The sequence below is a fragment of the Mauremys mutica genome, chromosome 6 (genome assembly GCF_020497125.1).
Source record: "Mauremys mutica isolate MM-2020 ecotype Southern chromosome 6, ASM2049712v1, whole genome shotgun sequence".
Classification (NCBI taxonomy): Eukaryota; Metazoa; Chordata; order Testudines; family Geoemydidae; genus Mauremys; species Mauremys mutica.
The window spans coordinates 117,433,984-117,578,162 of record NC_059077.1 but is presented as its reverse complement, the minus strand read 5'-3'; positions in this window follow the sequence as shown (position 1 = coordinate 117,578,162).

Here is a 144,179-nt window from a genome sequence, read left to right as displayed (position 1 = left end):
AGAAATTCATAACACTGAATAGCACTTTTTAAAATGTCTTGATTTTGTAGCATGCAAGTACTGGAGAGTAGCTAATGGTGTGTTGAATACAATGAAGTACATTAGCCTTCACTACAAACTGAAATAACTTTATACAGTCTGAGTATTTGATTTTCGAAGGAGACTACAGAAATTAAGTGACAAGCCTCCCATTGAAAAGTCAAACCTTGATCATTTATGTACCATATTTTCCTCTCACACTGGTGCAAATGAGCAATAACTCCATGGACGTTAATGGAGCTTTTCCCGGGTGCTGGCTTAATCCAGCACCCACTGAATTCAACTGCACAACTTCCATGGATTTCAATAGTGGAGGATTAGCCCAACAGTTTGGAAATCAAACTCTTCTCCCTGAAGTGGAAGCAAAATCCTGCAGTGGAAAGACAAGGAACGGTTAGAGAAGGACTTACTAACCTAGTAACTCAGAGGGGATTTTGCTATCGACTTTAACATTTGTAGGCTGAGTCCCATAGGGAGGAGAAAAAGAGGACGACATGGGGCCAGAGAGATTGTGGTAGGAAAGGTAGAGGCAAGGTAGAGCAAAGATTGGTGCATGAGAATGCCAGACTTTGGTCTGAGCAGTAGCTACCACTAAGAACCTGATTTACCTCTAGCTTATTTGAAAAGATGATTTCTTTTCTTTCCATGTACGTATAAAATATTAATTTCTGTTCTGCTAATACAATCTGTGCAAGTTGCAGTTTATTAAAAATCCCACGAATGCAAACTGGCAATAATAAATCTTTAACAGTTGTCTTTCTGACACTGACAACACAAATAACACAATTTACCAAGCAGAAAACTAATATTAAAGATGGAAGCAAAAACACAAATCTAAACTGAGCATCTTAATCTTATTCCCTCAGCAATGTGCTACGTTCATGCTTTTAAATAGTAATATTTCTTGCAGGGGGTTGTTTCCCCCTCACCCATCTTACATTTTCATTTCAGTGTCTCAGCAGATGGTGGGCTAATAAGCAGTGGGGGTGAAATCCACGTTCACAGCTAGACTGTCTCTGGTCCCAGTTTGTGTTACATTTCTGATTCGAAATGGGGCAAACCAATTTAGAAAAAAGAATAAGCCCTGCAAACCTCTCTCTTTCTCAAAGCGAATTTAAACTTAAGCGGAAGCTTCTGATACACTGGCCCCAATTCCCAGCTGCACTCTGGCTGCTTTATATTGCATTCCCAGAGCAAAGCAGTCCTAAAGCTGGCATTTGCTAGCCTTGGGCAGATCATCTCAATGTAAGGGGATTCTTATGTGTCACATGCCCCATTTTGACAATTTCAAAACTTTTTCAAAAAATGTCAAGTTAAGAAATGTGTCAAAACCAATCTTTCCCCCCCAAAAAAAGTCTCAGTTTCAACAAATCAATAGTTCTTCATGACAAAAATCTCTTGGCAGAAATTCCTGACCAATTCCATTCACAACTATGTTTAAGAGGAGAGCTGAGTGACCAGAACCCATATAGACCAAAGCACAAGATAGGTAATAAATTGCTAGAATGATCCTATGAACTCCTTGCAGGGCCTGAAGTTGACTGTGTGATTTTGTTGACTCATTGGTATCCAAGCTATTTGACACGTGAGCACAGAATATTGCTATAAGGGGATCTACCAAAGGAAACCAGTGCAGATCCCATAGAATGCTGTCCTCAGGCCAGAAAACTGACTGATAGGTTGATGATGATGATTACAAAATATACATGCACCCATGTGAATCATTTCACACACCTTGGCTCTGGCATGGTTAACCACACAATAGTTTAATACTAGAAAAGAAAAACTCCATGTGCAATTGAAACTACAGGTGGAGTTTTAGTAGGCATAACAAATACCCCCAAACAGAATTCATCTAGGAGAGTAGAGTTAATGCCACTACTCTTTTGCAAAGAGCCGAAGCCAGATAATCTTATTATCACTAGTAGTGTCTGCTGTGGGCTGAATCTGGAACCTCTTCAACATCGTGGCAAAATGCTGGTTCAGTGGGAGCAGGATTTGGCTCTATATCATGAAGAAAGGCAGAAAACATTCAGGCAATGACTGGCTAATTTAGAGTTCCCTGATAGTGGATGTTAAATCAGCACAGACAAGTAGGAGAGACAGAGTTACGATACAGCATTTTTTAAATTCAGTTTTAAAGTCACTGCACCATAGACAGTACAATCAAATTATGATTTTCAGTATTTAATTTATGGCCTCTCTACCGTTGGTGCTACATTGAACAATTATAGTATCAGCTGTGTTAGTCTGGATCTGTAAAAGCAGCAAAGAATCCTGTGGCACCTTATAGACTAACACGTATTGGTGCATGAGCTTTCGTGGGTGAATACCCATTTCGTCGGATGCATCCGACAAAGTGGGTATTCACCCACGAAAGCTCATGCTCTAAAACGTCTGTTAGTCTATAAGGTGCCACAGGACTCTTTGCTGCTTGTACAATTAGACTACATTGCCCCTTATTTTATGAGCTATTTCATGTCACGTGGCCTATGAATGTGCAGACAATATCATGTCTAATTAATACATGTGGAAGATGTAATTTCTTTTGCATTTTCTTTCTTCAAACACTTTGGGCCTCTGATTAATCCTCCAGCTGAACATCAAAGCAGTGTTTCTTTCTTCAACCTCCTCACCTACAGCCACATAGTTCACGTTGAATAATATATTTAACAAGTTTTGTTGTTTATATCAACCCAGATACAACTGGAGAAAAAAAGAACCTGATTCATCTGAACCTATACATAACACCTGAGGTTATTATAATGGAGTACACATTGGGTCGGATTCAGCAGTGTGTGCCAGCTGCTTTGGCAAGACAAAGAAGCTCTAAACCCAGCATAAACAACCGCTTAAGATGGGCTTTCAGCTGCTTTGTGTTGCTGGAGTGGGGAAGAGCACTTGGAGGGGTCTCACTGTCTCTAGTTTTTAGTTTGGGCACTTTGTGCCTTTGGCAGCACTTCGTATATAGTCAATTTAATTTCCCCATCCCAGTCAGTTAGCCGCAGTTCTGCAAAGCATGTTAGCATGTGCTTAATTGTACCTCTGTGCCGTTCAGCAAAGTACATTTCTTAAGCTGAGGCACATACCTAAATCTCATTAAAGTCAATGGGGTCTACTTAAAGTTAAGCATATGAATAAGTAATTTGCTAAATTGGGGCCTTACTCAGTTTCCACTATTGTCTGGCTTGTGTTGTTCCCCCCCCCACACACACACACACATGCCCAGAGTAAAAAAATAAGTAAAAACAGAGCAAAGACCTCCACATTAGGTCCAAAAGGTTATCTCAATTAATAATTATTATATTCACCTTTCCATTGGTATCAACGGACTTTACTAGAGCTTGCTGGAAAAATAGGTTGTCCCCAATCGAAAAAAACATCAAAAAATGAAATATTTTTATCATAAATCAAAATGTTTCAATCTGGAAACTGTGTCTTAGTGTCTCATGGTAGCTGTGGTATGGATGCCTCATGCTCCTATTCTCCTCTGCGGGACAGGCTCCCTGATCAGCCTACATCACCCATGATACACCATGGTGTCCCCTATTGGTGAGAGGAAGCAGTGCATCATGGAATTCACATAGGTCTAGTAAAAAGAACAGGAGTACTTGTGGCACCTTAAAGACTAACAAATTTATTTTAGCATGAGCTTTCGTGAGCTGCAGCTCACTTCTTCGGATGCATAGAATAGAACACACAGACAGGGGATATTTATACATACAGAGAACATGAAAAGGTGGAAGTATGCATAACAACAGGCAGAGTCTAATCAATTGAGATGAGCTATCGTCAGCAGGAGGAAAAAAACTTTTTGAAGTGATAATTAAGATGGCCCATAGAAGGTGTGAGGAGAACTTAACATAGAGAAATAGATTCAATTGGTGTAATGACCCAACCATTCCCAGTCTTTGTTTAGGCCACAATTAATAGTATCTAGTTTGCATATTAATTCAAGTTCAGCAGTTTCTCTTTGGAGTCTGTTTTTGAAGTTTTTTTGTTGCAAAATTGCCACCTTCAAGTCTGTCACTGAGTGGTTAGAGAGGTTGAAGTGTTCTCCCACTGGTTTTTGAATGTTATGATTCCTGATGTCAGATTTGTGTCCATTTATTCTTTTGCGTAGAGACTGTCCGGTAAGTCTAGTGTATCATAAGAGACGAAGTCCAGCTAGGGAGCCTGGCCTATAGAGAAGAATGATGACATTGCACCTGATCTGTAACTCGTAGGAGGCATGGTGGTGGCATATCCAAAGAGAAATATTTCAGCTTTCTGACTTCAATTTTTCAATAAAAATTGTCTGAGGAAAGCAGACACTTTTTGTGAAAAGTCTGTCTTGGCAAAAATTGAATTCTCTGTCAAACACAATTGCAAGAGACAATTTTCTACCAGTACTATATTTTACTCTGCTCTTTCAGTTTCTTTTGTTGATTTTCTGAATTCAGAGATGTGAAGCCTCAGGCTCAGACTTTGCCCATTATCGTAAAATGAAACATGACCGTTGCAACACAACATGACGCATCAGCTGTGGGTGAGTGAATAAGCTGAGTATTTTCTTTCAGTACCAATTGACATTAAAATTAAATTGAAGATGAATTTGGGTATTTGTTTATTTTGCTTTGGAAGTGAATTTAGCACTCATAAATGCTGCCTGAATGACAGCACTGTGAAGTGAAAATCTTTGTTATCCTCTCAGCAGGTGCAGCAGCATCAGTGGAAGTACAAGCTCTTTCACACTGTCCCATCCTTTACCACAACTCTTTTGTAGAATTATATACTTTTGTCCTTGGCCTCTTATAGAGTGAAACTACAAGGGCACAAAATGCAATGGCTTATTTTCCAAAACTAGCGGCACCAAATCAGACCATCTTCAATTACAATGACTGGGTTTTTTTCTGCATCTAATCCTTTTGTCTGATAGATATTGGTGCATTGGTGTCCGAGCTGCTCATGTACAATTCAGGAATTGCTGTCCTCTGATGGTGTTAAAGTACAGATCCCTTATGTACTTCTGCCAACGAAAAGCACAGCATATTCAAAATAGTACAGTATTAAGAGTGTTTTACAGTATCTATCCTTAAAAACTTGTCAAGTCTACCTTAAATAGATGATGTTGCCTTGATATCTGTAGCATTACCTTTGAACTTTCCTACGTAAAATTCCTTAAACACTACAAATATTGCCATAACGCTATGTAGTATTTAGGGTGTTATATATAACAATTAGCAAGTTCTTATGGGTGGCTGCTGTACTATCACTTTACAAGTCCAGCGGGCCTATGGGACAAATATCAAAGACTTGCAGTGTTTCAAAAATCCACCACATGTTGCATGCTCTTTCCTGACTGTATACAACGGGCCAGATCCTAAAAGTGTTGCAAATTGATACAGTTCTGTTGAAGTCAGTTGGAGCTACACTAACTTACACCAGCTGAGGGTTTGACCTCAGAGGGTACATCAACATTGCATTTTAAAATCCATGTCAGTGAGTCCAACTCAGACTTGTGCTACTGTGCTAAAATAGCGGTGTAATCTTTGGGTTCGGGCTCTGAGGCCCGGGGAAGAGAGTGGGCTCCAATTTGTGACACATCTACACTGCGGTTTTAGCACCTCAGACACCGGTTTGGAGACTCACTGCCATGGGTTTTAAAACACAGTGTAGACACATGCAGTGATAGTATAAATGTGTATGTACACACACACACACACCTGAAAGTCTCAGTGATATAGTATAATATACGCACACTAGTATATTAAATAATGTTAAGTTTTCATCTGCAAAGTCAAGCATTCAAAAGTTAGGAAACATCAGATCAACAGTTGTTCATTCAATTTTAATTTGGCTTCCTTATGCACATGCATTCTGAGATTGTCTTTAATTAAATTATCATGCTATTTTTTCCCACAGGACCCCTGCTTCATTCAGCACACACATTCTGGAATTTGTTGTTTCAAGAAACAATAAGCTAGCAGAATGTAATACATTGTTTTCCCAAGTTATATTTTAGTTTTTATTTTTACAGTCAGCTTGTATTTGGGTAGTTGAATTCATCCAACATTACTAATCTAATAGGTATTGCAAACACTTTCTACAAAAGAGATGGCACTCCTGTGCTCATCTGACATTCATTACCTCATGTAACAATCTGGCCAATTTATGAGTAGGCACAAAGACATGCTGGCAGGCTGGCATGAGTGTGATTTACTTGAAAAGGGATGAAAGGATATTCTGCTACTAAGCCAGCTCTGGGCTGCATTATCTTTTCTAAACAAACACAGTACCCTGTTTCCATGACCTTATAAGATAATGTTATGTCTGATTTGAGGTAAGAAGAGTTCCAGGCAAGAATAAAAAGAGGACCTTTACTAGACTGAGTTTGACCTGAATTAATAATAAATAAGGTAATGATTAATGGAACTAATGCTTGCTTTGCCTTGTCCCATTAGTTGGGGTTGGCAGTAGCAATCCATAGAGCATGTGTAATTGGCACCATTTTACAAACTGGCTGGCCAGGTCTAACATGATTGATTTGAAATCAGACTTCTCCTTCTCCTTGGTGGACAACCGATCATGGCTGCTGGGACCCAGCTGTCCCATAGCGGTGAAGTTACTTGCCCAGTGTCACCCAAAAGGTCAGAGGCAGAGTTGGCAATAGAGCCCAGGCTTCCTGAATCCCAGTCCCATATCCTCTCCGCTGTACCCTACTGCATCCCTTATTAATGGAACTTATATAGCTCTTATATTGACCACTAGTTGCCTCTTTTCTAGAACCCAGGTATTAACCAGCATTTCAGGTCTAGTTTTATGTTCTTCCAACTGACAGACAAAATAAAACAAACTGTAAGAGGAAGGGGGAACCGACAGGATTTGTCTCTACCCTTTAAACACCTACTTCTGTGCTCTGCAAAGGCTTCATAATCAATTTTATAGGGCTTTGTGCTATCCAAGGCCCCTGATAATATTCCCCAGCTATTTTCCTGTTGGTTCAGACTAAGATGAATGCTGAGGGACACTCGGGCCCAGCTTTTAAACAAGAGCACCTTAGGGGTACATTAAAATATCATAGTGGACAGCCACATTGGCACTTATGCTCATAAATATCTGTTGCAAATATTTAAATGTCAAGTTAAGTGTTTATATGCAGGATCCTCTAAGCTGCCTCCTTCTGCAACCTGAGTCCTGCATGCACAGCATTTGGTTTGGTCACAGCTACAAACTATCATCTCAGCCCAAACTTACTATAATTCTAACCTAGGCCTATGAAGACATGAAGGGTGACCATACTGCAGTCTCTAAGAAAGGGAGTCTCATTGTTCAAAATGAAAGCAGGTTGGAGAAATTTTGATGAAACCATATTCCATTCAAATATGCAGTTCCAGCAGCATTGAAATGCTTCACAAAAATCAGGCTGTTTACCTAGAAATTTGTTTTATAACAAAACAAAACAAAAAAGAAAAGAAACAAACAGTTGCAGTGATGGCCAAAATGTCTTGTTTTGAAACTATTCAGAATGAAATGTTTTGATTTTTCATTTTGCCACAAGTATTAATTTCATTTAAATTTTGTATTACATTATAATTTTAAGAAGTCAAAATCGAAATGAAATATTCCAAATGACACTTTAAAAAAAATCCTTCAGAGCATTTTGAAATTTTTGGCTTTCATGCCATTTGGAATTATGTCAGATTTTGAAATCTTGAAATCCTTCTCAAAATGGAAATTCTGTCCTCCACATAGCTCTCTCCAAAACTAAGAAACTTTATTCAGATGTATTGAAATATTGCTTGTGACCTATGTAAAGGCTCCAGTAGCATTAATGGACTGGGACCAGAATGTATTAAAGCCGACAAGAATGATCAAGAATACTAAAGCAGAACCACCAGACAGAAGATCATAGGCCTGGTCTACACTAGGACTTTAATTCGAATTTAGCAGCGTTAATTCGAACTAACCGCTCAACCGTCCACACCAGGAAGCCATTTAATTCGAACTAGAGGGCTCTTTAGTTCGAATTTGGTACTCCACCTCGACAGGTGGAGTAGCGCTAAATTCAACATGGCTAGCTCGAATTAGGCTAGGTGTGGACGCTAATCGAACTTAGTAGCTCCGGGAGCTATCCCACAGTGCACCACTCTGTTGACTCTCTGGACAGCAGTCTGAGCTTGGATTCTCTGACCAGCCACACAGGAAATGACCCGGGAAAATTTGAATTCCTTTTCCTGTCTGGGCACTTTGAATCTGACGTCCTGGCTGGACATCGGGGCGAGCTCCGCAGCACCTGCAACGATGCAGAGCTCTCCAGCAGAGGAGTCCGGCCAATCCAAGAATAGAAAGAGGTCCCCAGCATGGACAGACCGGGAAGTCTTGGATCTGATCGCTGTGTTGGGCGAGGAGTCTGTGCTCTCGGAGCTGCGCTCCAACAAGCAGAATGCAAAGACCTTCGAGAAGGTCTCTAAAGCAATGATAGAGAAAGGATACAGCCGGGATGCGATGCAGTGCCGCGTGAAAGTCAAGGACCTGAGACAAGGTTACCAAAAAGTCAGAGCGGCAAACGGATGCTCCGGAGCACAGCCCCAGACATGCCGCTTCTACGAGGCACTGCATGCCATTCTCAGTGGGTCTGCCACCACTGCCCCACCAGTGACCGTGGACTCTGAGGATGGCATAGTGTACCTGGACAGTTCCTCGGCGATGTTCGCCGATGGGGAAGATGAGGAAGGGTTTGTGGAGGACGGCGCAGGCGACAGCGAACACAATACCGCTTGCCCTGACAGCCAGGATCTCTTCATCACCCTCACAGAGATCCCCTACCAACTCTCCCCGCCCGTTAACCCGGACTCAGAATCAGGGGAAGGATCAGGCGGTAAGTGCTATAAACATGGAAACTTTTATTTTTTAAAAAACGGGTATAGAAAAAATAGAAATACTATATACAAAATTTTACATGTCAAACTATATAAATAGTAGGTCCACACATATAGGGATTGAACAATAATCCTCTTGGGACAGTTCAACAAAGCTCTCAGAGAGCAGCTCGAAAAGCCTCCGCAGGAGGTTCCTGGGGAGAGGTGCCTTATTCGGTGCTCCATGGAAGCACACTCTTCCGCGCCAGGAGATCCTAATGTAGAGAGGAATCATCGCCTCCACCAGCATTGCTGCATATGGTCCTGGTCTGTGCAGGGCTTCCAGTAGCATCCGCTCTCTCTGACTGCGAGTGACCCGCCTCAGGGTGATGTCGGTCTGGACAGGCTGCATCTAAGTCGGGCAATTAGTGTATTGTTACTATTGTTAACGGTTTACAATTAGGTTGCATAACAACGACCCTCGCTTAACAGCCACGTGCTGGAGGCCACAGAGAACAAGCAGACATTGATCTTTCCCGTGCACTGGCGGGAGGGTCTGGAAAAGGCTCAGCCTTTCTGCTTTCCAGATTGCCTTTAGCAGGAGAGCACAGCTATCCACTAACTGATAAGCATGATCTACTTTAAGGCTTACCAGGACTGTCTGCAAGACGGATTATGCTGTATCTCCCCGCTTGTCCGCTCTCCTGTGCAATGGCGCCGCCAATGAGAGCGTATTCCGAAATCTCGAACTTTTCCTGAGATCTCATGAGACTTGGTGCCCTGTATGGTCTTGTTCAGAGAAAGTGACTAGACTGTGTTCACTGTTCGCAAACATGTATCTGTTCAAGGAAATCATTTACTGTTTCCCATCACACAGCTTCTGCTCTTTCCCGGATTGCCCCGGCATCCCCCTCGCAGAGGCTGGCTCAGATTAGGCGGCGAAAGAAAAAGACTCGGGAAGAGATGTTCGCGGAACTGATGTCCTGCTCCAGAGCCGAGGCGGCAGAGCAGAGACAGTGGAGGGAGAGCCTATGTCAACAGCAGCGCTCACACAGCGAACGGGAGGATAGGTGGCGGCAGGAAGACCATCAGGCGACTCAAACGCTGCTTGGGCTAATGAGGGAGCAAACGGACACGCTCCGGCGCCTTGTTGATGTGCTGCAGGACCGCAGGCAGGAGGAGAGAGCCCCCCTGCACTGTATCTGCAACCACCCTCCAACGCCAAGAAGTCCTGTCCCCCCCTCACCGAAAATTACAAGACGGAGGGGCGGTAGGGGCTGTGAGAACTGTCACTGCACCACAGCTGAGCGCTAATGTTCCACACACCTCTGACGCTATAACTGTTTAGAAGCGCTTCCCTTACAGGATCACCCAGTCCCAAATCCAAGTTTCATCACCCCACTATGTAGTAGATTAATAAAAGCTGTTTGCTGTTGTTCACTCTTTCCGTCACGTCTTTCGTGTCAGAAGACTGTGTATGTGGGGGGGGGGGGCAGGGGATTTATAATTGCACGGGATAGCCTACATTAGCAGGGTACAGACTATCGGGGGCAGGATCAACTGCAGGGCACACACAGACTGCAGTCAGTAGTCACCAGGGTCACTCTGTGTGGTGTATGCTGCCCCGGGTCATTCTGTGATGTGTACGCTTGTCCACGGTCCTAGCGCCTGCCACCCCCTAATGTTAAGGCATGCTGCCCTTACCATGCACTTCCACCATAGGCGCGATCCTCTCCGCTGCCCTGAGCCCCAACAAGAGCCCTCATCCACGGACAGATACTCACCCTTCCCCCACACCCCTCACCCCTTCCTACGCCCAAACCCACAGCCCAGAGCCTGCATCCAAATCCCTATGCAAAGACGGCACCACTCGCCCCTTCCTGCAAACCCACCCCTACATGCACAACCACTTGAAACCGTCCCCCACCCCAGAGACCTATGTAGGAGCAGGAGGCTGTCCGTACTGTATTGTACAAGCGGTCTGTACATCAGTGCACACCGTACCCAGCACAGTATGTGTCCATGTTTCAAACCCTGAACAGAAATGCAAAGTAAAGGAAAGATTTATTAAAAATAAGTGTTCCATTTAATTTGTTTAAAAACGTGTTTTGGAAGTGGGGGAAACTTGGAGAACGGGGTATGTAACCGCAGATCTCACTCAACACATAGAGACACAGGCCCAGGATCAGCTTCTCTTAAAATCAAGTGTAGAGTCATCGGTTACCCTGCTCTCCGAGGAAACTTGCTTTCAAAGCCTCCCGGATACACAGCGCTTCCCGCTGGGATAGTTTTTCGGCACGGGTGTCTGGCTGAGCGTAAACAGCAGCCAGGCGTTTTGCCTCAACCTCCCATCCGGCCAAAAAGGTCTCGCCCTTGCTCTCACAGACATTGTGGAGCACACAGCAAGCAGCAATAACTACGGGGATATTCTTTTCGCTGATGTCCGAGCGAGTCAGTAAGCTCCGCCACCTCCCCTTAAGACGTCCGAAAGCACACTCCACCACCATTCTGCACTTGCTCAGCCGGTAGTTGAAGAGTTCCTTCTCACTGTCCAAGGCGCCTGTATAGGGCTTCATGAGCCAGGGCATTAGCGGGTAGGCTGGGTCCCCGAGGATCACTGTAGGCATCTGCACATCCCCAACCGTTATTTTGTGGTCCGGGAAGAAAGTTCCTGCCTGGAGGTGTCTAAACAGACCAGAGTTCCTGAACACACGCGCGTCATGAACCTTGCCCGCCCACTTGACGAAGATGTTGGTAAAACGTCCCCTATGGTCCACCAGTGCTTGCAGCACCATTGAAAAGTAGCCCTTTCGGTTAATGTACTCGCTGGCCTGGTGGGCCGGTGCCAGGATAGGGATGTGAGTCCCATCTATAGCCCCACCGCAGTTTGGGAATCCCATCGCGGCGAAGCCATCTATGATGTCCTGGACGTTTCCGAGAGTCACTACCTTTGAGAGCAGTTGCTCAACGATTGCGTGGGCTACTTGCATCACAGCAACCCCCACGGTAGATTTGCCCACGCCAAAGTGGTTCGCTACTGACCGGTAGCTGTCTGGCGTTGCAAGTTTCCAGAGGGCTATGGCCACTCGCTTCTGCACACTCAGGGCTGCTCGCATCCGGGTGTCCTGGCGCTTCAGGGCAGGGGCCAGCAAGTCACAGAGTTCAAGGAAAGTGCCCTTACGCATCCTGAAGTTTCGCAGCCACTGTGATTCATCCCAGACCTGCAGCACTATGCGGTCCCACCAGTCCGTGCTGGTTTCCCGGGCCCAGAATCGCCGTTCCACACCATGAACTTGACCCATTGCCACCATGATCTCCACGGCGCGGCGTACCCTGCTTTGTGAGAGGTCTGCGCCACTCTGTGAATTCCTGTCCTCACCGCGCTGCCGGAGCCTCCTAGCCCGATTTCTCAGCAGCTGACTGTGGAAGAGGTGGACGATAAGGTGCGAGGAGTTGACAACGGCCATAAGTGCAGCGATGATCGCAGCGGGCTCCATGCTCGCAGTGCTGTGGCGTACGTGCTGTAACTGACAAGAGAAGGGCGCGAACAGATTTCCCGCCGGCGCTTTCAGGGAGAGAGGGCGGGAGTGACGGTTCAATAATGACAGTTACCCAAAACCACCCTCGGCACATTTTTTCCCCCAGCAGGCATTGGGGGCTCTACCCAGCATTCCAATGGGCAGCGGGGAGTGCGGGAACTGTGGGATAGCTTCCCACAGTGCACCGCTTCCAAAGTCGACGCTGGCCCCGTGAATGTGGACTCAGAAATTCGAATTAGTGTATTTAGTATGGATACACAAATTCGACTTCATAAGGTCGAATCCACAAATTCGAACTAAGTTGATTCGAAATAGTCTTGTAGTGTAGACAAGGCCATAGAGTAAAAGTAAGACTTGGATGGGGTACATGTCTGATCCCATGCAGCACAATTCAAGAAACCTTTTTTGTAATTTATCTGAATGTAAATTTAACCTAATCCAAGTGGGTTGTTGTTTTATTTTATTTTTTTACCCATTCAATCCACTTAGTGAGATTATTTAACTTTTTTTTTTTAACAATCACATTAACTCTGAAATTCCAGATGACTGAGTTTTGATCTGTCCATTTTCACCAGATTTGTTACCAGGATAGATGATCATTTCCAAATAGACATTCCTTCCATCTTTAATCTTCATTCTTTGATGGCTCTCTAATGACTGCTACTATGAAAGAGGCCAAACCCAGCTTCTAACCTTTTACCAACTTTAAGATAAAAAAGCCTCATACCTCTTGGTCGGTTTAGGAACAATGTACATATAAAGGATGACTGACATTTAATCTGGAGGCCTTGTACTTCCCAGCACTTCAGGATTTTTCTAGATAAGTAACCTCTAGCAAAAGATGTAGTAGGTTAAATCTTTAGCAGTTGTAAATTAACATTGCTCCATTAACAGCTTCTGATTTGAGCAGCTCTTGGTTGTTGTTGGTTTCTTTATTTAAGATCCCACTTATCTGTCGTGATATTTACAAGGACAGCAATTTTGAATCTTTAGTTAGGTGAAAAACAAGGTACAGTGCTGATTTTTTCCTAATGATCCAAGTATTGGATAGTTAATTTTTAATCCAGCCTTGGCAGTAATATAATTATCAGTTCACCAGCACCACTGAGAACATAATAAATAATACATTGTTTCTCTAAAGCTTCCATTTACTCATAGAGCCATGCATGTCAACCCATTGACCTGAGCCACAAAATTCATAATTCACTTAAACAGATTAAACTTCATTAAAATGAATCTCATTTACTGCTGATAAAAAATTTAAATGAACCAGGGGAAGTTTAAGACATGAATGAGAGATGGATAGGTACGGTAGACACTGATGCTCACTGATATCTCTAGCTTGCTTCTTGCTTGCTTATATATACACACCTGCCCCTGGAAATTTCCACTGCTTGCATCCGAAGAAGTGGGTATTCACCCACGAAAGCTCATGCTGCAAAACGTCTGTTAGTCTATAAGGTGCCACAGGATTCTTTGCTGCTTCTACAGAACCAGACTAACACGGCTACCCCTCTGATACTTGACACTGATGCTCAGGTATTTTGATTTCATGACTATTTACCCCAGGTTTACAAAAATAACTTTGACTCGTGAAATTTCCATAACTCTTGGCAAAATTCCTGCTAATTTTGTGCAAATTGACAGCTTGTGCTATTCTCTCTATCAAAGACTGCAAGATTTTGAAAATTATTCCTTGGTTTTTGTTTGTTTTCCATCAGAGAGAACAGATTTTCATGCTGTGAGAAAAGAAGCTAAAAATTCACTATGACCACCTTTGGCCTGAAGTGTTAACTTTCTGCATTGCAAAAAGCTATGAACAACTAGAGTCCAATACATCAAGCTTTTCCTGGCATCTAGAGACAAAAGAAATATTTCCAAAAATAATTAGACAGACAGACAGAATAAAGGAAAATATTTAAATTGCTTAAATGGATATAATAAAAACTATCCCTGGATAATTTGTTAGGAACCCCATTTTATCATGTATCTAAAGAAATGCTGAGTAACTGTTTTGTACTGAAATTCTTATCACAAAGTAACTGCTTCAGATCAAAGTGTATCTAATCTGCATGCAACATCATTACCAAAGCATGACAGAATCTGGGGTCTAGAAAGGGGAGATGGAAAGACCCATGTCCCCTACATCACTATGCATTGCAGGAGATCTACTGTGTTTCTTCCCCCTCTCAAATATATGACAAGACTATTGTTATTCCTTATTTGTACTGCACTAGCACCTTGAGGGCCCATGTCAAGGATCAGGGCCACACTCTTTTAGGCACTGTATGCACATCAGAAAAACGTGGGTCTCAGCCCCAAAACACTGACAATCTACGTATAAAACAAGAGAGAACAAGTGGACACAACAAACAGATGTGGGGAGCACAGCAAGATGGTATGATTACTAATGTAATAAGCATCCATCCCACCACACCAGTATCTTAACCACTGATGAGTATTCTGTAGGTATAATGGCATGGGTAGGTTTGAAATTCACATTTAGAAGCCAATGTGGATTTTTATAGTGAGCTCCTCCCAGGCAGAGGGGGCCGCATGGTTAATGAGCAACTCTACTGAAACAAATAAGATGCTCCCATCCTGTGGGCAGAGAAACAGCCCCCCCCCCTTTTTTTAAGCGCCTATGCCTTCCCCATAAACATAGGTAAAGTTAAAACAAGTGCAACAAGGAGAAACATAAACAGAGTTCCTGTATATCTTTACAGCACCTAACATGATGGGGCCCTGGCCAGCTTGAGGCCTCTAAAGGTCTAAACAGCAATTCAACACCCATGACTGTGGGTGTAGACATTTAGTCTCAGGCTGGAGCCTGAGGTCTCTGACCCAGCCCTCTTCCCCCTCAAGGGGTCCCAGATTCCAGGCTCCCACCCGAGCTCCAATAGCTACACTGCAGTTTTACAGCCCAGCAGCCCGAGCCTTACCTCAGTTGAGACTGGCCAGCCGCGGGTGTTTCACTGCTGAGTAGACATAGCTTAAGGGCACTCCACACAGCATGTGGCAGAGCGTCTCAGAGCCCAGGTGCTAAAAACGGCTATTTGGCAAGCTCTGAAGCCCGCTCCTCTCCCTAGGCTTCAGAGACTAAGCCCAAACATCTACATAGCCATTTTTAGCACTGTAGCGTGTGTGTGAGTCTGTGCAGCTTGGCTCTGAGATTCACCGTGGCAGATTGCTGCTTGGTGTGCAGACTCACCTTAAAGAGATTTTATTCATAGTAATAATAAATAAATAAAACGATACATATCCACTCCCCTGCATCCAGCAGCTGACATACAGTGTGCTGTGGAGTAGGACCTAGGCACCACTTCCGACACATTTCAGCGTGTTTGAAAGCAATAACCTCAGCAAAGGACTTTTTCCTGTGGTGGCTGGGGGGGGAACATGCAGATTTTTGTATGTACAGGGCTGAGTGAGACAAATGTCTAATGGCACTAGCTATAAGAAGACATTTCCCTTTACTTTGAGTCTTCCCTGCTAACAGATGGTGAGAGAGACAATTAGATGGGCAAGATAGGTGGAAACACCTGCTGATAGTTCCTTAGTGCTTCTCGGCTCCAAAGCAGCTGCTGATCTCTGCCTTTTAACAGACCATTCAGTAAAGGAGAAGCAGAAATGGGGGGGGAGAGAGGGGAGGGAGTTTATGTTGTGATTGCCACTTCCAGGTTGGTAGCCAGAATTCACACCCTGCTGTTCCTCTGAAGGTGTTGTTTTGATGGATAGTACCCCAAGGACACTAGACAGAGCAAAAGGATGACTAACTGAGAGGATGTCAGCATGTTCCTCTGACTCAGATTTGGTTGATGAAGGATGGCGATTTGAGAAGCCTGTAGGAATAGAAGCCCATAAGAAGAGCCATGGCCAACATAGTTTTATATGATTTTCCCTTTTTCATTATGTTGGATATTTCTGAGGATGCAAGGAGCTGGAACTGATCCAAGATATGGAGGACATAAACTGAAATGGGTAAAAAGCTAAAAATACTATTAGCAGCTTCTTGTTCAGGTAGCTCTAGCATGATCATATTTTTTCAATGCAGTCATTATTTTATTGGAAAGCAGTGAAATGAATGGTTCCAATTTGTTAAGGCACTAATTGTTCTTAAAACACATACAAATATTTCTCCTTTGCTAATCTAACGTACAAGGAAACTCACCACCAGTGTATTAGAAATAATGAGTTGATAAAACCACTCACTGTGGCAGGATGTTAAAGAACTGCCAAACAACAACAAATAATTTTAGGAACAATGGAACTATCATTCTCAATAGGTACCTTGAGACGCCATGTGGTCTTGGGGGTAGGAGATGAGCTTGGATTAGGGTTCAGGAGACCTGGGTTCTGTTCCTATCTTTGCGACTAGCATGCTGTTTGACCTTGGACAAGCCACTTCTTCACTATCTCCCCCTGCTCTTAATTTCTGAGCTACAGAGGGCTTTAGGATCTGGCCCATTGGGAGTCTTTCCAGTGATTCTGGACCAGGCTCCAAGTGACTTGTCCAAGATCACATAGGCTGCTATATGAATGATAATACCCTTGCTTAGGTACCTGTCTACATATCACAGCATGTATACTCTGCTCATCACTGTGGCATCTGAGCACCACACATCAACCTGCACAGTAGTTTATTTTTCCTCTCGGGCTCCAATTGTCAGTTCCTTTTGGACCACGGTTGTTGAAGATTTCTAGTTCCAGCTGTGGTCACAGTTCAGCTGTGCGATAACCCAGCTTTCTGTGATTGTTCTTCGCTTTGTTTCCTATTCCAGTATCCTTTGAGTCCCTTGGGACACAAACTCTTGCAATACGTTTTGTACAGGGGCCCATCTAGGAGGCTCCAATTGCTTGTGAAAATTACCGGGTGGCTAGATAGACCAGCTCTAAAGAGCCCTTTTGTACCAACACAGTGGCACAAAGTGGCCACATCAGATCCACATGTGCAAAATGGTGTGCCCACAAAGAAATGCCTTTCATGATTTGCCTTTTGCTATCTCCTTGTTTGGCTTACAAGGGTCAGTTATATCCCAGGGTTCCTACTTTTTCCCCAAACAGAGCTGAAGGATACACCTATATATGTACAATCAGCTCCCCTAACTCAGCCCTATTGCTGGACCACAGGGCTGCCCAGAGGAATCAGGGGGCCTGGGTCAAAGTGGGGGAGCTGTGGCACTTGTACTCACCCGGCAGCGGTCCGGGTCTTCGGCGGCATTTCGGTGGCAGGGAGCCCTTCAGTTGCTCCGCGTCTTTGGCAGCACTGAAGAGCCCCCCGTCGCCAAAATGCCACTGAAGACCCGGACCGCTGCCAGGCCAGGGCTCGCAGGGCCCCTGCAGGGCCCGGGGCCTGGGGCAAATTGCCCCACTTGCCCCCCCCCACCCCCCCGGGCAGCCCTGCTGGACCACAACAGCTACTACATAATTACTGTTGCATTAAATCAGTTTAGCCTCTTTAATGATTAGCTTAGGGTATAACAAGTGGGGTTCCGCAGGGGTCTCTTTTGGGACCGGCTCTGTCCAATATCTTCATCAAAGACTTAGATATTGGCATAGAAAGTACGCTTATTAAGTTTGCAGATGATACTAAACTGGGAGGGATTGCAACTGCTTTGGAGGACAAGGTCATAATTCAAAATTATCTGGACAAATTGGAGAAATGGTCTGAGGTAAACAGGATGAAGTTTAACAAAGACAAATGCAAAGTGCTCCACTTAGGAAGGAACAATCAGTTTCACACATACAGAATGGGAAGAGACTGTCTAGGAAGGAGTACGGCAGAAAGGGATCTAGGGGTTATAGTGGACCACAAGCTAAATATGAGTCAACAGTGTGATGCTGTTGCTAAAAAAGCAAACATGATTCTGGGATGCATTAACAGGTGTGTTGTGAGCAAGACATGAGAAGTCATTTTTCCACTCTACTCTGCGCTGGTTAGGCCTCAGCTGGAGTATTGTGTCCAGTTCTGGGCACCGCGTTTCAAGAAAGATGTGGAGAAATTGGAGAGGGTCCAGAGAAGAGCAACAAGAATGATTAAAGGTCTTGAGAACATGACCTATGAAGGAAGGCTGAAAGAATTGGGTTTGTTTAGTTTGGAAAAGAGAAGACTGAGAGGGGACATGATAGCAGTTTTCAGGTATCTAAAAGGGTGTCATAAGAAGGTGGGAGAAAACTTGTTTACCTTAGCCTCTAAGGATAGAACAAGAAGCAATGGGCTTAAACTGCAGCAAGGGAGGTTTAGGTTGGACATTAGGAAAAAGTTCCTAACTGTCAGGGTGGTTAAACACTGGAATAAATTGCCTAGGGAGGTTGTGGAATCGCCATCTCTGGAGATATTTAAGAGTAGGTTAGATAAATGTCTATCAGGGATGGTCTAGACAGAATTTGGTCCTGCCATGAGGGCAGGGGACTGGACTCGATGACCTCTCGAGGTCCCTTCCAGTCCTAGAATCTATGAATCTATGAATCTATTGCATTCCTGCATTGTTCCCTCATCTCATACTGTGACGCCCATCAGACATGACCAGCTAACCATGCTCAGGCCTGGCCAGTACCAGGTGTTGCTGTAACTGGTGGCGAAGACAATAGGTCACCTTTCCTTCTGAATCATGGCTCCAGTATGCAGTGTGTGGTGGACACACTTTACTTCCAATGAGACATAGCATAAAACCAAGGGCCAGTCCTGACTACTTGTGTTCTTTGTAAATAATCACAAGCATGAACAATGCCAGATTCAAGCCTCTTCCCCTCATATTTTGGGAAGATTGGATCTGGTTCCTGGTCCGTTTGAACTTTCCAGCTCAAGCCTCTCTGTCATGATTTGAGCTGCATGACTGAATTCAAACACCCACAAACAGGGGCGGCTCTAGGAATTTGGCCGCCCCAAGCAGTCATGCCTGCGGGAGGTGCACCAGAGCCGTGGGACCAGCGGAGCTCCCGCAGGCATGACTGCGGAGGGTTCGCTGGTCCCGCGGCTCCGGTGGAGCATCCGTAGGCATGCCTGTGGGAGGTCCACCCGAGCCGCAGAACCAGCGAACCGTCCGCAGTCATGCCTGCGGGAGATCGACTGGAGCCGCGGCACCAACGGACCCTCCGCAGTCATGCCTGCGGGAGGTCCGCTGGTCCCGTGGCTCCGGTGCACCTCCCGCAGGCATGACTGCGGAAGGTCCGCCGGACCTGCCTGCCGCCCTGCCGGCAAAATGCTGCCCCAAGCGCGCACTTGGCGCGCTGGGGTCTAGAGCCGGCCCTGCCCACAAACTGTAGAGAAATTTGGATTTTGCTTCTGGATTTGAACTTAAGTTCAGGTTTATCTTTAATTATAGAAGGGGTGAAACAGCAGAGAACCCTACCTTCCAAACAAGTCTTTTATCCTGAGAGATGTTGGTCTATTCTGTAGAATCTTCACATTCAGGGACAACACAATGAAACAGAATTTTAGACATCCTATTTCAGCGGTAGAGCAGTAGCCACAAGAGTAGAGTCAATGAGTTTAAGATAACTACTTACCTTGCCAAAATTTACAGAGAAAACAAAAACTGAACCATTAATTAACATGCTTGTCTGGTTCAGTGCTTTACAATACATTTATAAAGATTCTTCTTATTATATTATTACTGTTATCCTTTAGCCAGATTGGCAGATCTATACTTCGTGGGATAGTAGAATATTTCTAATTTGTCCTTTGCATTAAAAATAGATTTCCAGGTGAGTAGTTCAGTAAGGAACGGAGCTGTGAAGTCCCATGGGTTGCCAAGGGGCCAGCACAAGTGATTGCATAACACTTGGTCTGCATCCATCCCTAAGCAAAAAAAGAAAAAAGAAAAGAAAAAGGAGACACCATGGGCGAGAGAGCAGTTTTAGGGGCACGGTTCTAAAATAGAGAACCTAACCAGCTGATTCACTTCCAAGGGCTAGGGAAGTATCTTTAAAACAACTGCTTATATCTCCATACTAACTGGAACCTAAGAATGCTCCATGGTTTGATTTAGATATAGTCCATTTTGAATTCCTTTATCTAAATGACCAAATTTCAGAGGAAGAAGGGAATTCAGATTAAATGTTTGTGGTTTCCCCCAGTTTCTAATCTCTAGCTTCATCAGAGACACGGCACCGGTACAGATTGTTCTACATATCTCAAACACCTGTAGTGCAGCAGCCGACAACAGCCGTTCCCTGAATCTGCATGCGAGAGAGAGAGAGAGAGAGAAAGTGCATGTGTGTGATGACTCAGCCATTTATTTCTGGCACCCTTTTTTGGATTGCTACCACTTCACTCCAAATGCTTAACTACCTTTATAGGGGGGGCTCACCGCCTCTGAAACTGGCAATCTTGTCATGGAAATGGGCCACATCTCTCTCTTCTATAGATGGGAAATCTTATAAACGCATAGCTTTCAAGGCCAATAGGGACCATTATAATAATCTAGTTTGACCTACATAACACAAGTCATGGAACCTCATCTAGTGATTTCTGCATCAAGACCACAACTTCTGCTGGAGCTAAAGCCTCTTTGAGGACACCCTGTTCTTGTACTTTGTAAGGCCTCTCCAAGAACCATATGACTGCCATTCCTCCAGGGGTAGTTCCTTCCCCTTTTTCAGTGCAATATACCCGGGCATGAGCTTGATTTAAATTCAGAAGCTGAATCTAAGTGTTTCTATAGTTCAAAGGTATTTGGATTCGGTCAACCTATTAGAAAGAGGCTTGAGCCTAGAAGTTCAAACAGACCAGGACCCAGATGTGAATTTCTCAAAATATAAGGGAGGAGGCTTGAATCTGGCATGGTTCAGATTCACCTCCACTTACGATGAACACAAGTAAGTTTATGTCTCATTTTAAATATAGAAAATACAGCACATAATGTATGCAGGAGCCAGAGTTCAGAGGGGATGAATTGTGAGATTGCTTATGTAAAATATCATAGGCCGAGCAACACTAACTGGCCTATAGCAGATTGTTTTATGAATACGTTAGGCTAATCGATTTGAACAGAGCCAACAGTCAGAAATGTATGTGGCCATGTTAGCTGCTTATTAGCGACACCGGGCAGTGTATCACCTCCCCAGGCAGTAGAACGGTGCCTATGGGACTGCAGCGGTGTATGCATGCCCTGTCCCCTGTTGTAGCAGACAATGGGGATGCTGACACTGCAGTCACCGTCTACCCGACTGTTTCAGGACTCACCACAATAAGGCACAGTGTTCAGATTCAACACAGCTATCCTTGGGCTGTGTGGCCTAGTAGCCAGAGTCCATAGCACTGCTTTGGGGTCAGGGCTGTGTGGCCTAGTAGCCAGAGTCAATATCACTGCCCTTGGGGACAGGGCTGTGTGACCTAATAACCGGAGTCAAAGAAGAGGGCCATCACTCAGGGGTGGGTGGCAGCAGGAGTGGTAGGGGGGACTTGGTGGAGAGGGGAGGGGCCGAGTCTCAGCCCAGGAACCTGTCAACAGTGAGAGTGGTCACCGCCCAGTCAGCCGGGATCCTACCGCAACACACTGACTGTCTTTGGGTGTGAGGTACCACTTACGACACCCCCCTTGGCCACTTCCTACCATGAATCCTAAAGCCGGGGGTCTATTTGTCATCAGGATTCCCGAGCTCCTTGGAACAGGGGAATCCGACTCCCGTCAACTGGCTGGGGGCAACTGGTCTCTGGTCTGGGCCTCGGGATCTCTGGTTCTGGCAATTGGAGGCTGAAGTGGCTCCCAGACTGGAGTCTTCAATGGGTGTCCTTCCTCCCTGGTGGTCAGCCCAGCATGAGCTGGGCTTCTCTCCTTAATGCTAGTGCAGCATTTGGAGCATGCCTGGTCTAAGGGGTGGGACTTCCGCCGCCCATAGTGTAGGATTAACCCTTTACTGCCTAATGCGGTTTATGCACACCCTGGAACAGGGACCAACCTAGCTGATGTAAGTTAGAATGTCCACAGGGCTGCTCTAATGCACTCGGAGGGCAGCCATGTCCCTCCACACAATAGGTGGAGGCATAAAGGTGGCTTAGAGCCATCTTTGCCTTCTTTGTCCCTTCAGATGTGGGGAGTGGAAGCTCAGCATAATTGAAGCTGGGTCCCTTAAATCTTAGAACATAATACTTTTCAAACCTACAGCATTGTCCTTTGGGGTATTATTTCCCGAACTTTCCAGCTGAGGCTAGCACTGATAAAGTATTGCTTTGTCCTTGTGTGAATATTATGAACAAAATTCTGCAAATCCTGTTAATCCTACTAGAGTAATATAGATTTTTTTTCCAAAATGTCTCTACAGCGTTTTTAAATCTTTTAGCTTACATATATCCCATTTTTTATTATATATATATATATAAATCAACAGTGTTGACACATCAGCCGACAGTAAAATCACATTTAAGCTTCAGTGAGATTTGAAATGGGTATGGATAAATCCATTATTTATGGAAACAGAAATACAGATTGACCAAGATGACAGTCTCTGCAGAGTAAACAGTTAACTTCTTAGCTTCAGATGTCACTGTCTCGGCAGCAGTACCAGAAGTCTTGTCTTGTCTATCAACAACTCCTAAGAAAAACAAGCTTCAGCTGTTGGCTTCTGGGAAAAGGGAAGGAACCAGCACTGGAGGCGAGGTAGCCAGATGGTTCTTTAAGAGGGAGAGTGATTACAAAAACAACATGGAACAGGGTGTCTTTGCAAAATGCTTTATTTCTAACAAAAAATATGGGCTTGATGTCAAAGTCACTTGCTGAGATTCTGTCGCCTGTGTTTGGTCGCCTTAAAAGTCTATGAATCTATAAGATTTTTCCATCAGTTGACAAGAGGCAAAGAGCACCATTTCCAGAAGAGGTGACCCTTCCCCTTTTCCCCCAAAGGATGCCGAGCTATTGGAATGAATTGGCAGCAGTCCAGCAAAGTGTGCCAGAAACACATGATTGAATCAGTATGTGGTGCACACTCATATCAGCATGCAGTTACAGAGCTGGAAGAATCAATTTAATATATATAGGACAATCTACAGTGGTGCAGTATCTCTGCTTGAGATGGTCTTTAGGTAGAAAAATCCAGGCATACAATCCAAATTCCCCCCATCCTCACATATTTGATTATTTGGATAAAAGGTTCAGAGATTCAAAATGGACGTCACTTGTGATAGGAAATCAAACTATGGACCATTTTTAGGTTCCAGTTAATATGGAGACATGAGTTTGGCATGAGTAACATGACATGAGCAGGGTCGGCTTTATGACCCACAGGGCCCAACTGGAATACTTCAGCGGCACTTCGGCGGCGGGGGGTCCGCTCTGGGTCTTCCACGGCACCAAAGGACCCCCCGCTGCCGAAATGCTGCCGAAGACCCCCACAGTGGGGCCCCCTTGGCACGGGGCCCTCTTTGGCACGGGGCCCGATTCCGGGGAATCGGTGTAAAGCTGGCCCTGGACATGAATATGTGGACAAAGCCTGGCTTGACATGAGTAATTGGACATGGGTGAGGCCTTGTTTCTCGGGAGACAAGATTAGGGAGATAAATGGACCAGCAGGCTGGAAACAGCACATCTGTGCTAGCTAAGATAAGGAGGAACATCAAGGGAACCATTTACAATGGATGAGAGAACAGCGGTAGCATTCTCTGAAATGCTTCCAGTTCCATGCACAGGGCCAGTTAGATGGGCAGAACTGCAGGGTCTCAATGCATGGATGAGACAGTGGTGTAAGGAGGAGGGGTTTAGATTTATTAGGAACTGGGGAAACTTTTGGGAAAGTACAGGAAGGATGAGCTCCACCTAAACCAAAATGGAACCAGATTGCTGGCACTTCAAATTAAAAAGGCTGTAGAGCAGTTTTTAAACTAAATGCTGGGGGCAAGCTGACAGGTGCGGAGGAGCACGTGGTTCGGACATAGACATCTCTTAGGGGAGGAAATATTAATGGAGATTCTCTATGTCCTAGTAAGGTGGAGAGAATGGAAGATGATAAAATACAGGTAGGATCTGATGAGAAACAGTCAAATGAAAAAAAGGTGCCATTCAATTACATCATGTAATGGCAGACAGCTAAACAGTGACATGTTTTTAAAGTGCTTATATACCAATGCTAGAGGTATAAATAATAAGATGGGTGAACCAGAGTGCCTCATATTAAATGAGGATATTGATATAATAGGCATCACAGAAATTTGGTAGAATGAGGATAATCACCAGGATAAAATATATTGGAAGGACTGAACAGGTTGTGCTGGTGGGGGAGTGGCACTATATGTGAAAGAAAGCATAGAATCAAATGAAGAAAAAATCTTAAATGAACCAAACTGTGCCATAAAATCTCTATGGATGGTAATTCCATGCTCTAATAAGAATATAGCAGTAGGGATATATTGCTGACCACCTGACCAAGATGGTGATAGTGACTGTGAAAGGCTCAGGGAGATTACAGGGGCTAGTAAAATAAAAAACTCAATAATAATGGGGGATTTCAACTATCCCCATATTGACTGGTTACATGTTACCTCAGGACGGGTTGCAAAGATAAAGTTTCTTGACACCTTAAATGACTATTTCCTGGAGCAGCTAGTCCTGGAACCCACAAGAGGAGAGGCAATTCTTGATTTAGTCCTAAGTGAGGCACAAGATCTGGTCCAAGAGGTGAATATAGCCGGACCGCTTGGTAATAGTGACCATAATATAATTAAATTTAACATCCCTGTGGTGGGGAAAACACAACAGCTGCCCACCACTGTAGCATTTAATTTCAGAAAGGGGAACTACACAAAAATGAGGAGGTTAGTTAAACGGAATTTAAAAGGTAAAGTGCCAAAAGTGAAATCCCTGTAAGCGGCATGGAACCTTTTAAAAGACATCATAATAGAGGCTCAACTTAAATGTATACTCCAAATTAAAAAACAGTAGGAGAACCAGAAAAGTGCCACCGTGGCTAAACAACAAAGTAAAAGAAGCAGTGAGAGGCAAAAAGACATCCTTTAAAAAGTGGAAGTTAAATCCTAATGAGGAAAATAGAAAGGAGCATAAACTCTGGAAAACAAAGTGTACAAATATAATTAGGAAGGCCAAAAAAGAATTTGAAGAACAGTTAGCCAAAGACTCAAAAAGTAATATTTTTTTTCTGCTCATCAGAAGCAGGAAGCCTGCTAAATAACCAGTGGGACCACTGAACGATCGAAACGCTAAAGGAGCACTCAAGGATAAGGCCATTGCAGAGAAACTAAATTAATTCTTTGCATCGGTCTTCATGTGAGTGAGATTCCCAAACCTGAGCCATTCTTTTTAGGGGACAAATCTGAGGAATTGTCCCAGATTGAGGTGTCATTAGAGGAGGTTTTGGAACAAATTGATAAACTAAACAGTAATAAGTCACCAGGACCAGATTGCATTCACCCAAGAGTTCTGAAGGAACTCAAATGTGGAATTGCAGAACTACTAACTGTTGCCGGTAACCTATCATTTAAATCAACTTCTTTACCAGATGACTGGAGGATAGCTAATATGACGTCAATTTTTAAAAAGGGCTCCAGAGGTGATCCCAGCAATTACAGGCCGGTAAGTCTGACTTCAGTACTGGAAAAACTGGTTGAAACTATAGTAAAAAACAAAATTGTCAGACACATAGAGATGAACATAATTTGTTGGGGAAGAGCCAATATGGTTTTTGTAAAGGGAAATCATGTCTCATCAATCTACTAATTGAGGTGGTCAACAAGCATGTGAACAAAGGAGATCCAGTGGATATAGTGTATTTAGATTTTCAGAAAGCTTTTGACAAGGTCCCTCACCAAAGGCTCTTATGCAAAGTAAGCTGCCACAGGATAAGAGGGAAGGTCCTCTCATGGATTAGTAACTGGTTAAAAGATAGGAAACAAAGGGTAAGTATAAATGGTCAGTTTTCAGAATGGAGAGAGTTAAATAGTGGTACCCCCCCCAGGGGTCCGTACTGAGCCCAGTCCTATTCAACATATTCATAAATGATCTGGAAAAAGGGGTAAACAGTGAGGTGGCAAAATTTGCAGATGATACAAAATTACTCAAAATAGTTAAATCCCAGGAAGACTGTGAAGAGCTCCAAAAGGATCTCTCAAAACTGGGTGACTGGGCAACAAAATGGCAGATGACATTCAGTGTTGACAAATGCAAAGTAATGCACACTGGAAAACATAATCCCAACTATACGTATAAAATGATAGGTCTAAATTAGCTGTTACCACTCGAGAAAGAGATCGTGGAGTCACTGTGGATAGTTCTCTGAAAATATCCACTCAATGTGCAGCGGCAGTCAAAAAAGCTAACAGAATGTTGGGAATCATTAAGAAAAGGATAGATAATAAGATAGAAAATATGATATTACTTCTATATCAATCCATGGTATGCCCACATCTTGGGTACTGCGTGCAGATGTGGTCGGTCCATCTCAAAAAAGATATTTGGGAATTGGAAAAGGTTCAGAAAAGGGCAACAAAAATGATTAGGGATATGGACCAGCTGCTATATGAGAAGAGATTAATAAGACTGGGACTTTTCAGCTTGGAAAAAGACAATTAAGGTGGGATATGACTGAGGTCTATACAATCATGAATGGTTTGGAAAAAGTAAATTAGTAAGTGTTATTTACTCCTTCTCATAACAGAAGAACTAGGAGTCACCAAATGAAATTAATAGGCAGCAGGTTTAAAACAAACAAAAAGAAGTATTTCTTCACACAGTCAATCTGTGGAATTCTTTGCCAGAGGATGTTGTGAAGTCCAAGACTATAACAGGCTTCAAAAAAGAACTAGATACATTTATGGAGGATAGGTCCACTAGTGGCTATTAGCCAGGATGGGCTGGGGTGGCATCCCTAGCCTCTGTTTGCCAGAAGCTGGGAATGAGCGACAGGGGATGGATCACTTGATGATTCCCTGTTCTGTTCATTCCCTCTGGGGCACCTGGCACTGGCCACTGTTGGAAAACAGGATAGTGGGGATACCTTTGGTCTGACCCAGTATGGCTGTTCTTATGTAATGGATAAATCAGAATCGTAAAGATGAAGTAAAGAGTAAGTTGTATGTGGACAGAACATGCTGTACAGGGACTGGTTCTTACAAAGTAACCAAGCCAATCTCAAAATGTGTGATGCAATGTATAGTAACTGCTGTTAATATACAGGAAGCAGTTTGCTGCATAACTTTGGATGTGTGGTACCTCTATACTCACCCCCAGTGCTTGAGCCTGATCACTTCAAGTGTAGTTTGACTGCATGCCTATAAAGAAACCTCACTGATGAGTTTGGAGTTGAGCTGAGTTCTTGGGAACCGAGTGGATAAGGTCTGCGAAGCCAGCCCAGCATACTAAAGCTGTGCCTGGGAACTGCTGATCTGGAGTGGGTAATGCATGCACCCTGTCGCGTGAGGGTCACATGTAGCATTACTGGACATGGTATAGGAGGGGATTAAGGGATTAAATATAAAGAAGTTACTACCACATTGGAGAAGTAGGTTAAATCTAAGGGCAGACTCTATGGCCTCCCCAGAGAAGCATTAGAGAGAGACGGGGACCAAAGTAAAAATGAAACTCTAAAGAGTGGTATTAGAGGGGGGAAAGGATGCTTGGCAAAGCACACCAAAGCTCTGTTGAATGCCCCTCAAGTTTTCAAAAATGAGACCCATTGGCAACCACGGAAAAAACAGTAACTATTTTTTCCCCTCCTAAGGCAATGAAAGCTCATTCAAGGCAGCAATTTCACAAGGATAATTTCTGCTGGCTAAAACTTTACAAAGAAAACGTGCCATCTGGAGAGATGAATGTAAAATGCATAAAGAGCAAATAAAAGTTATAAAGAGGAAAAAAAAAACAAATTGGAAAAAAAATTCCTGAGGTCAAACAAAAAAAACCCCCTGTTACCTATTGGAGTAATCCAAAGTAAAAAGCAGCCATCCTTCAAGGACTGTAGTTAATGAGTACAGCTTTGCAAGCAAAGAGTACTAAGCACAGAAATAAGCACGCACGCGCGCACACACGCACGCACACACACAGCTTAGCACCAGGAAGGAAAAGTCAGCCGAAAAAAGGGCTTTACTGGACATTAAAATGAAAAAGTTACTAGTAGCTAGTGAGGTCTTGGGAAGTATCTTATTAAACTATAGAAAATAAAAGCAAGTAATTTAAGACAAGTTATATGCAGTTAAAAAAAGCTTTTGCACAAATAACACTGCAGAGCTCGGAGGGGACTAAATAGTCAGGGGTAGTAAAAGTAATAAAGTGTTAAAGAGAAGTTTAAAATGTTTTTAAAACAGAATCCTTGGTTTAATAATGAAATCCAGTTATAGCAGCATAACTCAGTGCAGTCATGCCCAGTAAAATTCTTTAGTTATCAAACAAATCATGCAAAGAGGCGGTCAGGTGGCCTCTATACATCCACCACTATACTCCCCCTTCCCACCCCTGAAAAGCTTCAACAGACATTTTGAAGGAAAGGGGTCCATCCCAATGAGTGTCTCAGAAGCCAACCCAACAACATGAACAGGTTTTATAATATTTCCCTAACACTTGGAACTGAATCAGGCTAGGTCCTGTATTCTGACTCTTTTCCATATGCTTGTGTTGTACTTCTTTAACTTTCTTCATTGCAAACCACTATGGTACAATCTTTACACATTGTACCAAAATTTTATTTTAAATTCAATGAGATTGCATGCAGCATATTCATAATTAGATGCACTGGTTAATTGTACCTACATCCTCCATTTACTATTTCTACCTGAAATTCAATTACAGTTCCTGAGCCTGTGGCAATTTGTATAAACGTACTCACGGTGCATTATTAATTGCGAGTAGAATGGGGTTATAGTTTGTCATGACCAAAATGTTAATATATTTTACATCAACTATTAGGTTCTTCCCTTTCTGAAATACAGCTGTGGGTTGCTAATAAGCACCTAACATGGGCACACAAATCTGAGATTGTTGGGTCTGTTCAAATACAGTAGCTATGGAGGATTTCACAGAGCAATTTCCTATAGGTCAGTGTTGCTTAGCCTGTGTTATTTTCCATAAGCAGTCCCACAATACCAGTGTTATTTTGCCTCTAGCGATTATAATAAATGAACTAAGCTTGTTGGTAGAGCCTGTCTAAATTACTTTGTCTCACGAAAGCAAATATCACAACAATAACTTTATTTGCAATGCAGTATTTCTTCGTAGAATACAAAATATGAATTAGTAATTGGTTGATTTTCTCCAGGAATATGCGTTGGTGAGGCATCAAAGCTACTGGATAATGATGATAGAGAGTCCCTGGACTGAGACAGATTTGCTTTATGATTCAGGAGTTACTTGAAGAAGATTTCGAACACATGATCAGACACTGACCGTGTTCAATACAAATCAAAATTGTAGTTACTTTGCTCATTACTGTTTATGATTTTTTTCCCTTGGGAATAAAAATATGGGCTAGCAGATATGGAGGATGAATTTTCCCGGTCATACATCTTATGTAGTCATTTACATCTGTGCCGTTTGAACCTGTATCATTTTACACCCACACTGCACAGGTGTCAGGTACTGAACAAGGAAGAGAAGAACCAGACCCATTTAATTGTGCGCACAGACCTGCAAGGGACTGAGCAAATTCAACTTGCACTGAAGTCAATGGGAATTGAGGTTGCAAACCAAATCATAGGAGGAACTCAGCACCTTGCAGAAACAGGCCCTTTGATATTAACTTCTGTTCTACATTGAGCTTGAACCACTTTTGTCACTGTAGTATCTGAGCTCCTTGCAGCAGTATGTATTAAGCACCATAATTAATACCTGTCACATGTGGTGTGTGCTTTCTCTGAGCCTTTCCAGAGGGGACAGCTGCATGTGCCAGGGTGTGTATTTGTGCTGGTTCGGGTTTTTTTGTTTTGTTTTGTTTTGTTTTTTGGTATTATGTACACACTGCTCAATGTTAACGTTGGAGAGGGCAGGTTGAAGAAGTTTGCCTTGCACTTGGAGTAGAAGGTGGTAAGGTTTGTGATGGTCCTTTGTTCCTGTGGAAATTTGTTCCAATGTCTCAGAAAAAGCTCTGTCTCCCACACAGATGAGCTTTCCCCTTATTATAGAGAGTCCCATTGTGCCTGAGTTGTGGAATTGTCAACCATGGTCTTCATCCTGGAGTTTTAGGATACATGGTTTAGATATGCTGGGACTAAGTGATTGAGCACCTTGAGGAATGGAGGGGAAGATAGGTTTGATGTGCTTATTCATGTAAATGAGGTTGGCCAGAGCTGGCTTTTCCCCTTCTCTCCAACAGGGATCAAAGAGTTCCATCTTTCAAGGACTTCTGGACCTGGGGCTTACATATGGACAGAGACAACATGTGTGTGTGTGGGGGGGGGGGGAAATCATGTGCTTGCAATAACTCATGTTTCTGAGGATACATGCTGCAGCACTTTGTACTAGTTGCAGTTTCCTATGGGCTGATGGCTTCATATCCAGGTGAGCAGCAGTGCTGTAATCCAGACATGACCAAAACACATGTATAACCGAGGCCAGGTCATCATCCACCAGTCTCCTTGCCAACCAGAGATGGCAGAAAGTGTGACTAGCAGAGGCTGTCATGTGAAAGCTTTGTGGGAGCAAGGAATCCAGAAGCATTGAATCGACCAGTTCCGGATGTGTACCTTCCAAAGAAAGCAGCCCTTTGGCTTCAAACTCTTCAGCGTGTTCTCCTCTGCCCATATAACCTCCGTCTTGCTCAGGCTCAGCTTCAGTCAGCTGTTCTTCCCTTCCCAATGACAGCCACTTGTCCCACAAAGTCCCTTAAACCATCATTCCAAAGTTTGCGAATGATGGCCAGTATTTAACACAGCTCCATATTGCAGTCATTCATTTACTGGACACAGCTTTAGTTAGATTGGACCAGCTCTTACTTCCGCCGGAATCAATGGCAACTCTCCCATTACATTCAACAGGAGCAAAATGGGTCTTATTATAAATGGTGTTTTTGCAGCCAATGCTGATAAATCTGGCAACACTAAATTCAGAATTAAGCGTTCCAGATTCATTTAAAAATAGTCAGCTGTTTCTGCATAATTTTGCATATTTTACATTGAAAGAGTAAGTAGTGATTTCTCCCCCTTCATGAGTCATTAACCTTTGTTCTCAAAGCATAATGAAATAGCTCATTTTACATACTTCAAAAGCGGCTCGAGTGCAGAAATACACAAACTTAGATGAAAGATCATGTGTTTCTACTTCTAAGACACAATGATTTCACAGAAGGAATATAACGGTGGTAAATGTGTGGACACTATTATAGTGCTGTTTGAATCCAGGTGTGAAGGATAAAGTTTTCCTTTAAGATTTTCAAAAGATCTCAGAATTAAACTTCACTCTGCCTCACACTGAAGGCAATCAACAAAGGATTTCAGTGGGAGATACCATTAGGCCAATGCTGAGTGCTTTGGGAAATCTCACCCTGAAATAATATTAAGTTTCTGATTTCAGTATCATCCTGACATGTTTACATCAGGAATATCAAGAGATCTTTTCCAATGTAGTCAAGTTGTCATTAAAAGAGACACACTCCTGGATTTAAAGAACTCAAATCTTTTTTATTTATTTATTTATTTTTTAAAATCGCCAATATAAAATGATGGCCTTACTTTCACTTGTAGAGAGAAGCTCTCCAAATTAATAAGGAAGCCAGCAAAATACACATACAGTTATTTTTCCATTGCCAGGGTTTAATATTTTCCCCACCCGAAAAAACATTTGTGCAATAATGAATTCAGCATATTCTTATTTGTTCTCTACTTCGTAGCTGTTGGCTATCCCAGCTTTGAACATCTGTCCCTGGGAACCCAAGTCTCAGCCAATATCTTCAGACTTTGTAGCAGCTGGATGCTGCCAACTCTCTGCTGCCTCCTGGGGACAGAGGTCCTTGTTGCACAGTCCTTTTATTTATTTATTTATTTAAATAAACTATAGACCTGCTTCTTTGTGCAATTATGCAACTGCATTTTCAAGCACTATTAACATGACTGGATGAATGAAGCAGGTATTTGCATTCCCTTCTGACAGTCCACAGATGTTTCTTATATGGAGACTTGCTCCTTATTACTCCAGACAAGTGGAAGTTGATGTGATTGTCTATAAAATTTAATTATAAACCCATGAAAAATGGAGCTAAATATGAAACAGTACTCAGAGATACAAGCCACTGAACTGGAACATGGCCATCCAGCACTTTGATCAATAAACATCTTTGGGATTTTTTAAACTAGGGGTTTTTGTTCTCTTTTCAAGTAAAGATGGCGTTTATTTATTATGCTTACAAGATGACATTTCACACAGCTACGATCCAGAAATTAAAACTTGTCGCACAATTCAGTAAGTGCAAATGTCTTTGCCAGATTTATTTCTACCAGAGGAACAAAGCTTTGCTATTCTTTCTTTTCTGCCCTTGTATTTCCACTCTCATATGATCTTAGAGCCAAGTTTTCACTGGTGGGTTTTCACCCCTCCCTTGGTAGCTATTTGTCCTGGGTTTGCCACACTGGAGATGGGATAATTGGTAACACTTAGAATAAAGACTAACGTTAACCTTCCCTAAAAAGCACTTATCATACACTTTTCTTGAGTTTGGTGAAAACTCTATTATTTCTTAATTAATCTATAGTCTATTAATTAATCTATTTTTATTTATTATTATATTCATTAGTGCTTTTCTTAAAATTAGGCACAAGTAGTAAAAGGGACCAAAAAACAAACAGAGAGGAAATCCCAGCACAAGTGTCCCAAGACACATGAGAGTTTGGGGAGAAGCTCCTGGACATGTGTCAAGGCTGATTACCCACTTTGGCACTTCGAGTGCAGAAGGTGGGGGCCCACAAGGATTACAGCTTTCCTGTGACCTTGGATTGGTAGATGTTGCCACCACCAAAGCGCAAAACCCTTTGAGAACCCAGGAAGGTGCACTTGGGAATTCCTTCCTGTGGGGTACCCTCAATCCCTTTCGCACCCCCTTTCCCTCCTCCCCCAGCAGGGAAGAGCTGAGAAAAAAAAAGAAAGGAACTCAGCTGTTGCCACCAGCTAATTAAACAACATGTGCACAAACCTCTTAAAACAGAAAAATCCAATTCTGTTCTTAAAAAAGGTAAATTTTATAAATAAAAAAAGAAGAAAATACAACTGGAATCTTAGGCTTTTGCTAGATTAAAAAAAACTACAAGGATTAACCATCAGAAATAGCTCTCTTGAGGTCCAACTTAAAGGTTACAAGCAAAACAAAAGCACCTGAGGTTAACACAGAGGAGTCCACAAGCCATAAAGAAATAAAAGAGATAAACCTAATCACATCTTCCTAGACATTTCCTAATCTACTTACATATCTGGGGTTTTTAATGATTAGTTTCTAGGTATGATACTGATGATTTTTCATACCTGGCCCAAGCTTCTCAAAGCATAACTGCTCCCTGTCTGCCTCTCCCCAAGAACAGACACATAGACAGAGTCTTGTTTCAATTTTAAGAAGTTCTAGCCTTCCCATTGGCTCTTTTGGCCAGGTGCCCACTCACGTCCTTTTACCTAGGCATCGCAGTGAGACTTCTTAACCCTTTGCAGGTAGAGCAGTTAGATAACAGCTACTAAGAGGCATTTTATAGTGTGACAAAAGTTCCTCCTCTACCTTGGTGAGTCCTGCACTTATTGGCGGATTTTGCTAGCCTCAGAGATCTTCCTGTGTTTGATCAGGAGTTGGGAGGGTTTGGGGGGAACCCGGGCCCACCCTCTACCCCGGGTTCCAGCCCAGGGCCCTGTGGACTGCAGCTGTCTAAAGTGTCTTCTGGAACACTCCCAGCTCCTTATGCACACCTCACTCACTGGAGTGAGAGCCTTTTTATACCAGGTGTCCTGATTAGCCTTAATTAATTCTAGTAACTTTCCAATTGGCTTCAGGTGTCCTAATTAGCCTGCCTGTCTTAATTAGTTCTAGAAAGTTCCTGAGTGTTCTCGAATAGGGACCTGCTTAACCTGGAGCTAATGTATCTACCTTTGACCATTCTCTTGTAGCCATCTGGCCTGACCCTGTCACAATAGCTAAAGGCTGGCTGGGGGTTTATAAAAGAGAGGTACATAAGAATGGCCATACTGGGTCAGACCAAAGGTCCACCCAGCCCAGTATCCTGTCTACTGACAGTGACCAGTGCCAGGTGTCCCAGAGGGAGTGAACCTAACAGGTAATGATCAAGTGATCTCTCTCCTGCCATCCATCTCCACCCTCTGACAAACAGAGGCTAGGGACACCATCCCTTATCCATCTTGGCTAATAATGGACTTAACCTCCATGAATTTATCTAGTTCTCTTTTAAACCCTGTTGTAGTCCTAGCCTTCACAACGTCCTCAGGCAAGGAGTTCCACAGGTTGACTGTGCGCTGTGTGAAGAAGAACTTCCTTTTATTTGTTTAAAATAATGCTGCCCATTAATTTCATTTGGTTCTTATATTATGGGAACAAGTAAATCACTTTTCCTTATTCACTTTCTCCACACCACTCATGATTTTATATACCTCTATCATATCCTCCCTTAGTTTCCTCTTTTCCAAGCTGAAAAGTCCTAGCTTCTTTAATCACTCTGCATATGGGACCCGTTGCAAACCCCTAATAATTTTAGTTGCCCTTCTCTGAAACTTTTCTAGTGCCAGTGTATGTTTTTTGAGATGAGGAGACCACATCTGTACGTAGTATTCAAGATGTGGGCATACCATAGATTTATAGAACGACAATAAGATATTCTCTGTCTTATTCTCTATCCCTTTTTGAATGATTCCTAACATCCTGTTTGCTTTTTTGACTGCCGCTGCGCACTGCGTGGACGTCTTCAGAGAACTATCCACGATGACTCCAAGATCTCTTTCCTGACTAGTTGTAGCTAAATTAGCTCCCATCATATTGTATGTATAGTTGGAGTTATTTTTTCCAATGTGCATTGCTTTACATTTATCCACATTAAATTTCATTTGCCATTTTGTTGCCCAATCACTTAGTTTTGTGAGATCTTTTTGAAGTTCCTCACAATCTGCTTTGGTCTTAACTATCTTGAGCAGTTTACTATCATCTGCAAACTTTGCCACCTCACTGTTTACCCCTTTCTCCCGATCTTTTATGAATAAGTTGAACAGGATTGTTCCTAGGACTAATTACCCCTCTCCATTCTGAGAATTTACCATTTATTCCTACCCTTTGTTCTCTGTCTTTTAACCAGTTCTCAGTCCATGAAAGGACCTTCCCTTTTATCCCATGACAGCTTAATTTATGTAAGAGCCTTTGGTGAGGGACCTTGTCAAAAGCTTTCTGGAAATCTAAGTACACTATGTCCACTGGATACCACTTGTCCACATGTTTGTTGACTTCTTCAAAGAACTCTAATAGATTAGTAAGACATGATTTCCCTTTACAGAAACCATGTTGACTTTTGCCCAACAATTTATGCTCTTCTATGTGTCTGACAATTTTATTCTTTACTATTGTTTCAATTAATTTGCCCGGTACCGACGTTAGACTTACTGGTCTGTAATTGCTGGGATCACCTCTGGAGCCCTTTTTAAATATGGGCGTTCCATTAGCTCTATAGTGTTTGGACTGCTGCCTTGGCCTACCCCTGGGCTGCCCTCTACAACCCCCAGTACCTATTAGCCCAATGCTAGGCTGCAGCCTGGGGCTTTCCAGGCTGGAGCTCCCCAGTTCCTCTGCCTTTCTCCAGCCCTGCTCCACTCAGGTACCTTGTCTCTAGCTCCCTGCAGCCAGGCCTATCTTACTGCCTACAGAAGCCGATTTAAAGGACAGGTTACAAACCATAGTTAATAGTTTTGCAATTTCACATTTGAGTTCTTTCAGTCTTGGGTGAATGCCATCTGGTCCCGGTGACTTGCTACTATTAAGTTTATCAATTAATTCCAAAACCTCCTCTAGTGACACTTCAATCTGTGACAATTCCTCAGATTTGTCACCTACAAAGGACGGCTCAGGTTTGGGAATCTCCCTAACATCTTCAGCCGTGAAGACTGAAGCAAAGAATCCATTTAGTTTCTCCGCAATGACTTTATTGTCTTTAAGTGCTCCTTTTGTACCTCAATTGTCCAGGGGCCCCACTGGTTGTTCAGTAGGTTTCCTGTTTCTGATATTCTTAAAAAACCTTTTGTTATTACCTTTGGAGTTTTTGGCTAGCTGTTCTTTAAACTCATTTTTGGCTTTTCTTATTACATTTTTACACTTAATTTGGCAGTGTTTATGCTCCGTTCTATCTACTTCACTAGGATTTGACTTCCACTTTTTAAAAGATGCCTTTTTATCTCTCACTGCTTCTTTTACATGGTTGTTAAGCCACAGTGGCTCTTTTTTAGTTCTTTTACTGTGATTTTTAATTTGGGGTATATATTTAAGTTGGGCCTCTATTATGGTGTCTTTGAAAAGTGTCCATGCAGCTTGCAGGGATGTCACTCTAGTCACTGTACCTTTTAATTTCTGTTTAACTAACCTCCTCATTTTTTAAATTAAATGCAACAGTGTTGAGCTGTTGAGGTGTTCTTCCCACCACAGGGATGTTAAATGTTATTATATTTCCAAGCATTCCTGTTATAGTTACCTCTTGGACCAGATCCTGCGCTCCACTCAGGACTAAATCAAGAATTGCCTCTCCCCTTGTGGGTTCCTCTACCAGCTGCTCCAAGAAGCTGTCATTTAAAGTATCGAGAAATTTTGTCTCTGCATTTCATCCTGAGGTGACATGTATCCAGTCAATACGAGGATAATTGAAATCCCCCTCTATTATTGAATTCTTTATTTCGATATCCTCTCTAATCTCCCTTAGCATTTCATCATCACTATCACTGTCCTGGCCAGGTGGTTGATAATAGATCCCTACTGTTATATTCTTATTAGAGCATGGAATTACTACCCATAGAGATTCTATGGAAAATGTCGATTCAGTTAAGATTTTTACTTCATTTGATTCTACATTTTCTTTCACATATATTGCCACTCCCGCCCCCGCACGACCTGTTCTGTCCTTCCGATATATTTTGTACCCCCGAATGATTGTGTCCCATTGAATGTCCTCACTCTACCAGGTTTCTGTGATGCCTATTATATCAATATCCTCCTTTAACATGAGGCACTCTAGTTCACCCATCTTATTATTTATACTTCTAGCGTTGGTATATAAGCACTTTAAAAACGTGTCCCTGTTTATTTGTCTGCCCTGTTCTGATGTGTCAGATTCTTTTTTATGTGACTGTTTCTCATCTGGTCTGGCCCATACTTTATCCTCTTCCATCCTCTCCTCCTGACTAAAACCTAGAGAATCTCTATCAATAGGCTCTCGTCTAAGATGAGTCTCTGTCTGATCCACGTGCTCGTCTGCAGCCATTGGCTTTCCCCCATCTCTTAGTTTAAAAACTGTTCTACAACCTTTTTAATGTTAAATGCCAGCAGTCTGGTTCCACTTTGGTTTAAGTGGAGCTCATCTTTCCTGTACAGGCTCCCCTTATCCCAAAAGTTTCCCCAGTTCCGAATAAATCTAAACTCCTCCTCTCTACACCATTATCTCATCCACGCATTGAGACTCTGAAGCTCTGTCTGCCTACCTGGTCCTGCGCGTGGAACTGGAAGTATTTCTGAGAATGCCGCCATAGATGTCCTGGATTTCAGTCTCTTTCCTAGCAGCCTAAATTTGGCCTCCAGGACATCACTCCTACCCTTCTCTATGTACCCCTCCTCCCCTCACTTCATTTATCACAACATGAATCAGAATTTGGGGATGTTTTATACCCATCATGTCTACATCTGCCAAGAGTCACCTGGGCTTCCATGGTCCATGACAGCCCCACCCCACCAGGGCTTCTAGCCTGGGAGTCCTGAGAACCCTGGCTTGAGCAGGGAGCCTGGAAACTGCACAGGCTCTCAGGGGTTCCAAGTTCCCTGCCAGCTCCCTAGAGGTAGGTCTCCCAGGGCTCCCTGCTGTGCATGAGGGATCCTGAAAGCCCTGGGATGGGCTTCCATATGGCCAGGACTCCAGGGCATCCAGGCCAGCTCTACTCATACAGTAAATCTGTAGGAGAGACAGAACTCAAACCCCAAGTTTCCCAAGTCCTAGCCTAGTGCCCTAACCACTGACCCATCTGTGCTTAGGTATTTTGCTGAACCAAGGCAGTTGCTCAGCACTCTGCCAGATCCAGCGCCTACTAAGCAAACGTACACCATCACATGCACAGACAAGGGAAAGTGTTGCAAACTGTTGTCACCGCCTTGTTAGCAGTGTTAACTGTTTTTTAAAGAAGCACATTTAACTCCACGGCACTTCCTTTGCTTTCATTTCACACAGCATACTCTGTAAAGGCATCAGCCACGAAACAGACAGAAGGGAGGGCAGAACAACAATCACATTCGAACAGCTGGAGCTCTTTATGAAGTTAGTTAGCTTAGTTTTACAATGATGCTGGATAGCATTCCAAGCAAAGGCCCCTCTTACCACAATGAAAGGAAAAAGAAATAGCGGTATTGTTTTTTATTTAATGTGTGGATGCAGTTCCATCCCATGCCACCCAATCTATTTTAAAGGTACACTAACAGAAAAGGTAATAATTAGAGATATACCAATCTTCTAGACCTGGAAGGGACCTTGAAAGGTCATTGAGTCCAGCCCCCTGCCTTCACTAGCAGGACCAATTTTTGCCCCAGATCCCTAAGTGGCCCCCTCAAGGATTGAACTCATAACCCTCTGTCCCTGTGTTTAGCAGGCCAGTGCACAAACCACTGAGCTATCCCTCCTCCGTAAAGCTTTATAGAAGTTTTCTAATTTCTGTTTAAACCCATCCTATAGCTTCTAGATTAGGGATATAATCATTTGATCATTCTAGAGGATGGGTTAGAAAAAAGACACATCTTGAATAGCACTTTAAATCCCATTCAATTTCTTTGAGAGAGAGAGAGAGAGAGGTTTTATTATAGCAAAATTCAAGGCAAAGATAATGAGGAGTCTGGTGGCACCTTAAAGACTAACAGATTTATTTGGGCATAAGCTTTCATGGGTAAAGACCCACTTCTTCAGATGCATGGAGTGAAAATTACAGATAAAGGCATAAATATACTGACACATGAAGAGAAGGGAGTTACCTTACAAGTGGAGAGCCAATGTTGAAGGCCAATTCAGTCAGGGTGGATGTGGTCCACTCCCAGTAATTAATGAGGAGGTGTCAATACCAAGAGAGGGAAAATTGCTTTTGTAGTGAGCCAGCCACTCCCAGTCCCTATTCAAGCCCAAATTAATGGTGTTACATTTGCAAATGAATTGTAGCTCTGCAGTTTCTCTTTTTTGTTGCTGAAGTATTGAATGTCCAGGGACACTGAAGTGTTCTACTGGCTTTTGTGTGTTACCATTCCTGATGTCCGATTTGTGTCCATGTATTCTTTTACATAGAGATGTATGTCCTAGTATGTCCTAGTTTCAAGTGGGTGAGAAATGCCACATAAATATCCTTCTCACAACAGAGCAAGATTTCTCCTTGCAGTCCCAGCTGAAAATCACTGGCACTTCTGACCCCATGTAAACAGGAAAAGGAGTAAAGAAATGCGGTAACATATAAGCCATAGGTACAGAGTTAAGAAAATCTTAATCCCTTGTAATACAACATGATTCCTAGTGAAAGTGCTACTCTCAAGCTGCACCTTTGCTGAATAGGCCTGCCTAACTTCACAATTTACATTTATAAAGATGTCCCACAAAGGCATTATTGTCAGGCTTCCATAGGCCAAAACATCAACCATAAATGTTTAATTATCCTCACATTTTCAGGCATATTCCAGATGCTAATCAGGCAAGGGCTTCAAATCATTGGATAGGAACTTAGCAGATGTTGGTATCAGCATTGTGTTGTAGTCTAAACCAGATATAGCAGCAGAGATCCTCAGGAAACCCCACCGCCAGAGGGGATACAGGACAGGAGAGCAGTGTAAGGAGGTTGCCTTCAGGTGTATAGGATTTCTCGGTAGCTGGACAGCTGGGCCCCTTAACCCCTCTTCAGGTTTACTCATATTTTTCCTTCCAGGGAGAGGGAAGTCAGACACTTTAAATGTTTTAGTTCACTTAGTTGACCCTGCCATGGACTTCTGCAGGATGAGGATAATGTAGCCATAAAGGAGAACAATGCCCTCTTTCTGAATATTCCAGCATTGTGTATGGTAGCATAACACAGAATACTGTAGTGATGCATAATGGTAGCTTGATGTAGGTCTGCACTTGACTGCCATTCTTCTAAGGCTTCCTGCCAACATATCGGTATGTATGGCTTTCCCAGTCTGGGCCATACTCAAGAGAGACCATTTGTTTGATGCTTATAAATGGGTCAATGAAAGATTTGAACTTGATGTAATTAACTATTGATCTTTTCAATGAAATGTTGTCCATGGAATGAAAACAGAATAGGACATTCTCAGAAAATAATTCAATGGTCTTTGAATACATTTCAGTGAGTAAGTCCTCAGTGAATACTTATGCTAAAGACAGATATTGATATAGATTATTCCCTCCAAGGGGTGAAAGAAAACCCACACTCACACCCTGGGTTTAGCAGGCCAAAGCTCAAACCACTGAGCTATCCCTTCTTGTGAGTTCAATCCTTGAGGGGGGTCATTTAGGGATCTGGGGCAAAAATCTGTCTGGGGCTGGGTCCTGCTTTGAGCAGGGGGTTGGACTAGATAACCTCCTGAGGTCCCTTCCAACCCTGAGATTCTATGATGCTATGAGCTGGAGGTGTTCCACACAAGTGCAACAAGGAAAGATCCTGAGGCATTACACATCCTGGGTTATAGCTTGCAGAAACATGGCGAGGTGGGTTTCCAACTACAAGAATGTCCCAAGATCTGGGGACAGATCTTGTGGATGTTGAGACATAGTGGAGAGTCCTTGGGAGCATGGAACACAAGTCTGTTACTGTCAGTACATAGAAGGGGAAAGCAGTCAAAAGAAGCAAGCCACCCGTATATATGTGCATATAAGAAGTTGAGCCACCCTAGTCAATACATCAGGAGTTTGGTCAACTCCCTGAGCCCCAGAATTCCATCTCACCACAAACCTCACCCCCTAAAGCCCCACCCACAGGTCAAGTTATTCTCAGTGGAAATCAAGGGACATCCAGGAGTGGGTCTCCTCTGCCAGTCTACTCCAGCCCAGAACAGGGGCGGCTCCAGGCACCAGCGCACCAAGCGCGTGCCTGGGGTGGCAAGCCATGGGGGGTGCCCTGCCAGTTGCTGTCAGGCTGCCTTTGGTGGCATGCCTGCAGGAGGTCCGCCGGTCCCACGGTTTCGGTGGTAATTTGGTAGCGGGTACGCCGAAGGCGCAGGATCGGGGGACCTCCCTCAGGAGCACCGTCGAATCCGCGTTACCAGCAGACCTCCTACAGGCGCGCTGCCGAAAGCTGCCTGACTTCTGTGCTTGGGGCAGCAAAATACATAAAGAACTGGCCCAGAAAGAACTGCTTCACCATATCCCCAGTCCAGTGCACAGCTATCTGGTCCAGTTCAGTGATTTCAACACTGCTTCCAAAACCCAGCTGGTTTGGGGCACTATGAACTCAGTTCTAAATTGCTACCAGAATTGCCAGTCCAATCAGACCCCCTCTGCAGGGTCAGCTCTGCTCTACTTACTGTCATCACCAGCCCAGCCTCATTGTGGATTCAGCTCTGCCCTTGTCCAGCCCAGATTATAGAAACCAAAGCAAAAGTGGAGTCCTGGATCCTTGCTCCTTGGAAAATCACTTCAACTCCAGGACAAAACTCACTCCCTTTCGCTGAGCCCGGGCTTCATTACCCAAATAAAGTCCATTTCTCTGAAGCTCAAGGTGACCCCTGCCCCAGGACATACTCTTCACAATTCCCATTTCATTTCATGAGTGCAATAAAGATAATAATCTGTCACCTTTACACATCAAAACAGATGAATTCCGTCCGAAAACAACAAAACATTGTATGTGGAATTATGGGTAGATTATTATTCATGTAAATGAGGTTGGCCAGAGCTGGCTTTTCCCCTTCTCTCCAACAGGGATCAAAGAGTTCCATCTCTCTAGGACTTCTGGACCTGGGGCTTACATATGGACAGAGACAACACGTGTGTGTGTGGGGGGGAGGGAATCATGCAGGGTGATGTGTCCCCCCCCATCCAGATTTGCTGCTTGGCTTGTACTGAACTTGCTCACATAAACTCAGTAACACTGCTGAAGCTGGCTGCCCTAACTCCATCCCCTCACTATCAGCACATGGAACACGCATTTCATTGTGTGTTCACCCTAACTGACAGATTATCATTTTTTAAAGTAAACTACTTGTTTCAAAAATGGTTTCTCAATGTACGAGTTGAATACACCAATTGTGCAACTGACGCCGCATCGTACAGCTGACAGATTTGATCCCATGTCCTGGTACTTTGGGAGGGTAGGAGGCAGTCTGTGAATTGTTCCTGCTTTCACTGGCACCACAGCACAGCAAAGGGATAGATCTACCTAAGCGATATCCTGGAGCGTTTAATGCCTTTCTGCAGTGGGAGTTCCTGGCCTTATGCTGTGTCTTTCAATCTGAATAGGGAACATTGCCCCTGCCTGATAGCACACATGGTTTGTGTGACAGATTTCTGTTCTGATACTTGGAGTTTATTAGCCTGCTGATAATGAGTAGCATCTATATGCAGAAGTTGTTCCATTGAAATCCATGGTACTTGCTGCATGAGTAGCTGCTTATTTAGCCTGAGTAAAGGTTACATTTTCAGGTGCTCTTTAAACAACACTTGTTACCCCAGTTAATTGAATGAGATCAGGGTCTTGCCGCGTTAGGTGTTGTACAAACACATGGTAATTCCCTTCCCTCATGAGTTTACAGTCGAAAAACAAGACAGTCAAACAATGAGGAGGAGAAACAAGGGGGCAGAGCTGATGTGAATGATTTGCTTCAGGTCACCCAGCAGGGGAGTGGCACATCTGGGATCAGAATGCCGGTCTTCTGCGTTCCAGTCCAATGCCCGATCAGAACACCATGTTCCTCTCTAACTGTGAGACTACAGTATAACCGTGCACTCATCCATATTAGGACAGCAACAGGGCAAACTGTATTATTTTCACTTCAATAAAAACCAGACCATCTAAATCAGGGGTTCTCAGACTTTTGTACTGGTGACCCCTTTCACATAGCTAGCCTCTGAGTGTGACCCCCCACCCCCCAATAAATTAAAAACACTTTGTTATATATTTAACACCATTATAAATGCTGGCGGCAAAGTGGGGTTTGGGGTGGAGGCTGACAGCTCACGACCCCCCCCCCAGGTAATAACCTCGTGACCCCCTGAGGGGTCCCAACCCCCAGTTTGAGAACCCCTGATCTAAATTGTTGCAAGATATCCTATGAGAGATTTCCCGCATAAGATTTATGGAAAATATGCCCAACAGCTTCAAAACCAGCCCACCAGTCATGTGCACCTACTACAAGGACAGCATACAAATATGGTCAATATATAGCAGCAAGGCAATATATCAGCATCACATTCCTGATTCTCCAGAAGACGAGCTGTCTTATTCAGGATACTATTCTGTGTCTCATGACTGAAGCTGGATGAGTAACTGATTGTTTTGGTTCAGTGACAGTTCCAAAGTTTGTTTATTTGGTCAAAAAAATTCAGTTTGACCTGAACCCAAACCAAAAACTAAAAAAAATATATACGGCAAATTGAAAAAGTCAACAACAAATTGTTTTTGGATCAAACATAATGTTTTATTCAACCCTCCCCCCAACCACAAAATATTTGGTTTCATTTCCCATGACTTTTTAAAGGAAAAGCAAAAGAAATGAAAGTCTGATTCACAAACCATCTGAAGGCAGAACTGGCTACCTTCTCACTGTAGCCCAGTGGTTAGTAACCTCACCTACAATACAGAAAATCCACATTCCACTTACCCCTCTGCGTGATGGGGTAAGAAATTTTAACTTGGTCTCTGACATTGCAGGATAGTATCCTAAACACTGGGCTCTGAGCTATACTGCTGTGGGTCAATCTCTTCTGGTTGAAGTTGTTCCACTGTGTGTATTGGAGCAGGGATATGAACTTAGGTATACCAGCTTCCGAATAAATTATACATCCAAAAAAAATTTGTTCAGCTCTTCTCGTGACTACAGACTCATACGTATGACAGAAAAGCATTAGTTCACTTGCTAGCCATAGGATTATTCTATGAAGATGTACAATGTTTCTGCACAAACATCCAGACAAAAACTTTCCAAAAGCAGCCAGCATTCTGAACTTTCCTAGCACGCATGCCTGACTTAATGCAGAACTCTTCTGAATTCAATTTTGATCCTGAATTTGTTCCAGATATTCCTCCTGCATTTCGATTTCTCCCCATCTCAAACTCTCATCATTTCAAATTTCTCTCTTGCTTACTATCAAGATGGTTGAACTGAAAATCCCTCAGACAGCATCCCATTACCCAGCAGGATCTCAGTCTAGATAAAGAAATCTTTTCCATTCTTTAGTGCTACCAGCGTGACTGCTATCAGAATGCAGACTATAGCCCATAAAGATCATTGTCATTCCATGATATGTAAGAGAATGGAAAGGCTGCTTTCAGACTGGCCATTGAGATGCAGTGTCTGATCACTCCTGTATTCAAAGCAATCTGTCTGGGTAAGCAAGGATTTAAGGAAGATATTATCAATTCTAGTTAAGCAGATGGGGCATATCAGGTCTGAGGATGCACTTGCTGAGATGTCCCAGCATACATTGCTTGGGAACACTGTCTGGTCCTCTTTTTGTGATCTACAACAAAAGAGAAAACAGATACGTGGAGCCATAACACTTTCCCTGATTAAACAAGTGTCAAAGAGAGTTCTGGCCAAAGCCAAATTAAATTAGAACCCTGTGTTTATATGCACATCTTAAAAATAAGTCACAGAAGTCAATGAAAATTCCAAACTATCATCATGTCACAAGATGAAGGAACATGTAATCCTTAATATGAAGGAATCTATTTTCTTCCACAGCAGCTGCACTTTCTTATTCGAGACTCACTTTCAGCCACCTATACTGAACAAGAGATTCTGACTGTATCATTATCGCCACTTACCTGAGTTAGGATATCACCCACGGGTCCCAACTAAGATTTAGGACCTATTGTACTGGACACTGCACAAAACACAAAAATCTTGCCCCAAAGTGCTCACAATCCAAACAGACAAAGAATAGAAGGGAAATTGAGGCCTAGAGGAATGAAGTGACTTGCCTGTCACAGCATGTCAGTGGCAGAGATAGGCTAGAATGTAGGTCTAACTCCCGGTCCAGTGGTCTACCCACTCATCCTCCAGCTGATGTGATTTTCAAAGGTTCTGCGCACCTACAGCTCCCTGTTAGTCAATGACAGTTGTGGGTAACAATTGTGAACAATTTTTTTTTACAAAAATGCTTTTCCAGCTAAAAATGCAGATTTGGCAACACCAACACATTTAATAAAATTAATGTCAACTTCACCAATTTGTTTCAGCTGAAAAAACATTGTTTTGACATTTTTGAAATGAAAGGTTTTGATCTTTCAATTCAAATCCAAATCAAATCTTCTTTTTCAAATTTCTCTAAAATTATATTTTTAAAAATTAAAAAAAAAACATTTAAAAATGCTCAAAGTTGAAATGAACATTTCATTTCAAGTCAAGGAAACAAATTCGACCCTAAATGAGTTTTCCCCCAAGTTTTGAAAATTACCAGCAAACCAAAAATCTGTTATTTGACCAGCTCTGGTTGTTGGGGCTCAGGAATTCTTAAAACCAGGCCACACCTCTGTAGCTCAATAGAGTTCCCAATTATCTGCTGACTAGGAAGTTTCCCAGAGCACTTGCTGCCCTAAAATCAACAAAAAATGATGAAGTCATTCATAAAATCATTTCAGTGGGTGTTTGGTGTTATCAGAGTATTTCCATGAAGCACCTGAGGGCACTCAAAAATATGAGACAAACAATAATATTGGGGAGCTGTGTGATGACTGCACCAAGAGAAGAGACATCAAATGGGAGAGCAAGATACTGTAGAAGTGCTTCTATAGGACCGGGAAGCATGGTTTTGATAGTTCTTCACATTTCTGTGTCATACAGATGATCTATGGTGCTATATATACTATTGTTCGTATGAAAGGGTTTTGTGTACCAAGTAATAGCCTCTGATCCAGATACACATTTCACATCATTTCACCTGGAATGGTGCTGTGACCCAACCCTCCTCTGAGGAACTGCCTGGGATCCCACTAATGAGGCTCCTAACACTGGATATTTTGAAACCAAAACGTAGCCCCTACAAGAGAAAGAACAGCCACAAACAATGCAGTGCCTTCCCTTGCATTCAATTCATCTCTCAGCGTCCACTTGAGGAACTAGTCTGTGAATAGGCACTGGTCCCGGAACTATTCAAAACATTCCAGATCTCCCACCTTCTCCTGACTTTCTCCGAAGGTGGGATTTATAGCTACTTGAAGATTCATCTTCCTAAGTAGTTTCCCTGAAAGAACCCCAATATTACCTGCCAACAAGAAAACCTGCACTCATTGAATAATTTCAGGAAGATAGGTAGAGAGATTTCCCCCCGCTCCACAGATAGAAAGTTCCGGTACCTCAGTTTTGGCTATACATGATTGAAATACCCACACACTCATTTATCCGCACAACTCCCATTAGTCACTTACTCTTTCATCCAGTAACCCAGATGTTCAGCCAAAATATATGCAACTCCTTTCAGTTTTGTTTCCTTTGCAAAATTATTTGAATACGGTACTAATTTTAGATAAGCTTCCTACCTCAAACCTACCTACATTCTTATTTCAAAAACCTCAGCAGTAAAACAAACACTGAAGATCTGATCTGACATAGGAATACTTATATCATTTCTACCTCTTTTTTTTACTCTCATTTATTTACCCTATGTAATATAGATGTAGATAACAAGAACATTCACAGTTACAACACAAAGAATAAAATTTTAGAAGGAATATAAATTCTCATGCTGGAAGACATAAAGCAACCTTCAATTAATGGGGGGATAGGGAAAAAACTGCTATTATGGACAAGTTATTCCTTAAGGATCAATTAGGCATTTTCTTGGAACTTCTTCTGAAGCATCTGGAATTGGCCATTATTTGATAAAGTAATTAGAATTCCACAAACTGAATGGAGATTGGTCTTTATTGGTGTTCTCTTGATCTGCTTGTGGTTATTAGCAATGGGTCTATGCCATGGTTGCTTTTGTTGGTCCTTTCTGTAGATATATAGATTAAACTTGGCCCAATCCCCCTCTCTGGGCAGACACCAGCCTATTGTGAGAGGACCCTGTCACATTTCAAGGCTAGCTGCACCTTTGACCTCTCTGTCATCACTCCAACTACATCTCTCCAGGTGAAAGGCCACTTGCCCTGGGCCTGAATCCCACTCTCAGACATGATCTCCAGAATAGAGTGTCCTGATACCATCTGTGATGCTTCAGCAGACCCAGCTGGGTTTGAGCTCTGCAAGTTTTTGGAAGCTGTGAGCAGCTGTTAATACAGTGACTCAAAATAACCTCTTCAAAACAAAGAATGTTTTAGCCTTGACAGCAGGAACACAGCATAAGTTGGGACCATAGTTTCAAATCTACTTGCATAACTACCTTGCCCTCCCTTATTAGAGACCCAATCACAGAATCAGAAGGGACCTCAAGAGCTCATCTAGTCCAACCCTCTGCTCAAAGCAGGAGCAATCCCCAGACATAATTTTACCTCAATGCCCCCCCCTCAAGGATTGAACTCACAACCCCTTAGTTTGAACATTGGCCTGCTAAACCCCTGAGCTATTCATCCCATCCCCCCCATAATAGGTTGTATTCTGTTGTACTACTGAAGTTTTTAGTGTTACTCTTGATTCCTCAGAGCATCCAAGTTCTTCTACTTTTAGCAGCAAATAGCATTGCCCGGTATCTAATACTAATACATTTTTTTAATGCACCTCTCCAAAGTTCAGTTTTGATAATCTCTATCTGTACATGAATCCAGCAGTGCTATTTCCTCACCAAACCACAACTGCATTTTCAACAAGTTCTGGCAGTAAGTTATCCACAAAGATTTGTAGTTGCTTGTATTTTCTTATGACAGCTCTGAGTTATTTAGAATCGCTAGGTCTGATAGATAGCCATTCTCATCATTAGCTGCGCAGAGCAGATTCCATTCCTATTCTCATGTTCCCTGAAACAAATTATGCTCTCAAGTCATTCTGTGAAACCATCTTTGTTTGATCTCAATGGCATCACTGCAGAGAACACAGATGGAGTATTCAAAAGTGTGTAGACAGGAAATTCCACAAGGGAGAAGTGTGCACAAGAGCAGGTTACATGAATTTGCCTTGATGCTATCCTCGGGAAAACCAGTGCACTGCGATGGGGCAATTCAATCTCCTTTTCTGCAGTTACTGCCGCCCAGCAACTTCTGAACAGTCATAACGATCATTAGAAAATGCTGTAGCTCCTCTTGCTTCAATACCAAACCAAGACACACTAACCCTCCAACACGCCTTTACAGTTGTCACACCTTAAACATGTGTCAGTTTCCCCTTATACAGATACGGTTCTGCGGATATACACTGTCACTGCCTAGATTTCCCTACACTATGATAAGGAAACACCTAGTACACTGCAAATAGTGATAAAGCTACTTAGTTACCTAAGGCATCATATAAGATCACTGGCATCTTTAAGGTAGAGTACTGTATATTCTTTTAGTTAGGCCTCCTTTGAGAGCTAAGCGCCCAAGAATTTTCAGCTATAAATGGAAGATATTTAATGTCTATTAATCTGCACAAATCTTTCCAGTTGCCAGCTGGCTGCATCAGAGATTATTAATGGAACGTGGAAGTCATTGATGCTGATGCTCAAGGCTGTTTCTTGTAGACAAAATGTTTACACCGCAAAACAACAGATAGATACGACCACACGCACTAGAGGTGGCAAAGATGTCATGGATTGGATGGGATGGAGGCTAACCTACTCTTTCTCTCTTAAGAGAGACAGTATTCGAGTTGTTTTGGGAAATGGTTGAGTTCACTTGAGGAAATGTACAGAAAAGCTTGTGGTCTTCATAACCCAGGCTATACAGGAGAACCTCAGAGTTACGAACACCAGAGTTACGAACTGACCAGTCAACCACAGTGACCGGAAGTACACAATCAGGCAGTAGAGACCAAAAATAAATAAATAAAATAAAATAAAAATACAGTACAGACTATGTAAAATGTAAACCACAAAATAAAAGGAAAGCAGCATTTTTTTTCTGCATAGTAAAGTTTCAAAGCTGTATTAAGTCAATGTTCAGCTGTAAGCTTTTAAAGGAAGAACCAGAGCATTTTGTTCAGCATTACGAACATTTCAGAGTTATGAACAACTTCCATTCCGATGGAGTTCGTAACTCCAAGGTTCTACTGTACCTCTGTGCGTGTTCCTCTGGGCTCAGAAGTCCAGTTACCAATGCAGGCATCCATTCGTCAGCCTTATTCAGGTTTGAAAAGAAAAATACCTCTTTCTCCATTGTTGGTGTAGATTGTAAGTTGACGCATTTTAATGATGAAATCCAATTCTCCAGAAAGATGTTAGAGATATCTGTTTGTTTTTAAAAATATGTGTACTTCAGTGATTAGGGTTACCATATTTCAGGTTCCCCAAAAGAGGACACTGCCGGGAGGAGCTAAAGGCGAGATACAGTTGGGGGTGCTGAAGGGGATCCCTGCAGTGGGGGTACTCACTGGACGTGGGGGGGCAGCATCACTCCCTGCCTTAGTGGTAGAGTGTCTGGTGCAAGCCCAGGACACAATGACAGTCATCCGTCAATACCTCCCTGCAGGACTCTCTCCCCAGGGCTGGGAGCCAGGGCCTGGGTGGATGGGATCCAAAAGCTGCAGTTGCAGGGGAGGTACCAATCGGGAAGTGGACCAATCAGGGCTCTTTCTGAGCTGCAATGTCTGGTCTGCAAAAATCCCAGACATTTCCTGTTGTTTGAACAATTTGCTCAGACAGAGGCCAGAGCCTCAAAAAGTGAGTCAATGTCTAGGAAAACCCAGATGTATGGTAACCCTATATCTGATTATTATAATGCTGCCTGCTACAGGTGGGGCAAAGAGTTAACTCAGTCCTGGGAGGCTTTGCACACCTCCAGGAAGTGGGACAATGATTCAAATTCAGTTTCTGGTGCTCAAATGGACAATAAGAAATGAATTCACTGATGAAAGCCTGCAGTGGGGGTACTCACTGGGGGCGGGGGGGCAGCAAGATGCATACACTAGATTGGCTACATACAAGGGTCCCAGGTCAACCAAAGGGACTCTGCAATTAACAAAAGACTGCCTGTGAACTCAGGGAGGATGCTGCCAGGTCAGACTGAGAAGCAGACACTGCAGGGATGCTGTCTGCCTCACCCCGCTCCCGTGCTGGGCAGGGGATTTCTAGAAGAGGACCCAACCTAACCCTGCAAGGAAAGGCTAAGATTTAGTTAAGACAATACACATATAGGCCTTTGTTGTTTAAACCCATTCCTCTGTTATGTTCCTACAGATAAATAAACTATACTCAGTCACTACATTTTTATCCTGGTCACAAGCTCCTGGAAGGCAGTATAGAGCAGGGCCCCAAACCCAGCGGTGCGTGCTGAGGACAGCGTTGGTGAACAGGGGTGCTGTGACCTTGTGAGTCTAAGACCGGGGCTGAATGGTGGGATTGCACCCTAAGAGAAGTACAGGCATGACCCTGGGTTTGTCTTCTGACCTACTGAGGCTTAAAGGCTGCAATTTCTCAGGGATTTTGAATACTTAATTAACATTAATTTTAATGGGAATTGTCAATCATATTCCTGAGGCACCTATGAAAATTGCATCCATGTGCTCTGGAATACCACATATGCTTATTACCAGACTTATCTATTCCAGAGATAAGTTCAAGAGATATACAGACAGGAGAAAAAACAAATGAACAGCTCCACTGCAGGGAACACCACCATTCCCTATCCTCTTTTTTGTCTTTGTCCCCCAGTGCAAATTCTGTGGTTCTTGTGATAAACTCAGGTCTGTAGTAAGCTCCTTGTGTGGCTAATTGGACTAAGGGAAGAGGAATGTGTCTGGATCTGTTTCTGCCTTTAAAGAAGACTCACAACTTCATTATGAAGACACTATGAATGGAGAAGTGGGGAATGGTCTTGCTCCAGGTCAGAAGTAGGTGGCGAACCATGCTTGTTTTGAGGTCTTGCTCAACTGACAAGATGCTTTCTCTGGTCCTCCTTTGATCACACTTGAAGAGCTGAAATTTGGACAATTTCCTCTGCCTGAGTTCCAGTGTGGATCCCCCACCATTTGCTAGTAGTATAACTCCTTTTAAATTGTGCCTGGCTAATTGATTGTCAGGCATCCAGAGAAGCAGGACCGCCCAGAGGGGGCGGGGGGGGGGGCAAGTGGGGCAATTTGCCCCAGGCGCTGGGCTCCACAGGGGCCCCCATGAGAATGGCTGAGGCTCCCTCCCCGGCCGCAGCCTCCTCTCTGCCGGAGCCTCAGCGCATTCAGGAGCTTCCCTTGACAGCTGCAGCATGGATCCGGCGGGGCCTGAGCTCCTCCCCGCTCAGAGCCGCGTGGTGAGGGGGTGGGGCTGAGAGCTCCAGCGGGGCCTGAGCTCCCTCCGTTCAGCCTGGAGCTCGCAGCCCCGCTCCCTGACCACGCGGCTCTGAGCGGGGTGGAGCTCAGGCCCCGCCGGATCCACGCTGCAGCTGTCCAGGGAGATCCTGGATGTGCTGAGGCTCCGGGTGAGGGTGGAGCCGGGGGTAAGGGGCTGAGGCCGGGGGGGTTGGATCGTGGGCGTTCCAGGGATCTGTCAGGACTCAGAAAGGGGTGGATAGGGGTCGGGGCAGTCAGGGGACAGGGAGCAGGGATGGGGTCCCGGGGTGGTGGTGGAGGGGTGGGGTCTCTGGGGGACAGTGTGGGGACAAGGAGCAGGATGGGTTGGGGATTCTGAAGAGGGGTGGGCAAGCAGGGGGCAGGAAGTGGGTGGGGGTGGATAAGGGGCAGGGCCAGGCTGTTTGGGAGGCACAGCCTTCGCTACCCTAAAGCTCATTCAGCAGTTTGAGGCTTGCAGAAGAGCCAAGCTGTTAGCTTTTCCATTAGGGCTGCCATCCCTTTCAATTCTCAAATGCCAAATTACAGTCTATATTTAATTTCAGTGCCATAGGGAGATTCATGTCAGGGGACGGCAGCTTCATTTAAAATTAGCCACTGGGGGAGGGATCACATGAGAAGAGCAATATCCTTCCCAACCCTACCAAGGGAGACCCCCCCCCCCCCCCGCATTCCCTGAGGCTCAAGAGGGGTTAATTCAGTGGTTCTCAAACTTTTATACTGGTGACCCCTTTCACATAGCAAACCTCTGAGTGCGACCCCCCCTTATAAATTAAAAACACTTTTTAATATATTTAACACTATTATAAATGCTGGAGGCAAAGCGGGGTTTGAGGTGGAGGCTGACAGCTCGTGACCCCCAGTCAGGGGCGGCTCCAGGCACCAGCATGCCAAGCGCGTGCCTGGGGCGGCAAGCCACGGGGGGCGCTCTGCCAGTCGCCGCAAAGGCGGCAGGCAGGTTGCCTTCGGCGGCATGCCTGCGGAGGGTCTGCTTGTCCCGTGGCTTCGGCGGACCTCCCGCAGGCATGCTGCCAAATCCGCGGGACCGGGGACCTCCCACAGGCAAGCCGCTGAAGGCAGCCTGCCGGCCGTGCTTGGGGCAGCAAAATACCTAGAGCCGCCCCTGCCCCCAGTAATAACCTCGTGACCCCCTGAGGGGTCCTGACCCCCAGTTTGACAACCCCTGGGTTAATTTAATTTTAGCTCCCTGTGTCCATTCACATGCATGTGCTATTTTGAGCATTTCAGTTTTCACAACATAGGCTCATCCCAGATTCTGGAACAAGCTCAACTGCTCAGTTCGTGGAGTATGTACATAAGCTATACTAAAGACAAACCCACAGTAACCGTCTCCAGTTTGTGAGGGACCCCATGGAGCCAGTCTCTAGGAAACAGATAAATGCATGGAGGTTAAGTCCATTAATGGCTATTAGCCAGGATGGGTAAGGAATGGTGTCCCTAGCTCTGGTTGTCAGAGGGTGGAGATGGATGGCAGGAGAGAGATCACTTGATCATTACCTGTTAGGTTCACTCCCTCTGGGGCACTTGGCATTGGCCATTGTCGGTAAACAGGATACTGGGCTAGAGGGACCTTTGGTTTGACCCAGTATGGCTGTTCTTATATTCTAACCTAAAAATGAACCCAAAGTTATGGAGACAGATATGAGTCAAAGAAGCCAGCAGAGTATCAGAAATCTGGAAAAATCTCTGACAGGATGGGCTCAGGCATTTGGTCACAAGCTGAGGTGGTTCAAAAGTTTTGGATTTTTTTTAAGCAGAATTTTTTTATTGTTTCTTTAAGCAATCAAACACAGCAAGCCTCAAATATTTGACCACAAACCATATTCAGGTTTTGGCAGACTAATTTCAACTTTTCAATTAAAAAAAACCACAACAAATTTTGAAGGAAAGCAGACATTGTCCGTGATTTTTTTCTGCTTTTTAAACCCCCCTAGTGTTCGATCCAGAAAAAGTTTTGACGGAAAATATTTGCCCAATCCTTTTAATGAGCTTTAGTGCCTTTTAGCACTAGCTGATGCTGAGAACCATGTAAAGAAGTTTTCCCAAAACTGGGTTTGTGCCGAGATGCAGAAGGTTTATTTTTCCCAAGGCCGCCCGTGGGGGGGGGCAAGTGGGGCAATTTGCACCGGGCCCCACAGGGGCCCCCACAAGAATATAGTATTGTATAGTATTGCAATTCTTTTATGGAAGGGGCCCCCGAAATTGCTTTGCCCCAGGCCCCCTGAATCCTCTGGGCAGCCCTGCATAGAAGAAACTAACTCTTGCAGTATAATGTTGGGAGAGATGCATTCCACTGGCATCATTCCCTGCTAGTCATATATGGCTCCTAGGCAAGGCAAAGTCTAACTCTTTAGACCTCATCAACCATGTAGCACTTAGCTTAATGCAGCAGCATTTAGCGGGAACATAGCCCTTCAGAACAGGAAGTACCTTCTGTGGCTGTATAACCTAAATGACATGCATCCGAAGAAGTGGGTATTCACCCACGAAAGCTCATGCTGCAAAACGTCTGTTAGTCTATAAGGTGCCACAGGATTCTTTGCTGCTTTTACAGAACCAGACTAACACGGCTTCCCCTCTGATACTAAATGACATGGAGCATCTGCTGAATTTACAGCAGTGGGAGCAATTTTGGATGAACACAAGCTATGGTAATAAAGACTGACATGGAATATTTTGTCCTAAATGGCTGGTAATGAAGCCATCAATATTTTTAGCTGGTTGCATGTTCCTATCCAACCTCTGCAAAATTGATTCTTTACCAGTGACTTTATTAGTTTTCGTTCTTCAGGCATGTTGCATTGGCTTTAAATGCACTTGAAAATTTCCCATTTTTAGAGCTAATTTCTTAACATAATACAGCTTCCCATTGCTCCAGCTTCTCCCTATCTGATACACTGTTAGGATTCCTCTGTCTCTCTCTTTTGTCTTCTTTCAATCCACTGGATGCAATTTGACGTTGTGTATGAATTATCTGTTTCCTGTTGCAAATTTACTGCTTTTGCTATAGTCAATACAATACTACCAGCAAAAGCAAGATCATGAAAGTGAGTCTCCAGTGATACTGATTTTCCTACTCCTTTCTTTTGCTCCTGTACTCAGTATGAACCCCTAGTGAGATCCAGAGAGAGACAGAGAGGAAAAAAATTCCCTGCCTAACTCCACTTTTATTTTCACATGTTCATTTCCTTTGCTCTCCGCTTTTTCTCAACATCTGATAACATATCTACAGTACATGCCCTTGAATATCCTCTGGTTGGATGATGTGATACATAGGAAGGGAGTTAAATGTTTCTTCTTTGATCTTTGTGTAACTAAGAAATAGTACATGTGTATATTGAACTCTCCAGGAAAGACAAATATATGAATCAATTACATGATTCCTGAGGCCAGTGACACACACTGTGCTTCAGTTTTATATCTAGTATTTTTTCCCCTCTTACTCCTGAGAACTGGAAGGCAGAGAATATTCTTCCCTCCTCCCCCAAGAAAGTACCATGGTTTCATACCATTCCAATGTTTGCTGTCTATCAAATCCATCTCCCTCAGAATTCTAACATTTTTTCTCCCTTTTAGTTATTTGAGATTAGCTAGGGATGCCCCTGCTCACAAAGATGAGATCTGCCAAGGAAAATGAGGATAAAAAAAGAAGCATGTGGACTTCCAGGAAGAAAGAGTTGATTGAATTGTTCTGTCTCTCTCTCTTTCCTTTTCTGTTAACTTGTCATAACACATTGTGTCAGATCAGAGGTTAACTAGGTTCATAATTTGTTCAGTGGACTTGACCGTTGAAACATTTTCTTTCAAGGACTGGTTAGTAAAGGGAGATAGTTACATGTCCAAGCAGCAGGTCTCATACAAATTAAGTGGTGCCCATTTGAAGTGTAGGTCATTCTCCATCTGTTCTACCAAATACCACATCTTGACTAAATTATCCTGCTGGTGCAAACTGCTAAGAAACAGGGAAGCAAGTATGTATCTCTTCCATTTGAGACTTCTTATAGAAAGGACTGGGCAAAAGACACAACTAGGACCCTACAAAATTCATGGTCCATTTTGGTAAATTTCATGGTCCTAGGATTTTAAAAATAATAAATTTCATGATTTCAGCTATTTAAATCTGAAGTTTCACTGTGTTGTAATTGTAAAGGTGCTGACCCAAAAAGGAGTTGTGTGGGGGGGGAGGAGAGGAGGGTGTTGCAAGATTATTGTAGGGAGGGGTTGCGGTATTGCTACCCATACTTCTGCGCTGCTGCTGGTGGCGGCGCTGCCTTCAGAGCTGGGCAACTGGAGAGCGGCGGCTGCTGGCCGGGAGCCCAGCTCTGAAGGCAGAGCCGCTGCCAGCAGCAGCGCAGAAGTAAAGATGGTATGGTATGGTATTGTCACTCTTACTTCTGTGCTGCTGCCTGCAGAGCTGGGCTCTCAGTCAGCAACTGCCACTGTCTGGCTATCCAGCTCTGAAGGCAGCAGCGCAGAAGTAAGAGTGGCATGGTATAGTATTGCCATCCTTACTTCTGCATTGCTGCTGGCGGGGCGCTGCCTTCAGAGCTAGGTGCCTGGCCAACAGCGCGGCTCTCCAGCTGCCCAGCTCTGAAGTCAGTGCAGAAGTAAGGGTGCCAATACCATGACCCCCTAAAATAACCTATCAGAGGGGTAGCCGTGTTAGTCTGGTTCTGTAAAAGCAGCAAAGAATCCTGTGGCACCTTATAGACTAACAGACGTTTTGCAGCATGAGCTTTCGTGGGTGAATCACTTGCATCCGAAGAAGTGGGTATTCACCCACGAAAGCTCATGCTGCAAAACGTCTGTTAGTCTATAAGGTGCCACAGGATTCTTTGCTGCTTTTAAAATAACCTAGTTACCCCCCTGCAACTCCCTTTTGGGACAGAACCCCCAATTTGAGAAACGCTGGTCTCCACCATGAAATCTGTATAGTATAAGGGTAAAAGCACACAAAAGAACTGATTTCACGGTGGGAGACCAGATTTCAGTCTGTGACGTATTTTTCATGGCCATGAATTTGGTAGGGCCCTAGGCATAACTCCACCTCTGTAGGTCCAGGTCACCGCTCTGGAAAACATCATGGGCAAAACAGTGCAGGATTCCTAGGTTTGTTCCCACTCTCCTCCTCGCTCTTTTTTTACACAATTTTTAGAACAACTTCACTGCAGAATCCCCCAGGAGACCATATCTTCCCACTATGGTTTGAACCTAGTTTGAAATAGTTTGTATGCTCTCCATCTTCCTCCCTTTGAACCACTGACAAACATCTCCTTAGAATTCATGACCTTGAAAGCAATATTCCTGGTGGCAAGTACCTTGACTTGAAGGGCAGCCTTGTTTTCCCAAACCTGCCCCATTATTTATTTGGTAATCAGCCAAAATTAACATTTCCCTTATGATAGTTTCACTTAAATTAAATAATGGTTCATGTCTAAAGTTATTGCAATTTTTCCTGGTTTAGAGGTGGACGGTGTGTTATAGTTAGTGGTCATTTATATTGGTGCAACTCCCCTTGGTCGTGGGAAACCGAGGAATAGTCAAGGGGGTAAAGGCAATGGTGGGGAAAAATCTTTGACCGGTAATGACCTCTTCGACCTGTTTGATTAAATTAAAAGAACAACTCAAGTTCCATTTCCTGATTCCACACTTAACTCTGTAGCTTTTTGCTCCCAAGAATCCAGCTTCTCTCCTCCTCCCTCCATGCCCCAACCCCTTTTTTTGGATGTTCAACTCTTGTTTCAATAGTGAATAGTTGTGTTATTCATTGCAAAGACAGATATTTTACTTCTGGGTATTCCAACCCCATGAAGGGACAGACTGCCTTACTGTGAAGCTCACTACCTCACCAGTGGGTGAGACAATACCTTGTAATTGGCCCAACTTCCGTCGGTGAGAGAGACAAGCCTTTGAGTGACACACAGCTCTTCTTCATGTCTGGGAAATTTACTTAGGGCAGGTCTACACTTAAAACATTGTATCGGTGCAGCATCACCAAAGCAGCTGCTGTGCTGGAGTGCTTAAGCGAAGACGCTCCTACCCTGGCAGGGGAGCTTCTTTCGTTGAGGTAGCACTGTCTAATCGGAGTGTTGGGTCAGTATAATTATATCACTCATGGGTGTGGCAACCCTACCTTCTCCCTTGGTTTTTAGCCAGCAGACAGGCATATATTTCCATGCACAGACATGTATCTTATTTCTCTGCCCATGACCAGATTTCTTTGGATGCACTTGACTAGATAGCCCTCACTCAGGGATTTTCATAGCCCGTAGTGCAAAGGATGCGTACAGAGGTTTAAGACTGTAAGAGCTTTGAGGCAAGTAGCACATTTTTGGCCTGTTTGTCCTGTGCCTAGCACTGTGGGGCCTCTAGATGTTACAGAAATACCAACAGTAAATAAACACATTTAAGTGATTTCATTATTTGTATTTCAGTAATGTCTAGGAGCCCCCGTCACACAGGAAGACCACTGTACAAACACAAAACCAAACACCGATTCTTGCCCCAAAGAACTTACAATCTAAGACAAGAGATAACAGGTAGTCACAGAGACAAACTAGCTTCTGTCTATTCCAACCCATTTGCTGTTACCAGCATTAGTATCTTAGTGACCAATCCTGGTCCCTCTGTGAACAATAGTCACTGTTCTTTCTGTTAGACACCGCTGAAAACCTGTTTACCTTGAACTGTTCTGACAGCTAATGCTGAAGCCCTTAGCATTGAAGTTCTCTCTTTACTGAGTTTTAAAATGCTCGCATCTCACCTTCACTGAATTTATTTCTCTAAGGTGCTTCTACAGTGTGTTCTGAGGGGAAAAAAAAACCATCTCCTGGTCTTACCCAACAAGAATCATACCTTCTAATTTTCATTGGTCTCCTTTGTTGCCTACACTTGTCCCTCTCAAAATTAAATGCGGCTTTGTGTGCCAACGCTCTGGCATTCTCCCACAGGGCTCTCAATCAATCACAAACTCTTTGTTTACTCTCTTCTAAAAAGAACATAGGGCAGGTTCATCATAACAATGTTCTCTGGGGATACAAGCTTTGATTTCATTCCACTTTGATTTCTCACTTGGTCATTGTTTTGAAAGATTCCCCACAGAGTTGCGTCGCGCCTCGCTGATTTCTCTTTCCCTGTTGAGATTCCAGAGAAAATGAGCAGGCTTTGTTACTAAGTCTCCCTGTCTCCCCTTCATTGTATTCCTCCCCATTTCATGCTGGCTGCTACTTTTAAGTGTTCATCCTGCTGCCAGGAGTACCATCTGGAGCCTGGAAAATGTGTGTTGTAAGGTATAAAATAAGCTTTCCTCTTCCGTCAGGAAGGAATGCCTTAAAACAATCCCAAACCCCATTGATATATGAGAAGCCGTCATTAAACAAAATAGCAATTTTCTTACCCACGTATACGTCACACTTGTAGAGAGCAGAGAAAGGTGCTTCAATGATTTATTTGCTTTTCAGCTCCCTAGCTTCAAAGGCACAGCTTGGATTCTTTCTCCCACCCTTCAATAAAAACGCCAAGAGATTTGCTGAAATTACAGACTTCTCTTATTGAAAGCGTAACCCAAAGAGATAGTATTATTATGAAACAGATGAACAAATACATCATGCTGTGCAATTTCTGCATCCTGGGGACTGTTCCTCTTCCCAGAAGCTTCTTTTCTGCAGCCACCCTTCCAACTGTCCATAGCTTCCCTTTTATTTATTGTCCAGATACTTCACTGCCTACCTAACTGCCTCACAATAACTCTGAGTTAACAAGTCCCAGGTGAACCCGAGTTGCCTCATTACCCCTCATGAAACCTGTAAGAGGTAGGCTGGGTTCCTGACCCCTTGAGCAGGCCAGCTACCCTCTGACAGGACATTTCTCTCATTTAGTGTCTAAAGGAGAGTACCTTTGACAATGCACCACCACCCAGCACTGCAATATACTGTCAGCATTAACTAGGAGCCCAATTATAGCCTGGTGTGGGATTTGAACCAATGACTTTCTGGCCAAGAAGCAAGATTAGTACCCAATCTGGCAGTAATAATCCCATAATGAGAAATGCAATTTGTGGTAGTAAAACATTTTGTTCTCCATATTTCCTAGAGCTGTCTCTTAATAATCCTGTTTGCTTTAAATTGCTCTTGAACGAGCACAGAAAAAAAATAGCAAAAAAGCACAAGCACATGTGGAAATAGAAAAGGCACGTTTTCAAGAGAACAGTTCATCATGCTGTACAAGTCAGATTTACCAATATTCAGCTATAAGAAATACCTCTAACTCTGCATTTTTATGTATTAGATAGCGTATTTATTAAAGAGAATTTGCTCCCTAGGTTTGATTAAATTAAAATTCTTCAATAAATTTAAGATCATTTTTCTATGTGCATTCACTGTCAGAGAAATATTAGTTTGTCTCCCAAGAAGTGGATTTATTATTGTTAAATCTCTCCTCTATTGGATATATAGTTGGAGAACAAAGATGCTAGTGGCAGCACAGCTTAATAAACCTTATACAAACACACCGCGTGGAACTTTACATTTGCAAACGAGACAATGATTTCTCCCCCTTCTTCCTCCCCTCTTTAACAGTGAAATCGGTGCTTGCAAAATATGCTAAAGCAATAGACTGACGCTCCAAGTATCTCCTCAGCACAGGTACAGCACAGGCTGTCTAAAGACAAGCTTCCCCCACATTGCTTCACTGGTGTGACTTAATCCTGGCCTATGGCAGTCCTTCCATTAAACTATAAAGGGCATGGATCTGGCCCTCAGTCATTTGCAGCTCTGTTGAGTCTGCCATCAATGGTATCAAATATTACCTTTACCTTAATGCTGAGGTTTTCCCTCTTTTTTTCCCCTTTAAATTAAAAAAAAATACAAATAAAAAAACCAAACTGTGATTAATATAAGAGAATTCTTTTTTATTTCCAATTGCATTATTTGTTGAGCCAGAAATGTATGTAACAAAAGAACATAAGAACGGCCATACTGGGTCAAACCAAAGGTCCATCTAGCCCAGTATCCCGTCTTCCGACAGTGGCCAATGCCAGGTGCCCAGGAGGGAATGAACAGGTAATCACCAAGCGATCCATTCCCTGTGTACATATGAAAATATGTAAAATATGGTAATAATATTATGATGGCTATAACCCAACCATAATTTTAAAATCCTGTGGTACCACTTATATTTTAAAAAGGGGTATAAAACTGACTTTTGTTGCAACAAAATGAAAATAATAAAAAGGTAATCATGTGACACATACAACACAGGACAGCATACATGACATACAGGACAAACTCACAATTAAAAACAAATGGCACCAGAATGTTTTTCATAACTATACAAAATAAGGCATTTAGTACTTAGTTATTAAAACAATGCATTAAAAAAACCAGACAGATAAATAAAAGGGTTAAACTCATAGACCTTAAGGTCAGAAGGGACCATTATGATCATCTAGTCTGACCTCCTGCACAATGGAGGCCACAGAATCTCATCCACCCACTCCTAAACATTTAAGTAAGCAAGTTATTACCTTATTTAAAACTTTTTAATAAAAATTGATAAAATTCATATTAATATTTGCCAAATTTGTTGTATTAATTTAGTAACTTAAAGCATTTTCCATTATTTTATATTAAGCTCTATTTTAAAACTCTGTTTTTAACTTTTAAAACAGAGAGCAGAAGTGAGGAGAGGTTGGAGGGGTGGGGGGGAGAGCAACCTGAGCCGAGAGATTAATTCTATCTTAAAGTACAGGTGACAGCAGCAAATTTAGCAAACTGAGAAAGAATATAAAGGCAAACTTAACCGGTATGTCAAAATATTTGAGAAAAAGGGTTATCTTTTTAGCTCTGAGCGCAGTATGGTTCTGTGGGTCGAAGCAGTTGGGAACCTCCAGCCCGGGGTTTTATTCTGGCTCTGAGAGGAGAGTGGGGGTAGTTACCTACTCTTGTAAAACCTGAATTTGTCCCCCCAGCTTCTGTTGCTTTTGTTTGCACGCCAAACGGATTGCAGGAGTGCCCTTTTTTGTGGCAGTTAACTGTTTTGGGGTAACTCCATGTGTTAATGCATCAATTCTAAGTGTTAACCCGCTTAATATTGTTTGCTACTTCTCCCTCTTGTGCACTTACTTCTCCTGTTCTGACAGGTACCAGCTTAGGTCTCAATTTAAGTTTTTACCAGAACCTGGCTTTTAATATACGGTGATGGTTGCACTGCAGTGGCCTGTTTCATTTTTTAATTTTGCTAGGACCACTTTTTTTCATTTCTGTCCCCATTCTTCAGGCACAGGGTAGCTACCTGCAGTCCTTTGTTGACTACCAATATTTAAAACAGGGGCAGGCACATCAATTTGTTGTAGGTTTTTTACAGCTGTTTCCAATGTTTTATTCTGTTCCTGTGCTCGCTTGTCGCCCTGTTAGGAGAGCAGAAGGCATTCCAGGGCCGTGTCACTTCTCTTGCTTCTTTTAACTGTTTCTGTAACCTGCTCCAACAACTTTGTGGTGGGTTGTCTTAACCATTTAACAGCCGTGGTCAGAGTTTGCAATATTCTACATTTCTTACTCTCAGCTTTCAAGGCTACAGTCTCTGCCCTAGCCTTACAGATACTGTTCCCTGTTTCTTCCCCACTATATATTTTAAAATTCATATGGACCTCCTTTGCTAGCAATCCAGCGTGTCCATTCCTTATAAAACTCTGGGGATTTTCAGGGAGAGGTTAAGGGGATTGCCTAACACACAGTTTTCAGCCATGTTAGATCGCAATTCCTACAGAGGACAGCTCGCTTAACTACCAGATCCACGGTCGGGGTCACCAATGTCATCAGACGTTTGGCTACGTGCATGTGTTCTCTCTGCGTGATGCACTGGCTCTAGTCAGAGAGCCCGTACAGCAGGCTCCGATCGAACTGCCCAATAAGACCACAAGACTTGGTTTAGCAGTGAAGGCGCCCGGCCAGGCTTATTGCCGACATAGCACGGTGCTAATGCCCTGGCTCAGTGGTTACACGTATGCCCAAGACAGTGGACGCAGCTCAGTCAATGGCGGGACTTTCCACTGCCCCCTAAGCTGGACGAAAGGTTAAAGCGAGGAATCCCAACATTTATAGACTGAGACAAACAACTTACGTGTTGTCTTACGCGTTTCATGACGTGTTTGTTACCTTCCCTTGGACTTTCCTCCTGATGTTTCAGATAAAACATCACTATTCATCACTTTTGTCAAGCCATTTTATGGTGTGCTAGGTTGGGGTGTTCTTGTGCTGGCCCGCTGGAATGTGTTTACATATTCAGTGTGTTTTAGCAATGCTAGTGATACTCATGCCGAGTTCACTGACTTGCAGGCAAGCATCTGCTTTTGCCAGAGCCTGACTGTTACTCATAGCATAACTTTTGCTGACTTTGGTTCAGGCGTCAGGCATTGCACCAGACCCATGTTTCAGGCTCTTTCTTTCTACTACATGACATTACCACCTCCACTAACCCCACCTGGAATGAAAGACTGTGACCCTCTGCTCCCCCTCACGTATCCTTTTCACTCCCTCTTTATTTCATCACTTTCTAACATTTGCCTGTTGACTTCTAGCTGATAAGAGTCTGGCTCAGTGATCCAAGACTGTATATATATCACTGCAAGCCTGCAATCAAGGAGAGAGTTAAAAGCAATGCCCTGAACAATCCAATGCTGGTACAAATTTGCCAGGTCTTGGCATGGCTTATAAGACTATGCGCTGTGCTGGCATTTTTCCAGCAATTAGATTGAAGTGGAAGTCAACACCAGAGACAGAAGCTGAATTTTCTATCTTTGTTGTTCTTTTCTCTGTGTGTGGAACAGGACTGGCTTTTAACAGCTCCAGCACAACTCAGCTCACTTCTTTCCCCCACACGCACCCAAAAGAGGACAAAAAAGAGGTTTTCCTTTTAAAAACTCTTCAGTTTAAAGGGAAAGGGAACCAATAAAGTTGTTAAAATGAAAGTTTTACTTAATACTTTATAAGTCAACTGCTTTGACTCTTTTTCCTTTATCTTTAATAAATGGCTAAAAAGGATTTTTAATAGTGCTTGTGCCATGGTACTAAGCAGGCTGAGGTCTCTGTAAACTAAACCCTGAAACTTGTTTAACACTATTCCATGTTGGACAGTTACAGGGTCATATAACACTGTTAGCACTTTGGGCACATAGTCCATCAAATTTCATGCAGTAAAGTTGAAAGGTAGCTTAGTACCACCTTTCTCCCCCTTTTCCTCTGCTGCACCAATGAATTGAGCCCAAATATCCCATATTAATTCTAAAGTCATTAGCAGGTAGGGAGGGATAGCTCAGTGGTTTGAGCATTGGCCTGCTAAACCCAGGGTTGTGAGCTCAATCCTTGAGGGGGCCACTTAGAGATACAGGGCAAAAATCTGTATGGGGATTGGTCCCCCTTTGAGCAGGGGGTTGGACTAGATGACCTCCTCAAATCCCTTCCAACCCTGATAGTCTATGAACTTCTCTGGTTTAATTCTTCTTTCAATTTGCATTTAATTCCTATAGCAGTTTGGCATATCAGCACTATTCAGCTACATGTGCACATGCCCCTCAGATAGCATGGTAGCTCAAAATTGTTCTCCTATGTTCTCTAGCTATACATTTATGTTCAATCAGCCAGGATTTGTCTACTTTTTTTTGTTGTGTGATTCATATCTAATTATGTGATGTCAGAGTGATGGAGTGTTTTCAAGCATCTGCAAGTCTGAAGTTTTCCCCCTCCATTCTTATTGCTAAGTTTTGTATATTTAATGAGGCCAAGGTCATCCAAAGCATTGTGTTATTCCCCCCTCCCTCACCCCCAATACACACACTTTATTTTTAGCTTTAGCTTTCAGAAATGCATGGGAACTTATTGAAAGCTTCCAGACTACTTAGGAATCCTCAGTCCTTAGTTAAAGCTATTGATTGTGTGGTTTGAAAGAATCTCACATTTCATAAGACTACAAGCTCAAGCTCAACGGCTGCTTATGCTAGCTTGTGTCGGCCTCCAGAGGCTGGGCTGCTCTCTCAATTACAGGAGATCTCCCATGTGTTAGAAACCTGTCCTGTTGATTGATGTTAGAGTTGAGGTTTGCTAATGATTGTGGTGTATGTAGATACATATGATATGCTTGTTACATAGCCATGTGACTTCTCTACACATTTCTCTTACAACATTCTAACAGTGGAAACCTAGTACAGTGAATCCACTCTTTGATAATGCTTCTATCATAATTTTACATCTATATAATAATAACGTTCAGGGCTCTTAATCAGGCCTGAGGCCATATTGTTCTCAGCGTTGTAAAAAAAGATACACCTGAAGATGTGGTGTCTGTCTTCAAGAGCTTCAACTCCATACACATACACATACCCTAAAGGGACTAGATTCGTCTCTGAAGCTTTAATGATAATACTGAGCTCTTTTCATCCATTAATCTCAAACCACTTATTTTACAAAGGAGGTGAAATTCATCCCATTTTACAAATGGGGAAACTGAGGCATGGAGGTAAAGTGATTTCCTACGGTCATCCATCAAGCTACTGGCAGAGCTGGGACTAGAATGAGGTCTGCTGAATCCCAATCCAGTGGGTTTATACACCGGACCACACTGCCTTGCTTAACAATATGGCTGAAGCTTTACTGGACCCCTGCTAGCACAAGTTACCTGAATTAACTCATTACTAGCTGTCCTACCCTGGCTTTATCCTGGATTCCTCATTTTGGGGCCTCACCACTTCCTGACAAAACTGGATTGCATCATCTTCTGCCATAGCAACTCAGGGAGTGAATCCATGCCTAAGGAATCTATGCTACCACTAACAAGGTTGTTTTCATAGCTGCATCCCTTATTTACTAAGCCTTCACCATCTGCTCCAGCCTGCAAACAAATGAACATAATTCACATTGCAATTACATTATAAAGAAGTAAGCTATAAGTGATTTAAAAGCATCTATATGTTCGTTAGTCAGCACAGCTGCTGTGCTCTCATTTGCAAGTGTTTCAAACACAAATCAGGGGAAGCATTTCTCTTCTTCAACAGATCTATATTTATTAAAAAAAACCTTAAAGTAAACAAGAATTTATTAAAATACTGGGTTTTTTTTACCCTAATAAAAGTTTAAGGCCTTGTTCATGAAAGATCCCTACCTCTCACTACCTGCCTTTCATGTGCTACGGTTTATTGAGAAAAATCATTCAGTGCATTTCCTCTTTTCTAAGCTACAGACAAATCATCATTCAGCAACACAGCTTTGCTAACATCAAACTGGATGGCAGGCCATTGGATAATAGGTATTAAAAGAATATAATCCCGCCTTAAAAAACACAACCTCCTTTGCTAGGATGCCAACCAAAATTGGTAATGGTTAAGGCAGCCGGTGTGCTGAGACCACTGCTTAACACCCTGATTAATATGGTCTCCCTGTCCTCCCCAGCCTGTCTGTTTCCAGCTGTCGTCTCTTGTTGTAAACTTAGATTGTAAAACACTGTGGGGCAGGGCCCGCTTTTTTGCATGATGGAGTCCTAGTTCCTGGGGCTCCTAGCCTAGGTGATACTGCAATACAAGTAACAAATATGGGGCCAGGTTCACAAACTAGATTACAGACTCTTTGCATCCCTCAGGTGGTATAAAGGGGCAACTCACCAGCCTCAAAAGCTCAGCCGAGAATTCCCCTTACGTAATGGAACTCCCCGAGGGATCAACGGCGCTGCGATTGGGCTCTGCTCCTCTGATCCACATTCCAGAACAGAAGGCACGTCAAGGAACTGGAGGTATAGCAGAGTAGATGAATCTGGTCCCTTCAATAGGATTGTGTGCATGCGCACAACGCAATCCTCCACTGGCATCGGATCCTTAGCCAGGAGTGACAACAGCTTTAAACTGTGTTGGGCTGAGCCACACCCGACAAATCAGGAAGCCATTTCCAGCTCCATAAATGCCCCCTCATCACTCAGTGCAGGAGACAATCCAGCCCATGAAGTGCTAAGGTCACAAATGGTAGAAAGAGACCCACCATATGCCCTTGCTTTAAAGAACAGTGATTGACCAACACAATGGAGACAATATGAAGGTATTTTGAGAGGTTATGTGACAGTGGTACATGTAATCCTTTAAAAAGGGACGTTAAAATTGTACTTCTGTCAAATGCAGAAGCATTCTTTAGTATGATGTAGTGTTATGAGCACCTAGCACTGCGCAAGTATTTACCAAGCCTAGGATCTGCTGAATAATTAAAATTATAATGCCAATATTGTAACGTTTTATGAGGGAGCAATCCAGTTGCCAAGTGGATAAATAATGAGGCCAAAGGGTTCAGTCATGATGAGGGGAAAAGGATTATCAGTGTAACCCACTATGCTTTAGCTTTTAAATAAGGGAGAGAGAGAGCGTGCACGTGTGTGTGTTTTAAGTAAACACTTATGGAAATCTTTGGACGGTGTACTGGTGGATTTTTGAATAAGAATGGTAACTTAGTTAAGGTTGCAGAATGGAAACCATTATAATCCCATTTTCACCTTGGTCACACACTTTCCAAAAATGTAACTTTGGGATGAAAACTGGGTTTGGTGACTGTGGAAAGTTTGAGCATAATCTCTTGTGTCATTTTCGAGTACTGGAAAAGTGAGAGACACATGTTAACCAAATAAAAAGAAAGTTATAAACATTTTAACCAAGGCAATGGTAAAAATGGGATGTTTGATATTTGAACCTATATATAGGTAGAGTGCTTACTGAGGACCAGCAACTTTACTTATCTATAAACAATGGTTTACCAGCCAATATATTACCACTCATGAAAATTGTCTACTAAGTCTGTCCCATAGAAAAATTCCCACAAGTGTGCACTTAAATTTTGATGCACCTGTACATATAGGTACATAAGTGAGTTAATGCTAATGAATGTTCTTTTCTCTTTTGGTTAAGCCACTGACCTTGGGATATAGGAACTCAATTTCCAGCACTATCAGACTTTGTGTGATTTGTTTTCCCATCTAATGATTTTTTTTTAAATCTTGTCCCAAATCTAAATTAAAAGTCAAAAACCTAAAAAAACCCCACCACCTTGAAAATCCAACAAAAAACAAAATGTGTGATTATTGTCATTAAAACAAATTAAAATGGTGAAAAATTAAACTATAATTAGCTTCAAAAACCATCTTTCTGAACTCAAGCTGGAATTTGTCAAAACATTTCGTTTTGACAACTTGGAAATGTCTTTCAAACGTTTTAAGTCAAAAAATTCATCAAAACCAACCCTTTCCTGCGGTGTCTTGGTTTTGATTAATCAGCATTTTCTGATAAAAAAAATTCCTGACTGGTTCTTTGTATATGACCCTAGGCAAGTGACTTAATCATTTTGTGCCTTACTTCCTCATTTAACAAACCAGGATTATTTAGATTGATTGAGTCACAGCCGCTGCTCTGTGAACATACAATGCTTAGTACAATAGAGACTTGATCTAGGTTTATTATTGCTCCAAACTAGATCATTTTTAAGGCGGCTTGAGTGGCAATTAATAGTTAACAATCTGTTTGGCTCAACAGGTGATCAATGTAGTGATCAATGGCTCCATGTCTAGCTGGCAGCCGGTATCAAGTGGAGTGCCCCAAGGGTCGGTCCTGGGACCGGTTTTGTTCAATATCTTCATTAATGATCTGGAGGATGGCATGGACTGCACCCTCAGCAAGTTTGCAGATGACACTAAACTGGGAGGAGTGGTTGATACGCTGGAGGGTAGGGATAGGATACAGAGGGACCTAAACAAATTAGAGGATTGGGCCAAAAGAAACCTGATGAGGTTCAACAAGGACAAGTGCAGGGTCCTGCACTTAGGATGGAAGAATCCCATGCACTGCTACAGGCTGGGGACCAAATAGGTAGGCAGCAGTTCTGCAGAAAAGGACCTAAGAGTTACAGTTGACGAGAAGCTTGATATGAGTAGATAGTGTGCCCTTGTTGCCAAGAAGGCTAATGGCATTTTAGGCTGTATAAGCAGGGGCATTACCAGCAGATCGAGGGACATGATCACTCAACACTGGTGAGGCTTCATCTGGAGTACTGTGTCCAGTTTTGGGCCCCACACTACAAGAAGGATGTGGAAAAATTGGAAAGAATTCAGCAGAGGCCAACAAAAATGATTAGGGGGCTGGAGCACATGACTTATGAGGAGAGGCTGAAGGAAATGGGATTGTTTAGTCTGCAGAAGAGAAGAATGAGAGGGGATTTGATAGCTGCTTTCAACTACCTGAAAGGGGGTTCCAAAGAGGATGGATCTAGACTGTTCTCAGAGGTACCAGATGACAGAACAAATTAAAATGGTGAAAAATTAAACTATAATTAGCTTCAAAAACCATCTTTCTGAACTCAAGCTGAACTCAAGCTTTCGAGCAGCGGCACAGGAGGCAGCAAACAGGGCTGCTAACAGGGGAGTTTGAGTGGGAGTTCGCAGGGGGAGGTGGAAGGGGGCTGCGCCGTGTCCCCTGTGTGTCCCTAGGTACAAGCACCGAGCGAGGCTGAGACAACAGCAGCCATGAGCCAAGCCGCGGAGGATACACCGAGGATGAGAGCATGCAGCAGCTGCGGTATGTACCTGGTTCTAGCGGGGGACCCAGAGCAGTACTATATATGCATGAAGTGCCGCCTAATAGAGCTGCTGGAGGAAAAGATCCAGGGCCTAGAGCTGCAGGTAGAAACCCTGATAGAGAATAGAAGGGGGTTCGAGCAGCTGATGGAGCAATGGCAAGCAGTAACTGAAGGGGAACGCCAAGGGGCACAGGGGGGAGCAGGGGCTAAGGCCAACGAGGGGGGACCGCCAGACGAGGACGATGGGCGGTGGAAGCATGTGACCGTGAGAAGCAGGCCGAGGAAAAGGAGAGCCAGTGAGGGGGAAATAGAGCTAAGGAACAGGTTTGAAGGTCTGGAGAATGAGGAAGGGGTACAGCAGGTGGTAGCTGACGGTGGGAGGCCAAGGAAAAAGAGACGAGCAGCCAGTCCCATAGAAAGAGGGGAGGAGTCTATGGAGACAGCACCAAGTTTGGGCCCAGGGAGGTTACAGGATGGCTTAAGGGGAACCACAAGGGATGATAGGAATGGAAGGAACGTGCGACAAGGGGGGACGGGGGATAGGTTAGAGGACCACACTATCCCCAGGCAAAGGCAGGTCTACGTGATTGGGGATTCCATACTGAGAAGGTTGGACAGGCCTGTGACCAGGGCCGATACGGAGAACAGAAGGGTGTGCTGTCTACCGGGCGCTAAAATACGGGATGTGGACCTGAGGTTGAAAAGGATCCTAAGAGGAGCAGGTAAGAAGCCTTTGGTCATCCTTCATGTGGGAACGAATGACACTGCTAGATTCTCGCTAGACAGGATCAAGGGAGATTATGCCAGGTTGGGTAAGACGCTCAAGGAAATTGAGGCTCAGGTGATCTTCAGTGGGATCCTACCTGTCCCTTGGGAAGGGCGCCAAAGGGGTGAGAGAATCGTGACGATTAACAGTTGGCTGAGGGAGTGGTGTTACAAGGAGGGCTTTGGGATGTATGGGCACTGGGAGGCTTTTGGGGACAGACAACTGTTCTCGCGGGATGGGCTCCACCTAAGTAGGGAAGGAAGTAGACTTCTAGGAGGGAGGCTGGCTCATCTGATTAAAAGAGCTTTAAACTAGACACTGAGGGGAGACGGTTGGGAGAGGTCCTGGTGCTCTCCACGCCAAATTTATACATTGGGAGTGAGAACAACAAGATAACAACAGATATAGCTAGAGGGGGACAGGCAGGTGTAAGGAAGAGGGGGGGATGGATACTAGATCTACAGGTCATGCTGGTAGTACTGTGTCCCTACCGAGTTGGGTGAAAAGAGTGAGAGGAGCCCAACAGCAAAAATTAGGATGTTTGTTCACCAATGCGAGAAGCTTAGGTAATAAAATGGAGGAACTGAAGCTCTTGGTCCGAGAATTGAAACCGGATATCGTAGGAATAACCGAAACATGGTGGAATGGTAGCCATGACTGGAGTACAGGTATGGAAGGGTATGTGCTGTTTAGGAAAGACCGATGCAAAGGTAAAGGTGGGGGAGTAGCATTGTATATCAATAATGAGGTGAAATGTAATGAAATAACTAGCAATGCAATGGATAATACGGAGTCTGTCTGGGCAATGGTCACATTGGGGAAGAAAACTACTAGAGCCTCACCCGGGATAGTGATTGGGGTGTGCTATAGACCGCCGGGATCTAGCCTGGAGACGGATAGAGAGCTCTTTAATGTTTTTAAGGAGGTAAACACTAATAGGAACTGCTTGATCATGGGGGATTTTAACTTCCCGGATATAGATTGGGAAAGAAATGCTAGTAATAATAATAGGGCTCAGCTTTTCCTAGACGTGATAGCTGATGAATTCCTTCATCAAGTGGTTGCTGAACCGACGAGGGGGGATGCCATTTTAGATCTGGTTTTGGTGAGTAACGAGGACCTTGTTGAGGAAATAATTGTAGGGGACAACCTTGGCTCGAGTGATCATGAGCTAATTCGTTTCAAAATAAATGAGAGGATAATCAATATTGCATCTGAGACTAGGGTTTACGATTTCAAAAGGGCGAACTTTACTAAACTAAGGCGACTAGTTAGGGAAGTGGACTGGACTAACATATTTAGGGATCTAAAGGCAGATGACACCTGGGGTTACTTTAGGATGAAGTTGCAGGAGATGTCAGAGGCATGCATCCCGAGAAAGGGAAAACGGCTCGTAGGTAGCAGTTTTAGACCGAGCTGGATGAGCAAGCGTCTCAGAGGGGTCATTAAGAAAAAACAGAAAGCGTACCAGGAGTGGAAAATGGGAGGGATCAGCAAAGAAACCTACCTTATTGAGGTCAGAGGGTGTAGGGAAGCAGTGAGAAAGGCAAAGCGACGAGTGGAGATGGACCTAGCAAAGGGGATTAAAACCAATAGCAAAAGGTTTTTTAGCCATATAAATAGGAAGAAAACCAAGAAAGAAGAAGTGGGACCGCTTAAAACTTTGAACGGAGTGGAGATTAGGGATAATCTTGGAATGGCACAATATCTGAACGAATATTTTGCCTCGGTCTTCAATGAGGCTAATGTAGGGCTAAGGAATAGTGATAGAGGGACCGATGGGAATGAGGATATGGGGGTAGACATTACGGTATCGGAGGTGGAAACCAAACTTGAACAGCTTAACGGAAGTAAATCGGGGGGTCCGGATAATCTTCACCCTAGAATATTAAGGGAATTAGCGAGTGATATTGCTAGCCCGTTAGCGATGATTTTTAATAACTCTCTAAATTCGGGGATTGTACCGTTGGACTGGAGATTAGCTAATGTAGTTCCTATATTCAAGAAGGGGAAAAAACGTGACCCGGGTAACTACAGGCCTGTTAGTTTAACATCTGTAGTATGCAAAGTCATGGAAAAATTTTTAAAAGAGAGAGTGGTTACAGAGCAGGAGGCCGATGGCAACTGGAATAGTTTACAGCATGGATTTACGAAAGGTAGATCGTGCCAAACCAACCTGATCTCCTTCTTTGAGAAAGTAACAGATTTTTTAGACACGGGAAATGCGGTGGATCTAATATATCTGGATTTCAGTAAGGCGTTTGATACGGTACCGCATGAGGAATTACTGGTTAAATTGGAAAAGATGGGGATTGAAATGAAAATCCAAAGGTGGATAAGTAGCTGGTTAAAGGGGAGACTGCAGAGGGTAGTATTGAAGGGGGAACTGTCGGGTTGGAGGGGGGTTACCAGTGGAGTTCCTCAAGGTTCGGTTTTGGGTCCGATTTTATTCAATCTATTTATTGCTGACCTGGGAACCAAGAGTAGGAGTGGGCTGATAAAGTTTGCCGACGACACCAAGTTGGGAGGTATCGCCAATTCGGAAAAGGATCGGGATATCCTCCAGGGAGATTTGGATGACCTTGTAAACTGGAGTATTAGTAACAGGATGAAATTCAATAGTGAGAAGTGTAAGGTTATGCATTTAGGGATGACTAACAAGAATTTTAGTTATAAGCTAGGGACGCACCAGTTGCAAGTAACGGAGGAGGAGAAGGACCTAGGAGTCCTGGTTGATCGTAGGATGACTATGAGCAGGCAATGTGATGTGGCCGTTAAAAAAGCAAATGCGGTCTTGGGATGCATTAGGCGAGGTATTTCTAGTAGAGATAAGGAGGTGCTAGTCCCGTTATATAAGGCGTTGGTGAGACCTCATCTGGAGTATTGTGTGCAGTTTTGGTCTCCCATGTTTAAGAAGGATGAATTCAAACTGGAACGGGTACAAAGAAGGGCCACTAGAATGGTCCGAGGAATGGAAGGCCTGTCGTATGAAAGGAGACTTGAGGAGCTCGGTTTGTTTTCCCTAACCAAAAGAAGGATAAGAGGAGATATGATTGCACTCTTTAAATATATCAGAGGGATAAATACCAGGGAAGGAGAGGAATTATTTCAGCTCAGTGCTAATGTGGACACGAGGACAAACGGATATAAATTGTCAGTCAGGAAATTTAGGCTTGAAATTAGACGAAGGTTTCTAACTATCAGGGGAGTGCAATACTGGAACAGCCTACCGAGGGAAACAGTGGGGGCGAAGGACCTCCATGACTTTAAGATTAAGCTAGATAAGTTTATGGAGGAGATGGTATGATAGGATACCGGGCTTAGTGAATAAGTTAATTAAGTGCCACACTGGTAAATGGTACATGGGTCAATGATATGATATTCTTAACCTTTTTCCTGAGGGTATGGCTGGAGAGTCTTGCCCGCATGCTTGGGGTTCAGCTGACCGCCATATTTGGGGTCGGGAAGGAATTTTCCTCCAGGGTAGATTGGCTGTGGCCCTGGAGGTTTTTCGCCTTCCTCCGAAGCATGGGGCAGGGGTCGCTTGCTAAAGGAGTGGGGGGATCGGCTTATGTGGCCTGCATCTTGCAGGAGGTCAGACTAGATGATCATATTGGTCCCTTCTGATCTTGAATTCTATGATTCTATGATAGAACAAGGAGAAATGGTCTCAAGTTGCAGTGGGGGAGGTTTAGGCTGGATATTAGGAAAAACTTTTTCACTAGGAGGGTGGTGAAGCACTGGAATGGGTTACCTAGGGAGGTGGTGGAATCACCTTCCTTTGAGGTTTTTAAGGTTAGGCTTGACAAAGGTGGGATGGGATGATTTAGTTGGGGACTGGTCCTGCTTTGAGCAGGGGGTTGGACTAGATGACTTCCTGAGGTCCCTTTCAACCCTGATATTCTATGGTCCCACACAATGATTTATTTTAGATTTCACTAGCTAAACAAGATCATTCATGATCTGTATTTGCATGAAAAACATCCAGGAAACACCTGGCTACTGTAGGAAGTAGTGTTTGGTTATGTCTACACTGCACTCTAAGCTAGGGCTGTGATTTAGATTTGAGCCCAAGCCCAGCTTGCAATCACAGACAACTCAGTCCGGTTTGGGTCAGCAAGTACTCAGGACCCAGCTCCGAGGACGACAACGCTAAGGAGTTGGGTCAGAGCCTGAGTGTCACTCTGAATCGGGTCCAGTGTGAATGGATGTTAATCTGCAGACCTGAGTCAAAAGGTCTGCATAGTGCAGTATAGCTAAGACCCCTGGGTCTAGCAACTGTAAACCCAGGTTAATAATGCAGTGTGGACACTAGTGGGGAGAGGGGCATGGATCACTATTCATGTCGCACTCCCTGTCAGTACCCGGCTCAGGCCAGGGAAACTAATGATCCAATCAGTGGACCAAATTCGGTGATGAGTCCCAGTCCCGTGCCACCTGAGACAGGGGCTTAGAAACACTGAGTCCACAAGCCGGGTCCCACAGACCCAGGCTTAGTGTGCAGTTTAGACATACCCTTAGTTATGCAGGCCCTGTTCTGCAACAAGACTTTCACATGTGCTTAAAGTGTATGCACTGAAAATAGTTCCATTGAAGCCAATAGGGCGACTTACATAGTGCATAAAATTTATCATGTATCTAAATCTTTGCAGGATCAGGGTAAAAACATGTGTTTCAAGTTGGACAATTGTATCAGCCTTATCTACATTCTCCTTTCACTTCAACTGAATGAGGAATGATCTTTTTAGTCTCGGTTCTGAATATTCAGCTTCGATAGTGTTAAGTTGGACAGTTTTGATTTTTCTTTTTCTGGGTTTCCTGTTCCTGAAACTCCTCTCTCTTGGGAAAACATACATAACTTTCAGAGTATAATAAATGTTTAAAAATTGCAGATTAGTTTTGACAGCTGAGAGAAATGCCCCTGGGAAATATTATCGTCCTATTCAGCATTTCACTACGTCATTTCATTAGCGTTGTACAACTTTCAAATTTTAGTTCCTATGAGTTGCCACAATGAAGTCTCAGTCTATCCCCCTTTCATTTATTAAGGCCCTTTACAGAAAATCCTCTCCCTTCTGTATTATATATGAAAACCTTTTTGAGTGTCACATCTGGCCATATTGTGTTCCATTATTTTCGTAGAGACACCCGCCAAATGCAGTGAGCAGGTGAGAGGTTCTTCCTCCATAGGAATTCTGTTTGACAGACTTTCGGAACATGGACCTCCTCCCTGCAAGGGAAGCTAGCAGACAGGGTATGTCTGCAGAGCGGTTTGGAGGGAGCCTACAGTCCAGGTTGACAGACTTGGGCTGGTGGGACTCATGCTAATGCTCTAAAAACAGCCATATAGGCAGCACTTTGAAGATATGGCTCAAGCAGGAGCTCAGGTTCTGAAGCCTAGGGAGGGGGTTGGGCTTCAAAGGCTAAATTCCCACCTGAACTGCAGCTTCAAAGCGTGTGGCTATTTTCCTAGCCCGAGGCTGTTGACCCAGGCTGGGAGGCTCCTTCCCGCTCAGTCCAAAATGCTGTGTAGACCTACCCACAGTTTCTGCAAATGCTTTGAGAACGAATACTTTGTGCTTGTTGCGCCAAGCTGCTCAGATGATGCAAGTCAGCCTAGCTCCACTACTTCAAACACAACGTATACTGATCTTAACATCCTCATTTTAGTATCTAGCAGATCTAACCAGAGAGAGGCAAATACTGAAAACAACAAAAACTCTTCTCTGCCATGAAGCCTACGAAGAACTTGACAACAGTTAGATTACGGGTGTGCTGGGACTACACCCCATCACGCTGACAACACTGTTGTGATGTCTTTCCCGCTCCATCAGTCAGTCTGTTTCCATCTGTTGTCTCTGGTCAGATAAATGAACTCTAAATGATAAATGAACAGCTAAAATCTTTTACTCAATTGCAAGAAAGTTATAGGAGAAAAGCAGGGCTTGTACATTTAAAATATTCTTTACAAAAGTCATAAGAATGGAAGGTAAATTAACCTAGATTTATCAGCAATACAGGGTAATCTAAGGATATTACAAGATAATCAGACTTCTGGCAAAAAATTCAAAGAAGAACATTTTTCTCCATAACTGCAAGATGAGATTGACAAAATGAACCAATGAATCTCTCAAAAGGAAAGGCAGAATATAATGCTATCTACTATAGAGTACAAGTCGCCCTGTATGAGGAGAACAGTGGGAAATGATTAGAAATAACAATTCTTAGGAAATGGAAGCAAAATCCATATCAAATGCTGGAAGAGAGACACCATGATATAAGAAACCATCCTTATATTTTCAGGAAATATCCCAAATTGAAAGACTTCTGGCTTGATGTTAAAAAAATGATGCTAGAATTATTTCAAGCATAAAACACAAATGTCTTAAAGTTTTAAGAAAGTGCCCTACTCACTGCAATTGAACAATAAAATAGTTTGTAGTACTGTAGTGCTTAGAACCTTCACCAGGATCAGGTCCCGCTGTGCTAGGCATATACACACACAATTTGAGATGGTCCCTGAAGTGTACAGTTTAATCTAAACGGACAAGAAAAGTAAAGGGAAGGAGACAGGAAGATCATCACTATTTTACAGATAAATGGAGGCATAGAGGTTAAGATTTTTGAATCTGGGGTGGGAGTTTCAAAAAGACCTAAGTTATTTAGGAATAGAACTGGGCAGGAAAGTTTTCTTGTGGCATGAGATTGCAAGTCTTTTATCATTCCAACATGGGACATCCAAAAAAAAGTTTCCAAAAAAAGTTTGGATTATCATGAAAGTTTTTGATAGGGTCAATTTAAAGGTTTAATTTTCATTTCAACCTTTATTTTTTCAACCTTTTATTTGGTATAATTAACTGCAATTTCAAAATGAAAAAAAGCCAGTTTGAACTGGAGGAATTAAGTAATTTGCCCAAGGTTACCCTGAAAACAGCGCCTGGCCCCGGATTCAGATCTCCTGAACACAACAGTGCTTGAAACACAGACCCTCCTTCCTCTCATTATATAGCCAGTCCGGTTGCTTTAGCAGTGCTACTCCTGTGAGGAACTGCTCACTGCTGTGAGCAAGGGCCGCAGTCTGTCCCTTTGGAACTGTGACTGCAGTACAGTTAATCAAATGACGTTTGAAAAAAATTCTCTGAATGTGTTAAAACTAAATTTAATTGCCCAGCTCCAGACAGTAATTGAGGATCTGGTCCTTAAAAAAAAGGACTAAACACATGAAAGGTTAGAATCTTGAATACACAACAGTAATTTGGCAAATTGGGATTTTTTCCCCCTCTCTGGAAATCACAGCAAACCAGCCCAATTTGGGCTCTGCTTGTATTAACTCTGCTTTCACCCATTAGGAATATAACTGACATTCTCTGTGTAAATAAGACCTTTCAGACTTGATTTTCAAATGGTTGTTTGCAGTTTGGTTATAGCTGTGTCGGTCCCAAGATATGAGTGAGACAAGATGTGTGAGGTAATATCTTTGAAGAGCTCTGGGGAGCTCGAAAGCTCATCTCTTTCACCAACAGAAGTTGGTGCAATAAAAGATATTCCCTTCCCCATCTTGTTTCTCAGTTTCCAAAGTCAGGCATAGTTTTGTCCACAGGAACGTACGTGCAATTTGCACAGGCAGTAATGCACGCAGATGAGATATTTCTATGGTGTTCACTTATCACCCAGTACTTAGAGCAGGACTCCTGCAAGCAGCTTATTCCATGGCCAGTTCCAGCTGGCTGTGCTTGCCAATAGCTCAACAGCAACCTGCCCAGCTGTCTTCAAAGCTTACCCCGGAAAGGCCGTCCCCAATACCCCAGTGCAAGTGGCTTCCAAGATCCATAGCCATCCTTTGGCATATTAGTGTACCTCATTTTTGTTTTCAATCCCAGTAACTCATGTGCACAGCTATCATGTGTTTACACATGGAGGGTGGGAGACTATGTTTTCAGAAGTGCTCAGCCCCTGGAATCTCCCACTGGGAACAATAGCTACTGTTGAGTGTTCCGCGTTTTTGAAAAATCAGGCGCTTGTTGTTTAAGAGATCGTCTGCTGTTAAGTTTTCTTCATGTCGGCACTTGCCAGTAGCACTGTAGCACCGTAACTATTATTGAACCCGTTCAGTAACATCTTTGCTGTAAAATGGCCATTAATGGGGAAAAAAACAAATCAAAAGCCCACCGGTGGGGGAGAGGACAAAAATCCAGGCTAGCTATTTCCTCTGGGTTTCTCAGAGTTGGGGCTTATCTATGTCTGTCATGTAAGAGACTTGCTCATGTGAGTGGTACCTGGGATGTCAAGTACAGTTAACAACGAAGGTAAACCAGGGACTTGTATTCTAAGCTGTCTGGGGAAGGAAAGGTCTGTTTTAATATTTGCATGGTTCAGGGGTTGAGCACATTGTCAAGACCCATTAGTTCCCATCCTTCTGCCTCTTTGTGGCCCCTGTACTAACTGAAACGTGGCAAGGAAGACAATGTACAATGGCTAACTGTGATGCCCCAAGTATGAGATCTGAGGTAAACTTCTCAATGCCAGACCCTTAATCTGGTCAATATGGGGGTTGATGGCAGATGAACGGGTGAAAAACCCTGGTCAATTTGGGAGGTTGATGGCAGACAGGGTCAATTTGGGGGTTGATGGCAGAGGATGGGTGAAAAAAAAAATCACAACTCTGCCTACCCTGTGGAGTTCAAAAGCTTGTCTCTCTCACTGATAGAAGTTGGTCCAAAAACAGATGTTACCTCACCCACTTTGTCTCTCTCCCAACACTATACATCAATTCCGGAACATCATTAATTCTCCTATCAAAGTGGTTTGTTTCTGAAGCCTTTAGCTGTCTCCTGGCTTGGGGAATTATAGGAAATAGAAATAATGTCTGGCGAGGTTGCACCACACTTTCATCCTGAGAATCCCTGAGGCAATGGCTACAAATCTATAGTGGCAACTGTTGCTATGCAGTTGCAGCAAAGGGGATGTATCTTTCTGCTATATTTGCTGCAGCTGACAACATTTCTGTGGAATTGATTTTGGTCAATACTAGCCTCAGCCGTCATACAATATTGATAATATTAAAACCAATATTATTAGGTCCTAGGGCCAGGCCCCAGTGGATTGCATTTGTGCTTCTGCTGCAAAATATGGTAGTAAATTCACAGAAGCCCGAGAGGGAGATGCTGCAGCTACTGTATGACTTTTGTTGCTGGGGCTGTCTCTCCAGCCTCCAGGAAAGCTGTGCCTTGCTCTTTTCTTGAGAGGAAAAGTGGTGGGTTTTGAACTGAATCATTAGTTCTTTTCTGTTCCCCAGAATCCCCATCATGACCTCCGATTGCCCTTTTCAATAAGTTGGTATATTTTTTATAGAGAAGAACCAAGGGAAAATAAATATCCACTGCCCTCAATTCATCCCTCCACTGCAAACATTGAATAACCCTCACAATACCCTCTGTGAGGTAGTTTATATCACTAAAGGTGATTTGCAAAAGCACTCAGAATTGGCCTTTATCCATCTATCTTATGGTTTTATATGGCTGTCCATCACGGTGTTATCTGGACACCTTCCCCGTAAAAATCAGTAACAATAGGGAAGTCCATAGTAGACTTCATGGTGTATCTGGCACTTCCCTTTTTGGGGTTAAAGCTCTGCTTGGGGGAAGGATGTGTGTTTGGTTTTCATTTTCTTTTCTTTTTTGGAGGGGGAAGGAAATGAGTTGGGGAGGGGAAAGGATGGTGGTTAAGATTTAGGAGTCAAAGAAGATGGTAGTATTTTGAGTGTCATCCTTATTCTCTTCCACTGACGTCTCCTCCCACTGAAATCAAAAATGCCACTGAGCAGAGTAAAGCCAGTGCCAGGAACTTTCGAACATCCCACCCTTAACAGGTATATCAGAGAGTCTTCCAGCCAAGGATCTCAGTGCTCTTTAATGTCACTAAGCCTTCAGACACCTCCGTGAGGTAGGGAAGCATAATCCTATCCTCAAAGGGGGCTATTGCATTGACTGTTGGAGTCAAGAATGTTACTGGCCCAACAGTGTATTCAACACACGAGGAGCACAGGGGTCCTGCAGCAAGGAACTTACAACCCCAACTGTGAAAGCTCAGTCAGCACCTGATGGGCTCCACTGCCTGATACAGATGCAAAATGTTCTAACTTCATTAAATGATATTTGTCTTCTGTGGATCAACTTTGACATGCTACATGGACATGTTGTCCCTCAGTGAGCGAAAAATACCTCAGTCAATAATCTAGTTATCTTTAGGCGTTTGTACTGCAGCTATCACTAATATCTAGGCACAATACGAACATTTGATGTGATGCACAGGAACCTTAAATAGAGGTGGTGTGCAAGGCTCCAGGAGTAGGTTTCAAATGTAGACAAGGCCGACAGATAAAGGAATCAAAAGCTAGTGGGAACATCTGGCGTCAGTTTGCCACTTGACGAACTGCCAATGTAAAGAATGCAGAGGAGGCTTAAAATGATCACATCAGCTCACAGCACTGAGTAGTTGTGCTGGAACAGTAATGCAGGTGAAAAAACCACCACACACAAACATGTGTCACGCATGTTCTCGGGAAGATTCCTACTCTAGACATCTACTATTCATTCACCAGGGAACAAGTCATCCCTTCCAAGGGTGGAGGAGATGAAAACCGTACAGATTTGACAATGGCAAGCACGGAGCGCATAAAAACGCTTCTGCAGTCCCATTATCTCCTTCCCGCAGGTGTGTCTGAATCTGTCCACCTATGGAGGACAGCCTCTGTCAGGGACATACATAATCCCTCCCCACCCAAAAAAAAAAAAACCCCACACATGCACACTCCACCCCAAAATGGAATCCACACAGAAGTTAACACTGACCAAGTCTGTTTGTTAAACTTTGAACTGAGTTCTTCCCTTGCAGACCTTTCCCCAGCCCAAGCCCTTGACAGCCCAGCCACAGGCGTTGACTTCTGCTCAACCCCACCCTGACTCCACCCCTGCCCCCATTCCAACCCCTTCCCCAAAGTCCCTGCCCCAACTCCGCCCCCTTCCTGCCCCTATTCTGACTCCTTCCCCAAATCCCCTCCCCGCCCCCGCCTCCTCCCATGAGCATGCCATATTCCCATTCCTCTACCCCCTCCCAAACAGCTGTTTGGCCTCAGCTGACGGCACGCAGTGGGAGGTAGGCAGAGGAGTGGGGACATGGCATGCTCAGGGGAGGAGGAGGAGACGGGTGGTGGAGAGGGGAGCTTGGGTGCCAGTGAGTGCAGAGCACCCGCTAATTTTTCCCCATGGGTGCTCCGGGGCTGGTGTTATGAGCCCAGCAGAGCTAAATGAGTATAGCCAACTGTGATGGGAGTGTAAGGGCACAAGGACTCTACCTGGATAGCTCTGGCCTCCCATACATCCCCATACATTCATAGAATCATAGAATTCAAGATCAGAAGGGACCATTATGATCATCTAGTCTGACCTCCTGCAAGATGCAGGCCACAAAAGCCGATCCACCCACTCCTGAACTAATTGTCTCCCTTGACTCTGCTGTTGAATGCTCCAAATCGTGATTTAGAGACTTCAAGTAGCAGATAATCCACCAGCAAGCGACCCCTGCCCCATGCTTCGGAGGAAGGCGAAAAACCTCCAGGGCCACTGCCAATCTACCCTGGAGGAAAATTCCTTCCCGACCCCAAATATGGCGATCAGCTGAACCCCGAGCATGCGGGCAAGACTCTCCAGCCAGACCCTCTGGAAAGGGCTAACAATATCCCAACATTCACCCTTTGTACTAATTACCAGTGGCACGTTATTGACCTATTGACTAAACCTGTTATCCTATCGTACCATCCCCTCCATAAACTTATCCAGCTTAATTCAAATTTTCACAGGCCAAGTTCCTTCATGCAAAGCAAGCTGGACATGGATTTAGGATTTTAGGATTTAGCTGTCTGAGTTTACCATATCACACAGCTCATGTTTCTGATCATGTCTGAAAATTAAACGTAACCACTTCCCACTTCAGCAATGCCAGTGTATTGGACACACATGCAGAAGCAATTCTGAATGTAGCAGCAAGAACTGTCTGAGAGATGGCATCAGATTTCTCAACCTTAGATACCACAATCCTCTCCTCATTTCATGCAAGACAAGCCCACTCTGCAAGGATCCACAGTTTGAAAAAAATTACAACTTGAAATTCATGTAAATGTTTTTGTAAAATTACCATTTTAAAATCATAGTAAAACACAGTGAGCTCTATATTTAGACTATTTCAGTGGTAATCTAATCCGTATGTTTTTGAGTTAAGCTACATTATAATACATCTTAACACCCTGAGCCTGCCAACATTTAAAGCACATGGATAACTTTACTCACATGAGTAATCTCGGTTAAGCCAATAGAAATATTTACATGCATTTAACTGGGTCTGCCACCTCTCAAGTGCACCCTCAAGTCCTGAGAGTTCTCGGCCATCATCCTGCCTCAGTTTCCCCCTTCCTGGGCTCCTCAATAAACTTCACACACAGGCTTCTGTCTGTGCAAACACCCCTCCTTATAGGCTGGGTTTAACATCCAAGTTACAAACAAATATCAAAGCCACAAACTCCAAGGCAATTCCCTCATTTTAGCAGGCCACTCCCAGCACTACCTGACTGGAGTCTTATTTCCCCTAGTGTCTCAGGCTCTCCTGAAGCCTTCTGCTCTGTCCAATCTGCAAGGCCTGACTACCTCTCTCCATAACAGCCCCCAATGCTGCCTGGCCGTCTTAATTAGCCACACTGGAAGCACCTCCTCTGCCACAGAGGAGCTGGGGCTGCTTCTTTTTAAGGGACCAGCCACCCTACAACAACACATGAAGTTACTCTCCTCTTTAAGGGGTTTGTTGGATCAGGACCTCACTCTGTGCCTCAGTTTCCCCATCCACATAGATGATGCTTATCAACCTTTGTAAACATCTCCATATGTATGAAAAGCAGTATATGGCCCAAATCCTGAAAACACTTATGTGCTTACTCCCATTGAGTAAACAAGACTACTCACATGACTCAAGTCACTTAAATGTTTGTAGGATTTAAGTCTTATAAATTCATATTTTAAAAGTAGCAAACAGAAGGCACTACCCCAAGTGCTTAAAGTTTTGCATATGTGTAAGGCTCATGTACTGGAGAATATAAGTATTTTTTTTTAAAAATATGCAACGTTATCTCTAATATGTAAAAAGCAAAACCTGTGTTTTGATATTGGTTTAAGCAAAGCTGCCACTCACTTACAAATTTCTGGGTATTTTCTTCAAGATTTTTTCCTAGGACATATGCTTACATTTTAGTCTCCAGTAAACTACCTCTCTGTTGTGCATTTTGATCCCTGTTATGAGAGAAGTTTCAAAATAAGTAAAAACACATTCGTTGACCTTCAGCTTTTCCTTCTGCGGTGAGACAGAAGTTTTACTTTTGCTAAAGTCGTAGCAGGTTTTGCTGACCAAATAGTTTTTAGTTTACAGTGAAAATGAGGGCAACTGCTGGGAAAAAGCCATTCTTCACCCTTTGGGAAAACAAAGGAAGAGTAGACATTTGTCTTTTCCTAGATAGGCAAAACAACAACAAAACTTTTCATTCTGTTCTATTGAGCAGAGACTGACTATACTGATTTTTTTTACAACCTAAGGAGGTAAAAATTACTGTACTTATCTTTTTGTCAATATGACTTGGTTTTTTTAAAGCTATGTATTCATTAGATTTGTAACATTCAAGTATAAGTGGAAGATGGTTTACAGAATACAGAAAAAATACCAGAAACAGTTATAATGTTGTAACAGATAACACACACATATATTTTACATTATAGATAAATAGATAGAAAGATAGATATAGATATAATATACGCCTGTTTGTCTTCCCATAAAAAAAGAAAAGCAACAATAAAAACAATTAGGTATAAGGAACCAAGGGAGAAAGCAAGAATATGTAGCATCTGAAGTAATCACTGAACCAATGAAAACACTGAATAAGTGAGAATTTGCTCTCGTAGTCAATCTTCTATTATTACAACCATTACAAAATATAGTAAGAACTTCCACAAAAGTACAGTGAAACTAATACATTTTTGAGATGGAGTCATTTTATTCTTTCCCTGCAGAGGCATCCAATGAGTAATATTTGTACTGCATTTACTACTGTTTTCAGTTCTGGAGGGAAATGCTGCTGCATTGTAAATAGGCTGAGACAAATATAAATGATATTTCTTATGTTTAAATTACAGGCAAACTAAAATGAGAACCTGGTCACCTACGGACCCTTCAGTTGTCAGTGTGTTTAGGGGACATGTTTGAAAATCTGAATCTTTGGATGTAAATCTGCCCCTTTGATTTTGCAGTGAATACAAAATGTATTTTCCAATTTTGGCTTAGTCCTGAGCAGAATCTCATGAAAAATACTTTTTGATGAGATTTTAGTCTAATGTGGTAGAATTTTTCACAGTTACAGATCTTGACTTTCAGGCTGAAACTTAAAAGAAAAGCTCCTAAATTTTAGGTACCATCAGATCCAAACCTAATTCAACAAACTTTAATCTGAACCTTTGCCTAAAATATGCATGGATCATTTGGCATTGCCCCTCCTTTTGATACCTCTGAAATATTTAACAGTTTTAGGGCAGGATTTTCAAAACGAGTTTTCCTAACTCTGCTGCTATTGACTTAAATAGAAGCAGAGGTAGAACAATGGCGAGTGCTTTTGAAAATCCATCCTTATGGTAATTATACCATGTGTCTGGTCTTTCCTTCCATTGGGGGGAAGACATTACAGCCATTGACTTCAATAGGAGCAGAATTTGACCTAATCTTCTTAGGGCCCTTTTTCTTAGGGCTAGCAAAGCTGGTTTCCTCTTTTATGACCTTCTGTTCTCCATCACAGCCTCCATACTGGGTAAGGTTCATGACAAAGAACCAGAATTACCATAAGAAAAGTGGAAGAAGAAGAAGAAATCTGATGTCTCCTCAGGAACAAGCACAAAATCCTAACACTACTTGGCCCATCTCAGGATGCATCAACTTGTGTAGCCATGACATTGTGTTGGCTGAGCCTGTTTCATCTCAGAAGGTAAGTAGAGTTAGGCTGGATTAATACTTTAGTCTGGAATAGCCTCTTCACCTAATATCCACCTTTTACTTTTCTTGGGTCTCAAATATACCAACTTTGCAGTCAATTCAGAGGAACCATCCTTAACTCTTTACTGTTATCGCAGGAGAGCCAAATAAACCAACTCTGCCTCATTAATGAGCTGCACTGGCTTAGCTGTATGAGGAAACCACTACCAGCAATGAATCAAGTTAGCACAGTGAGTGGACTCTTATTTACTAGCTTTACTGAACGTCACTTCAATCTCAGGTTCAGTCACTCACTACACTGAAGGATCTAGATTTTAAAAGGTGAAGTCTCTCCGTATCATTCCCACAGTTGTTAAAACTCTACCCCCTGCACACACCTCAGAATCTGCAGGAAAACGGGGGAATTTCAGCATCCATTTGGTAAATTCAGCCTATAGGGACAGAAGCGTAACTCTTTATGCTCGCACAGCATGAGGGGTATAAAGGACCACATGGACACATCTGTCTTTAAAGGAATGAAAGCCTCTTTTGGGGGGGTTAACGTTAATAAGCCCATCGGGACAAATTCATTCCTGTTTTAACTCCATTGAAGAGGAGCTCTGGTAACAACAGATTTTTCAGTTTGCCTGCATTTCCGAATACATACATACAATTTTGGTTTGGATCAAACTGAAACTATTTTGGGGAGGAATTTTTGGCAAATTGAAAAGTTGGAAACTTATTTTGAGTTGAACAAAATGCTTTGTTTTCAGGCATTTTAAAAAAAGGAAATGAAAGGCTAGCTACACAAAACCAAAGAGCATGAGGTGCCTGCCCCCATACCCACTATCCCAGTCGTTAGTACACTCAGCTGAGATGCAGACACCCAGGTTTGAATCCGACCTCTAGAGCAAGGCCATGAACCCGTTTCCAGGGAGTTCCCTAACTACTAAGCTATTGGTTTTGCTGGAGCAGGTTTCTCCCAATCTCTCCTGATGAAGCCCTTCTACTTTGTATAAATAATTAACTAGCCATTGGAGCAGGAACCTACTTGTCCTTTGTATGTGATGCACTTATATATACACACACTTCTGCATAGATAATAAAACAGGCAGACTGTGTCCCATTGTGCTGACTATTTGTAAGTAAAGAAATGGCTCCGAATAACAGAACACTGAATTCAGAATAGTGTTCTGCTCTTGTTTGGCTGAAATGTTCTGTGTTCCTTCCTTTCTCAGGGACATTCTAACAGCTCTGTCTGCTTTAGGGTGACCAGACAGCAGACTGAAAAATCGGGACAGGGGCTGGGGACGGGGCGTAATAGGAGCCTATATAAGAAAAAGACCCAAAAATCGGGACTGTTCCTGTAAAATCGGGACATCTGGTCACCCTAGTCTGCTGGTAATGGAAGATCAAATTGTTTGTCTAACACAAGCTCAGTTAAGACCTGAGTCCCACAGGGAGACAATAACCTCACATTCTGGCAGCTCGGAAATTAAAATTTGTTTGACCTGTAATTACATTTGCCATCATTTGTAGAGCCCTCTGCTGAAAAGAGTTCTTTTACACAATTGCCCCTGCAACAGCCACCACAGAATCAATTTAACCTTTCATACTGAGAAATTAGTTTAAATTCATATTATTTTTCCCTCTGAAGTTACCATTCTGACTTCAACTCCACAGATTCTTGAAGTATTTTTTTTTTGCTTCTTACCAGCTACCATTAGTGGTATTCTAGTAGCACCTAAGGTCACAGGTCACAACTAAGATCAGAACCTCATTGTTCATATCTTCTTCAAACACATCTAAGGTACTCAGACGGCGCCAATCTCCAAGGTAGCTGAGCCTCTCACAATCTTTAATCCATTTATCCTCACAACAGTCTTTGAGGTAAGGCAATGCTATTCTCCTCCTTTTTCAGACTGGAGAGCTAAGGAACAGAGAGACTAAAATGACTTGTCAACAGGAAGGTTTTGGTAGAGCCAAGAATCAAGTACATATCTTCTTAGTCCCTACCCAGGGCCTTTGCCATAAGACCATCTTTCCTCCTTAATATCGCTGATCAGACCATTGTATATTTATGTCCAACCTAATTTCCACAGCACAGTTTGCTTATAATGCAGCCTCCCATGAGCCCACAACTGCCAGGTCAATTGAAACAGATGGTTCATTTACTGTTACTGAAGAAGAAACAGGGGGATACTGAGACTGAACCCTCGCCATTGGGATATAACACATAGCAGGAGCTGCTCCGTTGTCTTAACTCCTGGTCACAAATAATGCTGCATATCTTTCTACTGAGGGAAATCCTTTCCAGGGGCCTTTTTTATTTCGTTATTCTGGCATCTCAGTCTATGAACACATCATAATGCATCTAAATAATTAAGATTAGTAGCACAAGCCTTAGAATCCCTGCAATAATGTAACAATAAATTTAAAGAGCCCTCACTAGAAGGCACTAAACAAAAAGAGAAATGTTACTCTCATGCCTTTACCATATTGTACTCCATCCTTCCACAAATTTGAGAGAGAGAAATGGTCCAGCTGATTTTAGTAAGAAAATTCAGAAGGCTTCGCCAGCTGCAGCTTGTGTGTTGGCTCAGATGTTGCAAAGCATGACCCTGCAAACCCTCACTCAGTTGAGTCGTCCCACTGACTTTAGCAGAACTTGAGGGTGCCCCGTTCCTTTAAAAATGATGCTGTGTGGTTAGTTACTTGGGATTTTGCTCCAGGCCACACAGCTGGTCAGTGGCAAAGATAGGACTGGGCTGGGTGTCAGCAGTCTCAGGTTCTCCAACCACAAGGCTACCCTACAACTTGGGTATCAGAACTTAATTTTAGGTATCCAGGTGTGAAAATCTTGGCCTCAATTTTTATTATTATCATTAGCACACAAAATAAGAACGGGGGGCGGGGAGGGAAATGCTTTCATTGTTCTCTGAGGGGCATGTCCAATCTTCTGCCCAACTATGGGAGGGCCCCTGTGTAACTGAGGTGACATAGTACCTCAGCACAAGAGTGCAGGCTAGATGGGGAGGAGGTGTGCAACCCCTGCTCCCAGCCAAAAGTGTAGCAAAACAGGGATGGAGATCTGCTGCTGCATGCATCATCCCATCCCCTACCCTGCGGGAGGGTGCTACAAAAGTGCCCTGCAAACATTAGTTTAGCCACTACGCTGGGCCAGCGCTGCAAGTGCTCTGCCACCTGCATGGGAGGTCACCACCATCTCCACTAACTGTAACCCTGATTCCAGCTGGTGTCTACATGGTGTCTCTCTGACGGGGGTCGGCAACCTTTCAGATGCGGTGTGCCAAGTCCTCATTTATTCACTCTCATTTAAGGTTTCGCGTGCCATTCATACATTTTAACGTTTTTAGAAGGTCTCTTTCTATAAGTCTATAATATAAAACTAAATAATTGTTGTACGTAAAGTAAATAAGGTTTTTAAAATGTTTAAGAAGCTTCATTTAAAATTAAATTAAAATGCAGAGCCTCCTGGACCAGTAGCCAGGACTCGGGCAGTGCAAGTGCCACTGAAAATTAGCTCGCGTGCCATAGGTTGCCTACCCCTGCTCTATGACAAAGTCTTTGGGCCAAATGCTGGGGTCAGTTACACCAAGACAATCTCACTGTTTTTTGTCTGGTTGCACAGGTGTAACCAAAGGCAGAATTTAGCTTTACACTCTTTCTTCTAAGATTGCGGGATTACACAGTCTCAAGGAAGGTTAACGTTTAGTGTCTAATCCTGACTCGAGGGACCCCATAGCCACTCAGGAGTTGCAGTAGAAAAAAAATGCTGGAGAAGACTGGATAGCTGTTTTTTTGGCCAGCTGGCTGCAAACTGCTCTGGATTCTTAGACTACAATTTGTGCAGTTCTGATACCCCGATATCCTCTGTCCCTTTCTTTCTGAGAATCTCAAACTCATTCGTGCTAGTAGCATGGCCAAATCTTAAACCTTCTCTGCAATCTCAAAGCAAATTCGTACCATTATTATGTGCCACATACACCTCCCCTCCCCCACAAAGCTGTGTGTGTGCACACACACACTGGTTCTTATTTGTTGTTTCCTAATGGGGAGCCATTAATTCAATATATGAAGACATCATGTACTGGAAACTCTCAAAGAGACTTCAAATTAGAAGCAGAAAGAGCAGTCCTAGATAGCAACAATTACTGGGGTTTTGTGTTTGTTTGTTTGGTTTTTGGTTTGGTTTGGGTTTTTTGCACAGTAGGCTTATTTACTTAGTGGTATCCCGCTTCAAACACTCGCAGCCTTTCCCAGCAGATGCACTGGACTGGAGCCAGAACTGTGGAAGCAGTAGCAGAAAACTGATAATCTCAGTATGGAACAACCCTAATAAACATCTGCACTTGGCCACCACGTGAGAATTCTCCATATGTTCACAGGATACAGACACCACTCGCTTCCTAAGTCCTTTCTGTGGAGACGTCTCCTGTCCTTTGTTTCCTTCTCGAGATGCAGACACTCCCATTTTGAATCTGATACGTGTATAACAGGGGTTCTCAGACTTTTGTACTGGTGACCCCTTTCACACAGCAAGCTTCTGAGTGCGACCCCCCTTACACATTAAAAACATTTTTTAACATATTTAACACCATTATAAATGCTGGAGACAAAGCAGGGTTTGGGGTGGAGGCTGACAGCTCACGACCCCCCCATATAATAACCTCGCGACCCCCTAGGGGGTCCCGATCCCCAGTTTGAGAACCCTTGGTGTACAAGAACCTATTCAGCCAAGTTTCTGTGTGCCACATTTCTAGATTTATAAAAAAGCAGAACTCTGCATATGGTATTTTGTGTTCATAGTAATCCCTCAATTAGGAAAAATTAGCAACTTTAATCAGCAAGGAAAACATATGTGTATTATAGACAGTGTAAACAGTACTTATGAATGATTAAAATAATGGCTCTGGGTACAAAACTATTTTCTCTTTCGTCATAATGCTTCTTCCTCCAGGAATTCAATTACCTGCCCATTGACGATAACTACAAACAGAAGTCACCTTTAAAATATGCCTTGTGTATTAGTTTTGTTGATAGATGTATATCACAGAATGATGCCTTTGGACCATTTATCAGATAAACTCAACAGGGGCTTGTTTCCTGTGTCCGCAGGAGGGAATGCTATGTTGAAACAAGGCAATTCAAAAAGGGCATAGGGGGCTATATTTTTATAACCACTGAAGGCATCAAAGACAACCTGGGTGTTTAAAACAGTTCAGTCACTTTGCTGAAATGCTCCATGGCATGATCATATTTACGGTTGCTAAAACTGTCTTTTTATAAACATTAAGGGCCAGATTTTCAAAAAAGCTGGGGCATTCGGATAAGGGTGATAACTTATGGCCAAATTTTGAGAAGAACTCAATCTGAGGTGTTTTCAAAATTCTGGCCCATTTTCAAAAGAAAGAGTAAAGGGACTGTGCACATACAGTCCTTGGCAAATTGTTCCTCCAATCTATCCTTCATGTTCTCTAGCATCTGATTCATTCCACTGACAAATCTCTTATCTCGCCTCCTCCTCCCCCAGCAAGAATTTCTGTTCTAGCAGGCTCAGGCAACGCAAGACAAATTATTTTCTAGGATATCAAGGCATAAGAATGCTTTTTATCCCCCAATGTGCATTAAAGGTAGAAAACCTACAGAAACTAATACAGCAGCATTGTTGCAATGTATGCACACCCCATCCCCCTTTGGGGCAGGGCAGGGTCGTGATATCACCATGGTTAAACTCTCTGGCTGCACTCGGGTGACCACAGAGTCAAAATGGTGGCCCTTGTGCACAGGGCAGCCCAGACCAATGGCTAGAGTCAATATAGAGACCTTCGGGCAACAGAAGGCACCAATGGCTAGAAACAATATGGTGAAGAACAGTGGGGGCCGCCACAGGGGGGTGACGGCCCGGGAAGGAGGGCCCAGGCCCACCCGACTCCAACAGGCCCCGACCCAGGGCCCTAACAATGACAGAGCAGTCCAGCACTGGGTCAGTGGGAAATCCCACCAAAACACGCTGACCTCACTCAGGTGGGAGATACCACTCTCTCACCCTCCCTGAGTCACTTCCTACCATAGTTCCAGACACTGCTGTCTGTGTGGTGTCAGGGTCTCCGAGATCCTCAGCGCGGATGGTTCTCAGATACAACTTGGCCTCCAATCCAATTTGCAGGGTCTCTGGCTCTTGCAGGCAAGGGCTGTGGCAGCTCTTCAGCTGGAGCTCTAGCCAAAGGTCCTTCCCCTCCAGCAGTCAGCCCAGAATGAGCTGGGCTGCTCCCTTTTATACTGAGGCAGAAGTTGGAGCATGCCCAGCACAGCTTCGGGGGTGGGACTTCCATCATCCATAGTGTGGGGTTAACCCTTTCTTCTCCAGTGTGGGATATGCACACCGCATCACAAGCACCTACATGAAAGTGTAATTGCTGAAGAAAGAATTAGATTTGTCCACCAAACTAAACATACTTTCTATCCACCTTATTGTCCATTCTTCCAATCCACAACTTTTTTACTACTACGACCACTACCACCACTTCCCTTTTCAGGGATCATGTTGTGTTGCTCCTCTATCCAGACAGATGCAGCTGTAACTTGTGCCTAGGCCTGTATAACATTTCTATATGCTTGGGTAATCATAACTTTAATTCTAACTTCATAAAACTTGCAAAATAAACTAAACCTTGAAATTGTTATGATTAATCAGTGTGTTGTATTATATATATGCTTTGTATGTTAATCTGTAGGATTATAAAAGTATAAGATTGATCAGTATTTAGAGGAAACAAGTATCAGACATTCACTTAAGATTTAAATTCACTTTAAATAAAAGGCTACACAGCTCCCCCACAGAAGCCCGTGAGCATTGTTTTGGTGTCCGAGGACATCGCTGGTTAGCAATGGTGAGGTTTTCATTCCTCTTATGCTGACTCTGCACTTCTCCCACTACAGGAGCAAGGAAACACACTCAAAATTTAGCTGTGATAATCTCCAACATGCATCTGCATTGTTCTAGCGCTAGACTGGATAGCTAGTCCCATTCTGGGATGTGTTCATGTAATAGGGGAACTCAGGAATCTGGTGTAAAACAGCTACATTAAAGACATAATAGCTGGAACAGAGAAGTAGCCTTTTTATTTGTGCCTCTAACTCCATAAAATTTCCATGCAAATATATTATGAGCATAAGATTAGCCTAAACAAACCTCAGTGCATGGTCAAACATCATATGTAAAGAGGTCAGGCCAGGAAATATAAGAGTGATTTTTAAAATCAATGGTTACAGCTGCATTACATATATATGAATTCATTATAAAGAGGAGACGAAAGAAGAGTCTGACTGAGGTACACACCCATCTATAAAGGTAAAAGAATGTCAATATCACAGCACTTTTGGAGGGTCTAATAGGCTACAAGACCAAGCTAAAGTTAACAGAGTCGGCTTACACTGGTGTTAACCCAAGTACTGTTCACTGGTAGCTGCACATTTTAAACAGTGAGAAACAGCTGCTGCGCCTCATCAGAGAGAGGGGTCGTTAAAGAGCCATTGATGCTCAAAATGTGGTTGGAAAGACAGAAGTTGATGAGGCAGTTCAGTTCCAGGGACAGAATGCTCCATCAGATGATAAAGCTGATCCCTTTTCCCTGGTAAAATCCTTGGGGAAGACAACAGAGTTACTAGCCCTCTACCTCCCCGCAGCATTAAATCTGGTGACAGGACTGCAGGTGCCAAGAGGTATAATGGACACCTCATTGGACCTGCTTTACTAAATTTAGCCTTTTACTAGTTTACTAGAAGATACAGCCTCTGTCTGAAGATTGTTTCCCTCTATGGTAGGGGGATGGATTATATGATCCTGTAGGTCTTTTCCTGTCTCTAATTTCCATAATTTACAATGGATTGAACCATGAAGAGATTCCCCTGCCCCCAAACTCATTAAAGCAGAAGGCAATCAATGTATGAAACAAAAATAGTGGGCTGAATGCATCAAGTACTCACATTGAAAGCAAATTTTCTTACAAATGCTGTAGATGGGTAGATGCAGGTGACTCTCTTAGCCAGGAAATGGACACTTTAGAGTAATTTCAAATGGATACCATGTTCAGATAACTTTGGGAGACAATTATAATGAATCACGTCAGCTATGCTGTAAATATACAAGGCTCTACCTGCCCATGGAACTGACACAATTACAATGACTCAGCCTCCCTGAAATAGAAATGATTGCAGCTAAATTTGACTACAAAACCTAGACTTCATTCCTGGGAGCCCTCATCAGAAATAAACTTCCAGCATCTTTATTACAGATAGGCACAAAGATCTGAAAAACTGGTAGTGCCAAGGAATATTTTTGTCCTAATAAAATCGAGGTGCATAAAAAAATAAGATCAGAAGAACCAGAGAGTCTTTGACTTGTTGTCAGTAGCTACTGGTGTGGTGCTCTGCTCTTGTTCGATGACAATAACAGTCGGCTGTGTGCGTGTAACCTCTGTGTGCTGCCCCGGCTCTGCGCAAATAGCTGACACAGCAAACCCTGCGAGAACCTCCAAAGTCCACAGACTCTAGTAAGGTACGAAGGCACCCGGCCAGGTTTATTGTCAAACAAAGCACAGTAATAGTTTCCGATAAACTCTATAGGACATACTACAAATGTGTGCCCCCTGGCAATGGACACAGCTCAGTCAGTGGTGGGACTTTCCACTGCCCCCTAGGCTGGCCAAAGACGCGCACTCCAGGACCTGCTTTTATACAGTTACAGGACAGATCACTCATCCCTACTGACATATTGAGGTACAGCCTCTTGGCTCATTAGGGTGCTGTCTCCCCTTTGATCATGTTGTTCCAGACAAACAGATCTATTCATCATGCTGTCCTGTCTTTAAGATGCACCTGACTGTTCCTTGTTATGTCTGTGGAGTGTCCTGATGTCATCTTGGCACAAGTTCCTCTTCTTGCCACTTCTGTGAGTGAGGCCTGCCTCTGGCTCACAGTCCAGCTTTTGCTTAGCAATGCCTGGAAGTACTTTGGTTCAGGCTTCAGGCCTCAGACTAGGCCTCTGACACAAGACTTTATGTTTCAGGGCCTCATCTTACTACAAGAATAACCTAGTTTATCATCAATACATCGAAAGGTAGCATATAGCTGAAGACCATCAGGAATGAGAAGGAAAATCACCAGGATCAGTAGGAAGATCACTGCATTCTTAAATGAGTCTAGAAGTTAAATAAAACCCTCTCAAAAAGAACAAAAGTTAGAACCATAGACGATTAGGGTTGGAAGAGACCTCAGGAGGTCATCTAGTCCAACCCACTGCTCAAAGCAGGACCAATCCCCAACTAAATCATCCCAGCCAGGGCTTTGTCAAACCTGACCATAAAAACCTCTAAGGATGGAGAGTCCACCATCTCCCTAGGCAATCCATTCCAGTGCTTCACCACTCTCCTAGGGAAATACTGTTTCCTAATATCCAACCTAGACCTTCCCCACTGCAACTTGAGACCACTGCTCCTTGTTCTGTCATCTGCCACCACGGAGAACAGCCGAGCTCCTTTCTCTTTGGAACCCCCCTTCATGTAGTTGAAGGCTGCTATCAAATCCCCCCTCACTCTTCTCTTCTGAAGACTAAATAAGCCCAGTTCCCTCAGCCTCGCCTCATAAGTCATGCGCTCCTGCCCCCTGATCATTTTTGTTGCCCTCCGCTGGACTCTCTCCAATTTGTTCACATCCTTTCTGTTGTGTGGGGCCCAAAACTGGACACAATACTCCAGATGTGGCCTCATCAGTGCCGAATAGAGGGGAATAATCACTTCCCTCGATCTGTTGGCAATGCTCCTACTAATACAGCCCAATATGCTGTTTGGCCTTGTTGCCAAGAGCTCACTGCTGACTCATATTCAGCTTCTCATCCACTGTAATCCCCAGATCCTTTTCTGCAGAACTGCCGCTTAGCCAGTCGGTCCCTAGCCTGTAGCAATGCATGGGATTCTTCCGTCCTAAGTGCACTTGTCCTTGTTGAACCTCATCAGATTTCTTTTGGCACAATCCACCAATTTGTCTGGACCCTATCCCTGCCCTCCAGCATATCTAACTTTTTCCCCAGATTAGTGTCATCTGCGAACTTGCTGAGGGTGCAATCCATCCCATCACCCAGATCATTAATAAATATGTGGAACAAAACCAGCCCCAGGACCAACCCCTGGAGAACTCTGCTTGATACCAGCTGCCAACTATACATCAAGCCGTTGATTACTACCCCCATTGAGCCCGACAATCTAACCAGCTTTCTATACACCTTATAGTCCATTTATCCAATCCATACTTTTTTAACTTGCTGGCAAGAATACTGTGGGGGACCGTATCAAAAGCTTTGCTAAGCTTTGTCAAGATATATCATGTCCACCACTTTCCCCATATCCACAGAGCCAGTTTTCTCATCATAGAAGGCAATCAGGTTGGTCAGCCATAACTTGCCATTGCTGAAGCCATGTTGACTGTTCCTGATCACCTTCCTCTCCTCCAAGTGCTTCAAAATGGTTTCCTTGAGGACCTGCTCCATGATTTTTCCAGGGACTGAGGTGAGGCTGACCGATCTGTAGTTCCCTGGGTTCTCCTTCTTCCTTTTTTTAAAGATGGGAACTATATTTGCCGTTTTCCAATCATCCAGGACCTCCCCCGATCACCATGAGTTTTCAGAGATAATGGCCAATGGTTCTGCAATCACATCAGCCAATTCCTTCAGCACCCTCGCATTCATTAGATCTGGACCTGTGGACTTGTGCATATCCAACTTTTCTAAACAGTCCTTAACTTGTTGTTTCACCACTGAGGACTGCTCACCTCTTCCCCATACCATGCTGCCCAGGACAGCAATGTGGGAGCTGACCTTGTCTGTTAAGACTAAGGCAAAAAAAGCATTGAGTACTGCAGCTTTTTCCACATCATCCGTCACTAGGTTGCCTCCTCCATTCATTAAGGGTCCCACACTTTCCTGGACCTTTTTCTTGTTGCTAACATACCTGTAGAAACCCTTCTTGTTACCCTTCACAGCCCTTGCTAGCTGCAACCCCAGTTGTGTTTTGGCCCGTGTAAGACCTAAAATAGCCGAGGATCTGGTCCCTAATGTGGGTGGGAAATCAGAAGAGTTGTGCCCTCATTTATCTTAGATCCGTGGAAATTAGAAGTGGGAAAATATCTACTAAAACATTGTGTCTATTTCTCCTGCAGGTTCCGGATTGCGCTCCATTGAACATTCTACCGTGCTTTGTACAGGCCAATTTCTCAATCAATAGGGCTTCCACTACTTCCCTTTGGAAGACTATTATAAACGAAGGCATACAAGTTTGCAGGACATGGCGATGGGGGTATTTTGTGACTGAATTTAGCATTTTCAGTTTGCATTGTAAAAGTCTGCCCTCCATGTACAAGTGAACTGTGAAGGATTAAACCAGAAGCTCCCAAACTGCAGGATTCATTCAGAATATACAAATTTCTAGGCCCTCTGTTCCTCATAACAGAAACTGTTTCATTTCATAAAGCCTTCATAGTAGGAAGTGGAACGTCTCCCTCTGTCAATGGAAAATGCTAGAGCAACTGCATTAGACCTAACCATGGGAATTCTAGAACTCCCAGAACAAAACCAAAAAAGTCAGTTTCCCTTCTGTACAAGCTAGAGCTGTTATCAGCCAAGAATGAAACTCTGCATGAAAAAGCCATTCTGAGCACAAGGGCAATACCTGTGCTACATTTAGTTACTGGCAACATTCAGAAGATCTCAGCACAGACTCCCGTTTAGGGTGGATAATTAAATGCCCAGCTCTTTCTTTCTATTTTAAAAGCTGCATATTGATTTTCCAGAAAGAATACAAACAACATTGAACAGTGGAACAAACAAGGTTAAAGAATTTAAATACAGGATTGCTTTTCACAGAAGTTGATATTTATGCAAAGCTCTCTAGTAACTATGTTTATAATATTCATAGTTCTCTTTGAACATCAGTCATTCTCAGTTATAAGAAGTTGATTTGTTTATTATTTTTACATGTACTTATAACAATTCAGGTTCTGAAGTATACCCGCACCCCCACCAACTAACGGGAAACATTTTTGGTCCAACGCCCTGTTTGTAATGTAATTGGCAAGGATGGAATGAAGTATTCACATTCATTTCTACTTGTACAATATCTAAGGGGGGAAAAGCCACTGAGGTCTCTGTCTACCAAACCCCAGACCTTGTTTATTATCAGAGAACGACTGTGTTATGTTAACACTGTTGGTCCATTTATTCCATCTAAATTAACACAACACCTCCTTTGAAAAAAAAAATTGGGCTCCAATTCTTGGTGTTGAGCATTTGAAAAATGAAGCCCTGATTTTTTTTTTAAATATGGCTCTTATCCCTGTCTGTATTATAAGTTGAATTAATGAAGATTTCAACAGTTTTTAAAGAAGGCCTTTTAGCAGTGTTTGCCATGAGTTAGAGCCTGATTTTCATTTAGACTACAGCCCCTTTACATCACAAAATAGTGTAAATCAGACTCAGGCTATTTGCATCTCAAGAGCCAACACAGATTTATAAAATTTTCTTACAGAAAAACCCCCATTGATATCTTAGGTTTAGATACATCCTTTTGTTCCAAAAAGATCCCAACCCACTTGACAAACTGCTCAACAAAACCTATTCCTCTCTCCCCTGAAGTGCAGCCTCCTGTGGGCTTGAATGTGACAGCTGGTTAGTTCCACACAGCGACTTTACACAGCCCCTTTGGAAAATAAATGAAGGAGAAAAGCATATCCATTTGAAACTGCAAGGGGAATTCATGGCGGCAGGACAGAGATAACCAAACAGGAATGTAACCGTTATTTCATATATTGGGCCTGATCCTCAGCTATCGTAAATCAGCATCAATAGAGCTAGTGACAGAAGATCAAGCTCCTACCTGGCAAAGGGGGGAATTCTGAAGCACACGAACGTGTACGGCAAATTGCAAATGCAAAATTATTGTCTTTGTAATGATAGCCCTGTGAAGGCAAACCCATTGCATTGTCTAAAACAGTGGTTCTTAACCAGGGGTCCGGGGCTCCCTGGGGGACCAAAAGCAGGTTTCAGGGGGGCCGCCAAGCAGGGCCAGCATTAGACTCACTGGGGCCCAAGTTAGAAAGCCAAAGCCCCGCTGCCCCACCATCTGGGTCTGAAGCCTGAGCAATATAGCTTCGCGGGGGCCCCAGGCAATTGCCCTGCTTGCTACCCCCCAATGCTGAACCTGGCTTTTCTATGCAGAAAACTAGTTATTATGGCACAGATGGGCCGTGGAGTTGTTATAGCATGTGAGGACGGGGTGTGGTATGAGGGGTGGGGGTCACAGAAAGAAAAAGGTTGAGAACCGCTGGTCTAGAAAATAGACACCACACCAAATGTAGAGGAAAACCACACCAAATATATTCTAAATGGCCATCGAAATGGCTACTGAGGCTCACTGTAACTGTGGAACAGAAAGAACCATCACTGTCCAGACAACGAGACATCTTTGTTAGCTTTCACCAGGAACTATGCCTCAAACAGCATTCCTCAAGAACATGGTTCAAAGGTTGATCTAATTTAGCAGTTCTGTGCATAAGCGACAGATCTGCTCTCTCAGTGTGTTCCTGCCACTATTCTTTGCGGTAGCCCTTTTGGGATAAACCCCGTTTGGCAGCGAAGAATGAAGGAATACGAAATAGAGGCCCTCAGTTAGCATAACACTTATACCCTGTGCTCAAATTTGATCAGGTGAGGACTCCTCTTCAGCTGCGTAAAGTCAAGCACAGACCATAAGTGGTTTGCTGGATTGGGGCCACATGCGTTTGTTGATTTATTTTTTAAATACCCTTTCGGCAGACAAACATCGATTATGCTCATTTGTTAAAAGTATCTGTACTTTGCTCCTGAAATTTATACTTAGTGTGTGGGATAGCAAAGGGCCACCTTTGGAGGGAGGGAAGGTGAAAACATTACAGGAGGCACCAGAGGGCTCTCCTCCCCCAGGGAAAGTGTTTGGAAACCATTGATATTTGGTGCAATCTGGCCCACTCTAGAGGAAACTCTGCTTTTTAGAAGTATTAATTAATTATTTGTTATTGTTATTATTATTATTGAACTGCAGGAAGAAACGGTCTCCGGCAGGGATGATCTAGCCACTTTCCCTTAATGCAAGGTCCTTGTTTTTAAAACAAGGGGTATTTATATAAACAAATATTTCTGTCCCATACTGCAAATTATGTACTTAAGTTAAAGGTAATAATTGGAGATGTACCAATCTCCTAGAACTGGAAAGGACCTTGAAAGGTCATTGAGTCCAGCCTCCTGCCTTTGCTAGCAGGACCAATTTTTGCCCCAGATCCCTAAGTGGCCTCCTCAAAGATTGAACTCACAACCCTGGGTTTAGCAGACCACTGCTTAAACCATTGAGCTACCCCTCCCCCCCTTTATGGAGCTTACAAATAGCTGTTCCATAAATACCATCCAAGTTGTTGGATGGTATTTATGGAACAGCTATTTGTAAGCTCCCATATGCTTTAGAAGTGAAATTGATTCATAAACTATGACAGCGTAAATATGCTCTTTGATTTTTTTCCTGTTCCTACATTTGCTCATCAAGCAAAGAGTATAATTCAACTATCAAAGTTGGTTTGGAGATCAGACATGAATGAGTATGGTGGTTTGTCTCAATAATTACATTTAATTGATTTATAATCCTTTAAACAACAAGATTAATTGTACAGAAATGTAAACCCCGAATTTTGGTGTCAAACTAGTCTATCTCCGGCAGCGAGAGCTGAGAAGAGATTCTGCACATAAAAGAGGCTAAGTTAGTTTTATATTCATTTCTCAATGTCACCAAAAATTGGATAAAATAATATTTCAATAACGTGAAAGTTTAGGACTCTAAGTTTAAGAAAGCACATTGTACAATGTTATGGCCTGATCCAAAGCTCATTAAGGAAGCATGAATTAAACCTCGTCAGGAGCGGCTCTAGCTTTTTTGCCACCCCAAGCATGGCAGGCAGGCTGCCTTTGGTGGCATGCCTGTGGGAGGTCCGCCGATCCTGAGGATTTGGCTGTGCGCCTGCGGGAGGTCTGCTGATCCCGCAGATTTGGCGTATCCGCCACCGAATTGCCGCCGAATCTGTGGGACCGGCGGACCTCCCGCAGGCAAGCCGCCGAAGGCTGCCCGACTGCCGCCCTCGCAGGAACTGGCAGGGTGCCCCCCGTGGCTTGCCACCCCAGGCACACGCTTGGAGCGCTGGTGCCTGGAGTTGCCGCTGAACTCGTTGTGGTAGCCTCCTCAGACTGCATTCTGCTACAGAGACTGTCATGTGACATTGGGAAAGAATCACAAAAAAAGCCACTTTCCTCCAAACACTGAACAGGAAGACACCCTAGAATTACAGAAGTTATGTTATCTGTAAAGCCACTCTGTGAGTCTCTTCATGCTAGAAGCTTTCCTTATACAAAGTAACAACACACACCATAGCCGCACAAAGAGCTAGGCTGGAGAGTGATCACTGAGAGCACTGGGCAGATCAGAACAGCACACTCAGCAGTCAGGAAGACTTCCTTAGCGGATTCAACTTTTCAGGCCCATTGACTTGAATGGTTTATGACAATTTACAGAAACTGAGGGCCTGCTCCCATGGTAGCAACTATAACCATAGTGCTGATAAAATTCCACAGGTTCATTCTGGTCACAGAATTGTCAGCCTTTTTTTCTTTTCTTTTTTTTCCAAAGAGGAAAATATTCGTCTAAAATGTGTCTTCATTATAAAGAGAGAAGCAAGGTATAAACACACCAAAATACTGGTGAATAATTGAATACCCTATAAACCTTGTGGCTCTGGGCACAGTAACCACAAGAAGAAGAAGCAAGAAGCCTTTATAACCTCAGATCATTCATTAAATGGAAAACAAATGTTTGAGCTCGTTAATTCCTTGTATTATTGTAGTTCATATCGTTGGGGTTCCTAAACTAGAGCAAATGAGCTTGATGTTCCACCAATTCACATTTTCAAAGTGACCTGCAAACTAATAAAATTTGGGAACTACTGGCCTAGATGCATCAACTAAGGACAGGCCTCCATTATGCTAGGTGCTGTAAAAACACATAGTAAGAAAATCTCCAATCAAGGAGTTTACAATCTAAATAGATGAGAGGAAAGGATTATCCCCATTTTACAGAGCAGGAACTAAGGCAAAGACAGATAATTCCCCAGTCCTTCAAATACCCCACATGTACCCAACTTTCAAGTGCATGAGTAGTTCCATTGAAGTCTCTCCCTATCCATTTTGAGGGCAACATAAGCTCCTAGCAGGCTCATAAAATAGAGGACTCCCTACAAACCTAGAGATAGCTCAGTGGTTTGAGCATTAGCCTACTAAACCCAGGGTTGTGAGCTCAATTGTTGAGGTAGCCACTTAGGGAGCTGGGGCAGAAATCAGTACTTAGTCCTGCCTAGTGAAGGCAGAGGGCTAGACTCAAGGTCCCTTCCAGTTCTAGGAGACAGGTATATCTCTAGTTATTATAGAAACTCCCTTGGATGCTCACTCAGGACCCAGTCTCACTTTGGGGCCCAAAGCTTTTCTTTTCAGCCTTTGAGGTACATGGTCACTTTACAGAGGGAGAGTTCATGAACTTTATTTAGGACAGCTCTAGGCACATTTGAAAAATCCCAGCCTATCTCTGTTCCCATTCAAGTCAGTGGTAAGTCTCCCACAAACGTCAATGAGAGAAGAGCCAAGTGCTTTCAAAATGTCCACCTGGGGGTGAGTAGGGGTTACTAAGATGCTGTTTGAAACGGGTGACTATCCTAACCAGAGATGAAATGGTAATAAGGTGGTAGGAGAGTACTCTTACTCTGGTGAACACAGTGCCACTAGGAAAAGTGGTTTGACTTTGGCTCAGGGACTCCCTGAGACCATTTCCACTCAGTTCCCTGAGAACTCAGTTTGACTCTACTCATGTCACTCAGGGTCCTTTATCTGTCATACAGAAAAGCTACACTGAGTTGATGAGACTCAACCACGGGGGTGGGCATACGGCGTACCACACTTTCAAATGTTCACAGCAAACCTTTATCTACATTACATTGCTTTTACTGTACATTGCATCACTCGTTTGGGGACTGGCTTGGTCACTTTGTAGGAACAATTATCTGTACAACACGCTGTGTCCATGCACTGTCCATGCATGACTTACTCTTTACCTTATCTTCACATTCCTGACTTACCCTAGACATTTTTCTCTGATTCAATTAGTTGTAAATGGATCCCTGGATGTTCCCCCTTATCTTAGCTAGTAGAGACATTCTGTTTCCAGCCTGCTGATCCATATACCTCCCTAACCCTGTCTCTCAAGAAGGAGTAACTGGACATGAGCCCTCACCCAAGTCAAGCCAGGACTACAGTTGGAAGTAATTGAAAGGCATCCTGTGAAAGGATGAGCTATGCAGAGTAAGTCGGTGGTTTGAGTCCAGATTGCAGCAGACTACATTACATAGACTGCATGAGACTAAGTAGCATTCTTTTTGTCATCTCAGCAGAAACCTAGACTGAATGGTGTAGATCAGCTGAATTATCCTCTCAACTATAAAGGTGATCTTTGTGGGTCATGGGTGGGAAGATGTGGGGAAACATGCACGGTTGGCATATCTGTAGTTTGAACAAACAGTGGACTCAGTTGTCAGGGCTGTTTATGAGGCAGCTTTCATGAGCACTATATTCACTTAAAACCAAGAGGCTAAGGTGCGAGAAAGTCTCCCATGGATAGACTATGACAAGGACTTCATTCCTCCACCAAGCAGAGGTTGGGGGAAATTGAGAATCTTACAAAACAGATGCTAATCATATCGCGTAATGCATGTCTGGAGGGTTCACATACAGCAGCACTGAGAGTAGTATAAGAAATTAGAATAGACTAGGAAAAGGAGAACTGACAGACACACTAGAATATGTATAGTACAAACGGAGTGGGAACAGTTTTCTTTTTTGGTTGCCATATTTTCTTTTCTTTCCTACCCATCCCCCATACACACACCTAATCCCATTTGTTTAAGTCAGACCTATCCGTAAGAGGTAAACAGACCTATCCGTAAGAGGTAAACAGCATATAGAGAGCAACTGGAGGTGCTCAGACTCTATCAAACCAGCCAGGCCCATTTCCTTTACAAGGTGCAGGCTACTGAGGAAGCAAGTATGAATCATTGTCAAAAACTAATGTTTGTGCTTCATCCAGCCACAAGTCAATATTCCTATTTGATGGACAGACATGAAAACACTGAGTGATCTTTGTCTCAGTGGCATCTTGTCAAAAATAAGCAAGAAACCAATTGAATTCTGCTCACGAGAGGGGAAAAAAAGCAACATGAATTAAGATTCGTATTCAGGTGTATAAAGTGTCAAAGCCGGTTGATAAATAGACATGTCACATAGCAGTTTGAATTCTGACAGCAAATGCTGAGACCAGCACTCAGTGAGGGATACCTGTGGTAATCTTCATGACAGACCTCCTGTAACCACAGCCTGACAACTGTCACTACTTCCAACCAAGGCTCATATTTTCTCTATGTAAAAGATTCATTTGCTCTAAAGAAACCTTTCATTCAGCTGCACTTATACTGTCAAGAGCAACTATTTCATCGGTCGCCATTTTTAATGTTGCCTCAGGACATATTAGAAGTTCAGAGGCATGATACCACTGGATTTTCTACCATGGAGCGTAACCTTCTAAAAAGTGCCAGGGACATGTCAACATATGCTTTCACATCTCCATTTGACAACAAATGTGTCTGGAATCAAAGTTCTTCCTTGGGTTGACTCCATGACTTCAGTGTGCTAGGTACGTTTACAGATGGGAATAAGGACATGCACAGAAGAGATTGCAATCTATGTAGACTCAACTGTTGTGTTTGTACAACACCTAGCATAATGGAGTCTTAGTCCATGACTGGGACTTCTCGGCACTACTGTAATACAGAAAAAGGAATACTAGAAGGGAAGCAATGAAAAAAGCAGTGTGGATGAATAGTGTGAGATTAAGCACCTGCCTTTTCCCCCCACCATATTTCCCCTTGTATTTTTTTATATTTTCCTTCATCTGTTCCAGTTTAAGTTGAAGGCTAGTGAAACTGAGGTAGGATCAGAAGAGGCTAAAATAGAGAAAGAACAAGTCAAAAATTACTTAGATATATTAGACTTTGTCAAGTCATAGAATATCAGAGTTAGAAGGGACCTCAGGAGGCCAACCCGCTGCTCAAAGCAGGACCAATCCCCAGACATATTTTTGTTCCAGATCCCTAAATGGCCCCCTCAGGCACTGAACTCATAATCCTGGGTTTAGTAGGCCAATGCTCAAACCACTGAGCTATCCCTCCCCTAAAAAATAATGGCCATTATTACTGGGCAATTGTCCTTCAAGATTTTGCCCCAGATGCCTAAGTGGGCCCCTCAAGGATTAAGCTCATAACCCTAGGTTTAACAGACCAATGCTCAAACCACTCAACTATCCCTCCGCTCTGTGACCAGAGTCTGATGGAATGCATCCTATAATACTCAAGGAGCTGACTGAGGTGCTCTCTGAACCAGTAGCAATTATCTTTGAAAAGTCATGGAAGATGGGAGAGATTCCAGAAGACTAGAAAAGGGCAAATATATGCCCATCTATAAGAAAGGAAATAAGGACAACCCAGGGAATTACAGACCAGTCAGCTTAACTTCTGTACTCTGAGAGATAATGGAGCAAATAATGAAGCAATCAATTTATGAACATCTAGATCAGAAGATGATAAGAAACAGTCTGCATGGATTTTCAAGCACAAATCATGTCAAACTAACCTGATAGCTTTCTTTGACAAGTTAAGAAGGCTTGTGGATGGGGAGGAAGTGGTAGCTGTGGTATATCTTGACTTTAGTAAAGGATTTGAATGGTCTTGCATGACCTTCTCATAAGCAAACTAGGGAAATGCACCTAGGTGGAGCTACTATAAGGTGGGTGCAAAACTGGTTGGAAAATCATTCCCAGAGAGTAGTTATCAGTGGTTCACAGTCATGCTGGAAGGGCATAATGAGTGGGGTCCTGCAGGAATCAGTTCTGGGTCCAGTTCTGTTCAATATCTTCATCAATGATTTAGATAATGGCGTAGAGAGTACACTTATTAAGTTTGTGGATGATATGATGCTGGGAGGGGTTGCAAGTGCTTTGGATGATAGGATTAAAACTCAAAATGATCTGGATAAACTGGAGAAATGGTCTGAAGTAAATAGGATGGAATTCAATAAGGAAAAATGAAAAGTACTCTATTTAGGAAGGAATGATCAGTTGCATACATACAAAATGGGAAATGACTGCCTAGGAAGGAGTACTGCGGAAAGGGATCTGGGGGTCATAGTAGACCACAAGCTAAATAAGAGTCAAAAGTGTAATGCTGTTGCAAAAAAAGTGAACATCATTCTGAGATGTATTAGCAGCAGTGCTGAAAGCAAGACATGAGAAGTAATTCTTCTGCTCTACTCCACGCTGATTAGGCCTTAAATGGAGTATTGTGTCCAGTTCTGGGCACCACATTTCTGGAAGGATGTGGACAAATTGGAGAGAGTCCAGAGAAGAACAACAAAAATGATTAAAGGCCTAGAAAACATGACCTGTGAGGGAAGACTGAAAAAATTGAGTTTGTTTAGTCTGGAAAAGAGAAGACAGAGGGGACATGATAACAGTTTTCAAGTACGTAAAAGGTTGTTACAAGGAGGAGGGAGAAAAATTGTTTTTCTTTAGCTCTGGGGATAGGACAAGAAGCAATGGGCTTAAATTGCAGCAAGGGCAGTTTAGGTTGGACATTAGGAAAAACTTCCCAACTGTCAGGTGTGGTTAAGCACTGGAATAAATTGCCTAGGGACGTTATGGAATCTCTATCATTGGAGATTTTTAAGATCAGGTCAAACAAACACATGTCAGGAAAGATCTAAATAATACTTAGTCCTGCCTTGAGTGCAGGGGACTGGACTAGATGACCTCTCGAGGTCCGTTCCAGTCCTATGATTCTAAAAATTTAGCATTTATTATTCTCATTCATGCATTAGTTATAGGTCTTTTTCAAGAAGATGCATTTTAAGGAAGGATTTGAAAGCAGAGAGGATGGAGGAGGCTGTCCTACTCATATGGGACCAAGTGTAAGGAAAACCGGAGAGAAGAGAGGAGTACACACAGGGTAGTCAGTCGTATAGTTTGGAGAGTGTGAAGAGGATGAGGGAGAGAGAGAGAGAACAAAGAGGTAAGGAAGAAGCAGATTGTATATGGCCTTTAAGGGTGCATTTAAAATGCCTCCGAATTTTTTTGTTTGTTTGTTTTGGAAACACCTTTTGCTGTTTTTCAGCTAGCTTGGGTGGGTGAGGGGTTTTTAAGTAGGCAACAAAATTGTAATTTTTTTTAAATGAAAAAGGGCTGCATTTTTTGAGCATCTCTAACTTTTTTGATCCAGGAAGTGAAGGGAGACTAGCGGAAGGATACAAAAATTGGCTAGATATGGTCAAAGCAATGGGAAGGCAGCTTATTTTGGAAGCTGTCAACCAACTTTTAGAGCCAATATGGAAATACCATTCACCGAACTCTCCAGACAGAGATCGTAATGTGTGTGTAGGATTTTAAATGTTATGCTTCCCAAGCAAGCCTTGTAATACTATACAGCCCTCACCGATGGAGAGAATCCAGTCCTTTAGTCAGATAAAGTTACCTGGTCCTGAGTCTGGTGCAGATAAAAAGAAAACACGGTGCTTAGAACACTCAGGTGGGAGACCCAGGACTCAGTCCCCCAGTGCCAATGACTTCTTAAAATTATTTATCCACAGTGGAACATCTTCAACAGGTGGGTCTTCCTCAGTGTCTCATCAGACTATCCCATAGCCTAGTGGTTAGGGCACTCACCGGAGAAGCGACAGATCCCCCCTCAATTCCCTTCTCCCCCTCTCACAGAGGGGGTAGCTGAACCGGGGGTCTCCCACATCCCAGGTGAGTACCCCAACCACTGGGCTTAAAGTGATGAGGGTGGTGCTGCTGTTCCTCCTCCCCCCAGCCCTTTGCAAAAATGCCATAGGTGCCTGACACCAAGAGAGGGTTTGCAGCTGAGAATCCCAAGCCAAGGGAGGCACCTTGCTGCAGCCTGGATTGAGGTGACGAACTCCCTGAGGGAGGTGGGGTTCAGGACATATCCCTCACTTTGACATCTCCCATAGGCTAGCTTAGGTGGGGAGCCACTAGCAGGCTGGCTTTTGTTAACCCCTTTCAGAGGGGCCTCTCTCTCACCATTCCTTGTACAGGGAGCCCAGGCACTAAATTCACATGGTGCGATTTTCTAGGCACCTAAGTTCCTTTGTGAATCTAGCCCAAAGTGGCAAAATATGGAAGGAGGGAAGAGAGACGCGAAGGATAACGTGGTTTCAATCTATGAATTGCTTGGCTCTGGTTTCTGGCAATATCTTTAGTGCTACATATTCAGAGGGGCTAAGAACTATAGTTTCAGCTGTACAGTATATAGACCTATATGATCTGAATGTTGTTGAATACCTATAGGCCAAAATAACTCAAGACCCACAGCTGGACACAGATATCCAAGAAAGCTCAGCTTCCCCTTAAGGCACTAAAATAAGTATCCAGGTTTTTTCCCAAAGACCTCAGCCTACCGGGTGTTGAGCTCTTTTGAGAATCTGATCCCGATCTGGGGGCCTAAAAGGAGTCCAAGGCCTTTTGTGAATCTGGTCCCAGTTCTGGATGCTGAGTACTTAAACATCCGATCCTGGCTTCCTTACGAGTGGCCAAACTCCTATGGAATCCTCAAAACTTCACTGGAGAGCCGAGTTTACCCCTCGCCCTAGGCTCTTTAAACAGACAAATAACAAAGAACAAAAACTGACCCCTCCTGTTTTACCTCCTGAAACCATGTTATTTCATACAGTGCGGCAAACCTTCTGATAAAGAGCTCACTCCAATAACACTTTTATCCACACACATGCATAAGTAAGTATAAAAATGTCAGCTATCAGATATTCTACTCTAAAGCAAAATATTTACCTAGGGCAATTTGAAACAGCCATGCTGGGGGTGCTTTCTGTACAAACCAGCAGCCCTTTAACTATAGCAAAGCAGCTGCACTGTAATTCAGCAAGTATCAGGAGTAAAGGAATGGGGGACTGTTGGTGGATGTGTAATGCAAATATGGCATTTTAAGAAGCAGTTCTTGAGAAACTCTATAATCATAAACAGTCCTTTACAAAGTCACGCTTGCCTGCTGATCCTTTGGTTTTGATGCTGATCGTGATTTTAATGCAGTCTGAAGATACTTACAAAGAGACACTCCTGATGGTTCCTCAATCCCTTTTGCTTCAAATTAGGTAGAATAAGCATCTTATTCATATTTAGTTATTTAGTCTGCTGTGTTAGCCTGCTCTATTCATCTGCAACTTGAAAGAAAAAATATTTTATGACTCAAAATGAAATACCCCCCCTGCCTTATGTGAATAGATTCACTCTTTGCATGGGCACCTTAGCTTTCACAGCCCCTATAAGGGACTTAAACCCAGGATGGTAGAAAACTTACTCTGCTGCTAAACAATGAACTTTGAGATCACACAGTCCTCAAATCTGCCACTTAATTTATGTGAAAAACAAATTCTGTACTGCCATAATTCTCTTTCCATGCCATACTGGAATGATTCAGCTAGAGAAGTGTTTCTTGTAAACATGCTCATTTTTCACACCTAAATCTATATCTCAAAAGTGTATGCCAGATCCTCAGCTGGTTTAAACAGGTGTAGCTCCACTGAGGTCAATAGAATTATGCCAGTTTACAGCATCTGAGGATCTGTCCCTTTGAGTTTAACAGAGCATAGGAAGAAAATTAGAAGTGAAGCTGGTTGGAAAAAAATGTACAAACTGTTTCATTGAAAAATGCTGTGCTGTCAAACCAGAAATGTTTTTCAGAATCATATCATTATGGACAATAAATTCACCAAGAAGGTTGCTGGACCTGGAGAGACTCTCTCTAGTCTGGTTGTTATGACACTGACCCATTAAAGTCCCTGTACTCCTGAATCAGGGTCTGCTCTGAATCAGGCAGAGTAAAGACTTCAGTTGGTGTCTTCCAGGAGAGTGTCCTAAGCACCCAGCTATTAACAATCTGTTCCAAATTGGAGCTGGTGCTGATCACCCTGAGCAGGGACTTGACCCTAGGTATCCACATCAGAAGCTAGTATCCCAGGTTAGTGACTGGCTCCTCCACCCCTCATGTCAAGAAGGATTGTTTCAGTTCAGATGTAGAATAGACCTATTTTAAAACCTCAGACTGTTTCATAAACATGAATTTTTGATTTCCAGCCAGCCCTAGTTAAAAGTACTCATTTAAGCCATTATTCAACAATGTTTTAAGTGACACCTTCAGATATTAAGATTTATGCTCTTGAAATATTAAAAGCTAGCTCATGCAGACGTAAAATGTGTTGTAATATAATGGACAGTAAATTAGAAAGTATTGCATCTTTAACTTTTTTGCCTTGACCCTTGGACTTCAAAGACTGAATTTCAATCCATGATTCTCTGCAACAGCTGTGTTCCTATGGGACAACGTAGATTGTAAATCCTAGGACAAAGCATGTGAGAACTGGGGGCAAAGCATTCTCTGTCGAGAAGATCTGGCTGTGGAACAATCTATCACAGAAGATCAGTCAAATCCAGAATTTGACCATTTTTAGGAAACATTGAAAAAGCTTTTCCACAGTAAGTGATGCTCAGAATGTGACCACCACCCGCAGCCTCAAACCCCACCTCCCAGTGGGCGGGGAAAAATCCCAACATACTCCAGAGTTTTGACCCTGAAAAGGGAGGAGTGGCAGAGACACCATGTTATATATTAGGGACTTTCCTATTACTTTTGATTTAATATGGAAGGCGCTCAGATACTACAGTGATGGGCAGCTATATAAAACCTCAAACTAGGTAACCTGCACTCGTTAAAAGATGCTATAGCACTTTTTTTTTTGCGCAAGACTTGAATGGGGAGGGGGAAGCATAGCCAGAGCATCCTGGCCAAAATCCCAAATGGGTAATTCCATTCTGGCTACCATCATGTTCCCATTAGTTTCCCTTTTCAGTCCTAAAAATCTTGTATTTTGTTGCTTTCTTCCACGAAACAGTGACTGTAGCCCAAAAGAGAGGAGTCTGCAAATCAGTCATATCACAGATGACAGACTTTTGTATATTGAATGTACAATAAATGATATTACCTCATCCACCTCATCTCTCTAATATCCTGGGACTGACATGGCTACAACTACGCTGCATATTGAATGTACAGCCATTTGTAAAATCCGGTCAGAAAGAGCTAAAAGTAAGGCAATACATTTGCAGGAAGCATTATACAATAGCGTACTAATGTGCTCTGTATCACGCAAACTTAGACCATGTCTATCTTATGCAGACTACAGGAGCCTAGCTAAGGTAACGTAGCTGCACCAGCATAACCCTGTAGTATAGACTCAGCCTATGGCTATGGAAAGGTGTTATTTCTGTTGTTGTTGGCACACCGCCTCCCTGAGCAACACTATGTAGGTGGATAGAAGTATTCTTCCTTTGACCTAGGTGCTTCTACACCAGATATTAAATTGGCCACACTACCATGCTCTGGGGTATGGATTTCTCATACCGCTGAGCACAGTAATTATGCCACCCTAAATTTTAAACATAGACCAGGCCTGAAACATACAGATCAACATTTTCCACAGAATCACGTGACCCACTTAGTGCTCAGTCAATGCATGTCAGCACATTGCCCCACACTATTGGAAAGAGTGCAGGATTTGATTCATTTTCACGTAAAGTTGCGGTTTGATTTACGCATCAAGAACACTGACTCAAGAACACTGAACTCCTGTTGGTTCTTGTTCTTTGTTTTAGTACTAAGTCTCTTGTTATCCTTCCCGGCACTCTGTAGGGGTGAAGTACTATGGGCCTGATCCAAAGCCCAGTGGGGGTTTCCATTAGGAATACACCTCTATCCCGATGTAACGCGACCCGATATAACACAAATTCGGATATAACACGATAAAGCAGCACACTCCGGTGGATCAAAGCAAGTTCGATATAACGCGGTTTCACCTATAACACAGTAAGATTTTTTGGCTCCCGAGGACAGCGTTATATCGAGGTAGAGGTGCATTTCCATTGACTTCATTAGGCTTTGAATCAGGAGTTACATCGTTTATATAAGGGTACGTCTACACTACGGGACTATTCCGAATTTGCATAAACCGGTTTTGTAAAACAGATTTTATAAAATCGAGTGCGCGCGGCCACACTAAACACATTAAATCGGTGGTGTGCGTCCATGGTCCGAGGCTAGCGTCGATTTCTGGAGCGTTGCACTGTGGGTAGCTATTCCCTAGCTATCCCATAGTTCCCGCAGCCTCCCCCGCCCCTTGGAACTTCCGGGTTGAGATCCCAGTGCCTGATGGGGCAAAAATCATTGTCGCGGGTGGTTCTGGGTAAATGTCGTCAGTCACTCCTTCGTCTGGGAAAGCAACGGCAGACAAGCATTTCGCGCCTTTTTCCCCTGGATTGCCCTGGCAGATGCCATAGCATGGCAATCATGGAGCTTTTTTTGCCGTTTGTGACTCTCACCGTATGTGTACTAGATGCCGCTCACAGAGGCGATTCAGCAGCGCTACACAGAAGCATGCTTTTGCTTTTGCATGACAGCAGAGATGGTTACTAGCCATATTGCACCATCCAAACCCTTCCATAAATTGGAACTGAGGATGATCATGGCTACCAGTCCTTTTGTACCATTTGCTGCTAGTGCCCCTGGTCAATCAGCCAGGGGCGCAAAAGCCAAGAGTGGTTACTAGCCATATTGCACCTTCCATCGTTTTGTACCATTGGCTGCTGTCATAAGTGCCCCTGGCTGATCAGCCAGGGGCGCAAAAGCAAAAATTGGGAATGACTCCCTGAGTCAATCCCTCCTTTTTGGTATCTAAAAATAGAATCAGTGCTGCCTAATATAGGCAAGTGTGCTAGAGAACCACCTGCTCTGTGTCAGAGCCCGCAGAAATTATTATCTGTATGCTATTCACAGGGGGTGCTCCTGTAACAACCCCACCTGTTGATTCCGTTCTTCCCCCAGCCTTTCTTGGCTACCGTAGCATTGTCCCCCCACTTGTGTGATGAATTAATAAAGAATGCAGGAATAAGACACACTGACTTGTTAGTGAGAAATGAGTGGAAGGCAGCCTCCAGCTGCTATGATAGTCCAGACAGGACATTAAGCAGTGTGTAGGAGAGAAGCCCAGCATCCCACTGCTAGTCCAGGGGCAACTGAATCTTTTCTTTACACATGAAGGGTGGGGGCTGATGGAGCTCAGCCCCCTGTTGCTATGATGAGGATGGTTACCAGCCATATTGCACCATCCATCCACCAGAAAAAATTAGGGCCAATAGGCTGATGACGAGGACGGTTACCAGTTCTTTTGTACCATCAGCTGAGGCTGATGATGAGGATGGATTTCCATCATTTTGTATGATCAGCTTATGCTGATGATGAAGATGGATTTCCATCCTTTTGTACCATCAGCCGCCCATGGCGGGGGGGGGGGAGCAAGGATGTTGGTGTTGAGTGCTGCACTATCGCGTCTATCTGCAGCATTCAGTAAAGATAGGGTGACATGTAAAAGAGTCAGAGGATTGTTTTACCTTTCGCTTCTGGGGGTGGGTGGGGGGTGGGTGAGTAGATTGCCAAGCTATGCCCTGACCCGCGGGCACTGTGTTTGACCCTAGAAGCATTTGGAGCTCAGCCAAGAATGCAAATAATTTTAGGAGGCTGCAGGAACTGTGGGATAGCTTCAGTCCTCCAGTCCATGCGCATCCATTTGATTCTTTGGCTTTCCGTTACGCTTGTCACGCTGCAGTGCGCTGAGTCCCTGCTATGGCGTCTGTCTGGAGATTTTTAAAAAAGGATTCTGAATTTCATCTTCTGTAACGGAGCGCTGATAGAACGGATAGAACGGATTTGCCTGCCCTTACAGCGATCACATCCGCATGGTCCATGCGGGAGCTCTTTTTTTTATTTTGATTTCGGACTGCATCGCCACCCGTGCTGATCGGAGCTCCACGCTGGGCAAACAGGAAATATTCAAAAGTTCGCGGGGCTTTTCCTGTTTACCTGGCCAGTGCATCCGAGTTGAGAATGCTGTCCAGAGCGGTCAGTGGTGCACTGTGGGATAGCTCCCGGAGGCCAATACCGTCGATTGCGGCCACACTAACCCTATTCCGATATGTTAATACCGATATTAGCGCTACTCCTCTCGTCGGGCAGGAGTACAGAAACCGATTTAAAGAGCCATTAAAATCGATATAAGGTGCCTCCTAGTGTGGACGGTTGTGGCGTTAAATCGGTTTTAGGCTCCTAAAACCGATTTAAACGCCTAGTGTAGACCAGGCCTAAGTGTGTGCACCATTACATGGACAATGGATCGGAGATATGATTTTCCTCTGGCAGAGTGAACAATTACAATTAAGCTAGACAAGGGTGCCCCAAAGCAAAGTCTAGGTCACCCTGAGCTCTTCTGGGTCTAGAATCTCACAAAGGTTCCCTCAAAGTGGGGCCTAGGTTACTGCAGGGACTTCTGTCTTACAGTCTCAAACCTTTTCAGATGTTAATTGGGGAACTAAGTAACTAATTTACTTTGCTTAGCATTTAGAATCATAGAATCTCAGGGTTGGAAGGGACCTCAGGAGGTCATCTAGTCCAACCCCCTGCTCAAAGCAGGACCAACAACAATTAACCATCCCAGCTGGGGCTTTGTCAAGCTGGGCCTTAAAAACCTCTAAGGATGGAGATTCCACCACCTCCCTAGGTAACCCATTGCAGTGCTTCAGCACCCTCCTAGTGAAATAGTGTTTCCTAATATCCAACCTAGAACTCCCCCACTGCAACTTGAGACTATTGCTCCTTGTTTGGTCATCTGCCACCACGGAGAACAGCCGAGCTCCATCCTCTTTGGAACTCCCCCCTCAGGTAGTTGAAGGCTGCTATCAAATCCCCTCTCACTCTTCTCTTCTACAGACTAAATAAGCCCAGTTCCCTCAGCCTCTCCTCATAAGTCATGTGCCCCAGCCCCCTGATCATTTTTGTTGCCCTCCACTGGACTCTCTCCAATTTGTCCACATCCCATCTGTACTGGGGGGACCAAAACTGGATGCAGACTCCAGGGATGGTGTCAGAGTCTACCCTCACTTGAAACTGGGGGGTTTCAAGGTGAGGATCCGCATGTCTTCCCCCACCCCAAAATCCTAGGGTAGGTCTCCCCTTTGCTGCCACCACCTCGCTCAATTACGTGGGCCGGGACACCCCTGTTTTCCCCCTGTCTCCCTCCAAAGACACTCCCTGGGGAACACAGATCAACTCACAGAGGAGGAACCTTCCCCCTCCCCTCTCTGCCCGGAGATAAGCTGTCTCACCACCAAGATAGTGTATCTTAGCCCCTCCCCTGTATTCACAGTAGAGGGATTTAATCAAATCTTTATAGAAAGAATTTATTAAAAGAAAAACAAGAAAATACAGAATCTCTATGAGTCCAAGCTGGACACTCATAGGGTATAACCTTGTTAAGTTTCTGGAGAGAATCCTCTCTCGTTCTCAGTACAACAATACAAGCAGAATTAAGAATAATCAATAACAAACACACAGAATTGCAAACATAGGATTATTAGTTTAAGACACAACGTATCTTTCTAATACTCACTATCTTGGCTAGAAGAAATTAGTTCAGAAGGTGGAACTTGTAGAGACTTGATTAAATCGTCTGGACTCTTGTAACTCCAAACGGCTAAAGACAAAACACACAGCAACAGAGGGAAAAAGTTCTCTCCTAGAAATTTCAAATTCTCTTCCCCGATTGGTCCTCAGGTCAGGTGCCTACCAGGTACTATTTTTAACCCTTTACTAACTATTCATGACAGGTGGCCTCACAAGTGCCAAATAGAGGGGAATAATCACTTTCCTTGATCTGCTGTCAGTGCTCCTACTAATGCAGCACAATATGCCATTAGCCTTCTTGGCAACAAGGGCACACTCCTGAATCGTATCCAGCTTCTCATCCACTGTAATCCCCAGGTCCTTTTCTGCAGAATTGCTGCTTAGCCTGTCGGTCCCCAGCCTGTAGTAGTGCATGGGATTCTTCCACCTAACTCTGCACTTGTCCTTCTTGAACCTCATCAGATTTCTTTTGGTCCAATCCACCAATTTGTCTCGGTCACTCCGGACCCTATCTCTACCCTCCAGCATATCTACCTCTCCCCCCAGCTTAGTGTCATCTGAGAACTTGCTGAGGGTGCAATTCATCCCATCATCCAGATCATTAATGAAGATGTTGAACAAAACTGGCCCCAGGACCAACCTCTGGGGCCCTCCACTTGATACTGGCTGCCAACTAAACATAGAGCCATTGATCACTACCCGTTGAGCCTGATGATGTAGCCATCTTTCTATCCACCTTATAGTCCATTCATCCAATCCATACTTCATTAACTTGCTGGCAAGAATACTGTGGGAGACCATATCAAAAGCTTTGCTGAAGTCAAGATATATCACATACACCGGTTTCCCCATATCCACAGAGCCAGTTATCTCATCATAGAAGACAATCAGGTTGTTCAGGCGTGACTTGCCCTTAGTGAAACCATGTTGACTGTTCCTGATCACCTTCCTCTCCTCCAAGTGCTTCAAAATGGATTCCTTGAGGACCTGCTCCATGATTTTGCTGGGGAGTGAAGTGAGGGTGACCAGCCTGTAGTTCTCTTTCTTCCCTTTTTTAAAGATGGGCACTATATTTGCCTTTTTCAAATCATCCAGGACCTCCCCCGATCGCCACGAATTTTCAAAGATAATGGCCAATGGCTCTGCAATCACATCAGCCAACTCCCTCAGCACCCTCGGATGCATTAGATCTGGACCCATGGACTTGTGTGTATCCAGCTTTTCTAAATAGTCCTTAGCCTGTTCTTTCACCACTGAGGTCTGCTCACCTCATTCTCATACTGTGTTGCCCAGTGCAGCAGTCTGGGAGCTGACCTTGTCTGTGAAGACCAAGGCAAAAAAAGCATTGAGTACTCCATTTTTTTCCACATTATCTGTCAGTATGTTGCCTCTCTCATTCAGTAAGGGGCCCACACTTTCCCTAACCTTCTTCTTGTTAAAATACCTGTAGAAACCCTTCTTGTTACCCTTCACATCCCTTGCTAGCTGCAACTCCAATTGTGCCTTGGCCTTCCTGATTACACCCCTGCATGCTCTAGCAATATTTTTATACTCCTCCCTAGTCATCTGCCCAAATTTACGCATCTTGTAAGCTTCCTTTTTGAGTTTAAGCTCACCGAAGATTTCACTGTTAAGCCAAGCTGGTCGCCTGCTGTATTTGCTATTCTTTCTGCACATTGAGTTATCTTTTTTCCTGCGCCTCTCAAAGGAGTCACATGTCCCACAAATATGTCTTGCAGATGTTTTATTACTGGTTTTATCTAATTAATATTTTGGAAGGGACTGCAAAACAGACACAGACCAAAACTCAATCAACGTTTGCCCTCTTATCAATTATTCACTTAAGCTCTTAGCATGATGCCATCCAGAGTTGTCATTTTGACCCAGGTCAGCTTGTACCAAGCCCACTGATTGCATGATTTCATGTCTTTTTTACTTTGTGAGCTGGTTCCCCTGCTGATATTCCAAAGTTTGATGTTGAAACACACACACAGCCATTATTAACCATTCAGGTGCCGTTTTAGCACTTCCAGTAATTTCCCACATAATTTATCTAGTGCCAAGAGAATCCCGCTCCCAGAATCCTCTAGCAAATTCAGACATACCAAGCCATCCCCAACTCATGCTTGCCACATTTATTCACATTAGTCACAATTCATAATAAATTGGCACTGGCCCAACAAAGAGGTGATTTGTTTGCTCTGACATCGACAGACCAAAGGGCATCTTCTGACACTAAGAGGCAGAAACATCAGAGGGGCCATTTTGTTTCATTCTAAATGAATTTAACTATGACTTGCAATGTCTGATATCTGACTAAAAATTTAGGGCCTCATCCTGCAAAGACTTGCAACATTATGCACAGTTAAGAGTCCTGTTGACTTCCCTAAGACTGCTGATAGCGCATTCAGCTAAGCATGGCTTAAGTCTTTGCAAGAACTGGGCATTTGTTTTGTAATAGCTGTGTACAGTAATTGTATGTATGCATTCATACGTGTGTATATATTAATTACATCCAAACAGCTACATTAAGGGACTATTAAGGTTGCAAAGTTAAGTACTGAAGAGTTAACGAAGTGCCAGAATTAACATTGGTCCTGCAACCTTAATTTGGCCCCTTGGAGCATGTACATTGAAATAGTCTAATTACATGATCACTAGAGCTGGTCGGAAATTGACCAATAGAATGTTTGTCAGCAAAATGCAGAGTCATTAAAAGCAAAACATTTCCAGATACCTGCCTAGTTCCCTACCAACTCGTCCACCTTCCAGGTTCCACAGCAGCCTGGGTTCACAGATTCACATCCCCTAGGTAGCCCCTAGGTAGCCCCAAAGCCAGGGCTTCTCGCTCCTGGTCAGCCTGACTGGTGGACTGCTGTAGGGCAGGTGAGGCACAATCAGAACTTTAACAACCTCTGTTTTGTGGGAAAGTTGCATTTCTGTCTTTTTGTTCTGAATTGTGACGTTTCCATAGGACACAAGTGGTGGTTCCTTGCATCTCTGACGATCACATACTATTTTTTCCACAAGATGTCTGCCTCATTCAGTGCACAGCACAGACCTGGCTCTTGGGATGGATCAGGTTGTGGTATTAAATGAGGCAGTTGTCTATAGGATGTCTGCCTCAACCAATGAAGAAGTGAGAAGGCATGTGGTCAGTGAGGAAGAGAAAGGATAGCTGCCCAGAATAGTTGCTAAGAATTAATGGTTGCTATATACATTACATACCTGACAAGCGCATAATAGTGAGCAGTTTGAGCCATTTAGCAGTATGTACCTTGTACTCCTTACACACCTTACCATTGTTACAGCTTCTCTGCACAAGGGAATACTCACTGCAGCCTTACCTCTGCCCTTCTCAACTCATCTTTCTTCATATGCCCCTTGACCAACTTATCCCCCCCTTCCCCCATAAAAAGTGAGCATTTGTGGATGTTTGGTGCAGCAGTTGGTGGTGGTGGTGGTGGTGGTATACAGAAGTAGTGTGGTAGTCAAATGCCCACATCTCCCTCAGTTTCATCCCATAATCACCTGCTTGCACACGCCATTTTCAAATTCACCTCTGCAAACACTCTTCTGTCGCACGCTCAGTGGTCTTTCGGTTTTACAGGGATGCTCCTGTCTAGCGTGAATTCCCAGGGCAAAGGATCGAGGGAAGGGCTCTCCAAGCTCTCCAAGACAGATGAAGGACAATGTAAAGGTGGTGCGAAGGGAGGGCTTCTCCTGACTCAGTTTCCCCACTTCCACAGCCAAACCACCACCACCACAACGAGCGCTTTGAAGTTACTCTCCCCTTCTAGGAGTGGATTATTATTAAAAACAGTTCTACTTAAAACTAGACATTCCCAGCCCTCTTCTATAGGCTCACCAGTTCATTGCATCCAACACTGCAGGCCGCTCCAGTCAGGCCTTTCTTGCTGGCTGGTGAAGGACTTCCCTGAAAGCCCATTTCACACCCCAGGCCCTCTGCCTGGTAGCCAAGTAGAATATCTCTGCAGAGCACAACCCTCCTGCTCCTGTTCCTGCAAGTCTCTCAAGCCACCATGCCAGATCATCATCATTTATATCTCCTGCTAGGCCTGGGTGTGAGTCATATGCTCCCATCGTGTGGCCTCCAGGACTCACTCCCTTCACCTGGAGAGGTGGGCTAAGCCTGGCACAGCTGACCCCCAACTCCCCTCAAGGGCCAGATATTTTTCTTATCCGGACACACCTCTGCTTTCTAATGCTCCTCTTTAGTTTGTGTTGGCCAGTCAAGGTACAGTTTTTTTCCCCCCAAAAAAACCTCTCATTGACAAATGAAAAGTCTGAATGTCACAAACACACCAAAACTTATTACAAAGAGCAGAGCTGGACTCGATCAATGGCGGCAATCAATTTTAATTTAATACGCTTTTCATCATTTTCAAATGCTGCACTCTATCACATTTTCTGCACAGCAGGTTTGTAATCAAGTTGCAATGTACCTTTAGGAAGGTTTAACCCATCCTGTCCACAGCATAAACCCTCCTGAGATAGTTTACACTGTTCTCTCCCAACATCATCTTTCAATAAGAAATTCAATTTGCTGCCAGTTAGGTTTCCATCAGAAAGCTGTCTGGTTCCCTGCCAGCTTACCTGCTGGGCTGCTGGAGACCAGGGCTTCCAGGGTCCATGACTCCCGGGCATTCCGGTTATGTCTGGAGACCCTGGACCTCCAGGCTCTGTGATTCTAAGACAGCCCCATGATGCCAGGGCTTCCAAGGAACCATGGCACCATGGAACCAGGAGCCTGGAAAACCTTGGGGGGTACGAGGCTGGGAGCTGGGGGGATTTGGCTGGTGCTTTTCTCTGTGTGATTCATGAGTGGCTCTGGGAGCACTCATGCAATCTAGCTGGGTGTGGGGCTCCACACGCGGTTGTGCTGAGTGATCACAGCACCTGGAGGGGTTTGCTGCTGGTCACTAGCAAAGCATTATGAGAGACAGCCCGGGCTAGAGAGTGTTAAGGGGACACAGTGGTCCCATAGTCCCAGGCTGCACCCCAGGGATCCCGCCATAATTGTGATGGTCCCTTCTGCATTTAAAGTCTAAAGAGTCTATGCATTTACCCTTACAATCACATCATCCCTGTGATTTATGCCATTGCTATTATCCGCATTTTATAGCTGAGGCACAAAGGCAAATCACAGTCTAAGGTCATAGAGGAAAATTATAAAAGAGTAGATAACTGAACCCAGGTCTCCTGAGTCCTATGCCAACACACAAACCACTGACCCACTGTTGGTTAATCAATGTGGCCGTTAAGAAGAGAAATAGGATAACAGTGTATTGAAATTTAGACCCTCAAAACCGCAACACTATATTAGTGTTTTCTTTACATGTATATAAGGTGAGAAACATGAAACCAACCAGGACATCAGAAGTGAAAACACAGCACTTCACACACTGCATGACAAACAAAAGCATCTGGTTTCAGAAGCAGCAGTGGGAGGAGAAATGAGGAAGTGAAGTGATGCCACTAAATATGAGCTTCTAAGCAAATATAGGGAGATAAAAGGAGTATAATAAGAAAATGAAATATGAAATTAGAGAAGGCAGATGATCTCTTTCAAACTGCCACACCAATGACTAACACGGCATCTCTCTCTCTCTCTCTCTCACACACACACACACACTTATAATGAAGTCATGGCTCTCAAAGAACATCTTCACTTTAGACTTATTAGTTAATGGAAAGACTTCCATTGATTTCAGTGGGCTTTGGAGCATGCTCTGTAAGTAGAAGTTTGCTATTGCCAGAACTGAGGTCTGTGCATTGCAATGTAGTGGAATCATTCAGAATGCTAACGATGGCCAGATCCTGCCCTTTGGCAGAGGAGGCCAGTGTGGGGATGAATGCAGGATTGGAGCTCAGGACTTGTCTACACTTGAAGTGCTAAAGCAGCTACCTACACACCAACGGGAGCAGTTCTCCCGTCAGCACTGGTAATCCACCTCTCCAAGTGGCAGTAGCTAGGTCGATGGAAGAATTCTACACACAACCAACCTATAATGGGACTTGGTTGGCTTAACTATGTCACTCAGGGGTGTGGATTTTTCATACCCCTGAGCAACGTAACTGGTAACTTTTTAGTGTAGACCAGGCCTTAGAGTTGGAGTACCACTAGAGCACAGATGTTCAAAAAGGATCTCAAACACTAAGCTTATAAAAAGAAAGAGGAGCCAGGTTTTTAAATGTGTTTAGGTGCTTGAAGCTGCAGAAAGGCAGAGAGTGGGATTTCTCAAAAGCACCTTACTTTCATGGATTTCAGTGGGATGTAGGCACCAAAGTACCTTTAAGCATCTGAGCCTAGGTATCTATCTGCATCTTTAGGCATCTAAATACATTTAACAGTCTGGCCCAAAAACATTAACAAAGTTGAGCGACAACAGTATCATGTGCTTTTCCTCGGTCTTTCTAATATCATAATAGTTAATTCATTGGTTTTGAGTGAACTAAGGAAAGCTCACCAGAATTCTCGATACATTGCCCTTAACAACACGTTAGCAAGAGTTTAAGAAGTTGTTAGGAATCTTCCCTGGTTATTCTAAATGTCAACACAAACTGTTACAGAAAAGGATTAGCTAGTCAATTATTTTACAGGGTGTATATCACATCACCAAATGATGAAATATGAAGCCTAATTAGGCCACACGCATGATCTATTTGAGAGCATTTCATAATTTTACTGACAACTACAAACCTTTTTTTTTTATAAAAGACAATGCTTTAATTAAAAGTAAATTTATGTAAATCACAAGTGAGATTATTTGAATGGTTTAAATTAACCCTCAGGCCCATTAAAAAAAAAACTATTGAAGCTCTAGGATTTGACATCGGTATTTGACACAAGAAAACTCAGAGCAGAAGCCTCAGTCTCTGGGACTGAAATTTGTCAGCTTTTAAAATTAGCTTATAAAAAAATAGTTTGACCTACACCACTGACTCATTAGCTAACAGCAAAGGAATAAATAGCACTGTAAGAGGTGAGTTGCTTAAGTGAAATATGTTAGTGGTACAGGGAAAATTAAATGTCACCAGGAAAGCACAGAATTCTCACTCAATCGTTCATTTCAGATATGCTCCTGTTTGGTGTGGAATGTGATGATGTATCCAAAAGGGGTTTGGGGTTAATCCAAAAGGGGCACTGCTAGCGGAAACTACTACTAAGTCAAGCTCTTCCATCCTGAAAGTGATTTAAATAGCGTCCCAGTCGAGTGAAAAACTCTTGCAGAATAAGAATAATTGATGTGAAGCAGGTTTCTGAGATGTGCAGCTGATTAGATAGCTAGGATAGATTACATAGCTAGATTAGGTAGGTGAAAATACACACAGCTATTTTATTGCCAAAAGTCCCAATGCATTTTTAATTTCTCAATTATTCCAATAAAAGAACGAATTAGGACTCTTGCTGAAGATACAATGCTTTGGAAAATTTACACATTTTCCTCAGACCACCAAAATTTCAAGATTTAAGGGGCATCTCCATGAATATACTCAGAAAACCCCTCTGTGTGTACATAAGATATAATGCCTAGCACTTTTCATCAATGCTTTACAAAGGGGTCAGTAACATTATCCCCATTTTATAAATGTGGCAATGGCATCAGAGGGGTAAAGTGACATGCCCAAGGTCACCCGGCAAGCCAGTGGCAGAACTAGGACTAGAACCCAGAACACTGGACTAGGACTCAGGAGATCTAGCTGCTCAACCACACTAAATATGGTGTTTTCTTTTGGTTTTCATACTTCTGGCATCAGCGAAACAGGTACAATGTTCGGGCCTCATCCAAAGCTCATTTAAGTCAATGGGAGCCTTTCCACTGAGTTCAAGTCAGACCCTTAGTACAAACAGTCTACCCAAAATACAAGACAGGGGCATCATCACATTTTTTGTTGTAGGCATGCTAGTGATGTGATGGGTATGTCACATCTGTTTTTTGGACCCACGTGATCTTGTCTGTGCCATGTTCACACTCTTTTCCATCCTTGCACATGAAAATCTAGGATATCAAATAAGCCTGGGTTATCCTTCATGTATGCAAAGAAGCATGTGCCACCTCTGCAAACTGATGTGGAGATGGCATTTTACCTCCCTGACCACAGTTCCTTCTTGGGGTGCACACGGAGAGGTGCAGCTATGCTGTGAACTGTGACAAAATTACGATGCAGGCAAACTTTGCCATTGGGGCCCACAAGTCCTTAATACAGCGTTTGGTGCCATATGGATGCAGGGTTAGGTTCAAGCCCTCCTCCCCTGAATCCCAATCTCTACCAAAGTGCTGTATAGCTACTGCAGTCTAGTGCTCCGTTCCCTTCCCGTAAAATGAAAAGGTCAAGCACAGCCACTTCCTAGCACTCTTGTGGATACAGGGCTACCCTGAGCGATTATGATTACTAATCATTGCAGCGTTCTCTGAAAGTCCCTGATGAGCAGTTATGTAAGCACAAGACAGATTAAATAGTTCATAAATAATGGAAGCAGAAGGCGTCTCATCTCGTAATCAGAACAGTGAAATCTCTGACTGCAGACACTTCTGAAGAACACGCTACTCTTCTGGGCATTAGTCCTGAAGCACTGTAAATTAGCCATGTAGCACTTCAAAAGGAGGCAAAAACATGTTGGTGCCCCTTGGCCTGGGCAGTTAACCAATATTCACGGCCTTGCTGGGTTATTTCCCTTTGGAGGCGAAATCGATGATGGAGTTGGGTATTGTTTTGTTGTGACCCTGTTTATTTACAAAGAATGTACACAATGGTCTATTTCCCTGTATGCAGTAAGGGCCAACCAGCAGAGGCAGTTTCCTTGCTCACAATTTTCAAGCCCCCATTCCAACCAGCACTCTGCCCAAAAGTAGCTCTCTCTCTCTCTCTCTCTCTCATGGTTTCCTCAGAAGGCCTTTCACTTGGCTTATCATGCTCTCTGCTTGTTTTTTTCTGATTCCTTTTTCATAAAGACACAGCAGCAACCATATCAATTTCCCAACCTCCATGTTTGCAATCAGTCTCCAGGGAAACCCCTCAGACCACATGGCTTAGCTTCTGGCTGGGAGCAGGCAGGTGAGAAGCCTCAGGGGGCAGCTGGGCTCCCAGCGGGGAGCTGCACAGAGCTGAGAGCCCTTTAACCCCGCACCCCTCACCCCTCTTAAGTCAGTGGAAGCCCTCCTGATGAGGATGCACACCACTGACAAAGGGAGAAGTGCTTGATATATATCACAGCAGAAGTAAGAGGACATGGTCTACACACTGAAGAACTTTCAGATGTAAAGTTTAGCCTTTGAGGACAAGTGGTGGTGCCAAATCATAGGGATGGGATGGGATGAGGAAAGTCAAGACTTATAGCAACAGGACTGTATGGTGAATGGAACCACCACATAGGCTGGCTTTCTGGAGATGGAAAGGAGTCTGGCAGTCTGCTGTCCTTGGTGGAGACTTTTAGTTCATGAGAAAGGCAGCATGGAAAGGACACTAGGCCAAAGTCTCAGCAGACCTGGGTTCTAAGCTCAGCTTTGCTGCTAGGCTGCTGGGCGACCTTGGGCGAGTCATTTTGCCTCAGTGCTTCTGTTTCCCTTCCACTACTGTGTGAAGGGTTCGGTCATAGAGACCCCCTTGGGACTATCACCTGATGTGCTGAGATTACCTCTGCACTCATTTTCCCTGCCACCCTGGGACTCCAGAATCCTGCCTTGTTGAGCCAGACACGCTAGCCTGCTGCAACACAGACCAATGTCTGGTCCATGCCCCTAAAGCTGCAGACTTTAACCAAAAGCTGCTCAGCAGGTCACCTATTTCCAGCACCCAGAAACCCAGTTCAATGGGATCCAAACCCCAAATAAATCCATTTTACTCTGTATAACGCTTATAAAGGATAAACTCATAAATTGTCCACCCTCTAGAACACTGACAGGGAGATATGCACAGCTCTTTGCTCCCCCAGGTATTAATCACTTACTCTGGGTTTACTAATAAACAAAAGTGATTTTATTAAGTCTAAAAAATAGGATTTAAGTGGTTTCAAGTAATAACAGACAGAACAAAGTAAGTCACCAAGCAAACTAAAGCAAAACCACGCAAGTCTAAGCCTAATACATTAAGAAACTAATTACAGATACTATCTCACCCTCAGAGATGTTCCACTAAGCTTCTTTCACAGACTAGACTCCTTCCTAGTCTAGGCCCAATCCTTTCCCTGGTACAGACGTTGTTAGTCCCAGCAGACAGCTTAGGTGGAAACTAGGGGGTTTTCTCATGACCGGAACCCGCTTTGTTCTGTTTTACCTCCTTTTTATATCTTTGGCGCAAGGCAGGAATCTTTTGTCTCTCTGGGTCCCCACCCCTCCTTCTAAATGGAAAGCACCAGGTTTAAGATGGATTCCAGTATCAGGTGACATGTTTACATGTCTCGTGAGACCCCCTCCATTCTTCCAGGGCAGGGCCACACTTATACAAGAAGGCCTGCAGGTAAATAAAACCATTTACAACCAATTCTCCTAGTCAATGGGAGCCATCAAGATTCTAAACCACCATTAATGGCCCACACTTAATTGCAAGAGGACCTCAGAGTTATACTTCATATTTTTATCTTCAGAAACAAGAATGATACATGCATACAAATGGGAGGAATATATTCAGTAGGTTATAACCTTTGTAATGATACCTTACAAGAAACCTTTTGCATAAAGCATATTCCAGTTACAAGCATATTTCCATAAAACATTATGGAGTGCAACATCACATACTGTCTATTTAAACCATAGGCTTTTCGGGGTAGGGCCTGCTAAAAATCAGGGGCAGAGCTCCCATTGAATTCAAAGAGAGTGGGATCAGGCCCGAGGCAGAACCTTAATTCTATTGGAGGGGTTGGGGGGAAGCCAAAATAAATGTACTCTTAGCTAGTAATAAGATGTAACCTTTTAGTGGCCATCCAGTTCTATACAGCCTGCGAGCCGGTTGGGAAGTGGAAATTATGGAGCTAGTGGGCCAGGTCCTTGAGAGTGCCAGAGCTACACTATATGCACCAGTGGAGGTTAGGGTGGGGTGGGATGGGGGGGAAGGGAGGCTGCTGCCACTTTTAAAGCCCCTCACCACTGTGGACCACTAGGGAATGGTTCAGCCCCTGAGCCAAGTTAGAGCAGCCTTGAGGCTGCTATCTTGAGTAATTACTATCTTGAGTAGTTTTGTATCATCTGCAAATTTTGTCACCTCACTGTTTACCCCTTTTCCCAGATCATTTATGAATATGTTGAACAGCACTGGTCCCAGTGCAGGCCCTTTGGGGGAAACCGCTATTACCGCTCTCCACTGGGAAAACTGATAGTTTTTCCTATCTTTTGATCACTTACTGATCCATGAGAGGCCCTTTCCTCTTATCCCATGACAGCTTACTTTGCTTAAGAGTCTTATGTGAAGGACATTATCAAAGGTTTTCTGAAAGTCCTGTACACTATGTCCACTGGATTCCCCTGGATCACATGCTTATTAACATCCACAAAGAATTCTAATAGACTGGGGGAGACATGGTTTCCCTTTACAAAAGCTATGTTGACTCTTCCCCAGCACAGCATATTTATCTGTGTCTCTGATCACTCTGTTCATTATTATAGTTTCAACAAATTTGCCTGGCACTGACGTTAGGCTTATGGGCCTGTAATTGCCAAGATCTCCTCTGGAGCCTGTAGGAGAGAGGGTCTGGCCCAATGCCTTTATAGTAAACATCCATTTGACACTCAACCTCACAAAAATTAAAATACAAACAAGGGTAAAAATCCTCCAAGCCATGCCCCAAAAGATGGGAAGCAAAGCATGTGAGGAGCCAGCGCAGATCTCTCAGGATAACCTTCAGAACTTGTGTCCTCCTAAAGGCCACAACAGCGGTAGAGCCAGGCAGATAAGAATATAAACACTGTATGACCATAGCGCCAGAACTTGAATAAGCACATAGGGACTTCAAGAAAATATCCCGATTAACAGGATATCAACTATGATATCTGTAAACAGGTATCATCATCATGACTTGGTGTCAATAATAATTCAGTTTGAGGTTATAATTGTACCCCCGGAGAACGATTCAAGTTGGTGGGAAATATTTTCCAGTGATCCTACAGAAGGTAATTAACAATTTATATCCTTTCCAATAATTTGCAAAGGAAAAGAAGGCGAGTTGCAGGATAATCAATCCTAAGGTGATAGCGTGTTGGATGGTAGCGTAAAGTTCCTTGCCAAAGGAAAAATAACAGAACTATTAAAGATGTGGAGAACAGAGTATTACAAAGTAATTAATAAATCAAACTATTACAGCAGTTATAGGCAAAAATGCCTGGAGGGTTTTATTTTTAAATGCATTTATCTATCTATTAAGGTCTCACTCTTGAGTCCCGGACACCATGCCTGGGGAAGTGAAAATGTAGATGGAAGGAGCCCTCTTACACACATTGGATGGCAGGAATGCAGCTGTCACTGGGTTGCTATTCCGCTGCCCACATATGTGGGTGGAGCCATGGCTCCACTCCCACAGCACAATGTGCCAGGCAGTGCAAAGAGGGAAGTAATCTACACTAGGAAAAGGAGGAAGCGGAGATCAGCCTGAAACTCAGGCCTTGTGTACATGAGGAATTTGACTGCTATACCTATTCTGGAACAGCCCCCCATGTGGACATGCTTATTTCAGAATAGGAGAGTCCACACAGCGAGCTAATCCAGAATAGTTATAGCACTTTAAATCCACACTATCTTATTCTGGAATTACTTTCCCATATAGACAAGCTCTGTGTCACAGTCTGATTCCTCCACTTTTCCTAGGGTAACGCAGCTGTGGGCACAGCCCCTTACCTAGACCAGATGGTAAGGTTACAATTCAACTCACTTTCTATCTCAGGGCTGAATAGTTAGAATAAGAATGAATGCACACAGGTGCGTTCAATGCAAAATCAGCTAGTGAGAAATTGAAAGATTCAGGACCTTTGGGAATAGACAAATGAGAAGGAGCTAGATGAAACGTGACAGACTGGATTTTTCATTGAAGAAAATTAGAAAAATACTATTTCAAAAACAGATTTCAACATGTCTTCAAGATGAAAGTCGAATAGATAATTAGTGTGTCATCAAGACTATTAGCGGGAAGATGCATATCACCAAGCAAAGCATTTCAAGGTGACAGTCAGAAAATAAAGGAAAAATATCATCAGTTTTCCTGGCGGATGATAGAGACAGACAACTATGCTCTGAAAGCAAAATCTTGAAATAAATTAAACTGAAAGCAGACTAGAAAAAGAATTATAGATACAAAAGAGATTGTGTGGTTGTGTGTATAGACACCCATGCCACTGATACTCCAATGAGTTGCAATTTAGGTTGTCTTTTAACCAGTGCAAAGCAAGCACATACTGGTTGTAATTAATCATGATTTTATAGCACTTTACACTCAGTCTTCACAGCTGTCAAAGCACCAGGCTGCAGAGAGCAAGGTCCATGCCCGCACACTATATATTTAAATGAATTCATTGTTCACGAAAGGTTCAAAATAAAGTTACGTGGAAATCTCAACTATGGAAAGGATACCATAAGTGGATCAAAATTTATCCCTGGGATAACTCCACTCACATCAGTGGGGGAATGCCAGGATAATTCTGGCTCATTCTTTCAGTACTATTTAGTATCATTGACTTAAGAGTTTCCACCACTTATATTATTCTATCGTGGGACTCACATTACTTGCTGTTTTACTTAAAGTCCCAACTTCTGGAGTCATGTGAATACCTGAGAATCTCAGCTTTCATTTAAAAATAAAAAATGTCTAGCTCTCATATTTGCAAAGAAAACCTGGAAATAGCGACCCACGTGCATCCTACGGGCGCAGACAGCAGCAGGCAAACAAAAGAACCCACGGTTTGTTTATTTTTATAGCTACACCAGACAATTTTAAAGCCAATTTTGAGATTGTTGGAGACCTGACTCGTGAGTTTTGAATACTCATATTGTCAAAGGGAGAGTTCTTTTACAAGAAACAAGGGTAGGAACAAATAAGGATTCCACTTCTGTGGGCCTTCCCCCTCTGTCTAGTTGCTTTTTTTCCTTCTACCTCCACTCTAATCAACTAGCCACCGGTGTTCTCTATGACCTGTAAGGGAGGGTCGTATGGAGCACGCCACCACAGTGTGCGCGAAACCGCAGGGTGCGTCTCTGTTAGATGGTTAATTCGACTGTGTCATAATCCCTTATTGAGATATATGTAAACTCTTTCAAGGGGACGAAGAATGAAGCTGTAAGATGCAGACCGTAGACATGCCTTCTTCCAGTTGCCCTCATTATCAGAACGTGGAGCGCTTGCAATTATACTTTAGTGCAATATAATTGCCTACAACACTCAAAACTTAAATGAGCTGTTGCCAAATCCTTCATGGTGAAGTGGTGAGCTACGATTAAAGTTGGTGTGTCCGTGGGGGCTGGGCACAGTATAGCAAACCCTCTGTAACCTTCAGCTCAGCCCTCCAGCCAAGTTACTTGGAGCCTCACCCTTCCAGGGTACTAAGAAAGGCCAAACAAAAGCCTGAATTCCAATGATGCTATATCAGGCCTTCAGTCTCTGTCCATCTACAGCCGTCCTTGCCCCTTTACTCCCATAATTTACATCTCCCCTCCTGCAGGGGATAATGGTAGGGGAACATTCTCCTCTGGGTTCGAGGCTGGGGCCATTGTGATAGCTAGCTAGGGTCTGCTCCTTACAATCCCTCCATGGGTTCCGGGGCTGCTTCCAGAGGTGAAAGTAACTTAAAGGACTTACCCGTACACCGGAGTCCTGAGCGGGGGCGGGGCCTCAACCGGAAGCGGCGGGGCCTTTCAAGATTTAAAGGCCCTGGGGCTCCATCTCTAGCTGGGAGCCCCAGGGCCTTTAAATCACCCCGGAGCTACCAGCTGCAGAGGCGGCTGGGAGCCCCAGGACTGAGGGGTGAATTAAAGGGCACGGGGCTCTGGCCGCTGAGGAGCTCCGGGCCCTATAAACCACCACAGGAGCCCTGCCGCCTCTACCCGGGGGCGGCAGGTCTCGGGCTAGAGCTGGGGTAGCAGCGGCAGGGCTCTGGAGGCAATTTAAAGGGTCAGGTGCTCCTGCCACTGCAGGGAACCCTGGGCTCTTTAAAGTGCCGCCAGAGCTCCAGCAGCGGGGCTCAGGCAGTGCTTGAAAGGGCCTGGGGATTCCTGCAGGGGCTGGAGCTCCGGGCCCTTTAAATCCCCGCCCGAGCCCAGCTACCAGAGCTCCAGAGGTGATTTAAAGGGCCCGGGGCTCCCCACAGTGGCTGGAGCCCCGGGCCCTTTAAATAACCCCTGGAGAACCCGGTCCAGTGCGGCACGACGTACCAGCTCTTGCCGATACACCGTACCAGACTGTACCGGCTTACTTTCACCTCGGGCTGCTTCCTACCTTTGCCTGTCTGTATGTCGGTCACAGAGCCACGTTCTCCTGTCCTCTCTCTCTATAATGTCATCTCACCCCGGAGCTTTCTCCCAGTTTATTATTGAGGGTATGTCTACACTGCAAAATAAGACCCACGGCAGTGAATCACAGAGCCCTGGTCAACTGACTTGTGCTTGTGCCATAAGGGAGCCCCAGCTCTGAGATCTGACCCACCCCCACTCACTAGGTTTCAGAGCCCAGGCTCCAGCCCAAACATCTACATTGCTATTTTTAGCCCCACAGTGTGAGCCCCGTGATCCCAAGTCAGTTGACCCAGGCTCTGACACTTGCTGCTGCGGGTCTTCTCCCACCTCCAGTATAGACATACCCTTATGCAGTCTCTCAGGGCAGTTCCTAACCTCTCCAGCAGCCACCCTCCCCTGCCTGAGTTCTAGCCTTTAGCAGCTGGAGAGGTAGCTGACCCATCCGTTAACCCCTTTCCAGCTCCCCCAGGGTGGGGTTTATGCACCTCATTGCAGTAGCAAAATGTAAATTAAGCCATCCCACCCTGTCTTTTCCCACAGACACCAACAGCTAGGGACAGACTTTTATTCCTTGGAGCTTCTGCTATGAGGTTTACACAAGTGAAATCTAGCTGAATCAATAACAAAATTAGCTGTCTTTCTCTGAAAAATGTAAAGTTCTTTCCGGAGACTATTCAAAGCAACATGCTAAATTACTTAGGCTCCTAAGTCATTTTGAAAATTTTACCAAGTGTGCTTACTGATCACATTACTAATGAAATTAGAGCTGCGTGAAATTTTTCAGATGAAGCATTTTGCCTTATTAAAAAAAGGCAGGTTCAGTCTCGCAAACTGGCGTTGAATGCACCAAATTATTTCCAAACAAACAAATACAATTTTAAAACTAGTCTGTTTCAAAATGAAATTTCAACTCTTTGATTGTTTTGAAATGTCCTTCAGATTTATTTTAAAATTGTTTTATGAAGTTAAAAAAAATGCTCAAAAGCAAAACATTTCATTTTGTTTTTGGTTGACTAAAAAGCATTGATTGATTGACTGAAGCTTTTCTTTCTGACTTGTCACATTTTTGAAATTTTTGGCAAATTGTAAATTTTGGGTCAACCTGAATCATTTGTTTTTATTTTTCAGATGTGTCAATTAACAAAAAAATATTCATTATTTGTACAGCTCTAAATTAAATCCAAGTGCTAAACGCAAGATAAGGACATCACAAAATGTACACTGCACACATAGCATATCCCATACAAAGCAATGCATAATTTGTCATAACATCCTTAACTCCACCATCTGAGTTGTTTCTATTTTTGTTTTTAAAGTATGGATTTCTTTAATATAGTTTTGACCTAATCCTGCTTCCACTGATTTCAATGGGAAGTTTGTGCCTTGGATTTCAGTGGGAGAGAGACTGGTTAGTATCCCACATTTGAGCACATTGCTCTGTTGGTTTGTAAAACCTTGAAGTTTGTCTACACAGAGAAATTGACCAGCATAGTTATTGTGGAATAGCTCCTCACATGGAAACATTGATTCTGCAATAGCTATTCTAATCAATATCTCTATGTAGGCAAGACCAAATTTTTCTATAGCTGACAGCTAACAGAGATCTTCTTTTAATTCCGTTGATAGGTGTGGAAGGGGAAGTAATCTGTGCTAAATATAAGGCTAGTATATGCTCCTGGACAGCATAAATATGCACTGCTCCTTCCTCAGGAGATTATCACAAGGCCATCATAGCAGCCTAAGGGCTTGGCCATGATGTTATTATAAAGGTGACTTCATCCCTCATCATAAGCAAAATGCAAATGTATTTGCGAAAAAAAATCCTTATGCTTTCATTTTCTGCCTCTGAGCTCAACTGTACAGACCACACTTCTTCTGGTGTCAGCTTACTGCAGCTAAACAAACAATTATTTAGATCATTTATTTGAAAATTGCTGTCAAACTCATTGAATAAACCAAGATTATTAACTGGGACTAATTTTCAGCTAGATAGCACTGACTTTGTTTTCATCTAATGCCAATCTAAAGGCAAATTATTAAAAGCTGATTTCTTTTAATGCTAGAAAGATCAGCGATTTAATATTAACTGTGAAAACAGCCATACAGTGATGATTGTCATTAAAACTTTGCAAATTCCTGTGCAATAATTAACCATTGCTAACTACAGGGAATAGAGCAGTAATGTTATCTACTTGCAAAGGCAAATGTTTTAACAGTGTCTACTGTACTCTGGGATCAGAAAAAATCAACACTGAGAAGGTCAATGATAAATGCTGTAGCACAAACAAAACGGTCCAGAGGCTAACAGAGGAAGCAGACTTGGAGTTGGTGCAGTAATTATGTGCAATGACGGCATCACTTGAGACATTCTAACAGCTTCTCTCTTGCTAACATGGCTACCCACAAAATGAATGGTTTGTCTTCCTTTCCTGTTTCTCTGGGAGAAGTGAACTACCACCAGCCATAGTTCTGTGTATACTAATGCCTACATCTTTGAGCTGGGTACACGCCTCCATTGCTGTGAGCTCCACTTGAAACACAAGAATAAAATTATATGTTATGTAAATAGAAGGGAGAGAAAGAGAGAGAGAGACATTTTCCCATCTCTTCAACAGGTAGTTCAAACATGGTAAAACCAAAATGGAAATACTTAGTCTCTTTCAGAAAGAAAAGAAGTTCAAGCAACCTTAGGCCCAGTCTACACTGAAAATGTTTACCAGCAGAGCTATCCAGCAGGGGTGTGAAAAACCACATCCCCAGGCAACACAGCTAAGCTGACAACCCTCCCAGTGTAGACACAGCTATGTGGACAAAAGGGAGCTTCTGTCAATGTAGTTAATGTCGTTCAGGGAGGTGGTATTCCTACACACTGGCAAAACTATTCCTCCTGCATGCTGCATCTCTACTTAGTGGGCTGTTGTGGCGTAGGCTCTGTAATATAGACTCAGGCCATGTCTATACTTCCAAATTAAGTCAACCTAACTTACATTGGCATACAGCCACAGCAGTAATGACATCACGTGTGTGTGTCTACACACGTTCTTTGTGTTGGTGGTGCACGTCCTCACCAGGAGTCTTACATCGATTGTTATTGTCAGTGCAGGGCATTGTGGGAAAGCTTCTGAAAACGAGTAACAGTTGACACTGTGTCAACCTAACTACATCAACCTTGACTCTATGCCATTCATGGAGGTGGAGTTATTAAGTCAGCGTAGCAGGACAATTAAGTCAGCGGGAGCAAAATTTAAGTGTAGACATTTCCATAGTTCGGTTGACATAAGCCGCCTTGTGTCAACCTAACCCTGTAGCATAGACCAAGTCATAGACGTAGTCTTGATGGCTGAGATTTTCAAAGGAGTTTAAAGAAGTTAGTGTTGGGCACCCAACTTTCTTAGAACTTGTCTATACACAAAAAAGTTAGAGAGGTAACTATACTGGTATAGCGCACAACAGTCCCTTGGTGTAGACACAATTATATAGGTATAAAAGGTGCTTATATCAGTATAGCTATTCCCATTCTGCCTCCTTAAATGGACTGGAGCTTTAGAAAAGGCCTACTACTTATGTTTCAGTTCACCTGCAGCCTGCTGCAAAGGAGAACGTACACTTTGTGCTCTTTAAATCAAGCTCACTTTTATGTGAGCGTTTGTTTTTTCTCTACATGCAAAAGACCATTGTAGCTAAAACTGTCCGTTGGCAGCTTGAGTATGGAAAAGCACAACATGTGAAAGGAAGAATATGTATTAGTCAGGAATTTAATCGTAAGAGACTGGTCCTGGAAAAAGAAAAACAGAAGCGATTTTTCCCCCTCTCATTCCACAAAGTACAAGCTACTCTGTTCTTAATTAGAATGGCTCAATGAGCTTCACATTAGCATTCTAGCACTACTTAGCCCAAGTTTAGTTGCCTGCATGCTGGCTTTGGTTCATCTCAATTTTTAGGAGACCACCTGTAAACATATGCAGCCCCAATGCAAAATGTTTTGTTTCAGTATCATTTCTCCGCCCCCACCCTTTTTTTAATTGCTTTCTGACTTTCAGGCATCATCTCGTGCTGAGGACTTAGAGTAATTCCCATCATCAGCAATGCATGGCTGTTACTTCTGGGCTGGCTGTTGTGACTAATCTGTATTCTTGTGCTCTCATCACCCTTCAGTGTTCATTCTTCGGCTGCCCGCTATCTCCTGTAGGTGGTCCCCAGCTTGCGTCCTAATGCTAGCTTTTCTGCTTCAACTCTTGCTGTTTCCAACACGGATTCATTTTCGGTGTAATTTACCTTCCCTGCTCTTTTATTTGCCACAGTTACACATTAACACATGTGTGCCTTTAGACATTCTGACAGCTCCTACATTTCCAGCTCAGCCTGGATGTTTCTCTAATCTGACTTTCAGTCCTTTCTGATCTAGATCCCCTTCTTCCTTTTTTAATCTAATCCTATTTCTCCCCATTAATAGCCTCTTCAGTTGCCAGTTCCAGTGAAAAGCATAGTTATCTCCTTTTGTATTAAATTGATCTCAATACCAGTAACATATTTCTCCAATTTTGTTCCCTTTCTTTTTGTATAAAGGAAGAGTTCCAAGTGCTAAGTGATATTTGGTTCCGTCCTTAAGGTTATCAATGCCACAGGTCACAATGATGATTTTAGCAAGTGTTGGATGTGAGCTGTTGATTTGCAGAACTTTTAAAAACACATTCATTCAGGGCACACCAGGAGCCTTGTCTGGGTTTGACTTAAGTTTCCGATCTGGAACCTAGAGCTGGTGAAAATATGGGGGAAATTTTTCATTAAATCTTCCTTTTTCTTCTTCTTCAAAATTTCAACGAAATTGTCAATTGAGTTTTAATTTTTTTTTAAACTAGATTAGATCTATATCTGGTCTAAACATCAGATTTTGGGAGAGCAAAAATTTGACACCCCCTCCCATTTAATGGAAAACCAAATATTTTGGATAAAATCAAGCCTGGATATGGTAATCGTGGCATACACCATTTTGTAATAACATCTAAAAAAAATTTTAATGCCTTTTGAGATATCATGAAGATTCAGTGAAATATTTATCTGCCTGCTTCACTTGTCATTACTACCAAAGCATCACTATTGCTATCATTACTATTTTTACTGGCTAACAAATGTAAATCTCCTTATCACTTCATAATACATAGAGCCTGTTTAAATAAAGATAATTGAACAGTGAAAACTAGAGCCTATCAAAAATTTGCAAACTTTTTTCATTAAAAAAAACTGGACTTTCAGAAATATTATTCATAAAATTAAACTTTAGAATACACATGTGCGTGCGCACACACACACACACACACACACAGAAAACTGGAAATTAAAATATTTAGTCTGTTTATGATTCTTCCTTCCCGCCCCCCATTCAAAAATGGCTAAACTCATATTCATAGAGTTTAAGGCCAGAAAATCATCTAATCTGATCTCCTGAATACCACAGGCTAGACTATTTCTGTACCTTATAAAGCACATTTTGGGGAGGGTTACTGAAATACATTGTGTGAACTTTGGAAAGACCAAGAGTTATCTATTTCAAAAAATCAGTGTAACTGAAGCAATTTTGAAATTTCAAAATGAAACTGGCTTTTCTTTTTCCAACCAGGTACTATGAAAACTAAGAAGGAAATGAAAGTATAAATTCTCTCTGCACATCCACATTTTCATCTGAGTTTTAGCTTTTATTATTAATTGTTATTTAAATATTAGGCTGTAAATATTCAGACTTATGTTGAGAAAAGGGTTTAGGTTAAGTTGTCTTATTTTCAGCTACCTACCTCTCTTTCCCCTCCACACATATTATGGAGTAACTTTCACCCACATACAATAAGGCAGAGACTCCTTTAAGAACTATCAGACAGCAGTTCTGCTACACTGGGCATTAATCTAATGTTGCATCTCAGTATAACAAGCTTGTTACAATTTCTTGGCTCAGTGTGACATCCTCTTCAAGAGTAACCCAGCGGCCTACAACATCAAGAACTAGATGTCACATTAGAGCACCTGTCAATGCAAATCTGATTAGAAAAATAGAAATGCTGGTGCACTGTATCTTGCCATACCTATAAAGTATCCTGACTTGGGAGGCTTTTAATGCCAGCAGTTTTGCACCTCCTCAATTATTTAATGAATCCCTAATACAAATGCAGGAATGCCAAGCTTCTGGTCTGTTAGAACTTCCTGACTGTTTTCAGCATTTGTGAACTTTTTATTTTAATTCAGATTACTCCTGCCTGTAATAGCAGCCACTGGAGTAAGTGGATATTGACCTGGCCCTAGGGTGACCAGATGTCCTGATTTTATAGGGACAGTCCTGATTTTGGGGTCTTTTTCTTATATAGGCTCCTATTACTCCCCACCCCCATCCTGATTTTTCACATTTGCTGTTTGTTCACCCTACCTGGCCCTTTAAGAATAGAGGTGGCCAGAAGACTCCATTCCAGGAAACCAAAACGAACCAAAGCCATGGCCTTGTAGAGGGAGCTGTCCCGGGTAACTAACAGTTGCAGGTGGTGAGGGAGGGGAGAACACACAGGACACTTCTCCTTTAAGGGCCTGCAACCAGGAGCTCTGTAGGAGCGGGTTAGGATTAGCCAATCAAGAGGAGTTCTCTGGAGGAAGGCACTATATAGACTGCCTTCTCCCTCAAAGCAGGGGTGATGGTAGGGGAAGGAAGCTAGAGCCAGAGGGCAAGGAGTGGTGACCCTGTGAATAACAGGTCCTGGCAGGAGAAGACCTCTGTATGGGTGGCACATGAGCCAGAGAGAAGTGTGAACTCTTGGGGTGCATTGCTGAACTCTGTTTTTGAGACTTTGAGGGCTACGCGGGACTGTCTGTGATCATTAAACCAGCCCCAAGTGAACGGTACTTCGGTTCATAAGAGAGAATGCATAGAGCTCCTAAGGGGCCCTAAAGAGGAAACCCAAAAGGAGAGCGATGTTGGGGGGGCATCTGGCCATGAGGGGGTGTTCAGTACATGGCAGCATCATTACACAGGTTTTATAACCTTTTGTAGTCCTTGCCATGTCATGGACTAGGACCAGCACATGAAGATCACTCCTGTGAGTCACACCTTAGGTTTGCAAATGTAATAATCCATGCAGAACTCACTAGTGATAAGTAGCAGCACACAGCACTCAAATACGGGTGCAAAAACACTCAAGAAAGGGGAACATTAATGGCTTAGATACAAAACAAGGCCGAAATTTTAGCCCATACAGGAACAAAAACAAATATTTGATCTTAAAAGCATGAATGCAATTCCTTCCCCCCCACCCATGAACCTCTGCACTTGCTAGTTGTGCTAAATCTGGAAGTAGCAAAATACCAGCCCAACTGGATGCAGAAAATGCCTGAAATCCCACAAGAGCCTACGCTCATGATATTGAGCTCACATCAATCCTGGTAGGAACAACAATGAACAGGTGGGTTTTACTGGTTGCTTTGAAGTTAGACAACTTTTAGCTCAATCTTATCTCCTACAGAAGCTCAATCCCCATCTTGACCCACATCATTTTATTTTAATTCAAATTCTCTCACACATTTTCTTTTTCCAAACCAGTGTCCTACTTCCTTTCTTCAGCTGTCTCAGCCCCATCAGTTAGTACAAGGAAGAACAGAGTGTACTATGGACATCCTTCACAGACACTTCTTCCTGAAAGACTAGTGCAAATTTTAGTCAGTCTAAAAAAAATGTGTAGTTCCATCTATCACTTCCCGGGAATGTTTGAAAAAAAAGGTTAATTGGTAGCACGTTGCAGCACAAAAAGTAATTTTCTTTTAAGTGCATCACAGTACACAATTCTAAAACAATTCAAATGAAAATGTAAACTGTCTGGAATGCATGGAATATAATGTTATCTATTCTGACATGTCACCTGGCACACTTTCCTCTTTCTTTATATGAAGTAAAATGAGAATTTTCTTTCCCCAAAGGAGTTTGTGGGAGGCTCCCAACAGCTGTTTATGTTCCTGCTGCGTTAGAATTTGTTCAGATGCTGACATGGATTATAAATGGCATGGCTCTGTTCTATCACTTCATGTGATCCATGAAGTGGATAGATCCTTTGTGTTAGAGAACTGGCTGACCATTTTCTGACAGAACATTTTGCCATTGTGACATGCCAGCGTACAGTCCAGACTAGTGGGGGGTTGTCTTGCCCTGCCTTGCAACTTTGGGTGCCTTACAATGCCTTGCTGTAGTAGCTCCCACCTGGGATACTCACAATCAGCCTTCCAGCATTCAAACTCCATACCATATTTGTAGTTATGAGTACTTCTGCAATGGGGTACTTGGTACTTATATTGAAGTCATTTTAATCAGTACTTACAGAAAACACTCTCATTAAGAAACTGCTCCTTTTGGTTCTCCTGGTGTTCGAGGAAGCAGGACTTTGTACATTCCTTGTGTAAGCAGAGTCAGGATGAGCTCTACCCTGACATCTAGTGGTAGATTATGGGGAGTGCAGAGTGGCAGGTTCCAGTATTCGCATTAGCATTTCAGTTATTTGCATGGGCACTCCCACCCCACTTAGCATACCGCAAAGCAGTATGGGATGGTTGTTTTCACAGCTGTGGGAGCCCCAATTTCGTTGTTATTGGGGCAGGAGGAATGAAATGTTGTCACCCCGATTGGGTAAATGGGGAACTACAAAATTGTCTTGTGATGGGGGGTTTCCTTGTCAGCTGGATAGCACTTGCTAGATGGGGCACATGAGTTCCAAAACCCATTGAGAGGAGAGAGGCTGGGGACAGAGATCTGTACTCTCTCCACTGTGGAATGTTAGAGTTAATTTTTGATTCCCTTAAGAATCTAGATACAGGTTACTGAGCTGAACTCACTGGGGCTCCCCTACTATGAGCTGGACTCACTAAGAGCTGAAATCACTGAAGAGCTGGACTTGCTGAGCGGAGAGCACTGAGTACTGTGCTTATGAGTGGGGGAGCCTGAAGCTATACCGTGGAGCAGAGCAGCTGGCAGAGCGGAGTGGAGCAGTCTGTGCAGCCACTGGGTGAGTGGAGTCAAGCAGCTCGTGAGGACGGCTGGAGTGGCTCACAGGACAGCTGATGGACCAGAGCAGCTGGCAGAGCGGAGCAGCCCACAGAGCAAGCGGAGCTGAGCTGTTTGCGGGGACGACTAGTGGAAGCAGAACCCCATGACGAGGCAGGGCAGTTGGCCCCGAAACCACGTAAGGTGCCCCTTTCTACCCAGGCTGGGGAGGGGGACCTCTGCAGAGAGACTCTTGAACTCTGGGGCTGCACTGATCCGGGACCAAGACTTTTGGATGGTGGGACTTTTGGGACTGTGGGTGATTTGGGGGTTGCTGGACTCAAGGGCCCTGAGAGAAGGACACGGCACAATTTGCTGGGGTGGGTCTTTGCTCACGGTTTGACCCATGAACTCTAGCTGAGGTATTTTCCCAATTTAATGCTTGTTGTTTATCATGTATTAAACCTTTTCTGCTACACAAGACTCTGTGCTTGCGAGAGGGGAAGTATTGCCTCCTCGAGGCGCCTGGGGGTGTGTGTAAGATTTTCCCAGGTCACTGGGTGGGGGCTCGAGCTGGTTTTGCATTATGTTGTGGGGAAGGGACCCCTATGTATTGAACCCGGCCCTTGCTGCTATTGTTTCGGCCCGGCAGAAGGGTTACACTTGTAAAATCAAGAAGATTTCATCAAAGAAAATACCAGATTCCATCATCATTCTACTCCCAACTGGAATATCCCCAAACCTTGACTAGCCATTTGGGTTGAAAAGGGACCATTACTATATGTATATAAAATGTATTTCATAGCTGTAGTAAAGTGCAAGAAATATCTTAATCTCCATTTATGTTTGACTTTTTTTGTCCTTCATGCAATATCCCAATTAAATTCCTTCCAAGCTTGATTTTGTTTGATCTACTAATCAAGACACCAATGCCATATGCCACTGACATGTTTAGTGAACTCTTGACAAATTAATTCCTTCTTTTGGACAGTGGAATTGATTTTCTTCCTCCTGGCATGGGAAGAAAGATTCATCACCTGAGAATGCCACAGAAATTAGCAGCAAAGTCAACCGCATGGGAGGCGGAGGGTATGCCGAGGTAAGTTGCCTTTTAAACAAAGACCAACTTAGTGTCAGTGTGCTACTGATTGCAAAGTATTTCTACACATATCATGAATAGGATGGACAGACTTCAAGACTTGCTGCACTCCAGTAAAACTACCAAAAGAATAACTATGCTTTTATATTGGCACATCCCATTCGGTAGCTTGATGTTCATATCTTGTTGACCACTGGTATTTGGGAGAGTTTGAAGGTCTTTCTATATATAAGCAGAGAACTATGTAGCTAACGCGCCCATCCTCCTGCATAGTTTCAAATATTAACTGGGAAGAAAAAAACTATATGCACAGAATATTGAAAAGAGGGAACAGAGTCTTTTGCTTCCTTTGCTGCATTTTACATTACGTCTGGTTGGAAAAGCCACATTCCAGGTGGCAGACTTCTCATGACAACACAGTTCTTCAGCCTGCTAGGGAAAGGTAACCTTAGTTATCTACAGGATGAAAGCAAGGTGAAGTTGTTTGCATATTTACACACTATGTACTTTACATAAGGTTTATACACTAGATAACCTATGTGAGAGTCATAGAATAAGGATGAGCAGAATGAGCTCCATGAATAATGTACACTCGTATTAAGGATAATTCAATCATTTAAGCTGAAGTAACTCGCCAGCAAGAAATTGCAGTTAGTTGAGTCTCTCTCTGTCCCCCTCCTGCAGTGCCAACCAGCAATCAGTAGACCAGCTAATTGGGTCATATTCCTTAAAATAGTTTGAGAGCCCTCTAGTGGAGATTTACTTCCCTTGCAGAAGTGATCAGAACACTGCCCGAGGAGCAGCAGCGTATGTAGAGTTAATAAACACAGCTTCAACTATGCCCACGTGAATTCCCAGTATGCTAAATGTTATCTAGAACACAAGAAACACTAGCCAGAATCTGAGAGGTACAGATGCCCACACCAGCCTCAGGTAGACCATGTGATCTCAACTCTGCAGCATCTGAAGCAGATTCTGAAGGCCCAGCATTTTACAGGAACCAGGATCCTAACATGCCAAAACTTTCAAGAAGCCCTAACAACTTTTGATAACTAGCTTTCCCATAATGATGGCTCCATGCATCAATCAAGTCAGCCTCGCTCCCTCAACAGCCAGCGTCCACCAAGTGCAAACTGTAAAATGAAAGATTTCAAATCACAAAAGGCTTGACTGGGGCTCAGACTGTGTGTGCGCGTGCAGGAGCATGAAAGGGAGTAAGCCAGCCCCTTTCTGAGGCTGTGCCTGTACTCCGAGCTAGGGGTGTGATTGCACTAGCGCTCATCGAGGTAGTGCGAGTATACATTGCAATGCAACCGTGGTAGCATGGGGAGCGACAGCAGAGGCACGGCTGAGCCGTGCCAAGTACAACCCCCAGCTCCTAGTGTAGACGTACCCTTAAAGTGCATGGGACAGAACTGGATCCTTGACTCTACTTTCCCTTCCCCATCTGCTGGCCAGAACAGCTGGCATGAACTGATAACAAATTACCATTCCCTTAGAGCAAGGAGAACGTCATTCCTCCCTGAGGCATAATTCCTTCCCCCTTTCTGCTGCTGGGGTGGGGCACCTATGCAATACGCAGAAGAGAGAGCAATGGTGGTAGCTCACCCTACATTTAAGCAGTTATCCATTTTTAAGATATCCCCTCACACACACATACTCTTAATTTAAATTAGTGCTGGACAAGATTTCCAGGATGTTCCTTTAGTGCTGCTTATCCAAACGTTTTCCTAGCTCCCTGGGCTGGACACCACGTGAGATCAAACAATGCTCATCTGGGGCACTCTCAGCCTACCACCCAAGGAACTTCACACTGTTTTCATCAGAACAGAGAGAGGTCCACTCCCCCTTACTCTAACTCCTAGCTCTGTGCGTGAAGCAATCTGGCCTTATGGATAGAGCACTGGACCCAGAGGCCTGGTCTACACTGGGCGGGGGCGGGCAATCAATCTAAGATACGCAACTTCAGCTATGAGAACAGTGTAGCTGAAGTCAACGTATCTTAGTTCGACTTACCTCCCATTCTCATGGTGCGGGGTCGATTGCCACAGCTCCTCCTTTGACTTTGCTTCCGCCTCTTGCCAAGCTGGAGTTCAGCAGTCGATGGGAGAGCGATTGGGGATCGATTTATCGCGTCTACATTACATGCGATGTCAATCCCCGATAGATCGATCACTACCCACCGATCCGGTGGGTAGTGTAGACGTACCCAGAGACTTGGGTTCTCTTCCTGCCTCTGCTGCTCGGTGTCTCAGGGAGAGTCATTTCCACTCTGTGCCTCAGTTTCCCTTTCTGTAAAATGGGGATAACCACTTTTGTCTTTTGACATCTGCCAGTGGAAATGGCTATAGGAGTTAGGTATTCTTCTAATCTCCAACTTCAACAATTAAGCTAGTAAGCTGACTTCTAGGAGCTCACGTCAAAGTTTTAATGAGTCTCCATCTATCAGAATCCAGAGATAAGCGTCATTGGTCAACAAATAAATTCCTGTCATTTCTTCAATAGATTGGCACATTGTCAGGCTGAGCTTTCCCAGCATGAGTTATCTGATGTTCTGCTATTGAGGGATGATTTTAAAATATATTGGTATTTTCCAGAGCATTAACCTGGCAAAAGTTTAGGAAAATGGCAGCCTCACCTATTACTTAGAGCACTGGACTGGGACGCAGAAGATCTGGAGTCCATTCCCAACTCTGCCACTGACTTGCTGGGTGACCTTGGTCACGTCATCTCTTTTTGCCACAATTTCCCTCTGTGAAATGGGGGTAATGACACTTATTTCCTTTGTAAAGTGCTTTGTGGTCTATGGATGTAAAGTGCTAGATAAGACCTAGGAATTATTACCATATATAAATGCTTTACAGTACAAAAATCAATCACTCAGGTTTGTTTGTTTTCCTGCCCCTCTCCACCACTTTTAAGATGGTTCTTCACCCACCTGTTTCAATCCCAATTTCTTCCATTATTCATTGCATTTGGCACAGATTTCAATAATGATGTATCTGTTATTTCTCCTACAGGCACATCTAGATGTGATAAGGTAATAATTGGAGATATACCAATCTCCTAGAACTGGAAGGGACCTTGAAAGGTCATTGAGTCCAGCCCTCTGCCTTCACTAGCAGGACCAATTTTTGCCCCAGATCCCTAAGTGGCCTCCTCAAGGATTGAACTCACAACCCTGGGTTTAGCAGGCCAATGCTCAAACCACTGAGCTAGCCCTCCCCCAGTGGCTCTCTGTGTGCCAGTGGAGAACAGGG